This window comes from Brachyhypopomus gauderio, chromosome 6, assembly GCF_052324685.1.
Source record: "Brachyhypopomus gauderio isolate BG-103 chromosome 6, BGAUD_0.2, whole genome shotgun sequence".
Classification (NCBI taxonomy): Eukaryota; Metazoa; Chordata; class Actinopteri; order Gymnotiformes; family Hypopomidae; genus Brachyhypopomus; species Brachyhypopomus gauderio.
In genome coordinates, this window is record NC_135216.1 from 15,885,316 (window position 1) to 16,022,565 (window position 137,250).

The following is a 137,250-nucleotide window of genomic DNA, read 5'->3' on the forward strand; positions in this document are numbered from 1 at the left end:
ATTTTGCACATTGTTGATTTTCCAGTACATGTCTGTTGTTCACAGTTTGCTTTTGATGTGTCTGAATTGCTAAGGAATAATGTAAGTGTATTGACACAAAGTGTGACGTGCGGAGGAACGGACACGACACGTAGATGATGGGGTGCAAACACGAACTCAACAATAGACACGTAGCTTCACTGTGGTGGTGCAAGCACAACAATGCGATACTCACACTGGCATGAAACTTAGACAAAGACGAGCACACGACACTGCGTGAACGCACATTAAATAAGTGAGTTACACAGACCCACGTGACCTCGAGACAAGGCACAGGTGTAACAAACGAACACGCTCACAAACAACCCACACCCACGGAAGTACAAACATGGACATAACAGCACGCAGACGACGTCATGACACGCCCACAGGGAAGGGTCCGGAGCTGTCACCGTGACAGAACCCTCCGCCAGGGGCTCGCTACTCCCGGAGCGTCCCGCGTAGCTGGGAAGCCCCGAACCAACACCGACGGGGCAGGTCCGGAGCCGCCGGGATCGTGAGCCTCCGAGAGCAGTCACCCCCGACGGCGGGAACCACCGCGAACAGCTCTAGCACACCCTCCCTGGGAAGACAGGGGAGAAAACATTAAACAATGGCACGCTGACAAACACACACACTGGAACATGAAACACAAATGGCACAAAAGGGAACAGTGGGTTAGGGAGACACAAGGGGACAGACAGAAACACCGGAACACACACATTCAGCCCCGAAGCCAGGCTTCCCGCCTGAGGCAACGCCAGTAGCGGCGCGAAGGCTCCGAGGGCTGGAGACGCTGCAGCAGGCGGTGCTCCTCCCGCCTGTTGCGCCCGCTCACCGCCAGGTGCCGCACGGCCGGCGGACGCGCTGGGTGGAGCGCGACTGGTCGACCGCTTGGGACCAGTCCCTCTGGCGGGCGCTCGAGGGGCGGCGTGACTGTCCGACCGCTTGGGTGCCGTGCTTTGGTCGGACGCGCGGGGTGCAGTGCGACTGGTCGACCGCCTGGGGGCAGCACACCTGGCGGACGCGCGAGGTGCAGCGCGACTTTTAGCCCGCTTGGAGGCAGCGCGACCGGCGGGTCTCACGGCGACCTTCCTCCCGGGTCCGTGACTCCCTCCTCCGGGAGAACCGTAGGGGCTTGCTGCGCGATAGGCCTGCCGGCGCTCCCTCTCCGGGAATCTCCCGTAGGAAGCCCCTCCCTTGCCAGGCCAGCCCCCTCTTGAACCGGTATCGGGGGTGGTGTCCATATCCGTCTCCTCCTCCTCGGCCACGCTCCAGTCCATGGACCGAGCGGGGGTCTCGCATCGGGAGTGGTCCATGGGCTCCTCCCCGCAGGAATCCCCACTCACCGATGCGAACGAACTGTCCGGTCCGCTCCCTCCCCCTTTGTAAACCGTCGGGAGCGAACATACAGACGGAGGGCTCTCCCCCTCGCTCTCCTCACCGTAGTCGGATGGGAGGGGACTGACGTCATCCCCCCCGTAACGAACGGTGCTCTCCGAGCATACGGACGGGGAATACTCCTCCTCGGAGTCCACGCCTGTCGCCTCGCACTCCGATGGCGGAGCACTGACGTCTTCCTCTCCGTAGCAGACCGTGGTCCGTGAGCACATTGACGGGGAATACTCCTCCTCCTCGGAGTCCGTCCCCTCCGTCTCGCCCTCCGACGGTGGGAGACTGCCTTCCTCACCCCCGTAATCCACCGTGCTCTTCGAGCACATTGAGGGGGGATAGGACTCTTCCTCCTCTTCCTCGGGAGGGGTGAGGGAAAAGGCGCCCATGCCCACCCAAAACGGCTCATCGGTCTCTTCTTCCTCGGGGAAGACCGGGAGCAGCGCGCTATCCTCTCCTTGCTCTGCGCTCTCGGGCACTGGCATGGGAGAATACGCGTGCGGGGGTTCGTTCCTGCCGCCTCTTACCGCCCGGTGCGGGGGCTCTAGGGACGCGGCGAGGTCCTGGTCCCTCCACATGCGGACCGCGGATTGGCGTAGGTGTTCTGCCATCTCCGCGTCCTCCGCTTCCCGAGCCGCGCAGAGCATGTACGCGCACAACGGGTTCCTCATCATCTCCTGCTCGGAGACAGGGGCTTCGTGGTGACGGACCGGGGAAGAGCCGTGGTGGCGACGGCTCTTTCTCTTCCCTTTAGGCGCCCGGGTGGCGTATCCAGGCATACCTCTTTATCTTTGGCTCGTCTTTCTGTGACGTGCGGAGGAACGGACACGACACGTAGATGATGGGGTGCAAACACGAACTTTACTCAACAATAGACACGTAGCTTCACTGCGGTGGTGCAAGCACAACAATGCGATACTCACACTGGCATGAAACTTAGACAAAGACGAGCACACGACACTGCGTGAACGCACATTAAATAAGTGAGTTACACAGACCCACGTGACCTCGAGACAAGGCACAGGTGTAACAAACGAACACGCTCACAAACAACCCACACCCACGGAAGTACAAACATGGACATAACAGCACGCAGACGACGTCATGACACGCCCACAGGGAAGGGTCCGGAGCTGTCACCGTGACATAAAGGACAAAAAAATCTTAATTGTTTTCTTTGTTAGATTTTATATTATGTTTTCAGTGTAATTCAAAGTAAGGTGATATTTCTAAATATTCTTCCATTCTCAAAAAAATGAAAATTTAGGACAATGGCTGTATGATTCATAAGTGCTAAATAAGGTACAAAATTAGTTTTTGGCTACTGTCACGGTGAGGGGGCTGGGTCGCCACCAGAGGGCGCGCAACCCGGCCAGCAGCCGATCCCAGCACACACCCCTGCGCACGCAGCCACTCCCACAGTCGCAATCACCATCATACTGAGCACCTGTTCCTTGTTTACTTTGCCTTCTTTAGCCCGCAGGTCGTCTGGTCCAGTGCTGCACATTGCCGCTACACGAGCGTCTCTGGTTGACAGCACGTCCCTACCGTGTGTGTACGAGCTTCACCTTGCATCCACAGTGTATGCGCTACGAGCTTTACCTTGCATCTCCAGTGTATGCGTTACGAGCTTTACCTTGCATCTCCAGTGTATGAGTTACGAGCTTTACCTTGCATCTACAGTGTATGCGCTACGAACTTTACCTTGCATCTACAGTGTATGCGCTACGAGCTTTACCGTGCATTACGTGCTGTGTATGCGCTACGAGTGTTACTGGTTGCCATGGATAATAAACCACCTTCTGTCCAACCCACGTCTCCGGCTGCCTCTGTCCCGACGCCCCCGACGTCACAGCTACTCCTTTATGTAACAGGGGAACAGGGGCGGCCGAAGGCGAGGGTTGCATTGAATGGTCTTTATTCTCCATTCTCAACGGAAACAAAACATCCAAACTGAAACCACTGCAAAACTGCAAACTAGAACAGCGTCCACTCCACTAGACGGTCCACAGGGAGACGGTCCAGAGATGAGTTCCAGCGTGGCAATGTGCAGCACTGGACCGAACGACATGCGGGAATAAATAGGTGCACAACATAAACAGGGACAGGTGCTAGTAATGCGGTGATTGGGACCGAGGGAGTGGTTTGGTGCTCAGGGGCGTGTGTTGTGAGGGAGTGCAAACTGTGACACGCGCCCTCTGGTGGCGAGCTGGCCTCCCCATTGTGACAGAGCCCCCCCCAAGAGCCCCTCCCACCGACTACCACGGGGCCGCCCCGGTCTCCTCGGGGCCCGCCGATCCGGATGTTCCCTGTGAAAGTCAGGACCGTAGCCAACCCAGTCCACCAGGTACTGCATCCGTCCCTTGCGAAGCCTGGAGTCTACTAGCCTCTCCACGAGGTAGGCAGGGCCGTCAGACAGCTGCAACGGAGAGGGCAGCGCCGTCCTCACCATATCCCTCAGAAGCCCGTCTCTGTATGGCTTCAAGGCGGACACATGGAACGTGCGAGAAGCGCGCCGGTCTTCGGGCAGGCTGATCTTGTACGTTATCTGGTTGACGCGCTTGAGGATAATAACGTAGGGGCCTGCGCACCTCTCCCCTAGCTTGCCTCTCCTGCCCAGGCGTCCATCTCCAGTGGACACCCACACCTTGTCACCCACCTGGTAGGAGGGAGCCTCGCTCCTTCTGCGGTCCGCCTTGTGTTTAAACCGTCTAATCGCCTCCCTCAGGCGCCGATGGGTGTCCTCCCACACCCTCCTTCTGCACCACTCCTCCACTATGGGCTGATCGGAGGAGGCAGTGTTCCAGAGGTACAGAGGAGGTTGGCAACCGAACACGCACTCGAACAGTGTTTTCCCCGTGCTGAAATGGGTAAGCGAGTTCTATGCGTATTCGGCCCATGGCAGCAGAGCGCATCACGTGTCTGCATGTTCACTGCAGTATGCTTGCAGGAATCTCCCTACTTCCTGGTTGGCGCGTTCCACCTGTCCGTTGGCCTGAGGATGATATCCAGATGTTAGGCTGACTGTGATAGCCAATTTAGACAGGAACTCCCGCCACACACGCGAGGTAAACTCTGGACCCCTGTCCGACACGATATATTCCGGCAGACCGAACTGCCGGAATATGTGCCGAAACATAAGATCCGCCGTCTCCCACGCGGTGGGCAGGCTAGCCAGTGGGAGGAACCGAACCATCTTCGAGAACCTGTCTATCACCACCAATATGACAGTGTTACCTTCAGACGGAGGGAGATCGGTGATGAAGTCAAGGGCGATGTGCGTCCACGGCTGCTCGGGCACAGGGAGAGGAAGGAGCTTGCTCGCAGGATGTGTGCGCGGCACCTTGCTTTGCGTGCACACAGTGCAGGATGCTACGTGGTTCAGCATGTTGCGGTGTAATCCAGGCCACCAATACCTGGCTCCCAATAGCTGGGCTGTCTTGGCCCCGGGATGTCCCGTTCCCACCGACGTGTGTGCCCAGGTGATAAGGGCAGTGTGCTGTGCGAGAGGCACGTACCTGCGGTATGGATTCGCTGCAGCAATCGCCCTGTCGATCTCCCAATCCACGGTTCCCAGGAAACACTCAGAGTTTAACACTGGCTCGTCACTGGTGGATTCCTTACTGCCTGGAAGGACCTAGATAGCACATCTGCTTGCTGGTTCTTCTCCCCAGGCCAAAACGTAACCTGGAAGCGGAATCTGGAGAAGAACAGTGACCATCGGACTTGGCGAGCGTTCATGCGTTTGGTGGTTTTTATGTATTCTAGGTTCTTGTGGTCAGTAATGACCGTAAAAGTGAGTTTTGCCCCCTCGAGCCAGTGACACCACTCGCCGAAAGCCTTATGCATAGCCAGCAGCTCACGGTCGCCCACACCGTAGTTGCGTTCTGCTGTGGTTAGCTTCTTCGAATAGAAGGCTATCGGTCTGAGCGTGCTGTTTTTCTTCAGGCGATGTGATAATACAGCGCCTACACCAACATTGGAGGCGTCTATCTCCACTATGAATGGCTTGTTGAGATCTGGTTGGTGTAGTACGGGTGCTTGTATAATTGCCTTCTTAAGATCCGCGAACACCTTCGTAGCCTCTGTTGTCCAGCTTAGCTTTTTCCCTCCCCCGCGCAACAGGTCAGTAAGTGGCCTCGCGATTTGGCTATAAGCGCGAATGAACCGCCTATAAAAATTTGCGAAGCCCAGAAACCTCTGGAGCTTGCACCGTGTGTGAGGCTGAGTCCATTTCACGACCGGTCGCAGTACTAAACGCCGTCTTCTACTCATCCCCTTTGCGAACGCGGACGAGATTGTAGGCGCTGCGTAGATCGAGTTTAGTGAAAATTCTCGCTGACCGCAACTGCTCCAGTGTCGAAGGCACTAGAGGCAGCGGGTAGGAAAAATTCACTAAGAGGGAATTGAGTCCCCGATAATCTACGCATGGCCTCAATCCTCCGTCTTTCTTCTTAACGAAGAAGACGCTGCCTAAGGCGGGCGAAGTGGAGGGAGTAATATAGCCCTGCGCGAGTGCCTCCTTTATATACTGACCCATTACCTTCTCCTCCTCTTGTGAAAGCGGGTAGACACGACCGCGCGGAGGAGTGGAAGCGGGCTTGCGCGTGATGTCCCAAGGGCGGTGAGGGGGGAGCTGAGCAGCCCTGGAGGAGCTGGAAACCTCTGCTAGGTCACAATATGGAGCAGGGATGTCCTGGTTGGCTTTGATGTTCGGACTCTCGATGCTGGTGGATTGTACATACACCCGGGGGGAGGACAGAGCGCAAAAGAATCATAGTTATCAAGGAAGGGAGCATTACCGGTGAGCTGGGTTGCGCCCCAGTCCAAAGCTTTGCCTGACAGGCATGATATCAAGAATGCGACCTTTTCTTCCTCCCCGACCGGCGATCCGTTGGTGAAGGACAGTTGGCACTGTACCAAAAACCCTTTGCACCGCTCGGGATCCCCTCCATATGACTCGTGAGGGGCGATGTGAGCTCTAACGGGTCTGGTCCTCTCTGTGGTAGCCTGCACAGATAAAGTCTGCATACAAGTGGTTAGGGTAGAAAGGACTGCGCGGAGCTCTTGCAGCTCCTGCTGCAGCTTACCTAGAGCCCTCCCCTGATGAGCTAGGATCTCCAAAGGGGAGAGCTCCTCGCCTCCGGCCGCTCCAGGCTGCACATTCTGTAATGGGGGAACAGAGGCGGCCGAAGGCGAGGGTTGCATTGAATGGTCTTTATTCTCCATTCTCAACGGAAACAAAACAGCATCCACTCCACTAGCACCGACACAGGGAGACGGTCCAGAGATGAGCTCCAGCGGGGCAATGTGCAGCACTGGACCGAACGACCTGCGCCGGAATCCATAAATGAAGTGATTAATTTGTGATACACCACCAAGGTGTTTTTAATTATATTGGCATTTGGCAGACGCTCTTATCCAGAGCGACTTACTTTTTTTTAATACAAGTGAGCAATTGAGGGTTAAGGGTCTTGCTCAGGGGCACCTCAGTAATGGCCTCAGGTCTGGGAATCGAACCCACGACCCTCCGGTCACAAGACCTAACCACCAGGCCATGACGCACCACGTCATCAAGTGGCTGGTACCTGTATGTTATGTGATGTCACAACTCATTTTCTTCATACAAAAAAGTTTGATTGTCTAACCATGTTTACTATGAGTGAGGTGAAGATGTTGAGATTCTCATTTTGAGGGACGAGGTAGGATAGGATCAGAAATGAGTTTATTAGAGGATCAGCACATGTAGCATGTTTTGGAGATAAAGTTAGAGAAGCGAGATTGAGAGGGTTTGGACATGTATAGAGGAGGGAGGAGAGGTATATTGGCAGGAGGGTCTTGAGGATGGAACTTCCAGGCAAGAGGAGGAGAGGTAGACCTAAGAAGTGGTTTATGGATGTCATGGCTGGTGTGTCAGAGGAGGACAGTCAGGACAGGGCCAGATGGAGGAGTTTGATCCGCTGTGACGACTCCCAATGATCCTGGGAGCAATATTTGATATGGCATATTAACTATCGAGATTATGCTGTCCTCGGGCTGTGTTACTGGTGCAGAACTAGACAGCTAGCGAACAGTTTAATGGCGATTGGCTCTTTTCTGAATCTAAGGAGCACCCCTAGCAGCATGTTGTTCAGATCAGGGCCGCTGAGGAGTACAATATTCAGGCTGGTGCCTTCGAATTCGGCGCTCGAGTCGAACACTACTCTAATCTGACCCGGCTTCTTTGGGTGGTACACAACGAACGTCGGCCGGTACCAGTGTTCTTTACCTGGCTCCAGGGGTGGTGCACGCTCAGCTTGGTCATTGTCCAACATTCTCTGCATGAACTCAGTGTAGTGGTTTTTCATTTCTGGCTTTTTCTCCAGAGTCTTCCTGAGTGAGGCTAGACGACTCACTGCTTGTCCCCGATTGCTGGGAAGAAGTCGTCCTGGCGACCGGAATAGCAGAGGTGCTACCCAGCTGTGGTCATCATCCTGGTAGACCTCTTTGTCCATCCTAAGTCGAACCGTTGCACGTAAGGAGCGTTGTGTGGCCCGTTGATCTGCTCCCGTACCTTGTGGACTCTTAGGATGTCCCTTCCTAAGAGCAGGAGGATAGGTGCGTCAGGGTCCACAGCGGGAATCTTGTGCGCGACTGGCTGGAGGTGTGGGTGGTTGTATGCCACATCTGGTGATGGAATTTCTGATCTGTCATCAGGCACCATGTCACACTCGATCAGCGTGGGGAGTGGGAGGTCCAGTTTTCCATCCATGCACTCGAGCACGAAGTTGTAGGCTCACCTGCCAGAGGTCTTTAAAGTCCCCGAGCAGGTTTTCAGCGTGTATGGTGCTGGGCTGGCTTTGACCCCAAAGAGGTTGAAGAACTCTGCCTTTGCGAGAGACTTGTTACTCTGTTCGTCCAGCACTGCTAGGGCTGCCCACCGCTCTGGGCATGTGTGATCCACAGCCCCCTAGTAACCACTAGTGTGTGTGTGTGTGTGTTCTGACTGCACAGATGGGTTAAACGCGGAGGACAAATTTCAATTGGGGTGTAAAAATCACAATTGACAAAATATTTCACATTTCATTTTCATTTCACATTTCTTGGCGCACGAGCGTGGGGTATCTGTATTACCGCAAACCTCGGTGCAGCAGTTGGAGACGGCTGCTGGTATGTCCTCAGTTGGCTCCTCTCTTTCCTCCTTGTCTGCTTTGATGCTCTCTGCAGGTAGTGGCGGGCCAGGGTGGAGAGCTGCTATGTGTCTTTCACTATTGCACTCAGTGCAGTGTCTTTTGCAATGTGCTCAGTTGACCCACAGCACTTGTAGCATATGTGGTTGTCTTTCAGGTATGCCCTACGTTCGTCAATAGTCTTTAGTCTGAAAGCCCTACACTTTTTGAGTGGGTGTGGCTTTTTGTGTAGAGGACATTCACGATCAGGTTCAGTAGTTTTCTTCTCTGTGGAGCTGGCATGGCCATCACTGTATATGGATGTAGCATCCGTCTTGTACACGGCGACTGTAGCTTTCTGGCTGGGCTTTGTGACCTTGTTGGGTTTGCCAGCGTGTAGGTGGTGAAGGCAAAGTTGGGGTCATTCCGGACCTTGGCCTGTTGGCGGACGAACTCTGAGAAGAGCGGGAATGGAGGGAAAGCTACCCCGTGTTCTTCCTTGAACCTGGACCCCTTGGTCATCCATTTCTCTTGGAGCCTATGGGGAAACTTTTCCACAATGGGGTTTACCCCCCGGGCCATGTCTAGGAAAGCGAGGCCAGGGAGGAATCCATCTGCCTTCGCGCATTCTAAATCAAGCAGGATGTTGCCCAATTCCAGGAGCTTGACGTTGTCTTTGTTGGTTAGCTTAGGAAATTCTTCAAGCTTTTTTAGCAATGCATATTCGATGACCTCTGATGTGCCATAACAGTCCTCCAGGCGTTGCCACGCCATGCTGAGGCCGTTGATGGGATTGAGGATGTGCACTGAGCGGACCATCTTTGCATGTTCAGCTGATTCGGCACCAAGCCATTTAACTAACAAGTCCAACTCCTCTCTATGGGAGAGGTTTAGATCTTGAGTGGCGGTCACAAAGGATGCTTTCCATGACCAGTAGTGTTCGGGACGGTCATCAAACTTGAGAAGGCCGGAGCTGATGAGCTCTCGCTGCATGAGATACCTGGCAAGATCTTGTGCTTTTTGAGGCTCATGTGAGGTCACTCTCTTGGGGTTGGTGGGCGTCTGTAGGTTGTCAGTATATGCCCTGAGTGGGGGCCTCACGCTGGATTCTTCACGTTTGATGTTGGTGATATTCTGCATCGAATGCTGGCGATCAGCTGGTCCGGTTCCGACATCTTGACGTCTGAGTGTTCTTTGGGGCTCCACTGGCTCCTGTTTCAGTGGCTGCGGTTGACTGTGGAACAGCTCTGCATGTTGCTGAACATAGTTACCAGCTCGTTCAGCTGCATTGAGGGGCTGTTCTGGAACGCGTGGCCCGTGTTGCTTCTCCCCGCTTTCAATTTCCTCTTCCTCCTCATAGGCGGCTGCTTCAGCCTCGCAGACAGCAGCATTCTTCTGGCAGCTGAGGAGGTGGAGATTGGCTTCGAGTTCAGCTTTTTGATTCTTTATGCTGGCTTATTTCTCAGCAAATTCTAGCTGTGCCTGTGCATGCTCTGGCGGTGACTGTTGATGTTGATCTCTTACTGGAGCAGTGTGAAGGATGATGGGATGTTTGTGACCGGGCATCTGGTGTTTGAAATGGCCCTAAAGCATCTCTATCAAGTGTTGATTCGACGGCATTCTGTTTTGGGCTGTTTGAGCGTTCACTCATGATTCCTTTTTTCCCTCTAATATCCTTACTTGGGTCCTTACTTGTTGCATAGCAACAAGTTATTTGTTGGGGAACTTAGGCTGTGTTCGAAATAGCCTACTACATACTACTGGCGTACTGATCGAGCCCCAAATCAGTATGCCGTATGCAGTATGTGACCAAAATGAAATTTTCCAGTACGCGAAACATACCCGGATGACCTACTACTTCCGCAAAATATTCCAGTACGCAAACAGAGCTATCTTCGTGGTGTACTGCATCCCATCATGCAATGCTACGATCACGTGACCCCGTAGTATGCTTTGCTTTTGTCGCATACTGGAAACTGTACTGCATACTACTACGAGGACCAGTATGCAGTATCCAGTATATACTCAGTCCAGTATGCAGTATCCAGTATGTAGTAATCTATTTTGAACACAGCCTTAGTCTGTGGCTCTGTTGGAAATAGCGTAGGGGTGTGTTACAAATAACCTACTGCATACTACTCGCATACTGAATGGACCAAAAACCAGTATGCCATAAAAAATACAGTATACCAATACAGTAGACCAAGAATACCAAAAATACAGTAGACCGATTTTTTTTCCAGTACACGAAAGACACCCGGATGACGTACTACTCGAGCAAAATATTCCAGTATGCGAGTTTTCTTGGATTGCATTCCCGTCATGCAACCCACGATTGTCTGTGTTTGAAAGAGCATATGACACCAAATCCTCTAGTATGTAACCAGTTATTTTCTCGGTGTACTGCATCCCATCATGCAACAGTAGCAGAAAATCTCTCACAAGTGACGGAACATTTATACATCCTTGTGACCTGCGTATGGATACTATATAACTGGATACTATACTGCAGGGATGCACAACTTGAAGGAGGAGCAGGGCCAAAAATAAATGTTAAGCTGCTTGAAGGGCGCGAGTTTAAATTGTCGACCGGGGGGGTGGCGAGTAGTGTAAAATGGAGACAAATTATGTCGCGATCGATTCTTAATGCTTACTTACTCCCGCGGTAGCCCAGAAAACAACACTGCTGGTTCATCGTTCGTCGGCGGGCCAAATTATTTATCAACCGGCGGGCCGCAACGGAGGTTGTGCACGTATGTTGTGCACCCCTGCTATACTGCATACTACCATGGGGACCAGTATGCAATATATGTTGTGTAATATGTACAAATATTAAAACATATTTAAAAAACATCAATACATTTTGGACTCCTTTTCTATATTTTGTATTTTATTTTGTAGAACCGTTGTTTAAAAGTCCTTGATGCCATGCATTGTGTAGTGGAGACAGCCCAAAAGCATTTATTTTGTATGACACCCAGAATGGATTCCATTCCCTGCTGAATGTGAGAAACTGGCCAGCCCAAATCTCTTTGATTGTATGTAAAGGTAAACACTGATTCTTTAGTCAGCAACAGGCTTCAAAGGATCCACATTCACAATGTATTTTGTCTCCAAAAAGCTTAGAATTCTGACCTTATTTGATCTCCTGAGCTTGGGAGAGAGGCCATCTAAGAGTTCTGGTCAAAATCAATCTTCTTTTGGAGGACACTGGGACCACAGTCAGGAAGGACCTACACTCATAAAACTCTAAATTCCAACCTTATCTGATTGACCAAAGTTTAAACCCAATTTACAACACCTTGGGAGTCCTGTGTTAAAATCCAGAATTGAAGATGCAAATATTTCAGAGATCTTTGTAACTCCAAATTTGAACTGTACGTGGAATTGGGACATAGCCTACTAGAACCAGCTCGGTGAACTCAGTCTAAAGACACCAAACTCGACAACATTTCAACTAATGATAGGGTAATTATTCTTGAAACCAGTATTCAGCTTTCCAGCCCTTAAGGACAAAGAACCACAGGAACAAAGGACCATTTGAACACTGTGATATGTGATTGATATAAAGACAAAACTTGTGATCTTTCATGTACATCAGTATTAAGTGATCTTATCAGAATACCTGTTATTGTTTTGTTAGGGTTGCCACCTGTCCCGGTTTTCCCGGGACTGTCCTGGTTTTCACGTCACTGTCCCGGTATTCCGGGGCTGTGCCGGTTTGTCTCGTTTTTCCTTCTTTTTAATATTCGGTAACGGCAAAAAAAATCATTTAATGTCCCGTTTTTCACTAGGTTAGTTCAAACGACTATTTACAGTTGTGATCAAATTTATTCAACCCCCAATGCTGCGAAGGGTTTTATGGAATTCAGTGCACATTTGTAATTGTGTTCATAATGAAATCTTACAAGGACTTGTTAAAGAACTAAATGCAACTAAGATAGCATCAATTTTTTTTGTCATAAAGTATTAAATGGCCTTTTTGTGATTTCTTCATTGACACAATTATTCAACCCCTTTACGACTACCACTCCTAAGAACAGAGGTTCATTCCAGTGTTTTCCATCAGGTATTGAAAACATCTGTGGATGTCAACGAGCAGCAATCAAGCATGATAAGCACCAATTAGGCAGATTTAAAAGGACTGTGATACTCAGCTCCTTCTAGACATCTACTGGTGTGTTTCCAAGCATGGTGAAGGCAAGAGAATTGTCCCAGAAGACGAGAAGAGGTTATTGCTCTTCACAAGAATGGCAATGGATATAAAAAGATTGCGAAGTTGTTAAATATTCCAAGAGACACTATCGGAAGTATCATTCGCAAGTTCAAGTTAAAGGGCACAGTGGAAACGTTACCTGGTCGTGGCAGAAAGAAGATCCTCACCGCGACTGCTGTGCGCTACCTGAAGCGTAATGTGGAGAAAAATCCCCGCGTGACTGCTAAGGAACTGAAAAAAGACCTGTCAGATGTGGGCACTGAAGTTTCAGCTCAGACAATAAGGCGCGCACTGCATAACGAAGACCTCCATGCCAGAACGCCCAGACGCACCCCCTTGCTGACTCCAAAGAACAAGAAAAGTCGACTGCAGTATGCCAAAAGTCATGTGGACAAGCCACAAAGGTTTTGGAACAGTGTACTGTGGTCAGATGAAACTAAATTAGAACTGTTTGGGCCAGCGCTATGTTTGGAGAAGGAAGAACCAGGCTTATGAACAAAAGAACACCTTGCCTACTGTGAAGCATGGCGGGGGGTCAATTATGCTTTGGGGCTGTTTTGCTTCTAATGGTACAGGAAAGCTTCAACGTGTGCAGGGTACCATGAATTCCCTTCAGTACCAGGAGATCTTGGAGGAAAATGTGATGGAGTCAGTCACAAACCTGCGGCTTGGGAGACGTTGGACCTTCCAACAGGACAATGATCCGAAGCACACATCCAAGTCCACTAGAGCATGGTTGAACATGAAAGGCTGGAACATTCTAGAGTGGCCATCGCAATCACCAGACTTAAATCCAATTGAGAACCTCTGGTGGGACCTAAAGAAGGCAGTTGCAGTGCGCAAGCCTAAGAATGTGACTGAACTGGAGGCTTTTGCCCATGAAGAATGGGCTAAGATACCCATAGGTCGCTGCAAGACACTTGTGTCAAGCTATGCTTCACGCTTGAAAGCTGTCATAACTGGAAAAGGATGTTGTACTAAGTACTAAAAAATAATGTCACTAGGGGGTTGAATAAAACTGATAATGATGTGAGCACAGTAAAGACATTTGTGGTTATTCCATCATAAATATTATGTTATGTTTGTCTAATTTATAAGTGCCTCTTTGATATAATTGTAAATAAGATGACTGAAATGATCAAAATCAATGTCAAACTGGCCAAAACACTTTATTTCAGTGGGGGTTGAATAAATTTGATCACAACTGTAGACTGTTTCTGCACACTTTAAATCCATCTTTTTTTCACGCTATGTGTCCATTTTACCCCCCCCCCCCCCCAGTAACATATTTTACGTTCGCCACTGTTCGCCGCTGCTACAGTTGCGAATAACATCATGGCTGTGATGATGTATTAATGTGATGTACAACCAAATTACAGCTGTGGTGTAACCCTACCCCTAACCCTTGAAACAAAAAGCAAGAAATATAGAAATATAACATCAATAGCAAATATGGAAAGACGTGAGTTCCTAGGTCATAAGTAGATAGATACAGACCCCCAGTATGGAGTCAGGCTCATTCTTGTATGTTTTTCACTTGTAAATCTGCAGTTTTACACTATAACTAATCCAGAATCTCACTCTGTGTAAGCCAGTCTTGTCTATGTGCTGCTTAGAGGAAGTGTACTTTAAAATTCTATCCATCCCATCCTTTGTGTTTGCCACCTGCACCTGGTCCTCTGTGAAGGACCTGTTGCTGTGTCCTGCCTGGTTGTCATGACCACTGTTGCCTAGGAGAGGGGTCCACATTAGAAAGGAAACCTGAACTAGAGATCTTGCTGCCGTGATGTTTAATTCATTGAAAATGGAGAGGCAGGAGGGCAGGTAACTGATAGGGGAAAATACCCCTTTAACCAAATTAGTTAATAACAGTGGAAATGGTCATGTCATCTCAAAATAAATACATTAATAAAAAAAAGTACTTATACATTCTTATGTTACATGTCATATTCAGCAAAAATATCTAAATTAAACATTCTTTTTCAGTCAAAAGCTTTCATATATTTTGTAAACATCTGTAAACATTTTTCATTTTTGAAACCCATGTCATCTTCTCACCCGGGTATGTCTGAATGCTTCACAACAGAAAGTAAGATGAGATTGCTGTACATTTCTAGTTGACATTTTTCTTCCTCCAATTTAAGCATACCCACTGGTCTTCACACAATGCCACAGAACTATTCAGTACCCCTCTTCAAAAAAAATCTTTTATTACTGTCCCATAACAGAGGAACGAAAGCACATTTCTCAAAAAGCCATTTAAAAAGATGTTTTTGCACTAATTGATCCACCCACACACCTCCCCCTCCCTCCCTCCCTCCCTCCCTCCGTCCCCCATCTCTGACTCTCCACTCATTTTACTCTCCACTTTCCTTCAGGAGCAGCGTGGTACTGACACTTCGTTGGTAGTGCCGGACTCAAAGCTTTCTGAGTTATAAGAGGAGTAGGCTACCTGTACTTCTGACCAGCCAGTTAGCAGCCAAGCAGCATTTTGTTGTCCAGAAGAGAAGCGTCTCATATTCGTCTGCGAAGAGCAAGTGTCCTGTGGCTCATTACACTGTGTGTATCCTCTTTATCCAGCTGGTCAGCACTTGAGGGGATCCCCACAGCGGCCTGGGCAGCTGGAGAGAGGTCCATTTCTCCACAAAGACTGCCTTGACGCCTGCCTGGTCTCTATCAACTGCATTCACAACATTTTCTGCCTTCTCAATTTTTAACAATCTGAATCTATTTTTTGAGTGGGATAGGGCAGAGATACTGGATCTGTTATCAACTGATTACTGACATCTGTTCAATTGTAGTCCATTTTTATTCAGCATTTACTGTTTTGGGTGGTCTGGCACTGTAAGATTACTCAGAGGAAATCCATCTGCATCTTGGACTGCAGTTCATTGTGAAGGTATTGAATTTAATCTCCCTGACTCATCTAAGTAAGGTAACACCTGAAGAGCAGTACAGGTCCATGTCACTGTGGTGAACATCTTCCTTTAAAGAGAAGAGAACGAGGTCGACCCCTCTGGCTCTCCAGCCAGCCTGAACCTGGAGCTGAGGAAGTTCTGCATGATTGAGCTTGGACAAGCAATTTTACCACTGAGTGTTCCTTCATAATTCATTACATCACAACAAAGGAGGTGTGTGCGCCTGTGGGAGAGGCATCTTGGAAGGATCTGAAGAGAAGTGGAATAAAAGCATCAGAAGTGTTTAAAAGTCAAGTGGAATCTTCTAGAAGAGCTGATCAGCAAGTAGTGTGACCTGGACGTGTGACCTGTCGACCTGTGAGGAGGGGTGAACCAAGTATCCCTAACTGGACCAGCAGCAGCAGAAAAAGTGTCTTCCCGGTTGTGGCCCGAGGACGCGTGGTACAGAGAAGGCGGAGGAATGGTGAATACAGGAATGCAGTTGATCAGCTTCACCTTTGCCGTAACGGGCTGGGTGATGGCTATCGCCGTGACAGCACTGCCCCAGTGGAAGGTCTCAGCTTTCATTGGGCCCAACATCCTGACATCAGAGATAATATGGCAGGGTATCTGGATGAGCTGCGTCTATCAGACTACTGGCCACATGCAGTGCAAAACGTATGATTCCCTGCTAGCCCTGCCCATAGATATCCAGGCTGCCCGTGCGCTGATGTGCGTAGCCATCTTCCTGGGCTGGTTGTCCTGCACGGTATCCTGCTGTGGTATGAAGTGCACCACGTGCGCTGGGGATGATCGCCATGCCAAAGCAGGCATAGCGCTGTCCGGCGGGGTGCTCTTCATCATCACAGGCCTGTGTGTGCTCATCCCTGTATCGTGGGTAGCCAACACAGTAGTGCGGGACTTCTACAACCCCAACATCCCCGTCACGAACAAACGCGAGCTGGGACAGGCCATCTACCTGGGCTGGGCGTCTGCCGTCATCCTCATGATCAGCGGTGCCGTGCTGAGCAGCACGTGCCCCCACATGGAGAAGGAAGCCTACAGGAGGGGCTACTCCGGACGGAGCTTTGCTAACACCAGGCACTCGCCTCTAGATCCTCCCAAACCCATCGCCACCAACAATGTGCCCTTCAGGGAATACGTCTGAGGAAGAGGGGGGGAAGTGTGGCAGGTGAAGGTTTTTCCATGAATAGTGACGGAGGGGATCAAAGTATGTTTAATAGAATAGTTGGCCCAACATTGCGTTTACACTGATATTATTTTGCACACTGTTGATTTTCCAGTATCTGATGTTCACAGTTTGCTTTTGGTTTTGACATGTCTAAATTGCTAAGGAATAATGCAAGCATATTGACACAAAGGACAAAAAAAATCTGAATTGTTTTCCTTGTTAGATTTTGGAATAGTTGCAGTGTAAAGTGATATTTCTCAGTCTAAATATTCTTCCATTATCAAAAAAGGCAGAAATTGAACATTTAGGACAATAGACATTTACTGGAACAAAATGTGATTTTGGCTATTTCTTAATACATGTAAAACTCAGCTAAAGTAAGTCCTAAGATGAGAGGTAAGTCATTCAGACTAGCAGAGTGATACTGTAGTGGTCTGAATCCATTTGGAGATATTTTATTGATGTCCTTCATTATTTGTACTGGTTTTCATTTTTCCTTTTTATTACATTTTCATTGCATGAGGAAAATGTTGCACTATGGAATTTCTTGGTAATTTATTTCCTATTTATGTTTGTGATTACTTCACTGATGTTGTTGCTAGAAAAAAAATAATTATCTATACACATGAAGAGCAGCTACACTGTTATATGCAACAGCCACTTGTGCAAAAACTGGCCTAAACTTACCAGGCACTTGGACATGTGTAAAATAACACACTGTAACTCGTCTTTGCCATGCACAATTCAACCAGCTTTTATTTATCTTTATTTATTACTTTATTTATCAGGGATGAGTTTTTGAATTGACCCATATTATGTGGGTGAGCTAACATACAATCAACAGGCACAATGGCAGCATTATCTGGGCATGTTACGCTGGTGTTTGTCAGGTGAGACAAGAACACCGTCACTGTCAAGGTGACAGTGGTCTGCCCCTCCCATCAAAAGCAGTCCTGTGGTCAGAAACTGCTGGTTGTGCATGTAAACATTTTACATATCTATACTATCTACACACCTGTGATACACAACCAAGAAGGTGTTTATAATTAAGTGGCTGGTATCTGTATGTGTTATGTGCTGTGACGTCATATCTCATTTTCATCATACAAAAAAGTTTGATTGTCTAACCATGTTTACTGTGAGTGAGGTGATTATGTATTGTTTTTAAAGTAAAGCAACAGTTTGCTTAGTGAGGTGTGCTGAACACGATGTGACTGCAACACAGACCTCTTCAACATCACTGATGTCAGCAGCGGTAAACATGAAGCAGCTCTGTCTGGTGCTGTCCAAGTCCATCAGCAAAATTCTGAGGCTGCTCGTATGAGATTTGATGCATAAGTGCTTGTCCTGTTGACCTCTTTCTCAAACACTGCCCTTATACTTCCATTAAAAAATTGGAGACAACAGACTTTTAAATAATCACAAGAAAATGTCTTGTCTGTGGTAATTAATCATGAGCTATATGGCTCAATATGCCTGGGAGTGTGTGTGTGTGCACATATGAACGGGTGAAATTCAAGTGAGCATTGTTTAAGTTAACCACAGAGACACTCTAAGGACACTGGACATGATAGTAGCGCTCGGCGTCTTGGAGCCATTCCAACAAATCAGCAGCAAACTTGACTTACACAATTGTAGTCTATCAAAACCATCCACTAATTTGAGATACATTTAATACAATTTTTTAACTTTTACATTACTCAAAGCAAGCGTACATTTTCTCCCATAAGTGTCCCAAAACTGTGTCTATTGCCTGGATAAGTTTGTGCTGAAGCTGCTCTTTTAGGTCGGGAAACTGAGCAAGATGGGTGGCAGAAACTTCAACGTTCTTCAGCGCCCTCAACTGTTCCGCCAGGTTTCCCAGAGAACTAATCAAAGGTGTACAGTCCACCAGAACAGATCTCCAAACGGTCTGGTTAGCTTCTAAACTCCGAAAGCATTTTCTGAGTTCTTGATGCAGCAACGATAACGCCTGCTGGGACATTATTTGACTGGGAAACTGTTCCGCCAGGATCAAAGTGAACTCTTCAGAGGTGTACAGTCCGCCAGAACAGACTGAGTGAATCAGAAACGGAGGGTGGAGCAGCTGGACTTGCAGAGCTCTCCGGGGTGATCCGGGTTTGGGTCAGAACCAGGGAGTGTATAGAGTGCAGGGATGCAAGGGCTGAGATGACATCAGCCTTCTGGACAGCAGACTGGCAATTTCAGAGTCCTCCTGTCACTGTGCTCGGTGTTTGAGATGAACGTTGTGGGTAAACGAGGATCCTGGTGTTGCATGGTGTCTATGATGGTGTCTGTGAACTCTGTGAGATACATACACAGGAATTGCCAGACACATTATAGAATAGAAACAAGCTTTATGGAGACTAGTAGGGGAAAGTAAATGAGGGAAGAGATGATACTTAGATAGGTTTGGGTTTGAGAGATTTGGTGTCTTTGGAGGAAACTAGAACAAACGCAGAGAAGTTAGAGAAGTCTTCAATGGAAGTTAGAACAGACCCTAACCGCGAATTCAAGGCGGTGTTGCAACTTCAGCCAATCACCGCAACTTTCCCGCAAATTTGACCAATCACTGATGTTGTCTTGATGTGACGTCGACAAACTCCCGCCTTACTTCCCTATATACGTTCAAGAGGACCAGACTGAAAGCAGCATGAGCGACGAAAATAACGGCAAAAAGATCTGGAAAAGCAGTATTCCGGTACACTAAAGTGAGAGGGAAAGTGAGAGCGATCATTGTGCATTCTCTGTCCCAACACCTGTGTTTCAAGGGGTGGGGCATACAAAATCTTGAGAGGGATCATTCCTGCCCAAACTATTTCATACCACATAGAGCACATATGTCAAAGTTAAGGCCCGCGGGCCTTAACTTTGACATATGTGCTCTATGTGAATTGATTATCTATGGCCCCCTGGATGATATTTAATTATTTTTAGAACCGGCTCGCAGGCCACAGCCGCCCGATGGTGTTCTGCACGCACAAACACTACATTCCCCACAATGCAACGGTAGCCCGCGATGTCACTGCAGCGCACGCAAGCGGCGAGGGTCTGAGATAAAGTTTATAAGTTTAAACTTTAAACTGAGATAAAGTTTAAAGTCAGAGATAAAGTTTATTTATCTCTGATCCATATCTATGAGTTACTAGTTCACTCTGGCGCCAACCACTGGCGATCAATCTCGATATAATACTTAATTTGTGTCCATTTTACAGGCCGCCCGGTAACAACTTACGTTCGCTAACCCCCTCCCCGTCAACAATTAATGTTCGCCACCCCCTCCAGGTTCAAATCTCACTCCAAGCGATCTTGAAAAGTTGGCAACCCTGAATAAATAGGTAAATAATTAAAATGGACTACTAAATAGAGGAAACCATACAACATTTACTCCCTATTGCAATGTACTCACAAAAAAGCAAAAACACACCGCAACTTCCATCGCAATTTTTTTGAAAAACACCCGCAACATCAAACATTTTAGCCCGCAACAATCACAAAAAAGGCCCGCAAAATCCTGGTGGGACTGTTAGAACAAATAAGGAGTGGTCCTAATTTAGCCATTTCAGTGAGTGCTGTATCCACCCCCTAATTCACACCTTAGACCAGGACTTAACTACAGCCAACTACACCTAGCAAGCAACAAGGTTAGGACAAGAAGCCTGGAACTGAACAGAATCTAACACAAAAATAATTAAACTCAAAACCTGCCTTAACCAAACACAAAATGTTTCAATAGTAGACAAACAAAGCAGACTCATGCAACATGCAACAAATTAGTCATGCAACAAGCAGCCACAGTCAGGACATAAAACCACAGTCTGGTGTGGGGAATATTGGGCTAGCAGCTACATGGTAATAATGCAAAAGGGTCCAGCAATGTGCAGGAGAACTGGATGTTCACACACACACAAATAAAAATATAAAAACACATGTGAGGCACCACTTGTAAATCTGCAGTTTTACACTATAACGAATCCAGAATCTCACTTTGTGTAAGCCAGTCTGGTCTATGTGCTGCGTCTTTGCTGCTTAAAGGAAGTGTACTTGAGAATTTTATCCATCCCATCCTTTGTGTTTCCCGCCTGCACATGGTCCTCTGCTGTCTGCACCTGTTGCTGTATCCTGCCTGGTTGTCTTGACCACTGTTGCCAAGGAGAGAGGTCCATATTAGAAAGGAAACTTGAACCAGAGATCTTGTGGCCACAATGTTTAATTCATTAAACAATGAGAGGCAGGAGGGCAGGTAACTGATAGGGGAAAAACACCCCTTTAATCAAATTAGTTAACAGTGGAAATTGCCATGTCATTTTCTGCCTGTTAAATATTTAACAACCTGAGTCTATTATTTTGAGTGGGTATGGCAGAGATACTGGATTGATGCCTATATTATCTCAACTGATTGCTGACATACATATTTGTAGTTATTTTTTTATTTAGCATCTACTGTTTTGAGGGGTCTGGCACTGCAAGGTCACTCAGAGGAAATCCATCTGCATCTTGTACTGCAGTTCATTGTGAAGGTATTGAATTTAATCTCCCTGACTCATCTAAGTAAGGTAACACCTGAAGAGCAGTACAGGTCCATGTCACTGTGGTGAACATCTTCCTTTAAAGAGAAGAGGACGAGTTCGACACCTCTGGCTCTCCAGTCAGTCTGAACCTGGAGCTGAGGAAGTTCTGCATGCTTGAGCTTGGATCTGAAGAGAAGTGGAATAAAAAATACTCTGGATGGAGCTTTGCTAACACCAGGCACTCGCCTCTAGATCCTCCCAAACCCATCGCCACCAACAATGTGCCCTTCAGGGAATACGTCTGAGGAAGAGGGGGGGGAAGTGTGGCAGGTGAAGGTGTTTCCATCAGACACAAATTATTAATAGTGACAGAGGGGATGAAAGTATGTTTAATACAGCGTTTCTCAAAGTGGGGGGCGTGCACCACTAGTGGGGCGCATGGGTATTGCAGGTAGGGCGCAAGCAATTGGAAGAAATTAACCTTTTTAAGCCTGTCGTTTTAATGCCTGTTCGGTTTTCATAAGCCCCGGATGTTTAAAATGTCTGCGGAACAGAGGGAATCTAGATTCGATTTTATTACCATTTTGTTTGGGTGATATGGGACAGGTGGGGCATGGAATTTCCCTTTCTTCTGAGGTGGGGAATGATAGGAAAAGTTTGAGAACCACTGGTTTAATAGAATAGAATAGAATAGAATAGAAAAAAATTGCGTTTACACTGATATTATTTTGCACACTGTTGATTTTCCAGTACATGTCTGTTGTTCAGTTTGCTTTTGATGTGTCTGAATTGCTAAGGAATAATGTGTGTTGACACAAAAGACAAAAAAATTCTGAATTGTTTTCTTTGTTAGATTTTATATTGTTTTCAGTGTAAATTCAGTGTAGTGATATTTCTCAGTCTAAATATTCTTCCATTCTCAAAAAAAAGAAAATTTAGGACAATGGCTGTATGATTCATAAGTGCTAAATAAGGTACAAAATTTGTTTTTGGCTACTCCTTTATATAAGTAAAACAGAGCTAAAGTATGCCCAAAGATGAGAGGCAAGTCATTCAGACTAGCAAAGTGATACTGTAGTGGCCGGAATCCATAAATTAAGTGATTAATTTGTGATACACCATCAAGGTGTTTATAATTAAGTGGCTGGTATCTGTATGTTATGTGCTGTGATGTCACAACTCATTTTCATCATACAAAAAAGTTTGATTGTCTAACCATGTTTACTGTGAGTGAGGTGATTGGTTTATTTATTTATTTATTAAAGCAACAGTTCACTTAGTGAGGTGAGCTGTACACGATGTGACTGCAACACAGATCCCTTCAACATCACTGATGTCAGCAGCGGTAAACAAGAAGCAGCTCTGTCTGGTGCTGTCCAAGTCCATCAGCAAAATTCTGAGGCTGATCGTATGAGATTTGATGCATAAGTGCTTGTCCTGTTTCCCCAAAATCCGTAAAGGACACTTCAAACAAGATCTTGAGAACATCCCATTCAAATTAATGTTCATCCAAGATATTGTAAAATAACTGATGTCACTGCATACTCAACATGCCCTCATTATATTTAATCTATTGCCTGTTCTGCCTTCATACTCTAATTTTTTATTAGAGTGCTTTTTATAATGTTTCCTATATCAAGTTCACCTGAACGTAATGCTGGGGAATAGATGCACGCGCAAAGTTCAAGCTGTTTTTGTAATACATGAAGTAGAGAGCCAATCAACATACTGATCCAGTATCTGAGACTCCAGTTATTTTCAGCTAGTAAATACACCTGGTAGTAAAACTCTAATGGAGTTTCCCAACAGAAGCATGTAACTCCGTATGCTTATTCAGATTCCATGAAAAATGACACTTGATGAAGCACATCTGAAACAAGACACAGGATTGAGCATTCAGGGTGATTTCACTGACATTTTGGGTGTTTTTTGTTAAAAATGTTTAATTTTAGAGATAAAGGTGATATACAAATATCCTGCAATAATGCCATATAGACACTGTATTACCAACCAATAACTGAAACCATGTAGTCAGAAAATGACCAGGAAAACACATTTACTCCATTCGTGTTCATAAAGGCTTACCTGTAATGTTGTCCTCTCCACCTGGGGACTGCAGTGCTGCCCAAGTCTTTGGTGCTGTCTCCATAAGCATCAGCTGCTCAGGCTTTAACATCTGCAGCAGGTTCTTCCTCTGGATGTATCTAAATACATAGCTGAGGACAGTCACGCAGGACTTTACTGCACTCCTGGAGAGACGAGCAATGACTCATAAAGAACTCACAGCTCTGATCCATGACTCAAAGCACTAGGATCATCCACCCAAGCATGATACGCCAGTCTGCATAACATCAAACAACATCTCGATATTCTTTGGAGGGGGTAAGATGCCAACTGCGCTCTTGTCTTCTTCCTCAATGACAGAACGCAATGGTATTGGACAGAAATAAAACTTCAATTCCAGCTCTAACGTAACAGGAAACAAACAGGCCTGTATTTTGTAAAGACTCTGATTAACTGGTTCTGGTTTGTGAGTGTTAGATTGGACCTCACCAAGGTACTCGTATGACCCCGAGTTGTGACACACTACATGAGGTCAACACATGGTACTTTCTTTGTACGTGATCGATCTCTCAAACACTGCCCTTATGCTTCCATTAAAATTATGTTTGGAGACATAAATGTGTTGTCTGTGGTAATTAATGATGAGACATATGGCTACATATGCTTGAGAGATTAACTAAAGCCAAAAATTGGTAGGCACCAATGAAAAACACTGTTCTACTTCTCGTGCCTGAGAGGTGTATGCGCGCACGTGAAGGGTGAAATTCGAGTGAGCATTTTTTCTTAAGTTTAACCACAGCTCGTGAGGAGAGGGTCGCGGCTCATGGACACACTAAGGATACTGGACACGGTAGTAGCGCTCGGCGTCCTGGAGCCATTCCAACATATCAGCAGTAGATGGCGAGACAGCAGATCTGGCAGTACATGAGTGTATATCGAGGGAGTCTGCGCTGCGCTCATACTGCTGAACAACAGCAAATACCTGTTTGCTGGTCGATTCCCGCACTAATTGAAGCGCACACCTGTAAAAGCAGATCGAATATTTTACGGTGATGTACTAAAGTACATTTACAATTTTTGGCAGGCAAACTCTACTTACACAGTTTGTAGTCTATCAAAACTATGCCCTAATTTGATATGTCAAAAAAATTGTAACTTTTAAAACAATCAAATCAAGCGTACATTTTCTCCATTAACTGTCCCAAGACTGTGTCTACTGCCTGGACGAGTTTATGCTGAAGGCGCTCCTTTAGGTCGGGAAACTGAGCAAGAGGGGTGGTGGAAACTTCAACGTTCTTCAGCGCCCTCAACTGTTCCGCCAGGTTTCCCAGAGAACTCATCAAAGGTGTACAGTCCACCAGAACAGATCTCCAAACGGTCTGGTTAGCTTCTAAACTCCGAAAGCATTTTCTGAGTTCTTGGTGCAGCACCGATAACGCCTGCTGGGACATTATTTGACTGGGAAACACCGACTGACAACGCTAGCTCTCTCCCAATAATTTTCAATATTTTTATCAACTGATATCAGCTCATTAGTGCACAAAATCTAAATTACATGTAAATTGTACGGATTAAATACTACGTTTGTATGCTATGATACGAATACACATCTAACACTACATCATTTACTACATCCTTGAATTCCAGTTCGCATGTTCATGTGGCGTTTGTTCCTGTCCCGTACGTCAAAAAGCCGTAGTCCAATAAGGCGTGTAGCTATTGGTCAGTTTCGTTTGTTTTTCAAAACGTGTCGCCTGAATGGTCAAGACGTGTCACGTGAATGACGTATACCAAAGAGCTGCTCGTTCATTGGCTGAGCTGGTTTTGCCAATGAATTTGAAAAATCTGCTTTTTCCCAACTGCGGCAAGTTGAAAGTCTCGAGAAGCACCGAGGGTTAACGCATCAAAACGGTACGGGCCTTGGGGTTCTGTGTATTTTTAAAAACGTGTAAATTAGTAAGATATCGAACTTTTCTCCGTTTGTATATGTAATTTAATAACGACCACACAGCTAAATATCTTGTTTCTAAACGGACAGGGATCTTAGCTAGCCTAGCTGCCTTAACCTAGTTAGATATAGCCAGCCCACTAGCATGATGCTATCTAGCGCTAACATAGTTGTGTAAATGTCGTCTTGTTAGCTGTCTACCTATCCGTGTTTACTAACCTTAGTTACACGAGCCGAGACTGATTCCACTTCTTCATTTCACTCCACTTCTTTCTTCCACAGAACAAAATGGCTCCTAGGAAACGAACAACTAATGCTAAAAACAAGAAGAACCCTAAGATACCTAAATTAGAAGCCTTTCTTCTCGACTATGATGATGAAGGTAAATCAGAATATTACACATGTCTTATAGATGTTGACAGTTAATCTGTTTGGCCTGTACAAATAGCAGCCATCCTCTGCTCCATTTATTGCAACACACAGTTAACTAAATTCTTTTGGGCCTTTGGCACTGTGTATTTTGCCTGGATTGCCTTCCAAATATTTCCAATCAGCAACACGTTAGTGGTCAGAAATTGAGACATGAGCTATGGACTTTAACTGTACAACAGCAAAGAAGTTACATTAGAAAAATCCAAGGAGTATATTATAGCCTAGAGGCCATTAAAATTCTATCATACATACCTTCCTATGAACCGGGATATTTCACAAAGAAGTCCTTCATCTGCTGTGTGCAGTGCTACCCAGCAGTTTTACAGAAATGCGTAATCAGCAGTTCTGTTTTCAGGTTGTGCCATTTTGAATGATTGGTTTTCTTGGCCATAGCAAGTCATGTTTTCATCACCTAAACTCGTCCTTGTGCACACAGTACAAACCATAGTTAAGAAGTTGAAGGAGAAGACCAACAACCTTCTGAAAGATGCAGACAACCTTTACAATATAGCACTCATCAAGATGCCCACGGCTGTGCGACAGATGAACTGGATTCAGTATTGTGGTATGAATATGCATATGTAATCACATTTTCTTTTGGGACCAATTTTGCTATCCAGTTCATTCAAGCGTTACAATAACCTAGAATTAGTATGAATGTACCTTGAGTGACATCTCCATTTTTTTATTAGCTTCTGAAATGCCCAAAACACCAGTAGATGAATCAAAGGTAAGTCTCCTTCCATATATTTGCATATCTGTTTATTTGCTTTTTCTCTTGGACACTCTGTCCCGTCATTACTGCTAAAAGATGAAACTGCCCTCTCTTCGTGTAGCAGAAGGAAGAGGCTGCCCAGGTGGAACTCACCATTTCCCAGGACCATACCATTCTACCCAAGTCTGCCAAAAAAGGTGCAACACACCCCCCTTCCCCCCAACTTCTTTCCATTGCTATTTTTGAATGTGATATAAATTTTGACTGTACATATTGACAGCTGTGAAGACCAGCACAAACTCTGAGGATGAAGAGAACCTGGTACCTAAGTTAACAGCTAAAAAGGTCAGTGTACAAACACACTGCACGTCTCCCGTACACACAGTATAAATTATGACACTTTTACCCTCTGGTCATTTGTAAACAAATGCACAATTTTATTGTGTCTTCATAACAGGGAAGGCTGAAAAAGGCACCATCAACCTCCAAGAAAGCCAGAGCCCTCTCTGTAAGCAAGCAGAACAGCACTATAAGAAAGTGAGTTCTTCTGTGGCTCCTGTAGCTCACCTGCTAGAGGAACCTGTGCCAGGTGCTAGCAACACCTGGGCCTCTGGTTTGGCTTTCATACCGATGAGTGTGTCATTCACTCAGGATAAGACTCTGCTGAATACAGATGCAAATCATCTTAATTAATCAATGTTATTCTTTTTTAATTGAAACAATTCAGTTTATGCTGTATGCAAGTTCCATTGGTCAGCACAATCTCTGATTTGTTAAGATCTACTAGGAAGCCCTTGACTACCCCAGCCAGAAGTTTCTTGGACTCTTCCATTATAGGCCCAACTCCACTCATGACACCGCGCTTTGACTCCAGGTGACTCCTGATGCGACATGCTTTGTATAATTTATTTAAGCGTTTGGTTTCATTTGTGTAATGGTTACAGCCTCATGGGATTGAGTGCAATAAACCCATTTATTAGCGAGATGTGTCCTCCTTTGTAAGGTTGCCCAAGACTCCTGCAGTGCGAGTTCCTCGCCACAGAGAGAAGGTGTACAGCATCTCCGTTAATGGCTCTCCTATTGCTGGAGGAAGTGAGGACATCGTTATCAATGTTCCTCTGGGCAACGGGGAGGTCAGTCCTACTCCAGCATATAGTCAGTCACATCCTGCTTTCTCCATGAAAATGTCAGTAAAGGCTTTATAAACATCTGGCTGTGAATGTATATCATGTATAGCAAGAAAATATATTCTTCTTTTTTCTATAGTGCATTCAGTTGCTGGCTAGTGAGATGGATTCTGTTGACCTGAGTCAGCTGGATGCGAATGCGATTCGCAGTATAAGACAACTGCAGGTATGACTGCGTGGGAAGGGATCCTTCACTCCTGAAACATTATACCACCTGTGGTTAAACATCTCTCTATCTCTCCTTCTCTCCTCATTTGCACAGAATCGGCTCACGGCTCTTTGTGGAACATCAGAGTGACCCAACTCCAATAGATCAAGCTGTTGAGACGCTGCCTTGTATATTCAGACGTAACTCCTGTTCATATTGTTGGTTTTTGAAAATAGCCTTTTATCTTCATACTTTGTCATGTCTCCTTATTAAATTTTTTTACCCTGTACATAGATTCTGGTTAGTGTAGGTTTTTATAATCCATAAGTAATATACACTGATTTGTATTTTTTTTTTATCATACATTTTATTTTTCTTTGCATCTGTTGTGTACTAGTGCTTTTTCTGTTCAGGACCGTATCAATATCTCTAAATATCAGTAGAGATGGAAGGGAAAGCACAGATTTGTACAAATCTTTAGGAAAAAATAATGAAGCTTTGTTGAATTGAATTAAGACTTCTGGAATCAATACTGCAACATTACTTGCTTAATGTTACATGTGACACTTTATTACAATGTTTGTGCTTCATGGTGTGTAGCATTTTGAACAGATGAAACGTGTATATAAAAGACAACAGAAGAGAATCACTCAGAACGGTGTCATTACTGTGTACTCGGGCAACATCTCTGAATTTAAGCCTGTCTACCATTTATGCTCAGTATACTTCATTTTGATTTGAAAAAAATAAAAACCTATCGTTCAAGTGTAATTATGCAGGCTTGTAGCATGCAATTTTGCCCAGAAGGTGGCAGTGTTGCATTGATGTCCTAATGCATGAGGGACACACTTGGCAAAACAAGAATGGGAAGAGAATGCAAGAAATAAACATTTAATAATGTTCCTATGCCGACAGGCATAGCTTATATACAATATTGTCAAAATTCTGGGTGGGAATTTGGGGGGAAAGTGACTTCCATTAAGGAATGGTCATTGCTGAGCTTTGCAGATTTCTGGAGAAGCTCCTCTAATCCAGTGTGCAGAATTCTCCCCCAAACAGGCCATCATATCACTGAGGAGATCTCCACTGTTTGGCCTCTCTGGCACACTGCTGGAGGCTTCTGCAATGGTGGAGAGGGATTTAACATAACTCCGATACCCAATATGTAAAGTCGTCTGAGACGCACAGTACAGTTTCACTCACCGTTCTCATATTCTAGTTCGTTCCTAAATACAGACTTGGGGACGTCGTAGATGGTGTCGGCCGTTTCTGAAATGATGTTCAGAAGCATGAGTGATGGAGAGATAGAGTGATGGTGTGTGTAAGGAGAGCAGGAAATGCAGCATACACTCACCCAGCTCGCTCGCCCGCATGTTGGACGGAGGTGTGTCATAAATAGCCTCTTCTAAATTCTCGGAAAATTGTATGTGTATTTTTCAAATTTCAGTCAGCACAAATACCTACTTGTTACAATATCATATATTTTCTAGAATAATACATTGTGTTTACTGATATGTTTGGTTGAGATTTTGTAATGGCACAAACCGTTGTGAGTTGGTAGGGTGTCGTAATCATTCTCGTGTTCGTTCTCTGATTTGTTTTCCATTTCGCACTCGAACTGTGGGCTGCTCTCAAAACACGCACTGTCTGAGGTTATGTAGTGACACCAGAAGATCATTAACAACTGACAACCATGTAGTAGAAGAACCATTCCATTAATTCTATGAGCAAACATAACATAAAAACATCATCATAAAAAAACTATAATCTGTTCACAAAACTTGAACGGTTTTGCCTTAAGACTGCAGTGAGACAGCTGAAATTTATAGTGAGGTCTATGTTAACACGCTAGGCCAGGTTAAAAGAGTTCAAAACCTCTGACAACAGCAACAGCCCTGTGAAACCCATACCGAAAGCTCGGGAGTGGCACGGAGTGGAGTCTGGTGTGGAGTCCACGCTGGGAATGGCGTGGGTGGAGAAAGGCCTTCGGATCAGGGTGCTGCTGCGCTCCGTGTGGGACCTACAGCTGCTTATAGTACTGCATGGATTTGACTGAGTTCTCCATTTGGAATCAGCCCCATCGGTCCTAGATACACAAACACAGAATAAACGTCCGTCACCTCAGATGGTCATATGGCACCACAACCATATCACTCAACAAAGTGAGAGGAGCCGTACCAGTCAGAGGACGTCTCAGGGACATTGGCTTCCGGATGTTTCATGGCTTTGAGAAGCTGACAAATCCACTCCTGTCTGAGGTCTGCTGTGTCTGCAGCCTACTGGTGCAATTTGGAATATTATAATATATATGTAATATTATATAATATTATAATTATATAATAATATATATAAATGTGCAGACATAAATACAGTAAAACATTAAATAACTCCTTAATTAAAAAAATGTAAAAGTAGGAAGCCTTTTTGAAGATGCTAAAAATCTTCCCAAGATGGTTGGAGGAACACTGGCTTGACTGACTAAAATTCTCTGCAAACTAAAAGGGGTTTGCAAAGAGCTTTCAGTGATATCTTTCAGTGTGACTACACACACTGAAATAATTCAGACCTGCTAGTGAAACACAGACTGGGCAAAACAGAGCTCCAGACATCGCATGTATATAAAAACCAATATAATGGTTGGTTGACCTGTCCAAGATCAATTGGACAGAGAAGTTAACAAAAAGCATTTTTCAGCGTTGAAGAAACATTTCCTTGGCTGGCATGGCAGTTTTACTTTACTTCAGACAGACATGTACAGTGGTGCTTGAAAGTTTGTCAACCCTTTTAGAAATTTCTACATTTCTGTATAAACAGATTTTCACATCCAACTAGATAGAAAAAACCCTGTTATTACCCAGTTAACAAATATTTGGTAATTTATTTACTCCTGCCCCAGTGCAGCAGTGACTGTAATTAAACAGTCTGGTGACTGCACACAGGCCTGGAGGAGTTGTAGCTCATTCCTCCATATAGTACAGCTTCAGCTTTGGCATGTTGGTGGGTTTCATCACATTATCTGCTCGTTTCAGGTCCTTCCACAACATTTCAATGGGATTAAGACTTTGATCAAGACTTTGACTTGGCCATCTCAAAACATTAACTTGTTTCTTCTTTAACCATTCTTTGGTAGGACAACTTGTGTGCTTAAGGTCGTTGTCTTGCTGCTTTTTGGAGAGCAGTGGCTTTCTCCTTGCAACCCTGCCATGCACACCATTGGTGGAGTCCAAACTCTTTATAGATGGTTTTGTAACCTTTCCCACCCTGATGAGCATCATGATGAGGTCCTCAGAAATTTCTTCATGCCATGTTGCACTTCCACAAACATGTGCTGTGAAGAACAGACTTTGACAGATCCCTGTTCTAAATAAAACAGGGTGCCCACTCGCACCTGATTGTCAACTCATTGATTGAAAACACCTGACTTTAAATTTACCTTCAAATTAACTGTTAATCCTAGAATTTCACATACTTTTGCCAGTCACAAATATGTATTATTGGATCCTTTTCCTCAATAAATAAATGACAAAATGATTAATTAAAAGGCTTCACAAACCTTCAAGCACCACTGTAATAAATACTACAGTGCATAATTAAGGCCACTGGATTCATTGTAATAATATTTTTTTCACTGGTAAAAAGAAATACTTCCTTCAGCACCTCAATTGCCAGGTTTCCTAACAATCTTATTTTAGCTAAAAATCTGTTTTTATCCAAAAATCCCATTAAGCCTTTGAGAGATCAAGAGAACATTCACTACACACTAAAAGACACAAGGAGGCCCAGCATTGCTTTCATGTTCTGTTTTTCTAAAACAAAAGTCAATGATGGTGCTTTTCACCCACGTCTTCTAATACAATTTGTTTTTTGTTTGTATTGGTGGGCGGCTGCTGCTCACATCCTTAAACAGGCCCAGAAAACATGGTGGGCGGTGGAGAAGGGGAGGACAGTACTGACCAAAACTTTCCTCTTCCCGTTTTTCATGGTGATCTCAAACAGGTAGCGCTTGTTCTCAGTCCTCATCACCTCGTGCACCGACTCCACCTGGCAAAGAAAACAGACCACACATCAACACGCAACAGACCGCTAGACCGATGAAAGGGACCTCAGGCTCATTTGTGTCTCATGTGTGTCTCGTGTGTCTCTGCTGTGCCAGTTTGCCTTAACAAACAGACTTCATTAGTAAATGTTAACTTTGCAGTTTTCTGTGTGTCATAGTATCGAATAATTGACTATAGATGAATGGATGTTTTTCCCACACTGAACACTGCTCTGGGCAAATGAGTCTTTTTTAATAGTTGCTATAATGCTTACATTTTCACTTGCATACATAAATCTTGATATATTGATACTCCATTAAGTTTTATATATAATATAAAATCATCAATCAGTGATCTCAGTCCCTTTTTAAGGTTTGGTGCAAATAGCAGCCAACTTGTGCAGTTAGTGGTTGTAAAAACATATTTATTTCTGCAGTACTCTAGGTCAAATATAACCTTATTAAGCTGAGAGCTGATTGTTGTGAATATTTGGATATGAAATATATTTGTATAATGATATAAGTAAGTATGCTTAAAGACCTCAGAGAAAAGGCCCTGCGCCCCTCAGAGGGTTAAAGCTTCTTTTTTGTTCAGTAACTTCTGCATTAACAAATGACTAAAGGAAGTAGTAGTAACAACACAACAGAGAAAGCAAGGATCCGAAACTCACCTCAAACAAGTAGTACTGCCCTCTAAGGTCTGACTGTCAGGGAAAATCAACATGGAATATGATTCACAAATGTTTCATAGAAATGTACCATTTCTGACTCCTGCTCTTGAGTATCAACATCAGACACGCAGTATTGTAGTGTAGTGCTGAATATATTCCTATATTCCTAACTTCCGTTAAATTTGGAAACGTTGAACTCCCTGTGGATCTCAGTCACCAACCAATACGGAAGTAATATGAAAGCCTGCGAAAGCAGCCTGAAATGAAACAGATATCTGAACTCACTGGGTACATCCCAGTGGCAGGACACAAAGGGTCACTTTCCCAGACCCAAGAAGCCTACCCGTGACCCCACTGCCACTTAGAACAGTCCCTGCATGGGAATCAGTGTGCCGCAATTATCCAAATGTCTCTGAGTCATGAAGCAGATACTATAAGAAGTCATTTAAGAAATAACAGCAAGATATTAATTTAAAAAATTAGTTCAATACTTACAGTGGTTCCATGTTTCTTAGTGTAGAAGAAAAGGGTTGTGTTATGAAGTTTGAACCAATATGTCACCCATCTCATCCTCTGATGGGACCCCCCCCCCCCAAAAAAAAACAAAAAAAAACAAAACAAACAAAGCCTATTAGTTAAAAAAATTTAATAATTCATTTGATAAAACATGGCCATTGAGGTTCCTTCTATTTAGTGTGAAATATGTGAGCAGGTGCTTCACCCTGTTATGCCATCTTTGGAGATATAATAGTATGCAATACAATGTAGATAGATCAGGATCACTTACCATTTTATCTTTTCTTTTCTTGAGAAAACCTTGGCATAACGGTGTGAATACCACTCCTCCAGAATCTCCAGCAGACATCTTTACCTATCGTCCCACGGTCTGCTGAGCCAGTATCTACTTGCAACGGAGCTAGCGCTTCACTTCTCTTCCGTGGAGGCACTGGTTCAAGAATATATAAAACCCTTCTATTTTCCCACTTCTGTTTTAAGGAACACAGACAGACATGTTGTTTATACCAGAGGTGTCAAACTCAGATTAGGTGAAAGTCTACATTATGCTCAGATGGGCCAGGACAAATGAAACAACCCATAGCATTAATCAGTAGCATCAACAACTCCTCCTCTTAAGTTAAAAAAAAAAGATTTATCATATGTACCACAAACATATATAACATTAATGATGGTGATAAATTGTTCTTATCAAAATTTTGATTATTTGTTAAGACTGACAATTCCTGGTAACAAACTTAATGCAAATAAATGATCTTTCTCTAATCTAAGACATTTATTTTGAAGGATCATGCTGTCAGTCCATTTCATTGACAAGTGCTACGCTGACGATTGCTTCTGAAACTCAGTACCCGGCATCAACATGACTGGTGTATTAAAACCAGGTAACAAGCCCCGAGGAGTCAACAATGTCATTGTGATTCATGTGCCTGTGTGTGTGTGTGTGCGCGCGCGCCTGCCTGGAACAGTTGTTTTTCTAACGTTCATTACAGAGAAAACTTGCTCAAATATATGTAGCTCTAAACATTCTGAAGCCAGCAGTCAGTTAGGGGTTTGCAGCCAAATATCCTAATGGGGCCACATTCAGAGACATGTTTACAACTTCAAAGTCTTGCTAGCAAAGAATTACACATCATGTTTATCAATTGCCTATGGGCCCTGTGTTTATTGTACTAATCCCCCCAGTAGATTAACACAGTCTAGCTCCAAGCCCTTTGTAATGAATCATCTTCCCATTCCACTAGTCGTATTTACTTTAGAACATTGTGGAAACATTGGGCTGGCTGGATTAGAATGATAATCTGTGGGCATGTTCGACACTCCTGGTCTAGACTAGAACAGCAAGACTTCTTAAACCACTAAATCATACATCATTGTTCCCAAGAGCAATAAGTATTTTACAATATTTATACAAAGTGAACATGATGAACGTAAGGAGCATTTAAAGAATATTTTAAGTCAGGCCTGGACCACACAGTAGTTTATTGTAAATGTCTGAAAGGTCATAAACGAGTACAGTTGTATGAGTTTGAATTAGGAGATTTGCAGTGAAAACAGCATAGTGAGACATGACACTAAACAAAAGAGAAAAAACAAAACACCACCACCTGGTGCAGTGGTAACTTGACTAGACAGGTATTAGTAAATCTATAACGTGAAGCTGAACTGAGTTCTCATAGAGACCATGTTCCACCTAGCTGACCACAGAATCCAAATGTTCTAGAGGGTTTGGAGCATCCCCGGTAGCCACTGGCTCTTTACCATCCTGCTGACGTGAAGGCAAGTTTATAACCCGCTGTCTCTGTACAGTATCTCTACAGGGGCCACTGGGAGAGCGACAAATCATAAATATAAAAACAAACCTTAGCAATAAAAATAAATCCTGTGTACTGAACCTACTTCATGCAACAACATTCATAATACACTGACAAACAAGGTTAATAATAAATTAATACAGTTGAATCGTGCGCAAAAGCATCATGACTCTTGACGTGTGTGAAATGGCTTCAGTTCTGGCATCCGCCTGTAGCAGGCACATGCGAGCGTAGTTCCTCCTCCACCTGGCTCCCACCGCTAATCCCCGGATCTGTTTACATTTACAAACAAACGCTTCCTTCCCTATGATTTAACAATGTGTCTCTGCATCGACTGCTTTATATGGGTCAAGCCAGCTAATACTGACCAGAAAAACATCAGTATGTGTGATTTAAAAATGCCGAGCACCTCCGTTTGTGGCGGGCGGGCATCGCCTGTAGCCTCTCTACCACTTTTACACGATGGCCGAGAAAAGTATCGGTTGAACTCCAGCCGGCAGGGAAAAGACACATGGCTAGAAAAAAAGGATGTACTGAGTTTCAAATATATAAAACGTAGCTATCATTATTCTAAGTTCATTTCCTCTCAGAAGAGGAATGACAGATGGAGGGATGGAGGGAGAGAGGGGATGGTTGTTCTTAAAGGGACAGAGTGGTAGTCTCATGCAGGCTGGCCCGGATCATCGGTGCTTGAGCAGAGCTTTGTACATGGCAAAGCCCAGCACGGCAAAGACGGTGGCCCCAACGCTGGCCCGCAGCCAGAACGTGGAGTTCTTCAGGTCCGCCTGGGTCATGTGACTGGGGGGGGAGGAGAGAGAGAGAGAGACACAGTCATAACACATTCTTGATTCATTTATGAGGGTCATTGACAAATGACAAATCAAACTGTAGCAATTTCTGCAATACAAAATAGTGATGAGGGCTGGCGATGCCACGTTGTTCACCACAGCGGAAGGTTCTGTCAAATAGAAGGTTCAGATGAGGTGGAAACTGCCTCAGAAAATCACACTTGTTTGATTTGTCATTTGGTTTTCCCTAAAAAGCCAGCTCCAAGCCACCAGCCCCCAGCCCAGAGGGTGGAGGTATGGTGCAGGTATGTGGGTGGGGTAGGTTTTGCTGGGGGAAAAGCTCAAAAGGGTGTAGCAGAAGCAGAGGGGGAAAGAGCAAGCCAGTAGGTCAAAAGGGCAAAGGTCACCACAGCATGAACACACTGAGAGAAGTAGTGGAATTCTACCTCAGCACAAAGAAATCACACATTTATCATTTTTAACTAGAACATATTTACTATGTTGCCTCTTTGAAGCTCTCTCAATGCCTAAAGAGCCTCCAGAACCTAATGTCTAAAACCTCCAGACATTAGAAACGAAAACCAGACTGAATACAACACAGTTATCCAACCAGAATATGCTCTGCCTTTGACTTATACGCCCAAACCCAAGACTCAGAAAAATAGCAATGCACAAGTTATATGATCCGTCACACTGGCAGCAGAGTCAACACCAGAGGACACCTAGTGTCAACACCTTGAAACTGCGCCCCACTGCACAAGGACAAGGCTTGGAAACCTTTAGGACAGCAAACACAAGGGCACGGAGCAGCACGGCCCTCACACAGAGGCCCAGGTGAAGCCGGTTTTTACCTGGGCCCCGGGGGATCGACAGATGACTCCATGTAGACCGAGTCCTCTACAAAGCTGACCGCGTGCACCTGACGGATGAGGCGGGAGTCCTCATCAGTGGAAAGACACACGCCCTGCTCACCCACCCAGGGCCCCAACCTTACACGCATGCACACAGACACCGTACTACAGCCACGAGCCGGCCCGCATGCATTCACAAACGCAGAGAGAAGCCCGTTTAAATGAGCAGATTAATAAAGACAGCTCGAAGCCCAGCGTGACTGAACACTGAAGTTTAACATCATTTCTGCAGAAGTTTCGGGAATCTTCAGATGGTGAGCTTGGAAGACACCAATATGTTCCTGTTAGCATGCCATCCAGAGTCACACCATCAAACATCAAAGCATGCTGTAGAACTTAGGACATATATGTGAGAGCAGGCTTAAGAAAGACAAGACCAGGCTTAGGAAGGAAGAGTCCAACTGTTAACAGCCACTGGCCTTCTTGGTTTGTTTATTATAATTCCATATTGCACTGGCCATAGGTGAACATGGTGGCTGTTACCTGCTGATTCTGAAGAGCCACTCAAACCAACACACACAAGCACCAAACCAGCAACCCCAAGAAACACGTTTCTTCATAGAGATCCATACATACCAAAAGCGCCAGGCTTGATAAGTAGCATTACACACCGCAGACATGCAGACACTCCACCCTGTGTACTTTAACCCTTTCTCAGGTTAAATGCCTACAAGGACAAAGCTGAGAAGTAGGTGTTGTGGTTAGGAGTGGTGGAGACGTGCAAGTCTGGGTTAGCAGCAGGTGAAGACATGCAATGTGAAAAGGAAGAGGGCCAGCCAGACGCAGGAGAACCACCTAGAGGGAGAGAACACAACCATGACAGCACCAAACTCAGGACATTCGAAATATCACAATGCAGATCTGAAATCTTCACAAAAAAGACCATCAATCCTTATGTTAACAAGTACAAACTTAAAGCCAACAGACCAAGGATTTAAAAAACGCTCTCAATAAGAGGTCTTGCCAAATGACTAAATTCAAAACTTAGCCTAATGAAATCTGTTCACCTTCAAGCAGCCTAGAAACAACCCATGCATTCTTCTCATGCACCATGACCTGCACCATGTTAGCTTAGCATCTGTTAGAATGCGATGCAAGGAACTGTCTAGGAACTAAAACGGGACAAAACGATTCATGGAGAAGCGAAGTTAGAAAGACTGAAATGTGCTCAGGTGGTCTTTCTCCCTGCGACAGGAGGAATGACAATGTTAGTACAGACTGTCTATTTGCATATCCACCTCAGCAGATTAAACAAAACCCATTAACGGAACAAATATACAGTAAATTATATTTAAATTAATACTTTAAACGCTGTGAATCGTGATTAGAAGCTAATGAAAGCCATGCTAGAGCACTGAAAGATAACGCGCCACAACGTCTGTGTTACGCAGTACAGGCCCAGTGAGGGGCTTCCAGACAGCAGCGATCTGGGTGGTTTATCAGGGGGAGGACCAAGACCACTGTGCTGCAGTAGAGTAGAACAGATCAAAAGTCCTCCGATTTTATTTAGTTCACAGTTGCAGCCCTTGTGTGTGGTGAGGGGTGACATTCAGGTGGGGTTTCGCTTCCTGGCTAGCAAGGCCATGATGAGAGAGCCCAGGACATGGACGACCGTGCTGAAGCACAAGAGGGAGGCGTTCAGCACGTAGGTGTTAACCACAGCTCGTCCTGGCAGGGCAGGACAGACCACGCTACAACAGTAACCACCAACAAGACTGACACATGACCCCGTGTGATGAGTGCAGCGTGGGAAGAGAGCAGAGGAACACACCAAGAGTCCATGCAAGATCCCAGCCGGTGGATATGCAAAGTGAAGGGGCGGGGCTCCCGCCGAGCCAGCCCACAGGAGGCACGTTAGGAAGCGAATGTTAAAGGAGGCCCTGGCACTCTGGAAGTGGGCGGGTGGGTGTGCGGGGCCGGGCTACACCTGCTCAGAACAGCACTGTGGAGTTGGGCCCTGACAGACTGTAGCAGCTCACGGCTCAGCAGCTTCTGACAGAGGCAAAGGGTGCACCTGTTACACACACACCTGCAGCGGAGCTTGGTGTGGCTGCAGACGCACACACACACACACACACACACACACACACACACACACACACACACACACACACACACACAAAGAGCAGGTCAGAAGTCACACGTCCAGGACAGCTGAAGCCCAGACGGTCCTCTCTCAGGCACGGAGATCCTGCTCTTCCTCCCAGCGGCTCTTGAAAGAGCGCGACGCTTGGATGCAGAGCGGGATGAGGACGTAAAACCCAGACAGTGACGTGAACACACACTCAGAAAACGTATTTCATCTGTGTAACACCTCCTCAGGAGGATGGTGTTGAGCATCACGGGCTCTGAAGGAACTCAAACAAATGGGAGATGAAGGCAACATGTTACAGGCTAGCACACACACTTACAGACAAAGTCTTGACAAATGCATTCAAACCTACAAACTACACACAGAACGAAGCAGCGGCTGTCAACTACAGTACCCAACAGAGCTCCACAACGACACTGAGGGATGCTAGAACTGCAGAAACCAAAGGCCAGTCCCAAAGGCGTTCCTCAGAAGGAGCCAAAGGCCAGTCCCAAAGGCGTTCCTCAGAAGGAGCCAAAGGCCAGTCCCAAAGGCGTTCCTCAGAAGGAGCCAAAGGCCAGTCCCAAAGGTGTTCCTCAGAAGGAGGATATACTTCTTATTATCATGAATTTCATATCGATTCTGTCTTAGAAGGAATCACTCTTAAATGAACTAAAATCAATATTTCAGTCCAAAGGAGAGCAATGACTCAACATGTCTATAAATTGTTTTAATCAACCTCCTGAACAGAGTAAACAAAGCAATCCTGCTAACACACATCAGTTCAGCCTTTTTAAGAACGTAAACCAGAGCTCTCTGCCCTGAAGATGTTTCTTTTAAACACTAGACTAGACCAAATCTGATTCAACAGGAGTGACGCTGAAATGGTAATGACATTCTGCAGTTAAATACAATTCTGATCACTTTTTACTTTCCTCTGATCCCTTTGAATTCTCATTATTAAAGGTTCCATGAGCCAAACGCTCCTCTAATAGGCTGACAGAGCAGAACAGGCTCAGACAGGAGGAGAAGGTCAAAAGACTTCAAATCTAAACAGACACTAAGGAGAGAAGGTCCAGCAGCTTGTTGCGGGAGTGAGCAGGGGGCGGGGTTTGGGGCAGGGGGTGGAGCCATGTGGGAGTGAGCAGGAGGTGGGGTTTGGGGCAGGGGGTGGAGCCATGTGGGAGTGAGCAGGGGCGGGGTTTGGGATTGTCTACTCACGGATACATGGCCATGGTGGTGAGCTTGGTGTAGAGGTCTTTGCCGGGCGCCTCGGCTGCGTTGCAGGTGAACGGCTGGGGCGGGTGCAGCTTGTGTCGCCGGCAGAAGTCGAGCGGCGACAGAGCGTAGTGCTGCCGCACCTCGTGCAGGTCGGATTTGGCAGCGATAAACATGCACGGGGTCTTGCTGTCTATGAAGTACTTCTGTGGGGGGGGGGAACAGGGGCGGGGTTCACTCACCAACGAAACCACTCCCACAGCAGTGTATACGACTTGACTGGCTTGTATTTATTTTTTGTTGTGTTTTGGATCACACACCTTATACGCCTTTGCGCAGTACTCAAAGGAGCGGGGGTTACTGATGTCATACACCAGGCACACGATGTCACAGGCCAGATCGTTTTCTGAGAGGAACTCGAAGTCTGGTAGAATCTCATGCAGCTGAGTCAGAGATGCAGACAGACAAGTTTTAGACCAGATGTGGATTAAAACCATCGTCATCCTGCAAATACACCCGTGCGCCACTGTGACTTACCAGCAAGTACTTCTCCTGCCCGTAGACGTAGGTGGTGCTGATGGCGTAGTAGGACTTGTGGTCGTCTCTGATTCTCTTCTGTTTCTGTGAGGAGGGGAAGGGGGGAGGGGGGCGATGAAAATATCAGAAAAAGTGATGTGGACATTCGTCAGATTTGCGTTGTGGTGACGTGCGGGACTCACGGTCAGGTTCCTGCCCAGGAAGGCCTGCAGGAAGCCGGTCTTGCCGCTGCCCCGCGCTCCCAGGACGTTGCAGCGGAACACGTTGCGCTGGGTTTGCTTCTTCTGCAGGTCGATGCGTTTGTTCCTGGTCACTGCGTCGAGCATTAGAACGTTAGCACACCCCCACTTACATACAAATACAATACATCTAAACATAAAACATACTAAAGATCTTATATGTATATGTGCACCTGAATGCACACACTAACACAAACAAACACTAAAAAGCAAATATTTAACTTATATATCTGCATATATCTCACCTCACCACACCTTGTATGGGCACATACAATCACACACTCATGGACAAACACAAAAACTGTAATATTTAAAACATCCCTCCCCCCTTTCCTCCCTTTTTTCTCCTTTGTATTATTTTACCCTTTGGTCATATGTTCTTCACCCCAGAGTATTGTTATTGTCTTGTTATATGTACTTTTGTAAATTAAAATAAAATAAAATAAAAAAAGAACGTTAGCGCTGGCCACGGTGCACGCGGTATTTACACAGACGTCTCGGTGTGTCTACGTCCCCTCACACACTCACGCACCTGTGATGGCGGCCGCCTGTGACTCCTGCTCGTGAATGATGGAGTAACCAAGGTAACCCAGGTATTCCAAGCAGCGCTGTACGTCCAAGTACGTCGTCAGCCTGCGTGGGAGACCAGAAGGTCTATCATGACACAACCGAGAGATTAAGGGGGGCGGTGGGTGTTCGTGTGCATCCGGGACTCACGTCCACTGGGACAGGTAACCCTGGTAGGTGATCCAGCCCTGTTCATTGGTGCACACGGTGGTGTTGACATCAGGGCCCCAAGGCATGTAAGGGAAGACTTTAAACAGGTCCTTCAGCTCATCAGGAGACAGAGCGCAGTCCCGGTCCTGAAACACAGACTTACTGGTATCTAAAAAATACCTAAGAACTTCTAAGTCTCATCCTGCTCAGGAAGCAGGAGTTAAACAGACACTCTCACTGTGGTGGGCAGGCTGACCTGCGGTCATGTACGCACCTTGTCGTGCTTGTCAAACACACTCTGCAGGAACAGGTAAGCATTGTGGTTCAGCTCCGTGGTGCAGTCTGGAGGGATTTTTAAGCTGCCGGAACAAAAAGAAGTCAAGCAGGTAAGGTGGCCTCATCATAGCAGGGCCCTGCCTGCCAGCGACAGTCTTATAGGAGAACAGCACAGACACATCATAGCAATACTACAAAATTCTGCCAGACTGGTTTGTCAAGGGAGGACTTGCGGTGTGTGCAGCAGGGTTCTATTCAAGCACTCAGCACATATGAATGTTCGGAAGGTTTTTTCCCCCCTCATTACTTCATTTACACTGCATGACTTGTTTCAACAGAGGTCACTGAGCTTACTGCTACTGTAAAACAACGACGGGTCTGTGGGTGGGACTCACAGCGGAAACAGGTATTCCTGCGTAAGCTCCAGGTCGTCGTCGTAGCCGAACCTGCGCAGGACGGTCCACGTGGTCTCGTGGCGTCCTCTCTGGATGAACAGCGTGTGCAGGAACAGGAAGCCTGTCGCAGAGAGAGACAGACCAGCCGGGTCAGGGAGGCGGTGCCTGCTGAAGAGGAGGGCTGTGTGGAAGAGCCCCCGACGCAGGGAAGGGGCCCAACGCTGCAGTGTCAGTGCCCACACCTTTAAGGGTGAGGCCGTTGTCCTTCACCCCGTCCGTAATGTTCCGCCGCACAACATTTTTCACGTCCTCCAGGGCTTGAGGAGCCAGGGGCATGTTGAAACAGGTCCTCTGTAGGGGGGGGGCACCTAGCCATTGAGCTAACTGATCATCAGTAACGTCACTTCTACGTAATCATGCAAAGTCAGTGTCAGTACAGGGATACGAGAGGCCCATACCTGGAAGAAATTCAGCTCATTATCATTGAGGATGCCATCGTTGTCCAAGTCGGATATTTTGAAGATTCGAGTAAGAGCTTTGATGCAAGATGCTTTCATCTGCAGACACACCAAAGAAAACAAGCAATACTTGTGATTCAGTACAGGTGTCCTGAAATGAATGAAGGACCCTGTCTTAGAAACAACCAATAAAATTATGTACGCCAAAAGGGGGCAAAACGTCTCCTAGATCAGCTTCCAGATGTGTCCTACCTCCTTCTCCTCTGGGCAGTACAGCGGCCCTGTGGGGTGCAGAACAGCCTTCTGGGCATAGTAGAACAACTCCGAGATGTTCTTCAGGTTTTTTGCAGAACACTGAGGAAGGGAAACAAAGTGGCGGACATCTTCAGGCCTGACTGATGCGTTCTTACTTAGCTTAGCTAAACTAAGATCACCTTCATGGGTAGAATATTTTCAAAGGGTTAGATATGATAACTTTAGAAAATCAAAACCATTTTTACCTTTTTTCTACCTACTGATCTCCTAAATGACTGTGAATGTAGATTCACAGTAAATATATTTGTAATTATAAAAGAGTAAATCTGATCTATAGTTATTACAAGGGCAACCAGGCAGAAATCACAGCTCAGTCCAAATAAGAGGGATATTGGTTTGCACGTCCATGTAGACAGCATAATAAACCTTGCCTCTCCTTTTAGACTGAAACTAATCCCACCAGCAGGCCACTGTAGGTCACATGAACCACTGGCTGATGCCAGTGTCCTCTATAACACTACTGCACTTCTGCACATCACCTTAACACGAAACAGCGAGGGGATTTAACTCACAGTACCAGTCTCACTTGGGCCACTCTGACCATCAAATAGAGACATTTTACAGAGACACTGAATAATCCTGGAACTAGAATAAAAAGTTAAAGTTCAGCGGTATGAGGAGGCTCAGTCCTCAACCACAAAGGGTCCCGTCTGTCCCCTCACCTCGACGCAGGTCTCTATTTCAGAGTACTGGTTCATGATGGGTAGAATGGTCTCCATGCTGCTGTGTTCCACCAGGTCCGACTTATTTCCCACCAGAATTAACGGCACTCTGCAAAGCATTGCACAGGCCTGCTCCTTTAGGTGTGCATTAGTCATGTCATCCCTGCAAATCCCTCAGAAATAAGCCCAGCATGTCACCTTAGAAATGTTTGGTAATACATATTGTGCATTATAGATTAAAAGAATGAAATACTGAAGCCACTTTTACTGAAACAATTAGGAAAAATACCTAATTGTAATTTTAGTAATACTGCAGTGTTGCTGCAGTTGAAGAGCAGGGAGAGAGACACACCTGCTGTCCTTGTCTGTCCGGTCATTGATGAGGGGGATCCAGTGGCTCGTTACCTACAGCAAAAGGAAAAGGCCATGAAACACCACTTTCTAACGCATGTGAAAAGGCAGCAGATATATCAATGCTTTCTTGCAGTATTTGCTCTAAAAACAACAGGCCTACCTTCTCTATAGACTTTTTGTTGTTTACTGAGTAGACTATGCAGATGACATTTGCCTATAACAGGACAAAGGGCCAGTCAGAGAGATGTACATTTGCACAGCTCAGTGTGAACATTTCTGTGAATGCAGGCTCACCTTAGAGATTTCTTGATACAGTTGCTCATCTGTCTGTTCTGCTTCTGCGGAGTAGAAAAACGTGAGGCAATAAGCAGATTGAACAAAAGAGGAAAGGAGATCAGAGGTTTGTTAAACAGGATTGTCCAATCAGTGCAGGTCACGGATGAAACGTGCGTCTGTGAGCACCTGAGTAGTCCACTATGTGTGTAGGTACTCTCTCCGGGGTGACATCTGCAGGAATTGTGATTTCCTCAGCACGGAGGGGGACCTTAAGAGTATCAACACAGCAGATGTTTAGACATAAGGGTAAAGTAAAAAATTAATAAACAAAAATATTTCGTATAACCAAACCATGAGTTATAATTTAGCAATAATCCAATAACATGGCAGATTGGTACAATTTACATAAGGAACAATGCCAGTTCAGCTCATCATTGAATGTGCGTTTTAAAATAATACCTCGTCAGGGAATTCTTCACTAACGAGTGACATGATCAGTGATGTCTTCCCCACTTTAGCTGTGTGAGGGGAAAAGAAATCTTGGTCAAACTTTGATCCAACTATGATTAGGAAGACAGAAAGTACGTGGCTAGACTGATAACCTGCTTCCCACATGGAAGGAGTTCTCAAGGACTGTTCAATCAGTTCGCAGCAGGGAGCGTCAACATGAACATCCACACGTTTCCCACAGGCCGCCCTACACAAGCTGCGGCATGTACGCCACCACCATCACTAGAGCTAAATGTCACATATAGTCCAGACGTGTGCGAATCAGAGAGACAACGTGCATCTACGTTAATATGTACCCTACAATGCATATCTGGACAAATAACCATAGACAAATAGACACCTCCTACTGAGTATAAACACTGACAGGGAAGTATTCCGGCTACTGTCAAGACTTTCGTTTCTGTGATCTAGAAGATCGCACACAGTTCCGGTACCAATGACATGGACCTTCTGGTTCAGCTCTCTGTGCCGGTGAATGAAGCTGCTGACGGGAGGCTGGAGCAACACTGATCAAACACACACACTAAAACGCGCTTTAAAACGAAGGTGCGTTATAGCGCACTTCTCCAAAAACACAGAAATTTAGCTAAGCGTACTTACGTTCCCCAACTAGTAATATCCGCACGTCCTTTCTCATGTTTGCGATATTGGGTTAAAGCGAACGTGAGACTCGTTCAGGTAGCATGTAGCTAGGTGACTATCAGGTTAGCCGAACTAGCAGCACTGCTAACTGCGCTCCAGCTAGCTCCGCTAATGACCCGCGCACGCGCAGTTCAGCCTTGCTAGCATAGCGGCTAGCCTGCCGCTCTGTAGGGCAAAACGGTCGGATGTTTCTTCCTATTCCCGCGTTAAAGTATTTCCCTCTTTTTTACGCCCTGACAGACACTCAGCACCATTCCATTTTATTGATGCATAGAGATGATAATAACTAATGTAGAGAACTATCCTTTATGGAAAATGTAAATTATAACATTTCCGTAACCACTTTTCCAAGCACACGCCTGAGACGCCTGGCCAAGCGGTGCCCGGGAACTACGGAGCGTCGCAGCAGACTGAAAAGAGGGACGTTGGGAAAACGCGGATTTGTTTGAACGATTTTTTTATTGATCAAGCAGCAAATACCGCCCCCTGTGTACCGGGAGCGATAACATAGCTGTGTATATCGTGGCTCTCTGTGGGTTCCACTTCAGGCAGAATTTTAGTGTAGCCTTTGCTATAATGTTTCCTTCAATTTAAGCATCTTGTACATGTGCTGAATTATTATTTACATGTATATTTCTCAGCTAGTGTATTTGAGATTGCCTCGTGTAATAATATAACAAAAATGTGATTAATTCAGGATAACATTTATCTCTAGCTCTTTAATTGCATAAAGCTTGTGATATTAAAGTGTTGGATTGTTTCAAAAGAAGTCATTTTGTGTTTGGCTCACATCAAATCATGGAGTTATTCCTACTGTTGAGTTAGATAGGCAAAATTAATACTTGTCTAATTTATTAATGGAGATCTATTCAGGGGACATTGTTTGCTTCGATAGAATAAAACAAATGTAAACATTTAGAGGTATTTTTTTCTGCTCTCCCATATTTGGGATCATGAGATACTGGAACAACAAATAACCTGCAACATACTGGGAATGCAATGGCATTTTTTGTTTGTTTTTATTGTAACCAGAGGCTGATTTTATCTATGTAATGTACAAAAACAACCGCAATTCACTGAAGTGTACAGTTTATACAGGAGATTCCACCGGGTTTGATATGGAGAAGATGGGAGCCCAGCTGTGAATCCAAATCCATGGCGGCAGGACTCAGATGTTTCCGAGCTCCAACACCAGTGCAGAGCTGCGGCCTTCTACGCTTCCCACGTACTTCCGAACAAAGCTCAGAACCTGCCGTGAATGATGTAGAAACATTCAGCTGGTGCAGTTCAGTGTCCTGTGCTCCTGAAGGCTGGAATGTGCAGGCATTGTATGGACAGTGATGGGGTCCACTGCTCACTGCTCGTCCTTCGTCTTTTATGACCTCACTGCATCATCTTCGCCTGCGGATATTGGCCTCTGCTGGAAAACAGGAAGTGGAATAAGCCAAGAACGCCGTTCCATTCAGCTCCTGCATAGGGTCACTACATTTCAACACTCGTTTAACTTTGACTGCCAAATGTGATGTGTCTTACTGGCGTAATCCTGGGGCATCATGGGCTTCGAGATGACCTGCCTCAGAGCGTCCACCCACTCTTTACGCTCACGCTCCTGCTCACACATGAAGATAAACTGCCGGTCGGGAGTCTCCACTGCCAAGCCACACTTCCATTTGTTTCCTCTGGCCCACTTAGGCACACACTCACTCACTGAGTACCCATGATGCTCTGTTCCAATGAAAATTACCCCAAGCTCCACGGCATCCTGGGAACAATTCAAATGTAGTGTCAGTAATAAGTCAGCATTTAGAACATTCATGCTGGGTTGATGTGATCATCCTGTCTTCATTTTAGATGAACTGCAGATGATCTGACTTTGTGATCTGAATCTAATGTGGTTGAAGTCTTTCACTGAATGGGATCATGTGTATACATATTCACACATAACATGAAATATCTCTTCTGTAATTTGTAATGTCTTCCTGCATTTTGTCTTATTATACACTTCTCCCTCAGGGAATTCTCTTTCTGGTTGTGAAGCAAACTTAAGACTGACATTCCATTTTACTCTTTGGGGGATTAATCTATTTAGTTTTAAGATTCATCTTCTCTTACCAGCTGAGTTTTAAAATAGAGCAGCTTTCTGTCCAGGGCATCCAAAATGAACCATCTCTTCTTAAATGGCTCCCGGTGCTGTCCAGTAAACAGACACAATCACACTAATAAGCATGTGAATGTTTAGTATCATGATCTACACTTTTTAGAGGAATGGGAATTTCTGTCATCCTCCCTGATTTCTTGCAACGTCTCATATTGCAACCTACCAAAGGGCCTGTCTTCTCCATAAAACCCTCTTTAAGGTACTTTCTGGTTATCCATGGTATCAACTATCAAGGAGAAAAACATGGTTATTTAGTACAACATCTTAGTTAATGAGTCAAAGGATGTGAGAAAAGATCAAGTTTGAGGAAATACAATTGAATATTTCATGGTGCTTTCTGCTCCTGCTGAGTAACCACAGAGCACATTGTTAGATGTAAAAGAGGAACCTGGAAAGTCCACTTTTTAATCACTGATTTGCGAATGGTATAACATAATAAATAAGGGGCAAAGATTTTAACTGACTTAGAATATCTGGTGTAAAGTAAGAAATATACTATAATTACAAGTGAACCATGTACGCTGGAACAATACCTTACAAGTGACATCACATCCTTACAAAGGACTCACCTCGTCATCGGTGGCTGTAGGAAATGCTGTCTTCAGGTAAACAAAGCGCGCTGCCCTGATAGCATTGAACCAGTTTACAATTTCCTTGAAGGGAAATGGGCAAGACGGCTTAAGAGCTAGCACAGATTATTCTGCGAAATACAGAGAAACTTCATCTACAAATGGAGCTGTTAAATACATATCTATTAAAAATATGACTATTTTAATTGTACGAATGATATAGATATATTTTAGAAATAAACCCTTAGTTAAAACAAACCCTTAAAACAAAAGTTTAAATGATCCGTAATTAAAAACATTCTTTGTTATCCATTAAACATTTGAACCAACAGCCAAAACTAAGTTAATAGCCTGAAATGTCTGCTACCGATGCTGCAGGTTAAAGTAACTCAGTATGTGATGAGTCATTTGCTTGTTAATACCTCTTTCTCAGTTTAGAAAAGTAAAATCTGCCAAATAGTAATATTACTGAGCTTGTCTAAATATAAAGTTTACTGGCTGTTTCATTAAAAAACTAGGCAGCAAGTTAACAAGTCACCAGCATGTAAGGCCAACATTTCTTCATTGAGGCAAACATAGTTTAAGGTAGAGCCTCTCACTGAGGCAAACATGAAATCAATAAGGCAAAATGTAGAAAACACAAAACCACAAAAATACCATTCACCTGACCACTTTCATGGTAAACAAAGAGGTTCCTGGTATGTTCATCCACTAAGTATGTTATCTGAAGTCCATTAGTATGTCCAATCTTCTCAGGCTGAAACGTTGCATTCAAATGTTTTATAGATATAACTGCCTTTGGTCCTTTAGACTCCTAAAAGGCAAAGGTGAGTTTTTTTTTACTGTTTTATTAACCTACTGCTAATATGAAACATTTATTCAGTTTAACTGAAAACATTTCTGGATCTGTGTCAAAAATAGCTCTGTGGTCAGAAGAATTGCTTAAGAGGGCATCTAGAATGCTCACATCCTCCTTGTAGTATTTCAGGCTGAAATCCTGGTCCGACAGAACAAACTTCCTCTTGAGAAACTGCCCCTTGTCCTTCCCTTTCTTCCACAGCATGCCTTCATACAGGCCTAGAGGCAGACGCCACGAACACAACAGAAACGCTGGCGAAAGCAGGCCCACAATACATGCCACCAATCTTACTTGTTATTAGAAGGTAGCAAACAGATAAGAGCTACCTTTCAATAACAAGTAAATATACATGAACACATGACAGACTGAATATGGCTGATTCTCTAATATACACACAGAGGGGACACGTTCGTCTCTGTGTGGCCCTTTCATAAAAATCACAGAATTAATTAAACATGTTTATGTAAACGTACTATTTACAAATATATTTAGATAAAGAACATGATACAGTGGGTTCACTCTGTAGTTATTAATAATGGTATGCAGTTTGCTATGGCTCCCTGATTTCAGTGCTCAGAGAAGACTGCCCTGCTCAGCAGAGTCCATAATGTGTATGTAAGCTCCCTTTGTCTTTTGGCTGTTTACCACACAGGATTCAAAGGGAAGGCCACTGAACAACTCCCGTACCTGATGAGTAAGCTCTGAGCTTATTGTCCTCTTCAAACTCCAGTCTTTCATACTTGGCTCTGATCCACTGTTCCCTCAGTACCCTACAGCACACGTTAGAGCCGTCTCAGATAGCACACAGAAACACACAGTTGGGTAATGTTCTCCATACACACCAACACTGAACTGAAAAGTCTAAGCATAGGTGTGGCTTTTTTCCCCTTTCTTTCTGAAACCATGAACCATAAGACATTAAAAGCCCAGTCACTACTTAAAATTACAGATAGATTGGAGGAGTTGAACCACACACTTTTACTGCAACGTTTGTATCCTATATAGAGAACTGAAAGGACATATCAACACATTCAAAGGCCTGACACCAAAAAGTCCCCCGGCTGAAACAGGAGTACATGACTAGTTCCTCTTGTGAGCAGCAGTGCAGTAATGCAGGCGTCAGCTTCAGTCTAAACAGCCTCTAACTTCCCTTAACAACTCATTCTGCTTTATGACAATACCAATGCATGTGAAAAGGAAACAATGGCTGGCAAAATAACTCCAAGTTTCAGTGTCTTTGGAGGGACTACTTACTCACAGTCATGTTGCTGTGGTCGATAATAAAAGACAGGGACGTATTTCTCATACAAGTCTTTGGCAGGTCTGTTTCCATTGTCTTTCATAAACTTCTCGTGAAGGCATTCAGTCACATGAACATGAACACAACAGTATTCATGTTGAAGGATATTTGTTACACCGAACAGTGTTCAGTGTAAAGTCAAAGGTCATTTGAGTTATTAAATTTAACTCTTAAAATTGTGACCATCAATTAAAGAGCTGAATAGCCAGTTTCCTTACCTGCACAAGATCATCATCCCAGAAGTCTAAACGTATGGATTTTACACGACTTATACTTGAGAGATTGCGATGAGTTCCAGAGCAGTTTAGGCAGATAAATATACCGAGTTTATACGATGCCCAGTCTGGGTCTACAGTGTATGAAAGAAGAACAAGTTAAAGCGGTCATGCCTGCGGTGGTACTTTTGGGAGGGATGGACGATCGAGGTCCTAGCTGTAAATGAAACCTATAAGTAGTCTATTGTTATATTAAGCCTGTAAGAGGTCTATATTGTTATATTAAACCTATAAAGGGTTTATATTGTCATATTTAACCAATAAGATGCCTGTATTGTCTACCCCATGGTGAATTGAGCTACCATTTATTCAGACTGAATCAGTATCTCGAAATTATTACTTTAAGGTACCACAGGAAAACATCCTCGAGACTGGATCTAATACAGGTGACACATATAGAGACATAGACTACTTGATATTTTAATAGAGCAACCGACTAAATAAAGGTCCTGTAACTCATCACGACTTTATACGTGTAAGCATTACTGGGTAGAATAGTTAACTGTCGCTCACCTGGGGCGCCACAGTCCGCACAGCAACTGTTATCCGCCAGCTTCGCCAATTCCAGAAGAGTCTTTTTATTTTTGTCTCGATTTGCCATATGAGAAGTTGATCAAAACCAACCTTTATACACTTTGATGCCCAGGGGGGGTTTACATATAGTTTTCCATCGTCTCAACTACGGTTACTGCGGTGAGTTTGCGTGTCTTCGATTCCGCATTTGGTGGGACGCTGCCAGCGTCCAGCAGGACGGACCGGACCCGTGACGACACTACACACAGGCTGCCTCGAGTATACAAACTTTACATCCGCAACATCTTTATTGAAAATTATCCATTGGGTCTCTACTATCCGTCAGCAGAATTAAGTTGCGACGTATTTTACAGGACACGGAACAAAATATCCGACACAATACATAGCAAAGGTGAAATTTGTAAATATACTTGTCAGAAGTCGAATACATGCTGTTATTTCTAAGTATATCGGGGAAGGTAGAAAGCCTAAAATTTTTACAGCAACTAAAAAGATTATGCTTTCTTCTTCGCAGTCAACAAACTTGCTTTTTGGTAAGCACGAGTACTCGAAAACCGAGCTGAGCTGATGCAGTTAAACACACTACTTCCTCGTAGTGCCCCATGTTCAATCTACATTAAAGCCCGTTATACTATACACGATAATCGCTTCTCATCTATTCGTCAACGTAACTTATATATATTTTTTATATTTGCAAAGCTCTATGAAGACCTGTGGTGAACGGTCTTCTTTGCTGTATATCGATATGTGAATTGTTCGGAGGATGATGAGAAAACCCTGAAATGAGTCCGTCACGGAACTGTTAATAAATGTTTTATTGTCGCTGTCACGGGTTTAGAGCAGCACAGATCTCTCCCAATCTTACCGTGGGAATATTTGTTCATCATATCCACACAAGAGCACTGCATATGGGGGAATCGTACCCCTATTGAAATATGAGGCGTCGCGGAGTCGCCACACCGCCTCGGGATTAAAACTGGTTTAAACGGCAGAGATCTGATTGATTGTAATCAGTGTGGTTTCCATAGAGATCATCTTCGCCACAAGATCAACGTAACCGAGCACACCGGATTGTTTTTCCCGCTCAATACATGAACCAATAGGAGCGACGCAGCTACAGATCACTCACGTTACTGAAACACGTGCGTTACTCCACTGACCACAATACAGACGTCTAAGCATACACCGAATACCGTGAGATCTTCTGTGAAAAGTATTCACATTTATTGACTGTTTCCATTGTTAAAATTATATAGGGAAATAGAAGGAAAAAAGAAATCATGGACAATGCATGTTGAAATCATTGAAACGCGAAAAACGAAACCATCCAAAAATGTGTCTGCAATTTTCAAGCAGACCAGCTTGTAGTGGATAGGTGAACTACTATAGTGAGTAAAAAATGCATACACATGAAATAAAATTACAATATATACATTTTCAGAGAAAACATGTTTTCTGACAATTAGCATGTTCTAATTTATTACTTGATAAAAATACTGTATAAGAGTAAAAAAGATGAGATCTCCACACATTAAAACAATCAAGTACTCTCCACACAAAGTAAAAAACAACAACCTCACACCTAAAAATTAAGTATATTATATTGCTGTACAAACTCATTTTAACCAGCTGCCAGAATATCTCAATACATGATGAAATGAATCAAGGAAAATCTGAAGCCAGCTGCTGAATAGCACCTTTAGGAACATCAAGATGAATGGTGTTAAAGTAATGCAAGAACCTGCAGAGAGAACCAGAATATTCACCATGAACACCAGGCAAACACAATGGCCATTCACATTAGAACAATATAATTTTATTACTACTCTAAACAAAGTGACATTAAGAATAGCTTCAAACTTTTTCCTGCTACCATGTATTCTATGAGTCGGTAAGAGACTGCGTCTCTGAATATAAATGAGTGTGCTCCGTCTAGAATCTTCAGTGGGTAGAAAGCCACATGCTAGTATTTATATACTAGCTTTACACAGGAACTTCCCTTTACCACGCTCACAAGTTTATTTGCAGACAAACAGGTTTCTAGTCGCTATTTCAGTCTGCATTACCTATCGGCCGACTTCACCTCTGCTAGAAAGCGTGCAGATGCAGCCTAGAGTGTGTGGCGTGAGTTCAGGTCTCACCTGCGTTTGACTCTGCCCTGCTCCTTCAGTCTCTCTGACCTGCAGATGGTGCGCAGAGAGGGCAGATACTCCAGCACCGCCGCCCTCTTGTTGCCCAGTGTGCAGAGCGACCGGCTGGTGAGGACCGTGCTCATCGCCTCCCTCCTCGTTTCCACCAGACTGGAAGGCACAAGACAATGAACTTCACACCATCACAGGCTGTACACATCAGTCCATTCTTGCAGAGTGAAAAAACCGGGCTAGTTCAATACCTCTGGGATATTTGAGTTATTTGAGTTTTGGTATTTGAGTTAACCTAAAGTCTCAGAACACATGCATTGAATTTATATACTTATTTATGCCCTATATAAACACTTATATGTTATCTGGCAAATCCTCACCTGGGTTCACAGAGTGTGCGGTGAGCAAGGCTGAACCCTCGCGTGTGTGAGGCCACAGGAAGAGTGAGATCTTCCACAGCTTCCTTCCGGATCTGCTCCTCCATCTCCTGCACCTCAGCCCATGCTTGAGAGATCCCAGCCCTGCACTTCCAAAAGCTCAGACTCCCTAGCACAGCATGGAGTTCCTTTGAGTCAAACGCACATGCATGGGCTCCGCAGTCCAGGCGATCGTCATCGGTCATTCCACTCTTGACTTCAGCTCCTGTCCAGTTGAAGGACTGCGGTCTACAAGCGCCCTCTGCCTGCAGAGGCTGGTAGTGCAGAGCAGAGTCCATGAATGACATGTGATCCAGATACTCTGCTAAGGAGCTCAGGCACTGGGACACCGGCTTACTTCTCTTCCTGTCCGCGTCGGACAGCTCGACCCTCCTCGTTCTCACCACATCAGCTTTGGATGCGTGCGGCTCCTGATCCTGTGCTGGTATTCCAACAGGTTCCTCAGCAGGACCACAGCGAGGTTTAGGGAGGGACAGGAAGCCCTCGTCTGACTCAGAGTCTGAATTAAGTGCATTTTTAGCATCTGCATACAGCTGCTTCTTCCGCCTCATTCTGGAAGACATTTTGAGTGGGCTCATGTTGGCCGTGTTCTCCTCCTGGTCCACTTTACTGCCATGTGTGCCTAAAAGGCCCGGCTGGGGGTCTGGGTTTGGACCTGGTCCCAGACGAAGAGTGGACTCGGGCAAAGGCCGACTGGGCAGGGGCAGCAGAACCTCCAGGTTTGTGTAGAGCAGATTCACACCTCTCCTTTCAGTCTCTGAGAGGAGATCCCAGCTCCTCAGAGTCTCCACCGCTGAAGGTTCACACTGAACAGAGATCAGAATGACGCAACACAATTACACAACACATTTTAGATGAGTGAGAATGAAAACTCAGGAAAAGGGAACTTACTCTAAGCAGTTCCTCTACTGTCCTTTCTTGCTGGATGTTCAAGAGGCCCAACAGAGACTCCGTGCATCTGGTATGGCAGTGTGGTAATCTGGCAGCTCCACCAACACAAACAGTTTCCACCTCAACAGCTCCTCCCTTCTGCTTACATTCAGGGGCTTCTGAAGAAAGAAAAAGAAAGAAAGAAAGAAAGGACCACCAGTCCTGTGTAACGCTGCTCAGCTCGTGCATTGTCTTTCTTGTTTCTTAATATAGTGTTTTTTTTCCCGGGAGCGGCCTACCTGCTAGTGAACTGTGCGGTGGGACCTGGTGTCCTCCGCCACTGCGAGCCCAGAACTGCAGGTGCAGGAGGCTCTGACGAATGTCACAACCATTCCAGCGCAGCAAAGCTACCAGATCCTGAGTATCCGTCCTTATGTTTTCAGCCAAACACAGGAGCTGCAAGTAAGTGGCCACATGTTCCTGGGGGGGTGGGGGGGGGGGTGGGGGGGGGGTGAACTCACTCAACCGCAGGGGTGGCTGGTTTTCAGTAATGACACTGGATATTCACGTTATAAATGAGCTTACCACAGGAGGAGCCTTGAAAGGGATTTCTTCAAAGTCTCCGTCAAACACTGTACTGAATGTCGGATCTGAAAAAGAAGGAATTTCCACCAACATTACTAAGAATACTTGATAAAGTATTTTTCTTTGAAAATCACTGCATTACAGTAGCACTCACCGCTGGTGGTTAGGATGACGGGTCTCTTAGTTGTGGTCATGAAAGTTTTAACTGCAGCCAGGAATCCAGAATCATCATCAAATATGACATCGACTTCTTCGAAGAGGATGAGGGAGGTGGCGCTCTTCTTCCCCTGCTCTTCTCCTGAAGCCTGCGAGTCTGGCTCTCCACTCCTGCCACCAGCTTCTGATGCTCTGGCACATTTCTTGGCACAGACTTTAACACCAGGAAATAACAAGGACTCGGTTAAAAAACACATTTTCGTGGTTATTTCAAACCCTCTGGTTCCTTTCTGATTATTAAGTGGGATGTTAACCAATTCATAGCAAAAACATTTAGCTTGCTATATCTGACATGTTTTTGTTAATATTTGGATACAGGATTATTACCTTTCGGAGCCCCATGGCCTTGATTTGCAGTGCTTCTGGCTTTGGGCTTGCAGCCCGTTTTGAAGAAGGTGGCAAGCGACGTGGGTGCCAAGGTCCCTTTCCTCATGGTGGCACCTCGAGGGGACTGGAGGGGTTTCCTGGGTGAGGACACCACTCTTCTAGGAGAGTTCACCTTCCCTGTGAGAGGAGGTGAAAATTCATGTAAACTTTGAACATTGTCTCAAAGCAAACCTAGCTGAAGCCCTGTGCTCAAACAGCATGTTGGAATGAACAAGAACTTAAAGAGAAGGTAATTAAGGTGAACAGGAATAAGCAGACAGATCTATAATGTTGCCGTGAACAGAGCCTAGGGCATTGTGCATGCTTAATCTCGAGCGAGCGCACTCACTGGGTGAGGGGCCGAGTTTGGAGGTGGCCCCAGTGCTGTAGCTGTTGAAGTAGGTGGGCTTATGGGCAGCGACTCCCTGGATGTCCACTTGGTGAGACTGGGTGGCCTCCTTCAGCTGAGATAAGATCTGGCGACCACTTCGCTGAGAAGAGCAGTTCACCTCAAACACCTAGGACGGAAAATTCAGTCCGCCGCCAAGAGTTAAGGTGCAAGAGGCCATTCATACACTCATCTCAAGGTTCATTTGTTTGCAACACTGCAGAATGTGAGCAGGTGTCCATCAGGGGACAGCCCAGACCTTAAAGCCCAGCTCCTGCGCACAGGCGTACACCGCAGCGGTTTTTCCGACTCCTGTGGGGCCTGTGATCAGCAACGTGTTGCACAGCTGGTCTTCATCCTCCTCCAGCTTCTCCATACCATCATCTCCTAACCAAGAGTCTACAATCGCAAAGAGTGGTTAGACAAGCAGGTCCGGTGACTCCGACACCGCAGCCCCAGGATTCAGCATGAGAGGGTTTGGACTTTTTCTGTTTTACAATTACTGTCATCCCCTTGTTTTTTCTCCTGCTGTTTCCTTCTCTCTTCACGGTCAGCCCGAAGTTTCCACTCCTTTAACCAGCTAAGAGCATAAATGATGAAGCAAACTCAGTCATGGACCTTTCCACTTCAGTCTCCAATGTGGAGAGACGCCTGCATTCAAGCTAAAACACAGTCCTACCTGTGCACCTTCCTAACAGAAGCCATGTTTCCAATAATGTCACCACAGTGCTGTGGCTGGTACTTCTCAGTCCATAGCACATCCTCCCTCACACCAACTGGGGAAATAAGACGATGTACAAGCACAAGTTACGCTTGGTCTGAGGAGAGAAACACTTGAGTAGTGGAGGGACACAGAAACAAAAAAAAAAAAACTGCTCTCAGTACATGTGACTCAATTCACCTTCAGCACCAGCCTTCCCAGTAGCTGTGAGATCAATAGTAGAGTCAACCTGTATCTTTTCAGGTGTGCGCAAGTCCACGGACGCAAGCACTTCCTCATTCTGCTTGTTCCTCTGAGATCTCCTCCTCCGTCCTCTTCCGGAGGTGACGGAGTCAGCCGTCTCCCGTGGGTCAGCTCGCCCCGAGTCCGGGCTCTCGGATGCCGCGCCGGGCTCAGTCGCTGTCCGGCTCCACCTCTGCTTCTTTGCCTGCTTGCCCGACTTTCCTTCCTCGTCCATGCGTTTGCGCTTTCCTCCGACACACTCAGCTGAGCCAGCAGGTCGATCCGTGTTTGAGCCACGGTCTGGCTCTGAGTACAACGAAGGGACGTTAGCAAACATCAGGACAACATAGTTCACTTAAAAATGTACATCTTAAATGTTAAAAGAACAATAAATGTGCAAATATTTATCACCTGAGGAAATCTGCAGACAATAGTCTTTATGTCTCTTTAGAAACCTGGTAAAAAATCTCTGCACCGGGAAAGAAGGATTTGATGCACCGATATTGTCCAATAGAAGCTGCCTACAGGTCTCTGTAAAATCTTCTTGCCAGACAGACACCTACACAGATGTTAATAAGAGACATTACGTCAGAAGCAGTTTATAGTTTGGATACTTGAACACTGAAAACAATGAAGAGTATTAGTTGTGCATGTCACTTGTGCATTACCACTAGACTTCAAAAATATATTTTTTATTTTGCTTTCATTCACAGTTTACCTGTTCTCTGCAGATTCTCTGAGCAGGTACAGTGGTGTGTAGAGCAAGTCCTTCCAAGGACACCGGTGACATTGATGGTAAATGATAAAACTCCTTTAGGCAATGCAGCAGGGGACCTTCAGGCCATGGAAGAGTCCACGTAGAGCAATCTGGCCAAATCAAGAACAAATCAGAAAGATGCACCTTATTGCATTAGTGACAGTGTAAAGGTTTACGCAGAAAAGCATCACCTTACCCACGAGTCTCTGCTGAACGTGAAACGCGGGCTGGAAGGAAGCACAGGCTTGTGTGTACGCCTCTCTGGTAGCTGCCGTCTTAGCTATCTGCTTTTTAAAAGACTCAGGAAGGCCACTCTTCAGAAACTCTCTCTTTGCTCTGAACTGCTCGTCATCTTGAGAGTTCTCCGGACCATCACAGCTATAAAAGAGATTATTTCTAAAGTTTTAATTCTAGTGTGAAATTAAGGCATGTTTCTTTATATTCATAGTTTATGAAGCAATACCTGCTGTCATCAAAAATGGAGATTACTGCAGAGGGTCTCTGCGTTGTTTCCAGAAACATGGGGGGCAACTTGGAAGCTTCACAGAGCAAAATCAAGTAATATTAAGAGGATTGACAAAATACAATTTTGCTTTGTTTTGTATTTTGTCTATTACAAAGAAAACAGAAACATTTCTGAAGTGAACTACCTGTGGCTTTCTTCACAGCTGTACTTGGAGTTTTCTTCTTGCCCAAGACATCATTCAGACTGCGCAGTGTCTTCTGGCTTTCTTCAGATGAGGGTGCAGTGCTGGTTAAATCTTCCACAAACACAACAGAATCCTGAAAACAGGTAATTAAGTCAGGTTAAAACTGAAAAGAAGCCCTTTGAAGTGGTCTACCAGTACGTATAGATAAGAGAATGGCCATACCTCATCCTCACAGTAATTTGTTTTGACAGCCTCTTTGGTCCTCGCAGAGCGCCGCACAGGGGGTGTTTCCACGGCAACAGCCCTTTTGCTTTGCTTCAGTGCTTTGGCTTTCTGGACCAACTGTTTAGCCTGTTTTCTTTTTTTCAGTGAACTTGATTCCTGTTGAAACGTCAAGTTAAAATAATATAATGTGTTAAAATGTGTTTTAAGTTTTTGTATTTTAAAGAAAAAAAAAGTTCTGATGACACATAAGTAAAGAAATAGTTACCAGCACTGAAAGAGGACTTGATATTTCAAATTCTCCAGCTTTGGTGGCAGACGATGGAAACACTCTGGTGAATTTCATTCTAATGAACAAAACAGACACATTATACAATAGGTTCTCTTATTAATGTGTCAATCATAGTCTGTAATGTAATCCCAAATAATAAAAGTGCTAGTATGAAAAACACCTGACTAGAACCCACCTAATAGGGCTTTGTCTTTTGTCAAGTGGAGAGAGCATCTCAGCCCTGTAAACACTTTTTTTTGCTCTGTGGGTTGTCGGGGTGGAAACCGGAGATGGCTGTTCCTGTGATGCAGTGGAATCTTCCGCTTTCTCCTGGTTTGTTGTCTTGCGAGGGGATGGAGTTCTCTTGGATACAGAAGCAGTTTGTTTGTGTGTGTGTTGTCTGGTAGACCTCCTAACCTCTCTTGCATTCTGCCTGTTCTCCTCCTCAGTATATTCACTCTCCATGTTCAACTCTACTGAGGTAGAAAGTTCCTGATGTTTTTGAGCAGACAACAATACAGCTTCTTCCTCTTGTTTTTGAGTGGATATTGATACATCTTCAGATGAATCTTTTGAACTTTTCTTCACAGATTTCCTATCTTTTTTCTTCACACTGACAGATTTTTTCTGATCCATACTCTGGACCATAGTCACATCAGGGTTCTTATCAATTTTCTCCTCAGGTTCCTTCTCCTTCAACTCAGGAACTTTCTCTTGGGCCTCCTTTGGTGTGCCAGAAACTTTAGTGCATTTACCTTTAGCTCCGTCCAGATGTGGCTGCTTGAAGGCATTCATAAATTGTTTACTTTCTTCTTTGGTACACTTAGCGGAAGAGTTGGATTCAACAACAAAAAGCTCCAAATCCTCTTCGTGAATAACTACGTTAGATTTCCTCTTAAGGTCAAGCAGAACATCTGCAGACTCAGACTGGTTAGATGAGGTTGGTGTCTTGAGGTTTTTTAATTGGCTCTCTTTTTTACTTCTACTGAAAATTGATGCTATTCTTAATTCAGGGCTCTTGGCTGAGTCATGATTTGGAGAGATGGGATGCACTTCGGCGAGGACCGTCAGAGTTCTGGGTGACACATGTGGAGCTCCGATTGCTTCATCGCTCCCATTCTGATCAGACTTGGGACCATTTACGGCATCAGACTCAGGAACGGCACTGTTCTCTTCCTCCTTCTGGCTCTGTAAAAAGTCTTCAAATGACACGGTAATGGTGCTGTGGTTCGGCATAGACGCCTCATTCACACGGACTCCCAGAGCAGCATCAGGAAGAGACTGCTCAAGCTCAGCATTACAGACGTCACTGTGGCTGGCCTTTGGCTTTTTGCTTTTCCTCACCACAGACTTTCCCCCTCTCCCTTTGTCTTCCCCGGGTGAAGCATCACCACCACCACCACCTATATTAACACCCTCCCGGGTTTGGTTATCTGACCTCTTAGCTTTAAAACTTGACAGCACGTCATCTTTCACTTTTCTGTCATTTGCACCAGTCTCAATGTTCTTGGTTTTATTAAGGGATTCTTCATCCAAGAAGGTGTCACTGCTAATTTGTGAAGGTAAGGCTACAGTGTCATTGCCAGGGATATGTACCAGACATTCACTTAGTGTCTCCATCACTACACAGTTATCTGCAAGTACATCATGGTGCTCCTCCTGTAGCTTCTTTTGCTGCTTGCATTTCCCGGTCTGTCTTTGTCTCTGTGCTCTACCCAGTTTAACACATTCCTCCTGACAGACAGAGGACACTGTGGATGGAAGAGGACTCTTCTTTTGAGAAGTGTCTTTTTGTGGCTTTTCCTGAGCAGGAGATGTCTTCCTAAAGTAATCCATTATGTTGTTTGACCGAGGTGGTGAAAATGGTTTCTCCACACTCCTGGGTAAGGGCATGAAATAATTTGTGATGGTTCTTGTAGGTGGTAGCTCATCATCTTTCTTCAACTTCTTGCATGGCTAAAGACAAAAATATAGTTGTTAAGCAACTCAAGCCATTAACATCTAATAAATAAACCACTAGCTACATAAACAGAAAATGTCAAACCTGAGTAGCCTCAAAATCTTCAACAACAGCGGCCATTGCAACAACGCCTGCCATTATTAATCTCCAAATTACAAGTCTATGGGCACAAAAACAACGACAAAATACAAGATGTCATTTTTGGACATTTTCTTTAGCGAATACAGCAACAGCTACGTTACGTTAGCTTCTGCCTTCAAAGTTACATGTTACATTAGATGGTAAACAAAACAGCATTCATTAAAAAAGATCTAGCCAGCACGTCAGGCAGATACACACTTACCTGTACTTTTCGTGGAATGAATATCACGATAATTCATTGCTGATACGTCGTCGAATACAGTAGTTTAACCAAGAACACACATGATACTACGAACGGTGGGTGAAGAAGTGCCTAATAAACAAAACTAGCTCGCGTGTTTAGCAACATAGGTTACCCAACGTTAGCTGATTAGCTAGCAAAACTATTTTACAACCATGACATACATGACAGTTATTGAACACACAATGCCAAACGTGAGCAGCCCTATAGAAACATTAATTCAAGTGAAAATGTTAGCAAACGTTGAGGAAAGTATTTAAAATTCTCATATGCATTCAAAGTGTACAACTGTACAAAAGAATCTTTAAAATTGCTTCAGTCCGGCTGTATTCCTTTACCCGCAAATGGCGCCAAACAACGTCGGACTCTTTCTCCGCGCGAACTGCACCAATCACGTTTGCCTTCGTCACAGTGCTGAGTAGGATATTGCGTCACTTCCGCACCTTCGCCACTTTTATTATTATTTTGTATTATTTTCGTTGTTGTTGATAATAATAAAAATACGTAACAGTAATAATGATGATGTTAAAAATATTACAATAAGAAGAAGAAGAAAAAGGAGAATAATGGAACTAGACTGTTGACATTCACAATCCTTCACGACGTTGTCGTAGGACTTGTATTTTGAAAAGCCGTGCAACTGGCGGCCATTGCTGCACGAACGATTGTATTGCTGTTGTCACACTTTGTGTACTAGCTAGAAAGCTAAATAGAATAAAGTACATCAGACTGGAAGAAAGAACAAAATAAACAAACTGGTGAGAGAATTAATTGCGTTTACGACACATAAACTTGAAATATAATAACAAACGCGTTTGACATTAAGTCGGTTGTTATATCATTTTTTAATATTACACAAAGATCAAGCTAACTTAGCTAGCATAATTGCTTTCTGTATTTACACCAGCTAGCTTACTGGGTAGCAGCTCACTCCACAAGTAGCGCTCTTAGCTGGTTAGCTTAGCTCAATTGGCACAAGATTTTCTCTTATGTTTTTTTATGATCAGCTATGAATCCTCGGGGATGTATATTTTGAGCATCGGCTAGAATTGATGAGATCGCTTCCTAATAAGTTAGCGTTAAAGACTAGCTGGCAGGCTACAGATGTGTGATTTAGCTAGCTAGCTAATGATTCTTGTCACGAGAACAAAAATCAATGTGTCACTTGAAAAGATCCTCTACTGCTGAAAGGCTTGTTTCCAAGAACGTAATGATGTGTCCTGGCGACATTTAAATGCACCGGGTTAATACACATGTGTTTCATCGATTAATTTTGTTTGTGATGGCTGAATATGTCGCCTTCCTCTTATGTTTCTTACAGGGTTTGACCAGAGATACGCGCGTTGTGCGGTGTTAAACTAACAGTGTGCCTGTGATACTGTTATTAGGAAGGGCTCAGCAGTGCCTGGCAGCCCAGGGAGCCACTGCCTGAGTCCCTCGAGCTAGTCAAGAACCAACTGGACATGAGCGCCACAAAAGGAGGCCTGGTCATTTTCACTGCCAACTCCAACCCCTCCAGCAGGGAGCTGGGTAAAAGGATCGCAGAGTATGTTGCTGTTGCAATAGCTCCATTCCCATTTTTAAGATCACGTTTACTAAACGTGGTTTTGTGTCAGATCTGTAGCCTTAAGTTGTTAGGTCTTGTAGATTGTGAAATGCTTTTAAAGCAGAATAAGTGGGAACAGTATATTGCCAACATGCATATACATTATGGAACTGATAAACTGAAAAAGGTATGTGCACAGTGAGTACACCAACATTTGAGGGAAAGTTCAATTGAATGCCTTTTTCAAATCACTGTGATGTCATTGGTTTTTATGGGTCACATTGTCTTCGTGTCATTCATACCAACCACGTCTCTCTGTTTCCTCACAGGCGGTTGGGTGTGGAGCTGGGCAAGGTGCAGGTCTATCAGGAAGCTAATAGAGGTGAGATTGAAAGGATTGTTGTTGTTCTTTTAATGTTCTTCTATTGTCCTAAATGTGCTTGATCATCTTAATAATGGCTCTTTTGTCTCTACACAGAAACACGGGTTCAGATCCAGGAGTCAGTGCGTGGTAAAGATGTCTTCATCATTCAGACTGTGTCCAAGTAAGACACAAAACCGTTTTTTATATTATTTTAAACACAGCATTCTTCATGGATTCAGTGCCAAATGTTATTGCTCTCAATCACCTGCACAGATTGCAGAATGGGAATTGCAGATTGCAGAATAATTTAGTATTTGCTTAATGGTTTTCACCTTATCTCCCCTACAATAATTTCTCTGTCCCAATAATAACTGATGATTTAATTTTCTTAATGGTCTGGGTTAATAGTTTTGGGAAATCCCCTCACATGCAAACAACTGAGCAGGTTCTTTCTCTGCTTTTTCCATACAGGGATGTTAATACAACCATCATGGAGCTGCTTATTATGGTGTACGCGTGTAGGACCTCGTGTGCCCACAACATCATTGGCGTCATCCCCTACTTCCCTTACAGTAAACAGAGCAAGATGAGAAAGAGGGGCTCCATCGTCTCCAAGCTCCTGGCCTCCATGATGTGTAAAGCAGGTGAAGCTCTTACTGCTGCTCTGCTTTAGTCTCTGTGCCATGGAAAAAAAGAGCACCAGAACGTTTTGATTTCAAACCCTGATTTCTTTTCAACTTCGCCCAGGTCTGACGCATCTCATCACTATGGATTTGCACCAGAAGGAGATCCAGGGATTCTTCAACATTCCGGTGGACAACCTGCGAGCGTCTCCGTTCCTGCTGCAGTACATTCAGGAAGAGGTGGGTCTGCTGCAGTGAGTCAGAGGCATGTAGCCAGCGTTGTTCAGATCTGTGATTGCAAGGTATGGAGTAAATATTCAACTATCCATAAGCACCTTTGCTTTTTCTGTTATTAATGTCTAACTTCTAGTCAACGGCTTGCCCAGTCCAGTGTAAAGTCCAAGCGTATTCAACACATGGGTCTCGGACTATGTGCATGTCCAGCACTACTACCAGTGCTTCATGTCCCCTTGTCCTTGCAGATCCCTGACTACAGGAATGCTGTAATTGTAGCCAAGTCTCCGGCATCAGCAAAGAGGTTTGTTTCCGTTTGTGCCCATGCAGTCCGTGTCGATAGAACACGTTTGCTGTGGAGAAAACGACCTGTGACCTTTGCTCTGTGCCTTCGCAGGGCCCAGTCGTTCGCGGAGCGGCTCCGGTTAGGCATTGCTGTGATCCACGGAGAAGCTCAGGACGCAGAGTCTGATCTCGTGGACGGACGGCATTCTCCACCTACCGTGAAGAACGTTGCTGCCATCCATCCGAGTTTGGAGATACCCTGTGAGCACCTTTCTTATTTGGTTAAAATCTGCCCCTCATGGCTTGTCTTACTGGATGATATTTACATTGTTCTAAATTCACATTGTTTCTTTTTTGTGCTTATTACAGTGCTAATTCCAAAAGAAAAGCCTCCAATAACTGTTGTGGGAGACGTGGGTGGTCGGATTGCCATTATTGTGGTGAGGTTTACAGATGGTTTAAAGTCTTAATAGCACCTTGGTAGAGAGCTTTTGTAACAGTGGCATTTTCCAGGATCTTTTACTGTCTGATGGTTTGGTTTGGGACTCTCTCTTGAAGGATGATATCATAGATGATGTGGATAGTTTTTTGGCAGCAGCTGAGACACTGAAGGAACGAGGTGCCTACAAAATCTTTGTCATGGCCACTCACGGAATCCTCTCTTCTGATGCGCCTCGTCTCATAGAGGAGTCTGCTATCGATGAGGTGTGTAGTTCAGATCAATTCAACTTTAATGTCAAACACGGGGCTTTTTAGTACAAAATTCTAAAACACTGTCAGGAAAATCTCCAGTGCAGCTGTATGAGCCAATAAGACAAGACAGTAGACATACACAAAGACAGTAGGATAGCTGCATAGAATAGCTGACTGATCTGTTGCAAAAAGGAAGATATTGTATGTTTGGTGTTGGTTTAAATAGTTGGTTTTTTGTTTGTTTACCCTCCAACTGTGTAGGTTGTCGTCACAAACACCATTCCACACGAGATTCAGAAACTGCAGTGTCCAAAGATCAAGACAGTTGATATCAGCATGATCCTGTCGGAGGCCATCCGTCGCATCCACAACGGAGAGTCCATGTCCTATTTGTTTCGCAACATCGGCCTGGATGACTGAAGGCCTGCTGGGCTCCTGCCCCATCACTGCCATTTGCATAATGTGCACAAAGGCCCAATTAATTTCTCTTGTGTGTACAAGGTGGCCAAACTTCCAAAATGCATTTTTTCTTAACCAAATCGGTTTGTTTTTGTTTCTTGCTCAGTGTGTTGTGTGCTTGCCACATCAATGTGTGTTTTGTGCTCAGAGGCCATAGATCAGTTTTGTGCTCACTCTTTAATAACTGAAGTAATGGAGAAAATAACCACCTTGATACTGTCGAACTTGAATTCTCCTTTCTCGGTCGCTGATTTGTAATGATTTAAGGAAAAGAAAACACTGGATTTGCCCGAGTTACTGGATTTGAATGCTTTATTGATGCCCCTTGGATATGTGATCTGAATGATGTGTAAGAGATGAGAGGGGTTCTTTATTAACGTCTGTCTGATTGTCCATCGTTTTGGGAAAGGCTGAACTCTGTGTGGCCGACCATAACAGACAACATGCTAGTCATCCTTTTAGCTCTATGCCATAATACAGTATACCAGTGCCAGTGCCTCAGGCCTTGTGTAATAGCAGTGCCACTAGACAATAACTCTGCTTTGGAGAGTGCTAGGCAGCACATATGTTAGACTGAATGAATATTCATTTCATACAGATTAAATGTGAGTTTCCAAATGTAGTGTTGGACTGCTGCTTAAGGTAGATGTAGATATTCATAATAATGTATGCAGCTGATTGTCATGCTAAAATATTTAATTAATCCTTCAGCTAATGGAAGCTGATTTGCTTTAGCCAATGTGAGGACAGCAGGATCAGTCTGGTTCCATAGCCCAGTGGTCATGATGCTGTGTTGTTGCTGTAGAGAATGTGATTGAAGAAGAGATGCAGGGTTTTTGGTACTAATCCTCTGGGCTTTTTATGTTTGTTCACCACATTCTGATGATGAAAAAATCACAAAGGGCATCACACTCTGATTATATTGCGTGTGTCTGCTATAAGGTTATTCGTTTACAGGTTCACAGACTATAGCAGTTGGGTCTCTAGAGGGCACCCATTTCACAGAATTTGTTCATGCTATTGCATGTCAAATAACTTTGGGGTGCGGTAGCTGTGTGTGTCGCTCGAATGCCTCTTGGCACTTCTGCTGAGATCCTGGTGGTCATATTGTGTGTGGAGTAACTGTATGGGTGGGGGAAGCCCCTATGAGTCTATGTGTCTCGAGCACAACATGCCTTCACACCTGGTCATGGGAAATGGTGAAGGCACGCGGTGGAATATCCCTGCATTGTCTCCTGGGCTAGTTCAGAATTTTTTATAGACACTCTGCAGGGTTTGGAGTGTTTTTTTGTACATATTGTTAGGCAGTGAGACCAACTTGATGCCTTTTATACAGACCACCTAAATGCTTTTATAATTTCTCATTTCTGGGAATGAGAGATCGTATTTCTGGATAAGCAATTCAATACATATGTATCCAGAAAACGGGTCCATGACAATAACAGTTCTTGATTACAGACTTAGAATAATATGGTGGTAGACAACCTTTGGTGTTACCAAGAGAACATGAACTGCACCACCCTGTTTCATGAGGAACTTCTAAATCTGTCTGGTATTTATTCCTCTTTCTTTTGCTAACAGCACTGAAAAACATGCTGTTTTTTATTTGCCCAACTGGAAATGAAATTAGCTGACACTTATGTATCATATTTATTCACTGTCTTAGAAATAACTTTTGACTTGTGTCTTGCTCATCACATTGGAAAACCCCATAGCGGTCTTTAGACGTGCTTCTATCTGCCAATAGACCATTGTGTGCATCACTGTATCTGTGTTTGGTTCTTGAATAAAAAAAAAAATAATGTTTTCCCCTCTTGAACTTTTGAAGAACTGCTCTTTAAATAAGCATATGTATAGCAGTTTCTTTCTTTTAATACGTGTTTAATTAAAGAACCACTGTAAAAGCTTTTGCTGTGATGGCTGAGTATTTTGAACTGCAAGTGATATGTCTAAAACAATTAGCATTATTCATTCTGCCCATGTCTAATGCTCTAAGAGTTCAGCCCCTTATTATGAACGGCTGAGCTGACATTTGTTGCTCTTGCTCTGCTCTGTAATGGTTTGTCACTGCAGTCTTTGCTGCTGGAATTTGCCTGAGGCAGCCGATATGACATATTTGCTTACTGTAAAAAGCTCGTACAGGTCCTTCTGGAAGAATAGGTTAATTCATCACTGTTGCTCAAAAATGTACCTCCTCCCACACTATTACAATCCTTGCAATCTCCCATCTTTACATTTTTGAACAAGGTGTAATGTGTAGTTAGCACAAAGCCTTGCTGTATGGTGTTTTTGGGGCGGGATGCCACCATCAACTCCGTGCAGGCGAGTTTACAATCACGTGGTCATTGCAGGAAGTGCCATGTATCAACAGCTCTGTTGAAATGGTGTTTTATGAAGGTTGGCTTTCACTAATTAGTCTTCTATAAGCTTCGTCATAAGTACACATACCTGTAGGTGTGTATCTCTAGGTAAGGCTTGTAATTAGTCCCAAAGTGCTCATCTAAGCTTACCCACCCATATTATACTAAACATTTTACTATGTAAAAAGTAAAGAAAATGCAGAGGTTTTGACTCTTTTAGCATGTTTAAAGATACCTCGGTTTTTCCATCCTCAGCTGTCCAGGATCAAACCAGGAAAACGTACATTATCGTTTATTAGTTTATTAGTTTATTATCTGCACATGAGGTAATTTAATAAAGGCTTCTGCTTGTTTACTTTCCAGTCACGGCATACAGCATGGTCCTGCTCAGCTGAGGCACTCCACATCTCCATATAAATATCTAATCATAGGTCCAATCATACAGCTTTCGCTGGGTGATGCAAATATAAGTCTAATTTGCAAGACACTACGTGAGAGTAGGTGGTGAGAAAACCTGCGATGGGGGCGGAGCCAGGTTCCAAGTTTGAGTGCACCGAGGGGATCAAAATCACTTTCACATCACAAGTGGTCACAGGCCACACTTGGGTCAGTGTCAAAGCGTCAACCAGCAGAACGAGAACTTTTGCAACTCTGGGTGTGACAGCTCATTTTCACATTTTGTAAATGTCTAATATCTTAGTGGAGTAAACGTAAAAAAATAGATGACTCATAAAAAAAAAAAAAACTTTAAACCCTTTTTTTAAAGGATATTTATCCATATTTTTAAAGCACCTGCCAAATGTTTACTCTTGTTCATCCCCCTTAATACTTTCAGTCACATTTGAGAAACTGATTTGAGAAGATCCTGTCATTTTGTCCTTTAAACTTCTAATTGTTTTTGGAAAGGATGTGCTAGGGGAGGAAGGGCTATCTTCCGCTGCCAACGTGCTTCGCGGCCCCGGCTTGTGCTGCCCTAATTGGACAGCCCTTCGTCTTCGTCCACGTTGTTTCTGGGGAGTGCGTGCCTGAGGGTGTCCGAGGTGAGCTTGGCATGGCTGGGTCGGGGCTGCGTCACTGGGTGATCGCTCCCCAGCTCTGCTCTGCACCAGTTGCCCTCTGTGTGGAAGCTTGTGGCCTCCAAGCATGTGGGCGGCAGGCTTTGTGGGAACACTACTGACTTGTAGTTTGGTGTCAGGTGCTTTAAATGAACCAACCCTGGCTTTTTTTGAGGCTTGACGTGACTGTGAGAAACAATACACTTATGTTTAAATGAGATATTTCCTAACAGTGCTTTCTGATTTTAACTGTGTACTGCTGTCACCATGCATCATAGCTTTTTATTTTTAGTTATTAGTTTTAAAACAACAAATAAAGGTAATACAGGTTTATTAATTAGATGGATCTAAAAAGGAATCCTTACCTTCTTCATATTTTGCTTGATCTCAGGTTTTGCCTCAGGCTGGTTCTTAAACTCGTGACTAATATGTTCTAGTACTGGTTCCTCCTTTCCGAACACCCCTGGGGAGGATGGTTGCTTCTTTATTGAAGAACACGTGTTTGCACTGCCCTTCATTTCAGCCTGTGGTTTCTGTGCTGGCAGCTCAACTTTGCAGCTTTCCTTGACAGTGTTCTCCTTAAGCTCTGATCCAGGGTTGCTGACATAGCCTGCCTGCTGAAGGTCAGAATACTTTATGATCATCTGCTCTTCATCATCAGTAAGCCAAGGGTTGGAGGGAGGTTTATCATCCTCTTCATGTAGTCTTTTATCACCCGGGTCGCTCTGAAAAGGCATGTGGAGAACATCGTCTTCCTCTCGGACTCGATGGTGCTTGACATGGTGCTCAGCTGCTGATCTGTGGTCTGATGTGTGGGATGCTGAGTGGAGTTCAGGCTTCACTTCAGTCCCAACGTCTGGAACTATGGACTGAGTCTGGCTGCCCGGCTCAGCCTGCTCTACGGGTGCAGGTTGTTTGTCATGCATCACTTCATGTGTTTTGTTCTCTGGTGCATGTGATTCATCACTCTCCCTCGTTTCCTTGGATTGGAAACAAACCATATTGTTTACTACTGAATATGGTTCGGGTGGCAGTTTTTCGACCTTCACATCTTGCCGTTCCGCCTTGTCGGATGCTACCCGTGTGACGGTCTTAGCTTTCCATGAGACTCCATGTTCTCTGCTCTCTGATCCTGGCTCTGCAGATGGGTCTGCACCAGCGTCTGCTTCTGGTGGTTGCTGCTCATTGGCTTTGCCAGCCGGATCAGACGGTTCATTGGTTCTGTTGGCTGGAACTTCTCTTGTTGCCTCCAGCTCCGAGCTCTTGTGAACCCTCATCCCTGTCGTCGCTTGACATGTGCCCTGCTCCTGCGATCCGGAATGGGGCTGGATCTCTTCCGTTTCTTTCAGGATCTCGTGTCTTGAGCAAGCCGTTATTGTGCCATCTGGCCCCTGCTGGAGCTGCAGTGTTAGAGAGGACATGCAGTGGGTGGGTGTGAGATTAGACTCATCTAGGCCCTGGTTCTGCTCTGACAGCCCAATGCTGAGCTGCGTTCCTTTAGCCGTGCCTTCAAACCCAGAATCAACAGGAAAAGAGTCACTGCACTCAAAGTATTCCTCTGATGTGGAGGAAGAAGAAGAATTGTGATTAGGAGTCTTGGAATAATCTTTGACTCTCTGATTATCTCCGTCTGCTGTTTTACTAGTGAAGGACTCTGTATCCTTGTTGCAGCTTTGGCTGCCTGAGGTAGCTTCTGTAAATGATGCACGAGTTACTTTGGGCGATGGTGATGGTGGTTCACATTCAACACTGAAAGGCGATGTTTCAGGATATGATGGCCGATTCTCTGATATTTTGGCGGTATGCTGTTCACTACTCAAGCAGGCTGGGATGTCTTCCCCAGTGCTCCGACTCAAAGCATGGATTTCTTCTATTTGCTCAGCAGAGGCGTCCATGTGCTTTTCCATGTCATGTGCTTCAGGCGACTCCATCTTGTCCTTGACGTCGTTCTGAGCTTCTTGCTGGGACCCTTCATTGTGGCTGTGAGGTTGCATTTGTTCCAGAGGTTCACCATGTGTAGTCTTTTCTACTGGGATAGTTTGATGATGTGGATCATTAACTAGAACACTAGCAGGAGAAAGGAACTCGGGTGTAGATCTAGCACAAGCTCGGTCAGGCAGTGTCTGGGAGTGGAAGGTTTCCTTGAATCTAATGGCATGTGAGACCTCTGAATGCACGAGGTGGGTTTCTGTTTTTTTGTATTGTCTTAAATTAATGAAGCCAATGACATCCTTTGGTGGGTCAGGCATTGGCCAAAGAGGTAGATAGTGGATCATATTGACCTTTTCCAGGTGAAGTAGCCCAGGATGAATTAATGGAACCTCTGGGCCCCCTTTCGTTTGTTTACAGTTTTCAGTCTTGGCTGTGTCCTTCCCAGAAGGCATGCAGTTACTGTTGGCAGTAGCACTGCTGGAAACCAGAGCATATTTTGGGTTGATGAGCTTCAGGGCTAAGTTGGCTGAAGGAAAGAGAACAGGTGCTGTCTGAGGGGGTGGTTCTGGCTTGGGCTCAGTGTCCAGATTAAGCTTGTGTAGGTTTACAGCATTAGACATCACATACAGGTCTTGGAACAACTTATCAAAGGCATCAACGACTTGACCAGAGAGCACAGTGATGATGTTTCTGTCTATTCGAGAGGAAGTCCATGTGAAACTGAAATGGGAAAAAAAGCCTTTTGGATTTGAATTGAGGACTACCTGAAAAAAATAGTCCTAGTCATCCATATTAATCAAAGGTCACCAAATAAGAGAACGCGGAACGCTGAACTCTTTATCCAAAAGTAAAAACCAGATCTGATATCTGCACTCTCATCCTGCTTGGCCTCACATGACCTTTGAAGAACTGTTACCCAGGAAAACTAGACTGTCAACACCTGTCTCACCTGTAAGATCCGGACACTGCTTTGTCTCCGTCAACATACATAAACCTTTGATTTTGGCTTCCACATACTTTCTTAGCCGTGCGTGTGAGAAACTCCATTCCTCTAATGCTGCGCACTCTCAGGTTCTATGTTAAAAGCAAACAAAAATAAAAACAAAGCCAAAATAAACAGCAGACTACACAGTACATATAACCATTTACAATGGGCACAATTACATTGTGCACAGGTGAAAGTGGCTCCCTTGAACAATGAAAAGAATGTTTCTGACACTCTTTCTGGGAATATTATTCATGCAGGACAAAAACACGCTGGAGATAAAAGTTGTGTATCATGTGTGAATATTTCCAGAGTTCTGCATTGCTAGGAAATCTACAATCTAAAGCACTGTTCCTGTATTCATGTGTGTTTCTTTCACGCTTGTGATGATAGCATCAACTAGACACAATGGGACATTAAATAAAAGGGACAACCCAAAAGTAAGCTATATATATATTACAAAACTATAATAGTTCACCATTCGGTAATAAAACCATCCAGTAATAAAACAATGAGATTTTATGACAATGTCAGAAATTATTTTGTGTGCTTTTTTGTTTTGCGTACTGTATAGGTGTGTGAACAGGTTCAACACGATTTCATTCCTTTGGGGTTCTGCAGATAGGTGACTTTACTTCAATAGCAATACATGCAAAACAGATTACTGACGTTGGTCTGAACTTGTGCAGCTGACCAAGGCCACATTATGAGTTGTGCACAGTCTAAAACTGTGGTGTTTGAGAGGATTTCCAATAGCGGATACCACTTGTACCTTATCATTTGTTGCTTATGACAACTGGGTTTAAAGTGCATAGGTTTCTTCTCACCATTTGTCCTGTGTACACAGTAAGTGAGCGCCATTTTCCATACAGAGTATTGCAGGGCATCCTGCTTTCAGTGGACATTATCCGTTCCTTTGGAAAATCCTAACAATGCTTCGGCATGGTTATCTGGAGCTAGCAGCATTCCCCGTCAGCCTGAGCCCTTCGGGTGAGGCAGTGCTAGAGAATTAAGTGACACTTGGCTTGGGGCCAGTTTGCCTCAGGGATACCTGGACAGCTGTTCAAGTGACCATTTACAAGGTTTCTGTTTCATAATTTGCTTGAATAGTTTTTTGGCTTAGTCACTTGTAAATAATGAAGTGGTGGGTATGGTACGTTATGGTATGGTAAGATATTAAGGGATACGGTTACCTGGGCAACTGTACGACCCAGCAGTGAAAAATCTGTAAAAGAGGTGACATGCCTTGAGATGTCCTGTGTGCATTGCTGCTTTCTCGCACATTTTCAGGAAGTGGGGAACTCCAGTAGACTCCAGCATTATGTATACAGCCACTTTACGCTTGAAGCTTGCATCCAGGAGATCTTTAAAGATGTCAAGGTCTGTAAACAAGTCCATGACAATAGCAATGACCTGCCAATGGAGATTTGTAAAAGTTTCATTGCATTTTGGTTCTTCAATTCATTGTAACATCAGCAAACACATAACCACTAGGTATTTGGGGGAAACGCACCATGGCCCTTCAAGGACATACAGTATCTTGAAATATTTTACTGATGGCAAACAATTTAATAGCCCAGTGTTTACATTGCTTACTTTATGTATTTGGCATACAGAATATCACCCCCTGTGTATCATGTAAGGCCTACCAAAACAGAAAGCAATTAAGTGGACTTATTTGACTTAAGTTTACTTAGACTCGCATGTCATCAACAAGTTTAATCGATGGTAAATGAAAGTCCTTATATAGCCTCTTGAACACACATAGTCTACTGGCTCCATATGATCTTACCTTTTGCGCTTGGACAATCATCTTTCTGACAATCTCTTTAATATGTGTCTGACCCTCCAGGGGCGGTTGTGCGTATACGTTGACACGGGTCACACCGCGGTAAGATGTCCAAGATGGCCAGCCTATGTCCAGATCTGGAAGCGTATAGTCGGAACGGTCTGGCCAGTATTGGAGAGATAATTCCGTCCCGTCGCTGTCCTCTATATAATCAGGGGAACCCGGACTATACAGTTCCACGGATCTGGTCAGTTGAGCGAGTTCCAGTTCGGATAAAAATGGACGAATACTTTTGGTTTTAACGTACTCCTCAAAGCTTTCCTGGCCATTTTCTATAAGGGTTTCCAGCGCAAATCTTTGGTCCTCACTGTAGAAGAACTCCGGCTTCGACTCATTAGTTCGCAAATTGACGTTGTTGTCATTCAAACACTGAATCTGAGACAAAGCCATTATCAAAGTCCCAGAAAAAAACTTTTAGTCTGACAGTTAAAATGTAATTATAGAACGAAATAGTTTATGACTTGTTATTAATTCAAACGTGATAGTTGGCTGGGGTGTATCCATAACGAGATGCACGAAGTCTGCGGTATACTGTCCTGCCGCAGATGTAACGCTGTCATTTTCTCAAACTACGATGCTGACCGGGAGCCTTACCTGCGCACACGCCCAGTCACGTGATGCAGTAACGCAGCTTTAGAACTATAGTATTTATCTAAAGTCGCTGCATGGTTGATATTTCACGAGTAATGTGCACAGCCCGAGGATATTCTGATTCTTGGCCCTTCTTCAAATATTGTTGTGTGCTGAAATATTCGCAAAGCAAACATTCCTGACGTTTCACTGCTTATGGAATTAGTTCATGCCAGTTTGAAAGGACAGCGAGTAGGGTTATTATTTGTGGATTTTGCTTCGGTATAGGACAAAAATACATAGAAGTCAAATTTGAATAAACAGCTGATTCATCGTTAAGACATTTATTTACAATTCCTACAATTGACATGATTTGAATATATGAGACAAGGGATTTTAAATAACAAAATGGCAAGAAAATATAGGACTACCTAAAATTCCATAAAGTAAATACACAAAATAATAATGGAAATAATAAAAATACACCCAAAGTAAGCTTACTAGTAGCCATAGTAAGCACGGAGAAGTTCAGTGAAGTTGAACTCTGAACCTCAGTGATGAAATCTACACCACCACAAAGAATTCTATTTAAAGGTTGATTGTGTTTTCTCTCTTAGTAATGTTTCGTCCTTTAATCTTAGGTCATAAATAGTCCAAAATTGTCTTTTTGTGATACCATCATTTTACACAGTAGTGACTAAATGAAATGATTACACAGTTTCTCACTGTTTCTCTGTCAGTTGCCAGCCGTGATTTTTACTTTTTGCATGAACACAGACGCTACACAAACTCTCTGGATGTTGCTTTCTAGCGGTCCGTATGCAAATTAGTTGCCTGGAATTAAGGTGTCATGAGAGGTCACTGGTAAATGACCTGTACATACTCTCTGGGGAAGCAGCCCACGCGGCCATGGCAACGGCCCTTCCAGTACTCCGAGTCTGAGCAGTCGAGGAGGTCGATGACATCACCTTGCAGGAAGGCCAGCTGTGAGTTGTGCTGTGTGGTGAAGTCTTGCAGTGCGCGGGCATGATGAGGCCTCTGATGGAAACGATCAAAGACACCATGAGACCTACGAGCTATGATTCATGTGTGATGTGCCCCTCCGGCTTGCAGCACTGCTATGACCTCAAACTCTGAAACACCCTTGCACAAGACCTTTCTCCAGAATTTAACACGAATTTGAAAATGTACTTCACAATTTTGGACTGATGTACTAAGTTCCTTTGCTGATATATTTCCAGATCAGATCGTATTTCAGACCTAAATGCTACTTCACGTTTGCAGTAATTTTTGCATGAAGGCCTAAACACAAACCAGAGCAGCGTGTATATATGATACACCTTTTGTGCTGATCACCACTTTTATTCTGCTCAGGCAGCCCGGCTTAATGTAGTCGCGTACACTCTATAAATATTCGACCTTAAAACGCTCATATTAAACGTTCTACTTACCCGCTGTGAGTGTTCTGTTTCTCTGAGGAAGACTGTCCTTTCTTTAGCAATGGTATTGATCTTGTAAAAGTCCACCAGCTGGTTGAGGGAGGGGAAAACCTCTTCCCAAACGTAGTAGTTCCCTTCACGCTCCTTCAGAACCTTGAAGTGCTGCACGTGATCACCGTAGCTGTTAACAGGGGGAAACTCTATTATTAACTTACCAGTTTGTTAATATATATTGTATTATTAAGATCTCAACCATATTTCATTTGAAATTCAAAGCAGTTGACGAGTTACTACAATGCACTGCAATTGTATGTATTTAAACTGAAACTAGGCTATAATAATATGTGTATCAATGCACTTTAGGAATTGCAAAAATACATTTTAGAGATAGCAAAGCTTTAGAAGTGTGCTAGACATTAAAGGTATATCCAAATGCCATGTGTCCACTTGAGTATTATCAATCTCTTTAGCTTAGGTGTAAGAGATTAAGATGCCTGTAAATGGCTGTAAGTCAGGGCCAGTGATCTCATGTAAAAAAAAACTAGTAGAAAGAAAACTGGAAAGAATTGCACACTAAAATGTAAAGATCTGGTTTGTAGTTAGACTGGTGGGAGGCTGAGCTTAATAAACCTTATTTAGAATGTAAAGACACTGACTGTTGAAATGAATAAGGAGCCACATTAAGGCTATATACCTGTCAAATAATATTAACTGGCCAATTCTCCCAATAAACACCATTTCATCTGTATGTGAAACTTGTACAAAACCATTTTCTTTGTTATGGATCATCCTTTAAGAGAGGAACATGGAAAAAGAGAATCTATCTTTCATGATTGTATCTGCTTCCTGTGCAATGGTGCATGTAGACCGCACTTCACTGGTGCTCACAGTGTGATCAAGCTCAGGACATGCACAGCTTTGACGGGGTGCATCTGTAATGATGTTCCATGACACAGTGAGTGTATGTGAACGGATGTTACAAGGTCTGTGGATCCCAATAAGATCTGTAAATGAGCACTGTGGTGGGATAATGAGTTCTCTGTACGTTCCTGACTAAGTGGATCTGGTTCATGGTCTTCTGAGGAAATGTGAAAACATTTCCTGTATTACAAAACTTAGCTTATAAGGGCTTATAATTTAGTTTCATTTTTGTGGTTCAGCTTTCCAAGTACTTTATGTCTTACTGTATCTTTATGTAGCTTACTGTATCTATATGTTTCCTGGAGGCCTTCAAAACAGTATTGTAATCATTTGATTGTAATCATTTGTTCTTATGTTTAAATTGTGAACTGAGAAGTTTGCACTCAGTGGTTAGATATAGATCTCTGCAATAAATGAGTACCCATTACCATATTTAGCTAAAGTGGTTTTTACCTGAAGTGTGTTGGAAAAACTCGCATGCAAAAATACAAGCCCACAAACAATGAGGTGGGTCCCTGAAGTGAGTCTCTGTGATTGATGTTTCAATCACTTTTATTTTTGTTTCTTGAATTTCTGAGCTTCAGGATTCTGGAACCTTTGGTACTTTACTTTTGCACATTTTGTGGATGGTGAGGCTAACGGAGTCTAGCAGCATAGAAACAGTGACCTGCTTTAACGTCCAGGTCAATGTAACGCAACCCACCGTCATCCTCTAAAGACCACTTCAAGCTTCCACCATTTTTCTCTTATAAGTCACTTGCTGGTACTTTTACCAAATAATTATCCATGGTATGTGACTTGAATCATGATTATTATTATTATTATTACAACATCTACTGGCCTGGTGTTCTGTGACACACTTTTAGACAAAGCATATGGGTGACTCACATTCAATAACCTTCTCTTCAGCCCATGATCTCTGTTGAACCTTGGGGTGTTTGCCTTTCTTGATCACATTGCAATTACAGACAAAGTGCACAACAAGAAAAAAAGTTGACTTGTCTCACTGCAGACCTCTTTTCCCTAAAGCCTACAATGTTTGCCAGCATTTGAGCAGCCCTGACTCTTTTGACCAATTAAATGGGTTTGTTGCAGATGGAGATTATAATGCTCTGTTTATGCCTACAGACATCATCTCCACATACACTGAGATGATCAACATTCTCAACCATCCGAGCCTCTCAGCCTCCCAGGGCAAGAAGGCTGCTAGCTGCACTGGGTATGATCCTGGCATCTGCTCACCAGATGCCAGTGGCATGCCGAGCAGCCTCCAGGGTCGTGGCTAGTGGGCCACGCTGTCCCCGCACCTGAGGCCAGCCAGGCTCAAGACTGGAGCAGCCGAGGGGGCTCCTGGAGCAGCGTGGCCCATTTCTAGGATGTCCCATGTGTCTGCTGCACCCAAATCTCGAATTAATGAGCAGTGGCAGATAATAACATTATACCTACAAATGAAAGAACGTGATGGATTTGAGGTGCAGTGTCTGTGTGCAGGGAATAGCTTTCCGGTGTTTTTTCTTTGTGGATAGTGGATGTGCTATTTAGTTGGCACCCATCAAAATACACTCATACAAAAGTATGAAAATTCCACTGACTTCAATGTCAGGCAGACGACAGGGTCAAAGAAGCCGGGGCAGACGCACCTGACCGATATGGAGAACTCGCCAGGTGCACTCTCGCTCTCTCGCACCAAGAATGCCCCGCACTGGCGCTGCCGCAGTCTCCCCTCAGCAACAAGCCTGGAGATTCGGCCTGCGAACCATCTGTCAACAGGAGGTCCAAGGAACAGTGTAACACTATATCTGCTGCTTTTAATAGATAAGACCTGCTTATTTAGCCAAAAACAGTGTTACATCCTGCTGCAAGTGACGCGTCTTTCCACCTTGCTTAGAGTGTTATGTCCTCTGCTGTTTTCATTGGCTACTACACAGACAAAATTATGTCTGAATGCATTTCCCAGAGTGTTGTTTGAATAATATCGAATGTGAAACAAATGTAGAAGAATGTGGTGAAGTTAAACCATATTGGTACTTACGTGTTTGGTCTTACATTGATATAGTTCTTGGGCACGTATCCCCTCCTTCCCATTAACTCAGCTGTGTACCAATTTGGATCATCTTCCATATTGGTTATCTGGCATGGAAGAAACAGCAAGTACCCTGTGATTAAACAATTGATAACAGCTGCCTTGATTTGAGTAGAGATCAACATTATCCTTGACTGCAAAGTCAAACAGCAATCTACCAAACCAAATCCCAAAGGTCTCAAGTTTACAGTCAGATATCGAAACTAAAATAAAGCTTGTTAGTCACATATATTCATCGAATTTACTAAAAACTTTCAAAATTATTTCCTCACCTTGAGTATTTCACCCTTCTGGAAGCTGAGCTCATCGCTCTCTGTGGCACGAAAGTCGTAGAGAGCCACGGCCTCCATGCTCTTACCCCCGAGCGAGAGAGGAAACCGATGCCCAGCTTAGCAGCAGGTGAGAAGAACGACAACAGCTGTGGTGGACCGAAGGAGCCGCGTGGAAGGCAGAAGCTACAACGAGGAGAGCCAGGCAGAAGCAAACGTCGTGAGGCACGCGGCGCAGACTAGAAGACTGACTGCTGGTCAGGGGAGGAAAGACTGGCCACCAGACACAATGAGAGCACATGAGCTAGATAAAAGCAGGTGAGACAGTGCTAGTGTGAAAGAGAGAGCTGAGGAGGCGAAGAAACAGAGAGATAGAGAGAGAGGGAGAGAAAGTAGACAGAGGGAGAGAGAGACAGAGAGAGAACAGAAAGAGAGAGAGAGAGAGAGAGAGAGAGAGAGAGAGAGAGAGAGAGAGAGAGAGAGTGCGTAGGCAGGGAGGGGGTGGCAGTTCCTGCCTTTGCATTTTCTCACACAAGGAAACAGCAATATGAGAAACAGGAAAACTAGAAAAAACTAGGGGTGGGGAAATAGAAGCCCCCTTGAAAATTTTCCATCATTCTGTTCATGTGTGTGTGTGTGTGCGTGTGTGTGTGTGTGTGTGTGTGTGTGTGTGTCTGTATGTGTGTGTGTGTGTGTTTACATGTATATGTAAATACATTTCTAAAAATACATGTCTTGATGTGGGTTTGACATGTATTCTTGGTCCGGTCCGCTCTGTGTGGACTTTGCATGTTCTCCCTGTGCCTGCATGGGTTAGGTTGATTGGTCACTCTAAATTGCCCATAGGTGTGAATGTGTGTGTGTGTGTGTGTGTGTGTGTGTGTGTGTGTGTGTGTGTGTGTGTGTGTGTGTGTGTGTGTGTGTGTGTGTGTGTGTGTGTGTGTGTGTGTGTGTGTGTGTGTGTGTGTGGTGGACTGGCAACCTGCCCATGGTGTACCTGCAGTTCCCCCCCACCCCCTGTCACCCTGACTAGCGGGATTAAGTGGTAAAGGTAATGAATGGATGGATGAATGGATGGATAGATGGATGGATGGATGGATGGATGGATGGATGGATAATTAGTGCCTAAATATTCATTAAATTAAAATTTACACACACAAAAAGCTTTAAAATTATGTCATAAAATTGAAGAGTATCTCATAAGAAACACATCAGAGATAGTAAGAGCATAAAGAAGACCTTACAGCCCTTGGGATGTATTCCTCACCGGAGAATCTGTGTCATAGAATCCCTCACATGCTTCACAGTAGTGACACTTACTCATGGCTCAAAGACAACATTTCATGATCTTCCCCTGAGTTTAGGGGCTCTGGTCCCTGCAACATGCCAACATAATAATAAACTATGCTCATATGTGATTATGGACTTCTCTTGTACGCCAGGAGCTGGACAGATGAGCTGTTAAGCAGGTTGGTGAAAATATTTAGATTGCGAGGAAACACAAAGGGAGTGAAACTGTTGTGGTTAGTTTCAAATCACCTTGTGTTCATTTTTTCTAGCTCAACACTTGCTGAGTCTAAATCAACATAAAATGTCTAGAACACTGCCATGGCGATAAGAACAAGTGTGCCCACAAAGTGTTTTCACATTAAGATGCGGAGAACCAGGTGTCAGAGATGCCATTATGTGAGCTGCAGCCACCTTCTGATTAGAGGAAATAACAATAGTCCAGTGTTTCATGGCTAAAGTAGCCTACATCTGAATCAATGATAGTTTTTATGCTCATTTTGAATGTGTGATTTTAGTGCAATTTTTTAACTACATGTATGCTTCCTCTCTCAACTGATTGAATGGATTCCACTAATGTTATAGAACCAGGTCAGTGTTGTGCAATAGTGGAAGTGTTGTTTCATGTCCCCCTTTATCATGCCCGTGTTGGTGAAACGTGAGATCAAACGTGAATGTTCTCGTGCTTCTACTCGTCTGCATTGCATTCATGCTGCCTCATTTACTAGCTGCTTGCTGGAAAACATCAATTCAGAACTGTTCATTTCAACGAGGTGGTCGTGTTAAAACATCAGACACAATGCGTGACTTCCTGCATGTGTCAAGGAAACCACACACATATAGGTGTCTAGCTTTTCATAAATGCAATGGCTGAAACAGATGTAGGCTCACCAACCTCTCTTTCCACCATACCTACATTCATCACCTTCTTTATTGGGTTAATCTATAGTTGAGCCACTGGTGGATTTTTTATGAGTATACATCTGTTCACATAGTCCATCACCTTGAGTTTCTGATCAAAGAAACCACCACTGACAGTGGTGTACACAACAATACATTTACACAGTGTTTCTAATAAAACAGACAATATCTGTTGGTGCATGTGTACTGGATAAATCTGTGAGGCAGAAATGTGCTTTTCAGCAGCACCACAACATTGTTAGACTAGATCAAATCAAATCAAATCAAATATATTTGTTTAGCGCTTTTCACAACATATGTTGTCAGTCACAATGATCAAGACGATCAGATTAGATCATAATAAGGAAAGATTATAATAAGAACCTACAGAATGGATTTCACTGTATTATATTCACTGTGTTATATTCTCAGATCAGATTATGCAATGCCATTAATATTTGCACATACTGTACATATCGTCAAAGTATATTTGACAATATGTACTGCACAATTTCTCTAAAGACGGTGCTTGAAATTCAATAAAATTAAAATAAACATTATTTGTATTGTCCTTTTTAATAGATGATACTCAGAAAGTAAGTTAACAGTAATATAGGCAAATCTGAGGACCAAATATGTGGGCCATGTCTAACGTAGCATAGTAAAAACTATTATCTTAGTTCAAGAAAATATGTTTCCTACTCATCTAGCAAACATAAAGACTTTGTGTGGTAGGTTAAGAATTTATATTATTCTTTACACTAATACAGTATTATAAATATGCAAATAATTTCTTACAGTAGGAAGCAATGTGTACAGATTGATGCATAATTATTTTAGCCTGTATTGTACTAGACAGCATGTTCCTTTCTTGCCTATAACCATGGTGGAAACCATGCAGGGGTGCGGCAACCGCTCAGTATCTAGTGGCAACCGTGGGATCAGGAAGCTACTGATTCCCTCAAAAATAAAAGTGGTAAACAAAATCCAGTCACGTAACCCACTCCCCAAACAAGCCCTTTAGAGCCACAACAAAGTACGGAAGAGAAGTGTGCGGCAGAGGGCGGAGACTGAGGCAGACTCAGAGAGACTCAGGCTTTGAGGACGTGAGATGCATTTTCCTCTGAAGCAGCTGGTAACAAAGGCAATACTTGTGGTTTATGTTGGTCAGACTGTGCTGGGGGAAGTGTCATCTGCATCCTGTTCATATGGGGAAGTGATAACTATGAGGTCATCCTTACACTGAGATTATTAAATAGCCTAATGTGCTACATACAGGACAGGTGAGCAGAGAGAACTTTAAAATCTGCAGGGACGGTAGTCCCACACAAGAAGTGAGAAACACTAATATAGGGAATATTTAATCCTGGTTTCTTGGGTTTGAAAACTACTTGAACTTGCTTGACATATAAAACATAGCCTAAAAGTTTAATATTAGTTTAATAATAACAACAACAACAACAACAACAACAACAACAATAATAATAATAATAATAATAATAATAATAATAATAATAATAATAATAATAATAATAAATAATAGTGTAAATACTATTATAAGTTGTATTACTATACAATTTACAATACTATTACAAATACTATTGTAAATAAATAATAAATAAATACTATTGATATTGCTCTGTTACAACATGTCTGGTAAGATGCAGCCCTCTGCTGGTGAATGTCTGTAAATAGATTTTCATAATTACTCTTCACTGCGCCGTAGTTTAATCTCTGGGGGCTTGGAGGCTCTTTCTCAAGATACTCATAAATAATATTGGGTCGAATCCCATGTTTACCATTTTCTGATGTCATAACAAAACACTGCTTGTGGTGCAATTGATGGATAAGACATAACCAAATAAGCCTAATGCATGTCCCTAAGATAATCGTTTATGAAATCATATGCACGCAAGTGCACCCAAAAGTATCTCGGATCAGAGAACAAGTTGGACTAGAGGATTAGATTTATATTAGAGAACTCACCTAGATTAGAACACTATCTTTTTTTCTGCAGTGAGAATAATAGTCATTGCGATTGGGCCTATGCAAGTAGGCCCTCAACAACACTGGAACAGGTAGGAATACAATGAATCAGACTTAGATTAGCTGGACAGGAATCAGGATACCAACTGGGGGAAAGCGCCTCATCTTTTCTATAGTGCCTGGAGAGAGACTGAAATGTGTGCCTCCATCAGATGTTATCCAAATTTACTTCACAGCAGCTACGAGTGACAAGACTGAACGGTTTTACTGGACATTTCTAGGTACTGGACCCAAGAATTTCTCCTGCACATTATTTATTTATGATGCTTCCCAGAGGGGTGCTTGAGGGTGCACATATGGGAACAGTAAACAGATACAGCATGGGCAAAGCAGTATTATGCAGAAATGTAGTACTGTAATGTTCTACATTTATTGACCACACAAAGCCATGTTAAAAAAAAATTGTTGTTCCATTCGTGGAAAAAATAATGTGGAAATAAAGAAATGTGGAACTATTACTACCGTGTAGATGGGAAATACATGCATACTATATGAAGTGTTATCTACCAAATGAGATAAATGACGATGCAAAATGTGATGTCACATGTAATATGAATAGCATATGAATAGCTTAAAGGCACAGTTACTTCAGTTCTATCTTTGTAGTTTCCAATAAGTTTAGAGAAACGGTCCAAAATAATGTTCTGGAAATTTATCTTAACATTGCCGTTTTAAAGAACTTGTGTTGACTTTCGACAGGGAAAGAAAGCTGATTTGAACTCCTGAAGCATTAATGTGCAACCACGTGTATATTAAAAGGTGCATTTAAAAAACCCAGATATTTATTTGTAGAACTGTTGCATTCGTGAGACTTAAACGGCTCCGGACATCAGTATGCAGCGAACCTGTGGGGGGACGTGCGCCATCAGAAATGTTCTTACACGAGAAGACAGTTTTAAAATGTCTTTATTGTTTGAAGTTTACTGAAAGCGGTACCAGGTTTCTGAAAACAGTCTTACTGAATGTCAGTGCCATCCTAAGCGTATATTAGGAATATATTACAGAAAAAAACATTATAAGTTGTCTTGAAGAACCGAGTCAATTCGGTCACACCCTTGCACTCTCGAAGTCGATCTATCGGCGCGTCCGCCATGTTGAGCCGTGTGGGTGTCACAGTGTGCTGGTGTACGGGGATACTACTGGCCACATAGTGCAAACGGCGACGTGTAGCCCGCCTGCTCCTTTCACACATATACAAACACTAATAAAGTCACAGCAAGATACTTTGATAAAGTTGAGTAAATATATTTTAAAAAAAGGAAGCAAACATTTCCTCACAAATCTACCCGGTACGAATGCCGGGTATTATTCCCGGACGATTTCTGAACCTTGGAACTAACGCCACGGAGGGATTTGGTAAGTTACTGGTTTGGTTTGTTTGGTTTTTTAAGACAGTGAAAGACAGTTTAGCTACTTGTCTCCCAGTTCGGTGATATCTCAAAAAAGCAACAAAACGGCGGGGTAGTTTATGTGCGAGGCGGCGATGTGTGATCCAGTTAGCTCGACGGCTAATATTCAGAAAAATCTGTAAGGCGAGCGGTGGCTAGTGCGACCGCTAACCACCACATAAACGGCTCCAAAAAAACATTTACACCGCCTTAAGGACACCAGTGCACCACAAACGCGCCAGGCACTCGATTAAATCAAATATACTGATTAAATATCTTTATTTTTGTAAAAAATAATCCGACAAGGCAGCGCGTTAGCCAGCTAGCCGACGGGACGGGAAACAGTTTTCAAGGCAACACTGTTTTTTTAACAGCTGCTTGGAACTTTTAGTGTATTTTCTGTCACCGCATCGCTAGCCGGCTAAACGCAAACCGACCCCGCTGTCAACTTATGGGGCCTTAAAGTTGTGCTGCGGTGTTTTAAAATATATATACATTTATATCCTGCAGCGTTCATTAAACTTTGTGGCATTAAATGCGACGTCGTTTCAGCGTTATGTTGTCTGTGCCGTTTCGCCACAGGTCCTCGTTTAGCATGCGTGGCTAGCGGAGCGGCCGGGGTCACAGCGTTAGCTAGCATGCTAACGCCTTAGCGCCTCCACAGCCCGTTAGCGCGCTAGGTAAGCTAAGCTAGCTCCGCTAGCTTGGCTAACTGCGCGAGATTGCTTAACGCCTGTTGTTGTTTTTTTTGTTAGTCGGGAAAGCACAACGTTACCTAATAATATACATGTATTTATTTTACCCGGAAAACGTGAGTCTTGGACCCCAGTGATCTTGTAAAATCAAAATAGTTTATGCGTCATGTGGCGGTTTGTTTGTCACATTCCTGTAATCCAGCCGGGTTGCCTTAGTTTTACACTTGCGTGTGGAGACTCGAGGTTGGCTGGCTAGCTCCGCGTTTTGCTGAGCCTCCATTAATGTTTCTCTCTTTTGCTGGTAATATTGACCACAACATTCAGCTGGGCGCATGTTTTGGGGGGTCGAAAAAAAGTTTTTGTGAAGGCGACATGGGCTGTGAAGTGTAGGAGGGGGGGGGGGTTGTGGTAAGCGAGTTAGTATTGCAGGTGACCAGACGGGCTTTGCCACAGGGAGGGTTGTGTAATCCAGCCACGGCACCTAAAATATTCTGAATTACACGCTGTTGAAGTAACGCGGCCGTTCGGCGAGTTCCCGCGCCGGCCATCCTGTAGGTCACCGGGGTGGACACACCCGTGTGTGGTGGATATTTCTCTGTCGTGTGACCAGGGTCCGTGACACATGCCTAGTGGACACGATCCCGTCCCGCGTTCTCCTGCATTGGTTTGACATGACATGCGGGGTCTTGGGAGGACAATAGGAAAGAAAGCATCGCTCTTTGTGGACCACAGCAGTTAGATTGTATCAAGGAAGGGTCAAACACTACACAACAATCGTCAAAGCTAAAAAAAAAGTTACTGAACATCGGACTGACAGAACCGGTTAGTTCTCTCTCTCTTTCCTTTTGTCTATCTCGTGCACGTAATCAGCATTTTATGCTTTTTTTTGGTTTTTGGAATGCTGTTACTATTACAATTAGTTGTAGCAGCAGCAACAGTACTATTGATGTCAGTTGTGTTATTTAGGCCTTCACGGTTTATGTTTTAGAAACACATATGGCACCTTCAGGTTTTACTGGTAATGGGGCGTGGTGCAGACGTTTGTAAGCAGAACCCTCTCCCCTTCCTGTGGTGCTGCTTCATTCATTTTGTCCCCACATCTCCGTATATAATGAAGATGCGGAAACTCAGGGCTTGTTGGCACATGCCGCCCATTTTTCTTTGTCAGAGTTGAACCATATCAGGAGACCCGTTTGCACACCTGTGCAGTTGCTCTGTCACTCTCCTGGGTTTGCGGTGGTTTAGCCAGGGTTATTAATATTCACACCATCATCCATACATGCACTTATGGATTGGTATGGGTTCAGTTCCTAATAATTAACATTGCATGATGCACGATATATAACCCCTTGCAGTTTTCATATCACCACCAAGTAGGACATGTTCAGTATACCATGAATGGGAGAAATTCATTGGTAATTAGATAACTTTTAGATCAATGATTGTTGAATGGTATTGATTGTTTGCTGTTTTCTTCCTTTTCTTTTTTCATAAGACTACTTCCTTCTTGTTATAGGGAATCTTAGTTGAAATGGCAATTGAAAATGTAATTTATTATTGTTTTTTAATCTTTCTTTTTGGAGAAAAGTTTTGGCCATACTCTGTGTACAGACAACACTCACCTATGTGTGAATTATACACAATAGTTTTTATATAATTCCCACAATAAAACACTCTCAGCAGATCATCTATAAGTTGGTGACCAACTGGTTTAAAACTCCAGTCGTACATTGGTCCTTTGGTCAAGCTATACATCAGATCCCATCTGAACACTGTAAAGAAAGGCCAGCTGCTGCGAATGGCTGAGAATAAGTTAATTAAATGTTCATAGTGAGAGTGATGCATATTGATTTATTCAAAGGGAACCAATGAAATGTTGCCTCACCTGTTTTAATCAGCCATTTGTGGCTGGTCTGTCAGTTTACAATATTGACAAGTTCCCTAAATGCTCAGCAGAGAAGGTGTTAAAATACAGTGTATTTAGTATATTGCCCATTAAAGTACCGTTGCCCTGGCCTGCCCTTTTAATTAACCTGGCAACCTTTACAGAGGAGTGTCTATGAAGGAACCATGTAGTAAAGCACATCATCATCTCCTCAAATTACTTCATCAGTAGTATTAGTACCCTGCAGAGCTCATATTGTTGATCTGAAAGCAGAATAATCCTAATAATAGAGTGAGCCACTATGACTCAGCAAAAATATGAAACAAAACAAAAGGTCCTATGGGGTACTCGTGTCTTCCTGTTAATTTAACTTGCATTAAGGTAAGGTGTCTATGAATTGCATGTTTTTCTTATATAGTCCTTAATGTGTAGATGGTAAAATTAGTTTGAACCTGTTTTGGGTTTTCGTATGTCACCTGTTTTAAAAACGGGTGAGATGTTCTAAATCTCATTTCTCTAAGAGTTCTCTCAAGGTTGGGTCCCTTCCCAAACCTATGACATTGACAATACCAGCCCCTTTTTCATCTGACAGAAAAATGTATATTTTAGAATTCTGTCTGCAATATTTAAAATGATTCATTTGATGCGACTAGGAATTCCTAGTCCCAGTTCTCCAGAGTGAAAGTAAAGTCAGCATAACTAGCTGCTCAGTCTCCCTCTGCTACTCACTGAACCCGTTCTGCCTGGTGCTTGGCTTTCGTTCAATGCCAATCACGGAGTTGCCTGGGTATTGGCAGGGCTCAGACCTGACCTGTTGTTTAGTATGTAAGAGGCCACTGCGTGGCCTAGATCCTGAAACAGACCCTGTCTGTGTGCTGGCTTCCTGGGCCCCCGGTCACACCAAGGGCTGCTGGAGCTTTGTTCCGGCACTGATACAGTCGCCCCTCTCTTCCTCTTGTTGTGCAGGGCCTGAATAGGTGATTAAAGCAGCAGATGTTTCATTAGGGCCTGACTGAATTCATGTGTATGCAGACTTTGGGTGCTTTTGGGGGGGGGGGGGGGGGGGGGGGTTGTGCTGCAGTAGTCACATTTCAGTCATTTTTAATGAACTTATGAGACATGCCAGGTTGTTTTTCTTTGCTATTGCCCAATGTTTTTGCCAGCTTGTGGTTGTATGGTTATATGGTTAACACCTTATTTAACGTCATCGCCAACTGGGTCCTTGTTTGTCCTTGTACTATAGTCGTGACAAAGTACAGACGTAGGACAGTAGTCTTGAGTACACTACTTTTTATTTAACTCTAGAAAGTGAGGTATTTTAATCATGAGCAGGATTTGGCTTACTTTAATCTTGTAGAAGATCTCACAGGCAGAACTCATAGATGGGTGTATTTACATAGATTTAGCAATTTTTGGAGGCCTTGAGTAACAAACTTATGGTGGTCATTTCCACAGAGTGATTATGCATGCTTCTGTCAGAAAAGGAGAGCACAGCACAGTGCAATTACTTTTGGGAAGTGAGACTCCCCACATGCCGGCAGAGTGTCTTATTACCGTAAGATGTGTAACAGGAACCACGTCAAGCCTTGATCCACTCTCTGATTCTCAGTGCCGTAACGTGAAGTGTTTGCACGCGTGTGTGTGTGTGTGCACATAACTGTGAGTGTGTGTTTGCTGGTAATGTTCCATTACCTGGATGGGAGCCTACTACACATTCTGTGTTTGGAAAGTGCACAGCTGTGACCTATTTCTCTTTATCTGACTGGGGGGATCGTTTTAAAGGTGAAGAAGTGCTGTCAGGAAATGTGCTCACTAGACTTTGGCTGCATATGCATCTTTGATGCAAAGGGCATGGTTCAAAGAATGTTGCCCTAAGCTTATAAGCTCACTACAGCTGTGGAATACTTGTTTAAATGGTGTGTTGGCATATGGTGTAAACAGTTGAACTTTAGTCAAATAACTTTGGACTTCTTCAACGTGTCTTTAACTTTTCTGTTCCAGGTAGTGGAGGAATTCGCCATGCTGACTCCCTGCTCTGTGTGGAAATGGTTTTAACAGGCACCAAGTGATCTAGGGAATCGTTGAAGCAGGAAGCACGCCTTTGGACTTGTTTAAAGCTTTCAGACATCTGAACTTGTTTTTGAAAACTCACAGAAGAGGGGGAGCTTCTTTATTCTTTTTGAGGAATAAAACATTTTTCTTTCAAACATTATTTCTCTTCACAAGGATTTTGACGAACGATACCACACCATGCCAAGCTCTACGATTAGGAGACAAATGAAAAACGTGGTGAATAACTACTCCGAGGCAGAGAAAAAGGTCAGAGAGGCGACCTCTAATGACCCCTGGGGCCCGTCCAGCTCTCTGATGTCAGAGATCTCCGACCTCACGTACAACGTGGTGGCCTTCTCCGAGATCATGAGCATGATCTGGAAGAGGCTTAATGACCACGGCAAGAACTGGCGGCACGTGTACAAGGCGCTGACGCTGCTGGACTACCTGATCAAGACGGGCTCGGAGCGCGTGGCGCTGCAGTGCCGGGAGAACATCTTCGCCATCCAGACGCTCAAGGACTTCCAGTACATAGACCGGGACGGCAAGGACCAGGGCATCAACGTGCGGGAGAAGTCCAAGCAGCTGGTGGTGCTTCTGAAGGACGACGAGCGGCTCAAGGGCGAGCGCTCGCAGGCGCTGAAGACCAAGGAGCGAATGGCCCAGGTGGCCACCAGCGTGGGCAGCAACCACCAGATGGGCTTCGGGCGTGGCTCCAGCCAGCCCAACCTGTCCACCAGCTACTCGGAGGAGTACGGCCGCTCGGAGGGTTCGCCAGCGTCATATCACGGCTGTAAGTTTGCTGACCAACGGGATGTCCCGTGGGCTTATTTTATGGCTTCCGTAAGACTGTGTTTAAAACATTTACATGCTTTTCAGAGAAAACGCTGGTTGCTTTGAGAGGATGTGGCGTAATGTGGTCAGATGTTGCTGAGATACTGAGGTGTGAATTGGTCTTTTCAAGGCAGCAGCAGTGTTTGATTGTGTTATGTTTCCGATGAATGAGACTTAATGGTTAGAAACGTCAGAGAACACTCATCAGGTGGGACGTTCAGTCCATTCCACGCGAGCTTTGTAGCAGAACGATTACTTTCTCTGTTTATAGGAGTTTGTTGTGCGCCAGTTAGAGCAGCGTACTAGTGTTTAAGATGCGCTGAGCTGAGGCCTCTTGGGCCGGCCTGCCCTCAAACGAGCCAGGCCTCTCCCACGGAGGACGCCCTGCCTGCGGGCCTGGCTGGGTGGAGTGATCCCTTAAGCTGGAGAGGAGACTGCCACGCGTGTGTGCCGCGGGCTCCTGGGCCGCCGCGTTCGGCACTGGCCCGAGCTCCGAGCGCCTTTCCGCCTCGCCATTCTGTTGCCACGTGCTGCTTGCGGGGAGGCAGAATTCCTGAACTCCCTGGGGAATGCCGTGCAGCTCCACGGAGGAAGTTGGATCTATTCTGCTCCGTCCCGCCCCCAACACATGACCAAAGAATTTGATAATGTATCTCAGGAAGCCCGAATCAAGAATTTACTCAACCTACCTCTGAAGCAATAGGTGAAGGGTGAAGGGAATGAGGTCATTGTGTTTTAACTTGTGAAGGCTGGTGGTTCCCTTCAGCCTGGTCTACTTGAGGTGTTGTGGTTTGCCAGTCAGGGGTAGGGTGGTCACACCAGCTGTTGACCAGTGTAGGGCTTTTGGGGTGGAAGTCGTTGAGGTTTCTGGTGTGTCTCTTGATTTGCTTTTTTACATAAAGGGCTTGAACGGAAGGGTAAGTAGCTGTGTCATTAATATATAATGGAAAAAAAGACAACTGCAAGAAAATCTGGGGTGTTAACAGTGGAATGTTTTTGCATTCCTGTAGAGGTTTCCTGGTATTGTCCTTCTAGAGGCTGGATATGGGCCTTCTGTACAGCCTAATTCACACTTCAACAAGTTGCTTCTATTTAGGACAGGTATTGGAAAGTCAATCATTTTAAGTGTAAAAATAAATGTAGGAATAAGCAGGAACAATGTGAATGTTATTTTGGCACATTTAGTTTGGCCCACCTGTGAATGGGACAGGGGTAACTGTAGTTCACTAAGCATTTAAGGGGGCCGTATCTGGAATGTGGAAGATGACCAACAGTGTTTGCGGATCATGACTAATGTAGCTAACTAAATCAAGCAGCTGAGGGTACGTGAGCAGTTATTCTAGCCTTTATCTGCCCTTGACTGGTATCTGTCTGTTATCACAAGCTACTCTTCCACTTGGGTGTTACGGACACAAAGGGACCAAGCATGCATACTTGGTCACACGTTAAAGAGTATCTCTAATATGTTATAGATTAATTTAAAGGGATTTGGTTTGTTTTTTGCCTAGAGGAATATATATTGGTCTAATAGAACCGCTGATAGTAATGTCTACAATGACATTTACAGGTCTGATATTTTGACTTCTACTCAACTCAAATCAAGATGTTTTTTTCCTCTGTAGTTTCCACTTTGTCTTCAGTAATGATTTTATAGCACTTTCAATATGAGTAGATCTGGCTTTTATGATTCTTATTGATTCATATCAAAGGTCATTGACCTACCTCAGGATCATCCACTGCTATTTTTAAGGTGTGTGTGTGTGTGTGTGTGTGTTTGGTGCTTTAGCAGATCAATAAACCAAAGGAAATGTATTAGAAGGTTCAACAACACTGAAACGTCAACTTGCTTTTTCTTTTTCTTAAAATCTGTGTTTGTTCCCCTGGTGGCAGATTATGGTAAAGCACAAGCTCACTATCAGAAGCTCCGTTGGGCATGTGTTTTAAATAGACCCTGAGTGAGCCCAGTGCAGTCAAACATCTCCCTATCTATTCTCATTCAAATGTTTGTCATTCCTAGCCAGTGGCACCATGTTGGTCCCATATGGACCTTTGAACTGAGATTACAGGGCTCTGGTGTGTGTTGTGTTCAGTAGCGCAAGTTCAAGGCCCCATGTTTGAGTTTGGTAGTGGATTGTCAGCCAACTTCTTTTTTCACCCACAGACCTTTTTTTAACATCCCATTCTGGTGTGTGTGTGTGTGTGTGTGTGTGTGTGTGTGTGTGTGTGAGAGAGAGAGAGAGAGAGAGAGAGAGGCAGCGGGCCTATTTGTAGCATCTGTAGAGACTTTGATGTGGATGGGGTATGAATTTGTGACTTTAATAGCTGATTGAATCCTCATTGCGTGTGACGTGCTACTCCTGTGGCGCAAAAGGAAGAAGTAGATCTTGCTGGCCGTCAGTTTGCTTCAGAGCCTTGCATCACATCACTGAGATCAGATTCCTCAACCATCCGTCACCAAAAGTACACGGCTGATCACGCTTTTACAGGGTGGGGGAAAGGATGTTGGACAATGCTGTGGGTGTCACTTTTAGATGAAGTAATTCAAATCGCAGTCCTCCAGGTCCAGTTCCAACAGATTTCCCGTCCTTCCTGGTTGGACTATCCAACCTGTTACATTAATCATTTAACTATAAGGTATTCCACAGTACAGGACTGCAAAGGGTTCTGAGGTGCACGTTTGAGTCACCCTGTTGCACAGAATTTGGCAGTTGGTGTTCTTGCCAAAGTGCGCTTCCTTGTCCAGTGACACCCGAGTGACGTTAACTCCCAACGGTGACACCCGAGTGGCATCATCAACCCACTCGCTGGCTGGACGCACCTGGTGTGAAGGAATCCCCCCGTTAGCCCCCCCCTCCCCTTTCCACACATGGAGTATAAAGCGAGTGAAACAGAGTTGGGTAGAAAAGAAAAATGAGAGGGAATAAATGAAGCAGGAACTGGTGCTGCCAGTGGAGGAGAGCAGGAACTGGTGGTGGTCGGTCAGCTACATGCGAGGGCACCAGTCTGCCCGTCTGACTGGGCACAGCCCCTGAGTCATGTTCCCACCCAGTGCCGACATGGGCCGGCCATACAGCCGCTGGTGACGCAGAATGGGATGTGGCGATGCTCCACGCCCATGTTCCCTCTGTGACCTTCCCTCTGCCCCTGCTCACACAGATGGACCCTTTGCCTGTAGTTTCCCATCATGCCTCTGGTCCCTCTGGGGTTTGAAAACAGGAAATTGTGCCCAGCTGCTTCAGCACACACAGAGGCCCGATGCTCGTGCTCTCGCTCTCTCTCTCGCTCGCTTGCTCTCTCGCTCTCTCTGGTCATTAGTGAAAAAAGAAATGGTCTGATGGTCTGAGTTATGGATTGGCACGCAGTCTTATCGATCACTGCTGCTTTGCAATCAGCCAGCTCGGAATAATGAGGGAGCTTTTAAAGGTCAGAGCCATGCCACATATTTTTGGTCTAACCTCCACTGGCTTGAAACGACTATAAATAACCTCGATCATTTTTCTGTAGTCAGGGGCAAAACCGTTTGCGTCAGTTTGCTTATCTAGTGTGAACAACCGAAGTTGGTCTGGGTATGTTAAGTGCTGTGTGTGTTCCGCGGCCCAACTCTGTGCTCGGAACCACTGCTGTGGTTCCTTTTGGCTCCAAACACACGACTACACAGGATCACAGGAAGTGGCCTCCACGGGTTTAACCGCAGGCTTGTAATGGGCGCTCCCGTGTGGTCTGCCTAACCCGGCGTGCGGCCGGAGGATGTGTCCTCCACGCTGGCCTCACCAGGACTTGCCGTAGGACCGCAGTGTGGCGTACTCTGTGACCGAAGGTGTGACGACCTGGCCTTGTGTACAGTCTCTCTGTCCATGTGGTCCAGTACACAAGATTAGATTGTCCTGGCAACCTTTTTATTTATCAAAATGTTCGTTCCTGATCAAGGATTTGTTTATAGTTACAGTGCTGTGGAATAATCTGGAACTTTGGTTATTTTTTAATATATTTTTTTCATTTGTGTCAAAAGGCCAAAAGAGCTAGGGAGTGACTAATGTTATAAAAAAAAACCTCATAGAAGATTATGGGTCTTTTGGGGGCAATTATAGACCCAACAAATATTCCAAGCTCTTTCTTGGGGGTATGAGCAATAACTTCCCACTCATTTTGTTTCATAGTGTGAAAACCATGAACAATAGTGCAAGAGCTGATAACTGTTCACGTTACGCCAACGTGTATTCATTTCATCACAGGTGACGAGGCCTACAGGCTACAGTCTGATCTTGATGAGTTTGAAACCCCCCCCCCCCCCCCCCCCCCCATCTTTCCTCCTCTATAGCCACGTCACCCAATGCGTCGTCAGAGCTGGAGCAGGCCCGCCCACAGACCAGCGGGGAGGAGGAGCTACAGCTGCAGCTGGCCCTGGCCATGAGCAGAGAGGCAGCAGAACAGGTACGCCGTCAGCTTGAATACAGCTCACAACACCACACACACCTGCCAGCGTTGCCCACTGCAATATACTGCCACTGTAGCATTCCTTTACCTGTTTCACCAAGCCCTAACAACACTTCACAAACAATCTAGAGAAAAGAAACAAAACAGACTTTTTTTTTAAAATATTGAGATCTGTAGATGCGGATTAATGTACTGTGGAAAGACATTTGCCCGTAAATATATGTAGACACTGCGTACGTTATGGTGTCAGCACCTGCAGAGGGAGTATTAGTCAGATCAAGGAGAGAATTACGTTGAGGTAGGAGTGGGCAAGTCTGCGCAGACACCTGTTCCAGCACCAGAGCTCAGACTGTTGCCCCCGGGGGTGAAGAGCTCTGTGAATAAATAGGCTCATTCTTGCTTATTCCTTGGCACTTTGTTGGCAGTGTGGCACTGCTGAGCTGGAGCTTCTGTGCTCTGAGCGGTGCTGAGGGTTTGGGATCATGTGCATATAGGCAAGATTCCACTTGCATATTAATAACACATTGGACCACTTCTAGGAAGCACTTTGTAACGTGCGTCTCGGGCTGCCCAGACTGCTTCACCGCAGTTCACGTGTTTCTGAGAGTGAGGCAGCGAGGCCCCACCCACCCACAATACCAACCCCGCCCATCCCCATTACAGACTCCACTGATTGGCCAAGCAGATTTTCTTAGCTGGACCCCAGAAGGGGGCGGGGCGGGGGGGGGCTGTACTCCTCGATCAGTGTGGCAGCGATTTGCCCGGCGTCCCTCGCTGGGATTGGGGCCTGAGGTTACGCACGTCGCAGGCGGGATGTAGCGAGGCTCCGGTGATATCGGGGGAACGTGTAACCTTCCCTGCCGCCTCTGTGAGGTTGGCCTGTCCATGGCTCTTGAAGAGCTTTGCGCAGGAAGCGTGTTCAGGCCTGGACATCTGGGATGAATTTCCATATAAAAATAAGAGCCAGGCCCTGCCGGAGGCTCCAGCAGAGGAGGGGCTGCTGGGAACTGTACGTGTGCTGCTGGACGCTCTTCTAGATGTCTCCAGGACCTTAGTCTCCATGGCGTCTCACAGCATGCAGCCTTTACTTCAGACCCTTCCCCTGCAAAGCGCCCACTAAACGTCTCCTCGTCTCCATCCCGTCGCTCATTTAAAAGCCGTTTACATGGTTTCGAGTTCCTTAAGCGGTGTGTCCCAGGAACCACTGTAGTCTAGTCTTTATGGCACGTGTGAGCGTTCGCACCGAGCTCTGGAGTAAAGCACGAGAGGGGATTACTTGGGTCACTGGCGTGGTCTTCCTCGTGCTGGCTTGCTCCAAACAGTCACATGGCTAGTTTGCTCCTTAGATGATAATTCCCCATGCTCAGCTAGGAATAGCGCTGTCTCTCTCTCAGGCCAGAAACTTCCTGGAAACCGTATTGGGTTCAGATATGGTTTTCCAAATGCCAAGCGGTCCGTCTTAAGATGAAGCCCACATTAGCTCCTCTTCAAGGAAATGCATCCTGATTACTCGGCAAGTCCTTTGTTTCCTCCTACTGTAGTTGGGGTGGGTGGATGTCTGGGAGTGCCTCGTCGTGTGGCGTCACCTTTTCCTTGGCTGGCAGTTTCATCATGCTATTGATTTGTGCTCCAGGCTCAAGTGCTAGTCAAATGAAAGTGATGTCTTGTATTATTCAGGAGTGACTAGACACGGTGTCGTGTTTTAGTACCGCGGTTACACTGCGATCCACAGCTCTTTTGTTTTAAAACAGATGTAATAGGATGTACACACACATACATGTAGCATTATCCAAGAGTGTCTCTGTGTCTGTGTCTCTGTGTGTGTGTGTCTGTGTCTCTGTGTGTTCGTTCAGGAGGAGAGGATGCGTCGTGGTGATGACCTGCGGCTGCAGATGGCTTTGGAGGAGAGTCGTAAAGACAATAGCACAGGAAAGATTATCAAAAAGAAAAAGGAGGTAAGAGTCTTCCTGGACACACTGAAGTATTGATGAGTCCTCCAGCACACACACTCCTGTAGGCAGCTAGTGAACGTCTACTCACTGCCAATATGCTGGAATGTCTCCAGATTTGTTTTAATGGTTTTTTTAATTAATGCAATGAATGCTTTTTCTTTCTTCCCCTATTTGTTTGTTGGGTTATTTATCTGTTTGTTGCGGACTTTCTCTGTGGCCTGTGAGTATACTTACTAAGGCTGTTGTGCACTAATGCGTAGTCTTATGTGCAGTATCCTAACTTGTATCTATTACTGGAACTCTGGAAGTTCTAAGTATGTGTGTCTGTGTGTGTCTGTGTGTGTCTGTGTGTGTCTGTGTGTGTGTGTGTGTTAGCCTCCACAGTCGTCTCTGATGGATCTGATGGACGCGGTCCCTACAGGCCCGGTTGACCCGTGGGGTGGTGCAGCAGCCGGCCCTGCGTCGGACCCCTGGCAGAGTTATGGTACGCTCTGTTTACACACACAGGGCATTTGTCTAGATCCAATAATGGGACATTGGTCCATGTTAACCCCTTGTGAACTCAGGGTTGTGGAGCAGTTGAATATTGTGGATGTACTTGTGGACCTGTTTTTAATTCTGGTGTTGAGACAGATGGTTTCCCCTCCTCTCTGCCTACCACTCTCCTTCATGTTATCCCTCCCCCCCTCTCTCTTTCTCTTTCCCTCTCTCTCTCTCTCTTTCACTTTCCCTCCCTCTCTCCATGTGCCCCGTCTCTGTGTAGCTGTGAGCTGCAGGGCGGCTGAGAAATGCAGCCTGGCTGGCCGTAGTGCATTCCTGTGTGTGCTCAACAAAGGCGCTCAGTATGCAGATTTGCAGGTGGAGCGGCTGGTGTAGCCGTGAAGCCTCTTCCTCCGCCCGCTCCCCCCTCCTCCGCCCGCTCCCCCCTCCTCCGCCCGCTCCCCCCTCCTGCCCCCAGCATGTGTCCTGAAATGCCAGCAGTGGAAACCAACTGCTTTAGGTTTTGCCAGCAGGCTGTAGCACAGATTCCACTTTTGTATTGTTTTTTCAGCCTCCGGTCATAACCGTGATTCACAACTGCACTGTTGGTTTTCCTTCCTAGTTATCCCATTTCCTAGTTATGTGAGGATCGCCAGACTCCATGACCCAGCAGTTACCACATGCCTTATTTTTGGTTCATTTATGGAATGGTTGATTGATTTAATTCAGGAAACCCCTCTGGTTTAAGGACAAGTAGCAATGCAAATACTACATTATGCCTTGGCAGTCAGGACGTGGTAGAGCACTGGGTCCTTGGTTTGTAGGATGGAAAGGAAATTGGTTGCGAATCCCTGACTGGACTGGCGAGAGATTCTGTAAGATAGTAAAGAGGCGTGAGCCTGCCTGCTCTTCTCGTGTGTGAGTGTGGGGTTCTGTGTGTGCAGGTGCTGCCCCTAAGCCAGCAGTGCCTGTGGATCCCTGGGGTCTACCTACTGCTGGGGCCTCAGCCATGAAGAGCAGCGACCCCTGGGGGTCGAGCTCTGCTCCTGCAGCTGCTGATCCCTGGGGCTCGGGGCCTTCCACACGGCCCAAAGCTTCTGGCCCAGGTAAATGAAAGGTTCAGGCACTGCGGCTCAACTGATTTGTGTGTGGGTGTGTGTGTGTGGGTGTGTGTGGGTGTGTGTGGGTGTGTGTGTGTGTGTGTGTGTGAGAGAGATCTGAACATCTAAGTGGACAGATGTCCTTATTGTGTCTCAAGCCATCAGGCTGAAACAGTATTTGCAAGGGAGGTTGGGAGCAACCTGTGTGGGTTTTTTTTTTTTTTTTAAGGAACAATATAGCATTATGCTACTTATAATGGCTACATTAATGTGTAATTGTTTATTGAAGTGTTTTAGGTGCAGATTAGCCCTTGCTGCCTAGATAAATAGTTGGGTGACTTTGGCACAGTGCTGTATTTGTGGAACACTTGTCTGCCTTTTTCATTGGTTCTAGGGTAGATACATGGTGGTCATTTTCTTTGTCAAGCTCTTCATTTCTATGATTTTTTTTCTTGTTCCAAAAGGCTCTTTTGATCTCTTTTCCACATCAAACGGTACCTCTAAGGAAGACCTCTCTGATTTTGACAGTCTCCGTACTTCACTGATGACAGGTAGGCCACCTAACGTATTTCTTTATGCGGCTTTAATGCAGCCACTCTTTAGGTTGTTTCTCTGGCCCTGTTGGGGCACGTTGTTCTGAGTGACCTGGTTTCTGTGACACACTGGTGTATGTTCCTAGGAGATGGCAAAGGGAGTTCCTCGCTACCCTTACCGACCAGCCAGTCTGCCAGTCCCGACCTCTTTGATATGCATCCAAGTGCCACTAGAAAAACCCCCGAGTCTTTCCTGGGCCCCAACGCTGCCCTGGTGAATCTGGACTCTCTGGTGACCAAGCCTCCTCCGCCAGCACCTGTCTCCAATCCTTTCCTCGCTGGAGGTACGTTTACACACACCTTCCTCACTGACGCTAGTTGTCACTAATTGATTTTCTATTTTGGTTTCCAATTACCTGTCAGTATTGCCCAAGACTCCCGAAGTGATTGATGCACAATATTTCCTAAGTTTCTTGGGCGAGACCCACGTGATGATGGTCCTGTGTCTTGGCTCATACCCTTTTCTCCCCTGTCCCTGCGTTTCCCCAGGAGGGCCTCCTGCCGCTGCAGCTCAGGTCAACCCCTTCCAGGTGAGCCAGCCTCAGCCGCCCACCCTCAACCAGATGAGAGTGAGTCCCATGATGGGTCTGAGCGGCTCGGGCTTTGGCGGCGTGGCCCCAAGAAGCAACGACCCCCTGCCCCTGTCTTCTCTGGCCCCTACTGGCACTGTCGCCATGGTGCCTGTGGCCGGGATGGCACCCCTTGCCCCTGTGGGCCAGATGCCAAGCGTGGGTATTCCCGGCTCCATGTCAATGCCCCAGTCCCTTATAAGTGGACCACTGCAGCCAACAGGCACCGCAGCTCAGGCCGGTGGCACCACTAACCCCTTCCTGTTGTGAAGAACAATATAGACCATCATTGCCTGGACCTCCCCCCCCCCCCCCCCCCCTCCTGTGATATAGACAACATAGTCTGTTGTGTCCCCAGACCCATGTGCTATTTGAGAGTCTCTGGAGTAGCAGTGGTGTTTACACTTTTTACATTTGCAGGAGATTCTCTCTCCGGCCTGTTGGAGGCAGGTACCATAGAGTGAATGGTATTTTTATTTTTCTAAATTCCTTCAAATGGACAGTCGGCGATTGATTACTGTGTCTCTAGGTGTGAATTCTCACCACTCTTGGTCGGCAAGGTGCTTTCCAAAAGTCTCGCATTCAAAGAGGTCCCGGTTTGTAACTTCCTTTGATTGCATATTTTTCTTATTGGAGGCATAATCTCTAGGGACTCTGCTTTTTCTGATTTTTTTTCAATTTTTTAGTCTTTTAAAGCTGTATAATCGCTAACGCTAACCCTTTTTAATCAAAGCAGCCTATATGTTCTACGCAGTGCATATACACTATGTGTATTTACAGTACGCATAAGTAGACACAGTTTAGAAGACACTATCAGTTTACATGGTAATGATTTTGATGTTCTAAGCAGGGATTTTGCACATGCTCTGATTTTTCTCTTGTTTTGACTGTTGGCTCACCATTAGTCCTTAGCTTGACAAACAATGATAAACTGTTTGTAAAAGACATGACCCATGTACCAGGGTGTAAAAAAGAGGGGGAAAAAAACAACAAAAAATACAAAAATGAAAACTGGCATGGCAGACAGTTTGGGAGTGCTAGTGTCTTGGAGGCGTCATAATTGCACGTCACAGTGATTCCAAATCTGATGCGTTGAAAGTTGAACTTCATACTGAAGTTGAGAAATGTGGGGATTTTTATTTTCTTTTTTTTTAATGCATGATGGGGAATTTGTTACCATATCTTAAAATGTCTACTTTTAAACAAAAGCCTGTTTTGTTATTGTTAATGTCTTTAGGAGGTTGTCAGTTTGCTGAATGGGTTGTTTCAGTTCAGTACTGTCTAGTACTGTTTCAGTTCAGTACTGTCTAGTACTGTTGTAAAGGTCACTCTTTACACAGCTTCCCATCCTATCCTATGGTGACAGAGCTATTCAATACTAATGTAATTAGTCTTCAGCTGCCTGGCGTCCGAGTTGCTCTGTACGAGTGCCCAAACGTCTGCAGTGTTTTCTATTTCAGTACATTTTTTATTTATATTTGTGAAAAATCTATTGAAACAAAGGGAAGTGGGAAGACGGAAGTAAAGTATTTTCATCAGGTTCAAATGCATCTTACTGTTATCTGATATAACCAATCACTGCTGCATTATACCGTAAGTTCATACACATTTAACAAGTGAAACATTTATACGTGCTTGCCATTTCAAAAGCCTTTGTGTGACAAACGTCAAGGTGTTGGACTGAGGTGGAACATTTTAAAGAGTACGTATGAGTTGACTGGTGGGGGGGATTTCTTGAGTAGGCTTAGGATTTCTGCTTTAGTTTCCTTTATTATGTTGTGGTTTTGAAGTACATCTAAAGGTGATTTTCTATAAATGCATCATTGTGGCCAATAATGATGGAAGGGTATAATCTACAGTATAATCTACCCAAAAGACCAGAATCTCAACCCTCTAATCCCAAGGTTCTTATCTGGCCCTGGTTTTATATCCAAAGTTTGATATGTACACTTAAACATGATGTTACACTATAGTCTACATTTGACTGATTTTTATGGGTTTTTTTTTCTTGTCATTTTGTCAAAGGTTTTGATGTGAACTTTGACATAGCCAATCGGCTTGGTAAAAGAGAATGCAGAAACCGTATGATTTATAGACTTCTGCATATGTTTTAATTACCAAGTTTTCAACCAGTGGCAATAACACCAGCCTACAAGCACAAGACTGCAGAGCCCAAATGAAGTTACCCAAGTCACAGTGCTTGTTCTTTGCCGTTGCGGCTTTACGTGTAGACATACTTTAAAATGTTTGGCCCCATCATTGCTGTGAGCCCATTTGGTTTGTCTCTGATGTGTCTATAAAAGTCCACCTGAGTTGTCCGTTTCATCTGTGACCTCTGCTGGAGTCGCTGTGTCAGCACCGCGTCTGTGCAGCTGTGTAGCAGAGCCTGTGTGTACTCACCAATCCACAACCATTCTCAGGCTTTTAGAGAAGGACTGCTTTAAACTGGACTCACTCGTGATGGACACAATGGCTAAATCAGGCCCTGTTTCTGCAAAATCGGACTCCATGCTGATGAGCATCACATGAACAATTGGTAATCAAAAAAGGATCTGTTGTTAAAACAGTTATGCAAACTAGTTTTGCCATTTTCTTTTTGCTTTTACTGACACAATATCTAGCTCAGTTTGTCCTGTCTCATTTTGCTGTTACTGTTTATCACTTTTTTCTGTTTCCATGTTCTCATTCTGCATTTATTGTGGAGGACTAACATTGTGAACATGCATAAACACCCTTCTGTTCATGTTATTGTGTCTGTGTATTTACCAAACTGTCTCATATTACTGGGAGCAGGCTGCTTTTATGGATATGTGCTCAACTTGTTGGCATTATAACTGTATAATATAATTTATCATTTGTTCTATTGTAACATATTGTTCTGTACTTTATTTCTGTGTAATGGTTTTGTAGGAAAGTCACATGAACTGTGTGAGGTTTCAATGCCATCTAAGTCGCAGCAAGTGATAAAGGACCTGTAGCTGCAATGATAAAAATAAACTGTATCACTGACATTTGATTTCAGTCTATTAATGCTATTAATAAACACAGCAAATGACAGTTGTGTCCAATAGCATATTATTGTTACTCCTGGTGAGAATGGTGAATGTTTATTGCAGGTGCATGTACAAATGGAGGGATAAGAAGGTAAATAACTTCATGTTTATTACAAATGTACAAAACAGGTAGTGTGACTGATCTGTGTGATCTATAGTGCTCATCAGCTCCCGTAGGGTTGTTGTGTTCTGGACTGGTGTGTGGCAGGTGCTTGCTCTGTGGAGGTAGTGTCATAACCCAGCTTCTTCATGTCCTTGGTAATGATGTTGAACTGTAGAGTTACGAAGCCCTGGGAGCGCACCCTAGTTACTGAAAGTATAGAAATAACGACACCCATGAGGAGCTACATTATAATGCAGCATATACACTTCAGCTGCAGCAAGTTCTTACGTGGTAAAAGCAATAAAAGCTGGATGGCGTGACCCTACCTTCTCTTCCCTCTCCCTGGGCAACCACCTTGGGATCTGTATACTCCGGCCGTCTACCCATCAACCAGCTGAGGAAGAAACATTTATAGTAATTAATGTTTAAGCATCAAATCTTAAGGGACACAAATACTTCAGAACAAAATGTTCATGTCACAGATAGAAAAGATACATTTGAAACGGTAGCATAAATAAATGGAAGGGTTACCAATGAATGTTGACATCCCTACATTGTAGTAAAATTCTGGTAGAGTTAAATGTAACAACCCATCATGCAGCGTTTTGAGATATCCTCTGGATTTCTGCTGCATTCAACAGTAAAGCGCCCATAAAACATTTGACAAGACAGAAAACTCCTCTTTCCCCACCTTGTGAATTTCTGCAGTCTTGATGTGGACTCAGGAACAAACATTGGAATTGTCCTTGTGTGTCTGCAAAAGAACTTTGTTACACAAAAGACAGCAAAGATGACAATGCGAGCTATTCCCTACAGCACTACCACACACACACACACACTCACCTCCCAGGGCCAAACGGAACATGTACTGATCCATAACCCCTGACGACGTCATTCCCAAACGAATCTGGGCCAAACACACTGATCACAATCTGAGGCCCTGGAAAAACAACACAAAAGCACAGACACACCTTTGTATATGTGCTAAACTGCAGGAAAGTATAGAATAAAATCGACTCTAGTCAAGCCCGAGTCAAATAAACATCAGAAAATGTCTTTCTATTTTAGTTAGGTGTACATGCAAAGAAAGCGGACGGACACGGCACACATACAGCCAAATGGGTTGGTGCTTTTAAAAGTGATGTCCAGTGGGAAGTTCCACACCAAACCTCTGGAGGAATCTCTTCCTTTCGATGTTATCTGAGATATTCCCTCCTCCAACCCCTGTAAACAATAATACAACGTTAACACCCTTTGCAATAACCAAGGAATCACCAAGAAACCACTTTCAAAAAACAGCCATGAATGTGATTAAAGTCTCTTAATTTTGACTCACTGACGTGGGTGCCCAGTCGTGTCCGTACACAAAACAATACTTGCAGTACAAGTCATCATATTCCGGGAACTTGACACCAACAGAGGAAACATAAAGACAAAGTCACGTACAACATCACACATTTAGAGGGCCAGGTAACGTTGCTGATGCTTAGCTACTAGATGTTAGTTAGCAAACAACTCAACCTACATTAGCCCCTTCGATTTGCCCATTGACCATGAGAAGAAACACAGACGGGTTGTTCGAGGTCATCACAACAAACAGTCAACACTGAAATTAAATGAAAATGCTCATCTGCTCGCTAGATTAGCAACTAGATCACCAGCCACGCTAACTCGCACAGCTAGCGGCCTGCGACACAAATTGCGCATGGTTGCTAACATCGTCTCTGATGCTAGGGCGGCGTTACTACGGCAGGTCGTGAGGGCCAAACAAGAAGAAACGCGTTGTAGACGCCCCCTACCACCAGGGGGCAGTAGAACAGCATTAGAACAGCAGACGTCTTTGAATTCCACACTGTGGGTTGCGTAAGACGTTAAATCCGCACATCTTACGTCCCACCCAATACGTTTACGTTTTGAAATAAAACCCCGATCTATGAAGACGTCTTGTTTTATGAACTTACATATTTATTGCAATCAGGACACTGAATATGAAGCTATAGAGTTGTATAAAAAACAATTTATACTTTAGGTGTGGTCCATGGTATGAGTATAAAACGTTTGGGAGAAATGTTAGGAGTACACTATGCACCCAGCCCTATTAGAATTCAATTAAATTTACACGGGGCTCTGGAGTGAATCCTCCTTTTGCATGTGCTCCTCTGGGATTTTATTTTTGTCTGGATCGGCCATGTTGTTTTTTTCTCTCTCCTCCCCTGAGAACATTACAGGCTAAATTACCTACTGGTTTTATCCAACTCAGCGCTCGTCTGATTATTTCCAAGCAGATGTCACGTTGTGTTGAGAAAATAAGGTATTTTCACTGCGCTCATATTCGAAGCCACTGTGTTCGATTATTATTATTTCTCGGCTCATATCGGATCACAACTTGGATTTGCACCACTTCACGTTGGTAATGTGATTCGAATCTCTATGCCTTATTTTAACACAAATCATCTCTCTGAACGTGGTCTGAATTCAGTTAACCGGTACTCAGCCACACCTCTTACTACAACTGTCGGCCAATGCGCAGTTCTGATGAACTCAACCGAATCCTCCAGCACACAACCCAAATGGCGCCCAGAGGTGCACTGCTAACTGGGGGGGGGGGGGGCATGTACTGTGGCATGCACTCACTTAACATAGGCCCACGTAATCCTACAATAACATGATATTTACAGTTGGTTTATTTTAACAAATGATAGTCCAATGAAGGTAATTTAAAAATCAGGACATTTCCTCACAAAAAAAATAAAATAAAAACAGGACGCCCTGGACAGGACGTGAAAAACAGACATGTCCTGGGTCATACGGACGTTTGGTCACCCCACCCTAACAGAACCAAGGGTGGATCCCGAGATGGCCCGAACACATGTTCTGATGATGATTTTCTAAAGCAGGCCCGTAGCCAGCATTGTGATGGGGGGATCTTTTTCGATCCCCTTCGAACCCTTCGATCCCCCCTGGCTACGGGCCTGTAAAGGTGCCCAAAACTCTTTGCTTCCTTGAAGAAAATGCTACAGTCAGCAATGTTGCCTACAAATTCTCATGTCATTGCTATTCTTCTTCAGCTCATTAATGAAAGAACCAACAGTCTGGAGAAGTTGGTGAGTCAAAATGTAGAAAGAGCTGTCAAGCTCAGTGGCAAACCTGGCTTTAGCTGACATCAAGAGGACTGGTAAAAGGGTTTCTCTTGAGGCCCTTACTGTAGAGGTTGAAATGCCAGTTGGGATGTTATAGTGGTGAATGAATGACCTTGAATCTTACTCCAGATGTTGGAATTTGAAACGTCATGGCGTTTCTAGAAGTGAAAATGAGAATGTGTGACTGGAGGCCATTAGGATTTGTCAGACTGTCCTGAAGAATCTGTTTAGCTCTCACAGTGTTCATTGCTTTGGAATGAAATGTGCGTCTGACCCCCATTCACGAGTGATCATACCTCAGTTCATGTCTTGGAGGATGAGGAATGCAGCCTGCAAACAAGAACTGTACACACCTCAAATCCAGTAGTCTGTCTTTTTTTCTGTGGTCATTAGTGAAAACCACTCAAGAGGAAAGGGTGACTGGTACCAGAGCCATTTTCGAGGGAAAACAAGAAATTCTGGGCTGAGCCAGATTTCGCTAAACTTTGTCCACTCAGATAAATCTCTCAGGTAACTGTTTTTTAACTGGTCCACCTCAACGATATTTTGCATAGTTTGCTGACCTGCAAATGGCAGTTGATCCTCCTAGTTTGTACTTGGTTCTCTTTGTGCACTCATTTTCCATTTTCTGTCATATTTGGTTCTTCTTCGAATGTCTTTATTGTTACTGTTTTGGCTGATTCAGTCTTTTTCCAGAACTTCACTGGAATTCACAATGGGGAAATGAGTCATGATTTTCATGTAGTTCTGTGCAGTCTGCATGGGTTGACACATTGAAATGTAATTTTGATGGCAGTGTTTTGCACACGTTCTGTGACCCTTTGCTTTTCCAATTTCTAAGTTAGATCTTAATTTTTCCTATTTTCATTTATATAAGTTGAAAATATAGTTTATTATTAGAAAGTGTGGACTTTAATATTGCTTAGAATAATGTTATTGACAAATGGTCACCTAAACTACCTCATGAAATTATAGCCATAAAGTGTTCATGGAGAAATTATAAGGTCTACATATACAATACAATGCAGGTCTAATTATTGTGATTATTTTGCAGTTGCCTTTCTCAAATGTAGGTACTGCATCCAACCAAGTACATGACTACTTCCATTAACCTCATTACAAATAACAAGTCACTGGGATTTTGTCAGAATTTTATAAACAATTCTCACCTATACTTGCTTCCTTTTAATATTGAAGCTTTGCTGTCCAGTTTGTTAAATAATGATTACAAAATATTAGCATAAATATTTGTTTTGAAAAGTTCTATAATGAGTGAGTCACAATTTGGCTTTATGAGAAACAGGCTCAAATAAAATACCTTTAAAATGAGATATTATAGATTATTCCAATTTGTCTAAGGAAGCCAAAACATTATATGCTAATGGAATTAGCTCTATTATATTGAAACATTGAACCTCCCAGAGATTCAGTATAAATAGGGGTGTTAAGCATAGCTGTCCAGTTACCCCCATCTGTTCCTGCTGGTATAATATACCTGCTTAATATACTACACAATGTACAAATTACCTCAGGGGGAACCATATAATTCTAGGTGGAACAAACCATTACTTGCACTAAAGTCTGTTCAAAACAAATGAAAAGAACCTTGAGGCGGGTTGTTGCTTTTTTCCAATTGTACCAAGCTTGTACCAAACGGTGGTAGCCAAATTGTGATGTGAATCAACCTGTGGCTTCTATGTATCGTTCCCTAATGGTAACTCATAAGAACTAAATTAGCAATTAGCAACATCTAGCTTACTTAACTAACTAGCTATCTAGCTAACTTATTAGCTTGGTCTTGTTTTTTTCCTTATAGGCCGTTATAAATTTTAATTCATTACATGAAGAGGATTGATGTTTTGGCGTTTTTATATATGAAAAATATTTTGAATTACTTTGAGAATGTTATTTCCAGAAATGCGTATCAAATATCAAACATCACATTCTTGTAAAATTCACGACTTTTCATTTAACATCACAATGGGTAATGTTGGTGTCAGACTCTGGTGCAGCTTTGGTGATGGGTAGAGTGTTTTCATAACTACTAATGTTCTGTGATTTTCACCCGCCACAAACTCTAGGGCTTACTTAAAAGGCACAAAAAAAACAAAACAAAAATAAAAAATGTATTGAGTAGTAGTTCTGTGGTTTGAAATGTCTTGTTGACGAGAAGTCAGAATGGACAGATTGCTTAGAGCTGATAGAAAGCCTTCAGTCCATTAAACACTCTTTACAACCATAATGAGCAAAAAAGCATATTGGAGTGTACAACATGATCAACATTAAGGCAGATGGGCTTCAGCTGCAGAAGACCACATCGTACTCCTGGCTAAACTGGACAAGACTGGAAATTAATCTTATTCATAATGTGCCATGTCAAAAAGCTCATCTTAAATTGGTTCTATTACCATGACATGGTGATGTAATTGTGTCACAATGGACCAAAATCTCAAATGAATGTTTCTTTTTTATGCCATGAACAACTGAGGCTTTTCTGAGAGCAATTGATGATCTATCCCAGTAAAAAATATAGTGTACATAACAAAGTACCTGGTGAGTGTGATTCTGTGTATCCTCCTCGTACAATGGCTACATATATTTGCTGTATATGTGGAATATGTTTGTTTACAATAAATAAAATTTTGACCACACCCCAAAAAATGATCAGGAAGAAACACTCTACCATTTCCTGACTATGTGATGAGTACCAGTAGCCTACGTGCTTTTAAAAAGATTCACTAAAGGAATTTTCAAACAAAAGCCATAATTGTAAAAACAATTCACTCTCTTTTCAAAACGTGTATTTCAAAGGTAGCGGCGGCTAATTTTCTGCTATGTAGTTTGAAATGTAACAACTGAAACAGACAACAATTTTTTGTCTGGTTGATATTGATGTACTGACATTCAGCTATCACAGTTCATGTTTTTAGTGGCACTATAAAACACTCCAAAATTAATTAATGTTACATTTTCACTAATGTAGCCATTTGGAGAAGCAAATATACCCAACAGCTAAGTGACTGAGAGTTGACCCAAGTCTTCAGCTTTTAAAAAAATTGAAAATCCCAAGACAACCAATTAAAACTATAGTTTAGATTTTTAGACAGAGCTCATTTACACCACTAGCACATTGTGAGTGAAAATAACCATACGTATGTTCCACTGATTTGCATCGAACATTTCTCTTTATAGGTTTTAAATTAAAGTAAATAAATCTAATATGCAAAAAAGCCAAAGAAGGTCATAGCTGGCTTAAAGCTATCAGACAGGAAGACTTATACACAGGGACGTTATGGGATGATGATAGTATATAATCATCATCCCATATATATCTGTACAGCAGACATTTTGTGTTGGGGCAACTAGATTGAAAAGTTAGTTCTTTATTCTGTCCCAGTTCGCTCCAGGTTAGCTCACTTCCTAGCTACCAGGCTACCAAGAAACTAGATCTTAATGTTTGAAGACAGTAAATTGAGTGACTAAATAGCTTTTCCTCAGCCACTAATCACCTTTAATAAAATCTTTTGTAAAGAACACATGGCTTTTGTCATTGTAATAAGGGTTTGACATTAACATTTAGCTAGCTACCAGGCACGGTGACTAATGCTGATTGACAAGTTCATATATATTTGATTCAGAATTATACAGAACAAGGAGGATATTGATGACAGTAATGCTAATAATATGCAGTCTAATAGTAGTCTATGCCTTTGAGCGTTTTTCAGCAATTCAGTCACATTTAAAGGTAGAATTGTTTTTGCTGTGGGTTTCCCTTTGACGTTTGTACTCATTTACATTACAAAATATGTTTATTATTAAGTAATTCTATTCAATTTTCCATTAAGTAATAACAGTGATAACAAACCAAACCAAAAACATAAACATTCTTAGTTAAACTTTTGCCTGTTCACCTTTTCCATTGAACTGATCAAATGCTTATACTGCATTTAGTTGCCTAAATTAGCTTATGTGTACAATGTAGTTTTTTTTTTCTTAAGCACTTCCACAGGGTTGTATAAGATTGTCCATAGGGGATTTGTTCTGAGGCTTAGTATCACCACCGAGATCCTGAGAAAGAACGAAAGGACCAGCTAATGGGCAGGCGGGAATGCTGCAGCAGCATAAAGAGAGAGAGAGAGAGAGAGAGAGAGAGAGGTTTAGACAGACTAAACACTGCTGTCCAATCAACATCAGTAACAAATTCTGAGTGCTAGGGGCCCATGAATTATTTCTGCACTGTACCAGACCAGGTGTCTGTTTTCTTCTCTAGTCTACATCAAGGGAACAGTGTTTGACTCTCACCGTGTGTCTTAAGAGTGTCCCAGTTTGAGCTGTCCTCCTGTCCTCGTATGTTGCCAACTGTCCCTCTCTGGGACCAGGTTCTCTGACTCTCAGCCACTATTATTAGCAACAGACTTGTCTGTACTACATAAAAGTCTGGACTTGACTTCAAAGCAACTCTGGTGGGGAAGGATGACGGAAAATGTTATACCACACAGAAAAGACTCTAACACCTTCTATCCCTTGTGTGTGTATGTGTGTGTGTGTGTGTGTGTGTGTGTGTGTGTGTGTGTGTGTGTGTGTGTGTGTGTGTGTGTACGCATCAGATTATATAAAACCTGAAGAAGATTCCAGGTGAGTAGCTGCAGTGTACTGTAGTAAAAGATATAGAGATCTTGTACACAAGATTTCGAGAGAATCAGGATATTTCGGACAGAGGTCATTTACCTGCACAGTTGAGGAAGGACGCCTGTCCTACTGTCTTATATATATCCTGAGATCCTATACACACACACACACACACACACACACACACACACACACACACACACACACACACGTTTGTTGAGATACATTTTTAATACATTTGAATTGTACCTGTACAATTTCTGAGCCACATTCATTTTTAGTATTGCTGCATGCACATTAAGCACATTAGAAGATCTCCAACTGTTCATTTCTTCATTCTGCACGTTCCACCAGCTCTTCATGTGGAATATAGCACATCCTGACATGAGGACAACCTTTTAGGATTCTTGTTTAAATCCCACCACCCAAATTCCAACCTACAGACTCTCTTTCCTACCTCCAATACACATTCCAAGGCGTGCAAAAATTTAATTCTTTACTTGCAACCACTCAAACCTACATGCATTGGTAGTGACAATGAAGACTTCCTCCTGAAAAGTTTGGAAATATATGAACATTTTAAAAAGTGTGGTTTTCCTAAGGAAGTCACAGAAGTTGCTATTGCTCGTGTTTTACATATTCAGAATGTGGATGCACTGACCTATAAACTATCTCCTGCAAGAATTCCTTTGGTCCTGACATATCATCCTGATAATATTACAATTATAATTAAACACTTCAGAATCCTCCAGGTTGATGCACAGACCACTTCTCTTTTAAAGGATCCTCCACCATCTCTTATAGATGAGACAAAAACATTAAAGAGTTACTCATCAAGAGTGATATGAATGACCGTTCATATATTAACTGCTAGCCTGCAACCGATCTGAATATGCTATATGTAAATTCATTAACACGAGCACAATTAAGAACTGAGGGGATCATACTACCAGAGGATAAAATAACAGATGTTGGGGGAGCTACGAGTACCTTGGAATCCCAAATGCAAATGAGAATCATCAAGATGCCAAGGAAAGCAACAACAGTCAAATAGCTGTAAAGACTGAGTAAAGTCCTGAGACGTCAGCTGAATGGGAAGAACATGATCTGGGCTGTCGACACAATGCTCTACCAATCATCACAAACCCCACTGCCATAATCAAAGGAGGAAACAGAAGCCACTGACATCAAGACAAGGGAACTGCTTGATTCGTCCCAAATCCAGTGCTCTTAAACTGTACAGTAAGGGAAGGGGTTAGGGGAGCTGAGGACTAGTGGACACCAGAGCCAACATCCAAAATGAACCAACCAAGATCGAGGAGTACGCTAGGAAGATGGCCCCAGGTAATGAAGTGCTTGGTGAGCACCTCAGACAGCAGAAACCTGAGGTGGACGCGACTGAGGGGGAGCAGGGACAAGCTGTGAATACTTGCTGTCATTAGAGGCTGGGCTCAGCCTCACCAGGCTGGATCCCAGATGATGTTTGTGCAAAAGATGCTCCTGAAACAATATAACACATAACGGTGGGAAGCAAGATGCTAGCAGGCATAGCTAAACAAGTAGCTTGAACAATGTACAAAAACGCCAGTGCCGACCGAGTATGGGCTGGGAGTCAGAGGTCAAAGTGGGATACACCCCTGAAGGTTGTAGAGAATGACCAAGCTAAAATCCTGTTGGAGTTCCAGATATAAGCTGACAAAATGGTAATGGATAACCAACTGGACATAGTAGTGATGGACAATTTAGATTTTTTTTTGTGTGTTTTAACAAAGCTCAGTCCCATTGTTTCTTTTAGCATACTTCTCCTCATTTGTCCTTTACTATTTCCTTGTCTTTATCGTGTAAGCTGTTGTTGGCAAAGGAGGGATGGGCCGTTTCTTTTTTTTAATTGGTTGTTTTTCTGCCAGTGGTTTTGCAAAGTTCTTGAAGCCACTCAGTGATTGCAATCCTCTTGGCTCTGGTTAGATTTTTAATTCGGACGCAGTGGATTCTTGCAAATGGAATTAGGAGGACTTGATGGAGCCAGAAGAAAACTGTATTTTAAATTGTCTTTCTGTCAGGACATAGTGAGAGTTTTAGCAGAACTATGTTTCTATTTGTATACCTACAACCGCTTTAGGCAACCTTTGGCACATATAAGGGAAATAATGTGTACTGGGAGTCTCTCCACATATTCTCCACCATATTGTGAAAGTAGAGTAGCCATCATCTCTTTCTTTAATGGGAATAATATTGTTCTGTAGTGGTATAACTTTTTGGATAACTTATTGTTTTCTTCATTGTAGCATTACCTTCTTCTTATTTCTTTTGCTCCGCATACTTAGTATAAGATATAGCACAGTAATATTTGCTCACTGGGTAAGAAATGCTTTGCTACACTGCAGTCACATTCTCTTCTCATTGTCTCAAGTCCAGGTGTTTTTTTCCAGTGTTCACAATGCAGAATATTCATGAATGAATCTACAAATTCTTTCAAGAATTTATAGGAATGTTTAGTAGCATTCTTTTTCATAGCCTGTGCTAATTCTTTTGTTAGCATAGTTTGTCTTCACCCTTTATTGTGCAACCATTTCTAAGACACTGAACTAAAACTGTTGTTTATGATATTTGTAAAAATCTTTGTTTAATGAGGTTATGTTTGATTACCATTGTCATTATTATCCTAGGGGGTAACCTGGCGTTGCCTTGGCTTATTCAAGTATTTAAAATAAGTGAAGTCAATTCTGATCAACATAATGACCTCAAAAAAGATTAAATTAGTATGCATCTGATATGTCTGTATACACATCTGTAAACATGTCTGTAAACACTTGCCAGTGTTTCTCTAATGTTTATGGATAAAGTACTGATGATTCTAAATGTATATGAAAACATTTAAGCATTGAAATGTTGTGTTCACTTTGTCATTCAGTTGCCATTTAGTTTAGTGGTTAAAACCCAGATGGGTGTGAATCCAAGTGTACTTTGGGTACAATCGGCATAGATGTATGCCCCTACACACACCCCCAATTATGTTTTAAAGTGCAGTTTGTTACTGTTAATATTGCTTCTCTATTAGCTGGAGGGCAGCTACATGATGGCGTAATGGCTTGTTTCAGGCACTAACGAGAGGGCGACAGTGGGTCTGGATGCCTCAAATTACTACGACAGGATGCGGACGTTTCTCTCCTTAATTATGTATGCAGGGTAAGCGTGTATCTCTGTGCCATTAAGAATTTTAAACTCAATAAGCAATGAAAGAAAAAAATTTTTCTTTCATACAAAATGCTTCTAAGTGGCTGATTGTACTGTAAGTAATGTGAACCGGTTTCCCCTGACTAGACCACAGAAGACCTTACTCATGGATGTGATGGTGGCTGACTCGAGGGGAGAGGTTGTGAGGAATCTCACTGTCTCTGACACTTTCATTAAACTCATTCATGGTCTATAAAGTACTGAACTTATTCAATTTGGCCCAATTTACAGGTTTGCTGACTCCCTTAGAGTAATATTGCAACCAGAGGACACACAGCAGACTCAGATACGATTTAGTTTCATTAGTAGTGACATTTCCTGTCATGGCTGAACCTGTAGGAAATAGGATCAAAATTCCATTAGTAGTGAGTCAGCTGTACCACCTAACATGAGCATCCAAGATTGATGACATGGTAAGTGAATATCACTGAAAGGACATTGTGTGTCAGGTTCCCAAAGTTATTTTACACACTTTTGTTCAAGAAATGTTTTTTTTTTTGTCAAATTATGCCTAATTTTAGTACATCTCTGAGATAAATAAATGCTAGGAACTGTAACATTCTATGCAATATGTCCATTATTAATGTCTGAAGGGTGTGTGGACACCCTTCCTAATTGTTGAATTAAGGTGTTACACATTTACGAGTATAAAAATCAAACCCATAGCCATGCAAGCTCCACAGTGAAACATAGGTTGTGGAATGGGTCACACTGGAAAAGATCAGTAAATGTGACTCTGTGACACTGCTATAAGATGCCACCTTTGCTGCAAGTCAGTTCATGAATTTTCCACCCTGCTAAAACTGCCCTAGTCAGCTGTAAGCAGTGTTATTGTGGAACGGAAGCATCTAGGAGCAACATCAGTTCGACCATGTTGTATTAGACCACACAAATTCACAAGTTGGGCAACCAAGTGCTGGAACACAGAAGGCACAACATTGCCAGTCCTCTGTTGCATCAGTCTGTTGCATCAGTCACTCTGCTGGCACCATTGGACCAGGAGCTGTTTGTCAGGAACTTCATGTAATGGGTTTCCATAGGTGAGTATTTGCACACCATGTGTAATGCCAGTCGCTGGCTAGAGTGGGGTGAAGCATGCCACCACTGGACTCTGGAGCAGTGGAGATGTGTCCTCTGGAGTAATGAACCACGCTTCACTCTCTTGCAGTCCACTAATCTGTCAATAATATGGCTTGGTAAACCTTGAGTATGATGATATAAAAGTATAAAATGATGAAACAGCAATGAAATGGTACAGAGAATGTTTTGCAGTGACCCATGATCAGTAATGTGGGAAACCAAAGAGTGTAGTTTGATACTACGGCCAGAAGAGAAAATAATGTCCTTTGGGTGCTGAGTAGTTTGACCAGTGTGTATCGGGCAAATATCCAAATGAAAAAGGGAAATCAAACTATGGACTTATCTTCCAACTGACCCGAGGGCTCTTGACAGTATAAATACTTTAAAGAAGAAAAACCTTTTTTGTAAGACCTGATTAAACAGCTCTGCCTTACAACCTCATCTTGCTCATTCTTAAAATTCGACTATATTTAACTTTATTTTGCTATTTTTATTTATTTTTCTGACTAAAAACTTCTGGAAATGATTTCTCAGGATGAAATAAGGTCTGTTTTGTAATAAGGTGTATTATGTGCTATGAAATCTTTATTTTCTGTAACATTCTGTAGAAAAAGTGCTATACAAATAAAGCTTATAACAACAACAACAATAATAATAATCATTATTATTATTATAGCCACCCATAATCTATAATCTATTTAATTTATAAAAACTGTGGGAAATTTGCATCAGGATAGGAACCAATACATTTACAATACTGAGAGATTGAGGATAAAGTATATTAGGCATGAATTATATACCCCCTGAATGGCTGAAACCACCAAGGCCAGTACTTGCAAAGTAAATATATCAATAGTGTTGGGTATGATCCCAAAGGCAATTAAATCTATATTTCAGGAACTGCAGTGCTTGCTGAGTGAAGCCAGTCTCAGTCTGGATACTCGGGGATCGAAGGAGACATTTGGTGTTTTGAACACTGCAGCGGTACACAGGATTCTTTCTTTCCTCTTAGATGAAGCTTTACACTTTTTCAGACTCTGTTTCTTGCTTGCACACTGGAAGATGAAATTCTGACCCGTTTGCCTCAGCCTCTACAGTGAAGAGCGCATGAGAACTGGATGAGTGCGTGTGCACATACTTATAGCTCTCACCAACACAGCTGTCACTCCCGTGCTCTGTGAGTGAATGTAAATGTTCAGAAGTACGAGTACTAATTGCTCCCTTCTTGGCTGTGCAGCAGGGGTTTGTAGAGAGATACAGATGTAGAAGGAGACCTGAGGAGAAGAAGCACACTTCCTGATGACGGCTTCATTTCAAACATGCTGTGTTCTGATTACGACCGTGTCTGTCATCCAACATTTAAAAATCATTTTATTATGGTGAAATCATCTTTGATTACTTAGATGTCTAATTTGACTGCAAAGTTTCATTTTGAGCACAAAAGAGATTTTGATTGCTGTGTTTGGTTTTGTACTGGTTCTGTGTGGATAGCTGTTTTGCATTCTTATTTTTTTGGGCAGTGTGTAGATTCAGAGAAAGTACTAATGAGTTATGTATCAAGTAAACAAAGACAGAAACATTTACTGTCTGACTTTGTCTTTGCTAGACAAACCTATGAACAAAGGCAATTTCACAGAAGAAAAATTTGAAAAACTTATCTTGGTGAAAGCAAGTTTCAGATAGAGCCGAACCATCTTCTTCACTAAGATTTTGTTATTTGCCTTTATATGAAAATGTGTGTGTGTGTGTGTGTGTGTGTGTGTGTGTGTGTGTGTGTGCGTGCGTGCGTGCGTGCGTGCGTGCGTGCGTGTGTGTGTGCATGCACATACATACAGTGTCTATGCAATTGTGCATGTATTGCTTGCTCTTCCTGTTTGACTGTGTTTTTGAATGTGACCTGACCGTAGTAATCCAGAGCCTCCCCAGAGAGGGCAGACGTTATCAGCACCTCCCCTCTCCCCTTTTCTCTCTGCTGCTGAGGAGCTGCTGCAACTCCTTGCCCTTTGCTGTTTGACTTCTCCTAGCACCTCAGCAACACAATCATCCTGCCTAGTATGTAGCCAAAGACATAAGGCCAAATGTCAGTGGACACACATCAGTATTAACCAGTGTTGGGAACGTTACTTTAAAAAAGTAATTAGTAATAGTTACTCACTACTTGTTCAAAAACAGTTAGTAACTGAATTACTCTATGATAAAAGTAACTCGTTACCAGGGAAAGTGACTATTTGCATTACAGTAAAAAAAAAGTTATATGCCAATGAATAAGGATTTTTTGAAAAAGCAGTTTTCACAGTCAGTTGAAATGAGTAGATCAGAAAGCTGTTTAACTTTTAACACTGGTGTTAACGCAGGAGAACTGCTGTAACACCCAAGAGTGAATTTATTAATAATGAATGAATATTAATTTAATAAATTGGTTTGCTATAAAATCCAAACAACTTGTATAGAGCAATGCATAAATATGTTTAGATATTTGACAATATCACAGTTTTCATTAGATTTACAACTATTACAAAGGCAGGCACATTTATAAACAGCATGCTCATATTGCACTCATCACGCATAAACAAAAGATTAGCTGAAAGAAATTATGTGAAGAGAACAGAGACCATGCTTACATTTCTCCCTTAGCTATTATTAAAGCCTGCATAAAACATATCCTGCTAAATACCTTTGAATCATTCATCCCTTTATCCATCCATCTATCCATCATCCATCTGTAGTACACCCATCTGTCATCCATGTAGCTGTCTTTAAATACAATTAACAAAATGGTATCCTAATATTTTGTGAAAATGGACTAATGCACTTGTTGGTTCTATCTTGTAAGGCCCAGGTCCACCTTACCAACAAACACTCACCTTAAACGTTAATATACGCTTACTCTCCACTTCAGGCTCAATAAGATTCTCAGCAGCACCTCAAGTGTATGAGTCCCTTTCAGAAGTCCTGCTTAGGTGATGGGCGTGCTTTGGACTGCCTGTCACAGGGGTCAGCCCCTTGACATGTCCAGACCTGCTGTAGAGACAGAGGACGGAGGCGTCCGGGTGGTGGAATAGGCCAGACTAGCATATGGCAGAGAGGTTTGATTGGATTTCTTCTTTATGATTTACGTCATTTCTTTTTCAAAGGTTTTATTCTGTGTGTGTCCTTCATAAGTGTTAAAAAGGATTCTGGAGGCTGCTGTCTGTTTTCCTGTGTGTGTGTGTGTGTGTGTGTGTGTGTGTGTGTGTGTATGTGTGTGTGTGTGTGTGTGTGTGTATGTCTGAAAACATCAGTAGCTCCTTGACCCTGGATAGCAAAAAATAAATATATTTCCCCCTCTGTTACACAGAGAAGACTTATTTGCAGAGTGCATGGTAATTTTTTATTAATATTATATTGTATTTTCTGGAAAAATTATAGGAGCTACACCTTCAGTTTTGAGAAGAGGTCCTGTATTACCAAACAGAATTTGTTCCAAAGTTCCTTGAGTATAATGTGTGTGTGTGTGTGTGTGTGTGTGTGTGTGTGTGTGTGTGTGTGTGTGTGTCTGTGTGTCTGTGTGTCTGTGTGTGTCTGTGTGTGCGCAGGGGGTTACAGACATATTGAGCATTCTATAAATACAATTTTTCACATCACGACATAGGTAAACCATACACATAGCTTCAACAGAAAATGGTTTAGAAAATATGGTTAACAAGATGGATTTCTTTCATGTGGATGTCATGAGGTTAATTGTGTCATCTATATTTGTCCTTTTGTCAACTCTATGATGTATATTTGAGAGAGGATGAAGGTGTCAGTCATGGATTTGCCTTTTCATTTTGACTTCTTTGAAAACTGCTGAATTATTAATGCTATCAGTATTGGAGTAGCGTTTGTTACCACAGGACCAATGGTACTCTGTGTTTTCATAGCAGCAGCTTTCAGTACAGTGAGGATGGCAATGCTTTCATACAGAATCGTCTGGTTGCATAGCAACTAACTTATCAGACTGCCCCCCCGCTCTCTCCCCTATGCACTCAAGTACAGGCAGGAATAAAATATCTTTCCTTTACAGAAGCCGTTGGAATGGCATTTGAAACCCCCAGAAAAAAAGTTACTTCAGCCTAGCAACAGCTACCGTTTTCTCTTCCTTTAAATGCAACAACTCACACTTCAACCATTCTGTGCCGCACACTGTTTAGACGCGGCAGGTGCATCTGCATCGGCTACTGGAGAGGACAGGACAAAGACTAGGAGAGGACAGGACAAAGTCTAGGAGAAGACAGGACAAAGACTAGGAGAAGACAGGACAAAAACTAGGAAAGGACAGGACAAAGACTAGGAGAAGACAGGACAAAGACTAGGAGAAGACAGGACAAAGACTAGGAGAGGACATAACAGTAGCAGAAGGGATGTTTTCTGTTCTCACAGTAACAGAAAACTATACATGTAATCTGTAAATGTGCAGATTTGTTAATTCGGTTCTCCTTGGTCATCTGCACGCTGGAATATCAGCGTCGTAAATTCTGCATTTCTGGATAATTAGCACTGCTCCCAGTCTCTTGTCCACCTTCCTCCTTCTTGGCCTAATTTGGCAAATAACCTCTCAGCTGTGTATTCATTTTGTATGCACGAGCAGCTCCGCTGAGCACAGGCTGCGTAGATGTGCTGGGTGTTGCGCTTGGGTTTGGTGAGGGCAGTTCCTTCTTCAGGGTGTGTACTGTACTGCCCCTCTAACACTTTAATTGGAATTCTAACTCTCCAGTGATAGACGTTTAGTAAATGCATCCCCATCACCTCTCGGTGAAAATTGAGCGTCATTACTCAGGCTACTGCATTGAAAGAGAGAGGAGAGAGAGAGATAGAGAGAGAGAGAGAGAGAGAGAGAGAATATAAAGAGAGAGGAGAGAGAATATAAAGAGAGAGAAGGAGAGGAGGGAGAGAGAGAGAGAGAGAGAGAGAGAGAGGAAGCTTCTTCTCCACCATGTGAAATATTGTAGTGTGATCCTGCATGACACACCAGCCAGCAGCCCTTGCCAACTCTCAAGTACATCATCTGACAAACTTAGTTTACTGCTTGCATCCGCCCCACAGAACCAAGCACATATTACTGAGCATTAAGATCCTGAAATGCAACAATAGAGGTCACATGACTTCATGTTAAAACATTGATGTTGCGATTTCCTTTGCCCTAAACGGTTTAGCAGTTCTGAAAATGATATGCATTTATTATATGTAATTCCAGGATCATATAGACACCTTGATTTTTATTTTACTTAAAATAATCACTATTACTCATAAGACTTATTACTCAGTAATTACAATGAAATAATATGAAATGTATGTGGTTCTGACAGAATGGAATAAAAGTCTGGAACCACCCACATTTCCTTAGACTTTCTAAGGAGCAGTGAGGTGTGATGAACATAATATCCTCAGATGTGCCGTGGGACTGGAGCTCGCTTTGGTGTGGAGTCCAGGCTTGTGTGCAGCCTTTGGCAGGTTCCCCCCACCACTGACTGTGACTGTCATGTTAGATAAGGTCAGTGTTTTGACCTGAGTGCAAACTCGGGCTTCACTATATGAGCATTACAGGGTGATAAACATGGGCTTATAACTTATAAATTATATAGCAGGTCCTCCAGATAAGTCGACGCAGGCAGCATCTGCTGTGTATTGCGGATCAAATTTAATCTGATCCATATTAAAGTTCATAAATGAGGAAGTTTCCTGTCAGTTCAATATTTGCACAGATATGTTAGCGGGAGAGTGCAAACCTGGCTGACCCATTCAGGATCTCTTCAAGGTCAGTGCAGCACTTCCACCTTTGAAACACGTGGCATGTGACCCTTGAGCCATGTTGGACGGATCATGTATGTAAAGGGACACGTTAGCATTCAGAAGCAAGTGCATGTCACTGTGTTGAGTCAGAGGTGAACAGAGGACGGCTCTTCATCTTCTAAAACATGCTGGTGGTGTTGGGGGTTGGAGGTGGTCAGGTGGTGTTGGGGGTTGGTTGGGGTCGGGTGGTATGGGGAGATGGAGGAGGTCAGGTGGTGTTGGGGGGGTGGAGGATGTCAGGTGGTGTTGGGGGATGGTTGGGGTCAGGTGGTGTTGGGAGATCTAAATAGGTTCTTTGAAACAGCAGCTGCTGTTTGAGGTCCATTCAGAGACGTGGGTTTTGTAAGAGTGTGGACACTCCGGTGCAGAACGGATGAAGAAACACGAGAGGGAATGTTAACAGGGCTCGACGCTTCACGAGCTCATAACCTCCAGCACACCCACACACTGTCTTCTCATATCTGACGAGCCATGGCTCCTCTCAGCTCTCTCTCCCGCCGTCATGGTTCCTCCCCACCCTCCTGCACACCATGGATACGCCGCAAAATACAGCAAACGATTCCACTCTCCATAACAACGGTGCTCCTGTGTGCTTTGTGGATCGTATTTGTGAAAGTAAGTAGTTTTGCAGGGGCAGAAGATGTTTCTTTTCATATGTGCATACAATCATCAAAGTTATGTGCAAAATATATTTATGTATTCGTCCTTGGTTATGTTTAAATAAAAAATGAGCCTTCACGTGGTAAATTGTGACTGCGCTGCAGAAGGAGAGGAGGAGGGAAGCTCCACACTGTGACGTGAACGCTCCACTCACGTGACTGCCGTGCTCTGACGTGAACACTGCACTCACGTGACCGTGGAACTGCAGGGATGCTGGGCTGAAGTAGGGGCTGCCTGACCCATATTGAGCAGGATTGGTGTAAAAAAAAAAGATTTGCACACTGCATTGTCCATGCAGGCAAAGCATGGTTGGAATTCCACTCTCAGGGCAATAAGCCACACAAACTGTTGGTCCATCTCTTCACGCATTTGTTCAAACACACACACACAAAAGACATTCTCAGCTGGTGACCTACTGATGGACAGCGATGCCTCATGGTGCCGTGTCACTTCCTGTCGCAGTCTCCTGTGCCGTGTGCTTCAAGCTCGCTAGAGGAAGCTTCCCAGAAACATCAGGAAAGTAAACAAGTGGAGTCTCCACATCATCCAAATATTTCCACTGGGTCAAATCCTAGAGGAAGGCCAGATAGGCTTAGTCTTAGTCTTAGTCTTAGTCACAACTTAACTGTGTATGTGATCCAGCTACATTTTTGTTGTGGCTGGCCAGTGTGGAGGGAGGATTGTGGGTAAAGACAGAACATATCCTGAGCTGAGCCTTCAGCGTTCTGTTTGCACACTGGGAGCCACAACTGATTCCTTTTGTCAGTTGTGTCTTGTCCTCACATAACTGAAATACAGCTACACACATCAGCAGCAATTAGACGTCAGCAAATGTACAACCTGGCACTGTAAAATCCCTTTGCAAAAGCACTGCCTGACAATTAGAAAACAATATCTGAATATTACAATATTACATTGCATTTTCGATTATGTTATAATGTTTGCAATAGACAAATAGATGCCCGCCCCAAATAGAGTCAGTTTTTTAAAGGACAAAGGTTGCTTAGCAACTTTGGCTTCCCCCTTCCAGTGTGCTGTAGCTGTCACCGTAGTGGAGGCAGTGTAACTCGGTATTATTGCACCTTTTACACTGCAAACAGCATCCCGCACTCCTCTTTAAGCTCTCAATCCCATTAGAGACCCTCCTCAGCACGGTCTCCACTGTCTCTCCTGGATCCAGGACCGAGTGACAGCGGAGTACATACTCACTGGCCCAAATGTAGCTGAATGAGACTTGACGTAAAACAGTTGTAGAGTCGTTAGGTAAATATTTGATTTGCGGGTCTCAGAATGGACATGGTGGCACAACAGCAATCAGAGAGGGTTAGCAGACCGGGACTATAATGCTCAGCTGGAACGTGTCAGTACTGGGGCTCCAGCAACACATCAGTGAATACCATTAAAACCAAAACGAAAAATACTTCACATGAATAATGCTACAGAGAGAAAGAGAGAGAGAGAGAGAAAGAGAGAGAGAGAGAGAGAGAGAGAGAGAACTCTCCCCATGCCGATATACTGATGATCATGGTAGACAGCCCAGTAAAACTCCTTTGCTAATTATGTTCAGGCTCATAAACTGCTTTGAAGGCTGCCCTGGACATATATTATTGAGGGCTGACATGCTCAGATCCCATGGGTGTAGCACCACTAACCACATACAGCTACATACAGCTACCACAGCAGTACAAACACTACAGGAATTAGGTCAGGCTCTCAGAGACCCTATTCAGCATTTATCGCATTTCATTCATGTGTACTGTACGTAGGTGCCACCAATCAGGTGCTAATTAACAATCCACTGTGAGGTCTATAATAGAAAATATAAAATAAGTTGCCCTAAATACTGTGTCCTACATTATGATGGCCTGTATCAACAAGAGAATGTAGAGAGCTGTAGCTCTGCTAAAACTGAGCCCATGTAAATGGAGACACTTGTGTTCTAGAGACTTATGAGTGATGGTGGAGACCCTAAATGTTTGTTGTGGGGTTCTGTCCAAACACTTCAGATTCAATTCAGTGGAACAAAAGCCACTGTGCCTGGTAAGGTGAATGGTGAGAGGGGTCACGTCCACTAGGCCCCTGAGCAGAACGAGTTTGATTACATGAAGACATGCATCATGTTCCAGTGTCCAGCGTCACAAGCTCCTCCCCTGCTCCGGCCGGACATCGATCTGCCTGTGAAGTCTCCAGCCTCAGACAGCTTGGAGAAACACACGCTGAATGCCTGCCCATTCCAACTGACCCTAAAAAGGCAACACACACACACACACACACACACACACACACACACACACACACACACACATATGCTCGCGTGCCATGGAAGAGAGACCTCTTTTTTGGTGTCTATTTTGTCTGCAATATTGTGAAATCTGAATTTATCCATTATTTTTTCATTTCTCTAATTTCTGTGATTATTTAATCTGAAGGATCAGACTAGCAGGGTTCAGCCTGCCTTGCATGGCAAACAGGGGCCACGCTGGGCAGAATTCCAGCATACCAGGGCAGTCCACTGAGTCAACAGCTGACACACACGCAGAGGAGCAGATGCCTGCCCAGCTCTGCCAATGGAGCAAATCCATTAAGTACAGATGATCACTGTCACTTCTCTGGGGCTTCAGACACTGGCACTAAACTAACAGTGGGGTTTTGTCCCCAGAGATGGTTAATCCATTACAGGCTTGAAAGTTATAGCTTCTGTGTCATTCTGCAGTATTTTTCTACAATGATTTGACGTATGCTCGCTTTCTGAAAGACACCAATTTACACTCACTGACTGACCAAAAAGCTGTTTTGATAAATATTTATATATAATATTTATAATCTTGTTCGTGTTCTGCTTGCATCCATCTTTGCCAGCATCATGCGACGACCATCTCATGAGTCAACGTACTTTCACAAAGACTATATGTCATCATTATATTATTGCTGTGTTGTTGCATCACTCCGAACAAGCTCTCGACCTGTTAATGCTGTGGAGTGCAAGACGGTATCACACATTCTGTGTCATGCTAACTGAATAGTGCTGTCTTGTGTGTACATGGCAAAAAAAAACCTTAAAAAAAACCCCAGTGTTGAATTAAAACCTGCAGTGTTTATACATGTGGCTGGACAAAGAATTCAACACTGTATGAGTGAATTCAGCACTGTATGAGTTAATTCAACACGGTATGAGTGAATTCGGCACTGTATCAGTGAATTCAACACTGTATTAGTGAATTTAGCACTGTATGAATAAATTCAACACTGTATGAGTGAATTCAACACTGTATGAGTGTATTCAACACTGTAAGGGTTTCTTCAGTGCAGCTGGTGCAGATTCTGCGTGGGGTCTTTGACGCGGGCAGAATTCACCTCAGGCCTTCGTGTCATGTAGCATAATCACAATCACGTGTCATGTAGCACAATCGCTTTCAGCAGGATCCCCACAGGTGCAGGCAGACCAAAGCATCTCCAGCGTCGTGTCTCTCTGGCCGTCATGCTTCTGGCGAGCAGCGTTCAGATGACCACTGACACACTCAGCTGTGTTTGCTACCATTAAAGATGGAGTCCGCTCCTGTTTCCTCAGATTGCCCTGCTTTGTCTTGTCTCTGTTTGGAAGCTTTGGTGCGACCTGTGCTGGAGACCATCATGCCATGTCCTGAACGCCTTGTCCCGCAGGATCACATGGGCACAAAACTGACACGTCTCTTGACATGTTTTGGTAACTCAGGTTGACTCTCTGGGATTCCTTTAATTTGGCACTGATGGCATTTCCGCTGCTGCACAAGATTTTATCAGGCTGATAAAATCAGTTGACCGGAAAACCATTCTGATCTCTGCATATTGTGGCCATGTGTGATTCTGGGGCTGTGGATTGGGGGTTGGGGTGGTGAAAGGCACTCTGAGTCTGAGGTATAAATCACCGCCTCTCTTCGTCAGAGTGAAGTGAGTAGTGAATCATCTCATTAACTGGGTAAAGGCAGGGCAGTTCTTCCTTTCCAGACAGACATGGCACAGACAAATAAACACTGCCAAACAGTTATTACTCACTCCTGGCAGGTAGGAAAAGCCAATATTATTATTATTATTATTATTATTATTATTATTATTATTATTATTATTATTATTATTATTATTAGTTTATTATTATTATTATTATTATTATTGTATTAGTATTACTGGCCTTATATTGTGTGCTCTATCCAGATGAATCATTCTTAACATGCTGCTGTGTTGTTGATGGAGATGGGGTTGGGTGTGTGTGTGTGTGTGTGTGTGTGTGTGTATGGGGGGGGCAGAAAGATTAAATATCTTCAGTGACCCTATGGATTAATTGTGGGACTCACGGCTTCTGTCACAATAAAACTGGACATTGCTTGAGACTCACTGTTATAATGACTTATCACTGCTGTTGAAATTACTCTGGATGTCAGGAAGATTAACTTCCAGTGATTACCATGCAGAATTATCCCTGGGTATTGTGATAAAGTATGCATATACTGTAGATCTGTTTATAATGCATGTAGTTTTCAATGTGTCTGTACTATACTTTTCATCCACGTCTAATAACAGCAGTTGGCGAACTAAAGTCCAGAAGGAGATTTCAGCGCCAAGCATTATTGGGCAGCACAATCTCAGATTTGCTATGTAATCGCCATTAGAGCCACTTGCTGTGTAATACCAATCTGTGTCAGGCAGCATGTGATGCTGAAGCTCATGATTCACTCATTTTCCCCTCCGCAGCTTAGCCTTGATGTTTATTCCATATAGTGTCCACATCATTCATTGTTTAAGGTCCAATTATCTTCATAATCACTGCTGTGGTGCCCAGTCTGTGGACCAGTCTCTCTGGTGTCTCTGAGATCATTATTCCATATCATCCTTCAAAACTGAGCTGAAGACCTGGCTGTCAACAAGATAATGTCTTCTCTGTTCTTCTCTGTTCTACAATATTCAAAATCTGCTTTACTATGTGGATGGTGTGTAGTTAGGCATGTGGAAACTGCTTTACTATGTGGACAGTTACATTTTTTCTCCTAATTTTATTATGTATTATGTTTGTATTTTTTCATTTTGTGTCATTTTATTATAGTTCACAAACCTCTGTGATTTAAGATCAGGTATCTTCAAATGTGAAATAGGAATGTACTCTAAGGCCATTTTAATCTGGACGGAGTCATAACACAAGGGCTAGCTGTCATCCGCTATCGTCACTTGTCACAGTCTTTTATGTCTGTTATCTTGAAAGTTGTGATACACCTCAATAACCAGTTGTATATTTTCTATTCTGCTCTCTGATTTAATATGAATGTGCCACATATGACTGTGGCAGTTGTGAATATGTAAATGGCCTGCACGCATGACCCCTCCCTCACCCCGTACCTGACAAGCGTGACCGGAGCTTGACCGCATCCTGCTGTGGCTTGGAGATCACGTCACCAGCAGCGGTGTAGGAGTCCCGTAGCGCGGTGACATGACACTTTCAGCCTCGCTATCGCAAGATGCCAGGTTTTGATGTGACTCTGTCATAAGTGGAGGAGATAGTTAGGGTGTAATGCAGCGCCTCTGTTCCTTATCATTCACCACCGGTTTCTCCAGTGCCCTGAGGAGACGTTCACCGTCGTTCTCCGTGTGACAAAATGTCACAAATATGCTTTACATGGTGAACGAAAAATGGCTGGTGAGAATTGTTTATCTTTCGCCCCTTCCAGTACCCTGCGCCTGAAAAGGAAGGGATTTTATTAGGCATGGCAACCTTGCAGCGATTGTTTTGTTACTGTTGGAGCAGGACTCATCTTCCAGTCTTTCATAAGCAACAGGGCCGGAGTGGGACACATTTTCAGCCCGGGAGTTTCATGTCCAAATCCGGCCCAAAATTATTTTTCCCTCCCAATCGGCCCAAACTAGAGACTGACATGAGCCGGCCCATCGGGAATCCTCCCGAATCTCCCGATTAGCCACTCCGGCTCTGATAAGCAACACATTCATCTTGCACAAGCAAGCCTTCTGATCAACAGACATGCGATTCTTGTTGTTGCAGTCAATGTAATGGAAGTATTCATCATTTTTTAAGCAATTCTATACATCTGAATGGTCAAACCAGCAATAGTGGAAAGGCAGTTATCTTACCAGTAGTAATTATCCATATTCATCATTTCAGTGTATGCAGTGTATCTATGGCAACAAAATGTGCTTTTTATTTGCTTTAGGAATTTCATTGTCCAGTGCTAATTCTGTCTCATTTTAGAAAATGTGAGCAGCAGACATTTTGCATTTAATGGATTAAGTGGCCATTTTAATGATATGCACACATGGCTGAGATGTCCAGTGACTCCCTGGGCCAGTCCCCGTCCGAGTGGGTAAGTCTGCTTATTATTCTATGCAGTTCTATGCACTATGCAAGTGTATGAGAGGCAGCTTTTCTCTGCTTGTTATTAAGGATTCTGTGGCGGTTGCTCTCATTAGCAATCTTCGCTGTTTTTTTTTTTTTTTTGGTCTCCTGATAACTCAAAATGCCTCTGACATTTTGCTTGAAGCATACAGAACACTGAACTTTTATACTGTCCACAGCATAGCATCTTCACTAATGGAACTGTTGTGGTCAATATATCGACTCCCTCTTGTATATTTCTGTGGTCAAGACAATCAGGGAATCAAAACAAAAGCTTTCTGAAATCCTCCATCTGACTTATAAACATTCGTCTTAAAGAACTCAATGTTCAACCACAATGTCTGCCAACCGCCAGACTTCTTGACAGATTTTCCAGAGGTGTTAAGTGATTTCTCCACCTCTGAGAGTTTTCTTAACTCCGTGTGATCCTGTGAAGTGAGGCAGGCCAGCGCAATGTGCTGTGTCGTTCGCAGCTATGAGTCCAGTCAACACTCGGGTGGAGCAGGTGGAGCAAGCGGTCAGCTGCACCCCAATCCACCAATAAGAGAAGACCATTAGCTCCTCTGGATACTCACTTCCCATGTTCCCCTCAGAGCGTGGTTCACCCAATCATGCGGAACCTTACTTGCACCGCTACACACATTTGAAATGATTTACCACAGTTGTCACGAGCACACCATGCACCATATCAAATGGTCCTGCAGAAAGAGAAGATCAGATGTCAAGCTTGCAGTTGTACTTATACGATGAAAAGTCATTATACGCTTTCTATTATAATTCTTCTTCTTTAGCAGCTGTTGATATAAGCAACAGTCTGCATGTGAGATTCCGCAAGGGTTAAGTTAGCTCATGCCTGTCTGGGGAATTAACCCTAGACAGTGCAAAGGTTAAAGCAGTTTTATACATTAGACTGCACAGCTGCTTCTAAGAACCTCCCACTGACAATATTTGCCTAAATTACATTTAGAGTTATGTGTGCTTCAGGGCTGTATGAGTATCAGCCTCATGAACCTTATAAAGTTCTAAGGTATGTATTTTTGAATTTCCTAAATGTCCACTTCAGATCTGTTCTCTGCTCAAGCACCCAGTTGGTGGAATTAACTCCCATGGGCTGTCCAAACAGTCCATCGCTGTCTAAAGACTTGACTCTTTTGAAACGCACTTCAATTAAACCTAATCAGGTTTTATATTTGCACTTCACCTGTCTTGTTTAGCAACTGTTCTCAAATTGTTGTATTATACAGCACAGTATTGTATTCTTTGAATTGTAGCTCTCATTCTAGGTCTCAGCACTGACACCTGGATCTGGCAGTGTCTCTGTGAAAGGTATTTTTGGACTAACCTATTTGTGTGAGATAGGGATTCTTTGAGTAGACAACCAAAGCACTTTTTCTAAGTAACTCTGGATAAGAGTGTCTACTTTATGCTGTGCATGTAATGTAAATCTCTCTATTGACTTGTTGGGTTTGCTAGATTCTTAGGTGACACCATCTATTAATTATCTCCATTCTGAATGATTTTTGCAGCAAAATGCACAACCACTAAGAATCTGCATAATTCAGAATTACATATATCACCAATTCCAAACTGCATGTTATAACTTTAGTCTTGTACAGGGGACAGCACGGAGAGGATGAGTGGACATGGGGGCGGGGCTGACCACAAACTCAAACCGGCATTCTGATAGTGCTGCATGCGCATCCCAGTTTGAGAAGCGCAACCTTGAAGCGTCTCGCTGTAGAGATCACAATAAACGCAACGCTTCTGGAGCTGCCACCCCCAACTCCCCCCACTCCTACTCCCCACCCCCACCCCCACCCCCACCCCCACCCCAAAATACCCCTCGTATATTCAACAGCAGAAGCGCTGCAGCATTTTCCAAGACACCCACACCTGTTGTGCTGCCAGGACTGGGCTGTGGAGACTCTCCGCAGCCTCCCCAGTACTGTGGTGCGGGAAGGCGCAGCGCGGGAGCCAGATTGGCTCGTCATTATTGTAGTGATTGGTGCCTACACCACCAGCTCTTAGTCATTCTGATCAGATGTCAGAATCCTGACGGTGGAAAGCCCGTAGCAGAATTTCAAGGCGCTGTTCATTTTTTTTCTTCAAGCAGTTAGTTGCTGAGTTTGAGACAGAAGCCTCTTTCACTGCAGTGCACACCAGCGTGAACCACTCGAGAGTGCAACTATGCGAAATTATCATTGTAACGCAGTCAGTCTTTAGAATTCTGATGCTTCCTGATTTAAAACAGTGCTAATTTTGATGTGCTAATTAGCATGATTACCTGAGCTCAGAATAAAGGCTTGTATACGGCCATCCACCCACTTCCTGTGCTATGCATTAACAATGAAATTCACTTACCTACCTATTGCATTTCATTAGCATTACTTTATGTTCCACACTTTTAGGCTGTGGCTCTAGGTAACCTTCAAGTGTGAATCTTATAGGTTTAAAAGGTCATTCACCAGAAGAAGGGGAAATGACTGGAGTATTCCAGAAAGAATTTATTTATCTATCGGATATTTTGAGAATCCATTCGCTGATGCCATGGAGACACAGATGAGCGAGTTGTGCTGTACACACTGGAAACGCTGGAGTTCCTGTGCGCTGTCTTGCAGCTCTGTGATGACGCTCGGTTTTTTTTTAGAAAACATTGGCTTTTTGTAATGCTGACATTATTGATTGAAAAGAAAACGACTACTTACGCTTAGGAAGTAAGAATACTTCATTAGTACGTAAACACATTGAGTGATAATTTATATGTGCATTCCGTGTATAGACGTGGTCTCAGAGTTCGACTTCATAGTACCTATGGGCTTTTAAACATGTAGTTTATTTCTACACTATTTAATATAGGCCCTGAGATTTATATTGCTTATTGATTTTCATACTTCCTCTTCTTCCAATGGCACCATTAAATCCATTATGGACAGTAGGTCGATGATTTAAACGATGTCTCCCCTTTGATCATTTCTTCCCGAACATTTGAGACTACTTACAAAGGAAAAGGCGTTGGACTTTATCGGTACGGTATAAAACAGATTATTGTGCTGAAATAAGCCGCAGACCGAGCGGTTAATAATGTAATGAACAAGAGTCTAAACAACGACAAACCCCCCAGTGTGTAGTGTTTGAAATAATGCAAGCGCGCTACTTTTACGGTTTCGGTAGCTTCGGTCTCGGATGAGGCGTCACGTGCTCGCGCTCCCGGTACAACAGAAGTTTGGGTGTCAGATCAAGAGAGGATCTCGAGCAACACACACGCACCAAACCTGTTTGCGGTCTTCCGACTGAATATCTGACTGTGTAAATATTCGGCATTTTCCAAAAAGTAACATCAAATATATTTTCACATTTTATGTTATTGAACAGCTGATAATTCTTCATTCTAAATACATTTTGGACTAACGCACTGTTAAGAGGTAGAGACAGCGTTTGGAAAAAGCAAATGGACTATAACGGGAAACAGACCATCTACAGAAAGGATTTGTCTGCGGTCCACTGAAAGTGAAGGAGATGCTTATGGGAACCTTCAATTCCTTACCTATAAGGTAACATTGCCTACTTTTACTTTAACTGCTTAAACTACATAAGGAAGTTTAAAGTGTTTTATTTGATTCTTTTTACGTTATGCTCTTTTGTAGCGCACCAGTCTAAGGCGCTATTGTTCACGTCACGGCTTTGCGCATTATTCTCTATGGGCAAAAATAAATACATACATGTCAGTTAAATTTCCACTTTATGATAATTTATCGACCGTATTCATATAAACGATCAAACAATCTGTAATGCGCGACTTGAAGCGTTTCGTGCAGTTCGCAATGGACCCTTTAGAAGTGGTTATTTGCGTGTATTCTGAAGCTACCTCCTGTCAGTCTGACTTTGACTTAATTTCGCAATTGTAGGATATCATTGCCAGACGCTTTATCATGACTGATGGCGAGGGGAGAGAACACTTTCACTACTCGGAGAGCGAAGAGGTGAGAGTTCCGATATCAGCTTTGTACCGGGCGCCCGGTCAGGGTGAAGATATTGAGGATGAGGAGGGAAAAGGCCGCACGTGGATTCCTGGCCCCGAGATCTCTCAGGCGCAGGGGTCCGGTGGTCGCGACCCAACACCGGATCTGGTCTCGGATGAGGAGGAGCAGCCCCCCTATCCGGCGCTCGCGCCGGTTGTGTTCTTCTGCATCAAACAAACCACTCGGCCACGTAGCTGGTGTCTCCGGGTGGTTTGTAATCCATATCCTTTGTCCGCAAAGATTTTACGTTTACGTTCCAATTTGATTATGTAAACTGACGTTTTATTTTATATTGTGAAACCCATAGTAATTCTTTCATGAATAATACACTTTTTACATATCTGCCCACATTAATTAATTAATAATTTATATATATATATAATAACATCCGCCCTAAGTATTGCGAATACCCATTTTTACCTTTGGGAGAAACTTGCATTTAGTAAGTTTTGCACTCTTGAAAATGTCGTAGCCATTTTTTGTGGGATGTAATGTGCTATCGAGAATAGACTGAACTGCATCGCAGGGTGAAATAATTTAAAATGGCCATTAGGTTGTTCATCAAGTAGGTGTATTTTGACAAGACACTTCAACAGATGAGGACTGTTGTTCCCTCTGCCACTGGTGTGTATGTTCCAGTGATCCATTCTCTTGGTAATGTTGCAATTAAGTGCACCACTTTATAAATAGCCTAATTTGCAGTCGAGGAACCTGACACTGAGCTTCTCTGAAGTACGACACAGAACATGCTCACTGTAGGTTCCACTTTATAGTGTAGAAGGAGATCATCTCAAACAGTGTATCCATGATTCATAGTTGTGAATACACAATTAACTCCCACATGACGATCTTACCCATCTTACACTTTAAATAGATACATTATTTTGCATGGTGCTTAGGAAATTGATTTTCTGTTGAGTGACAGTTTTAAGGAGTACAATTAGTGATCAGTGATTTGTACACATACTTCTAATGAATTTGCCGTAGCTGTCATTACCTATTGGGGGCAAAGACAGCACCAGTTGGAACAGTACCTGGAGCTGTAAGGCTTGGTGATTTTTGTTATTTTTATTGCCTGTCTGAGCTGTGCGATGCTATGCTGAGCTGTAGCTGGTCGTATGTCAGGAGTTGTTGTGATTGAACTGCAGCACCAGAATGGTATTTCAGCATGCAGTACCATCAGTGCTACCGTCGTTTAGAAAGCACAGAATACGACTTGGTTGAAACATTGAGGAAGATGGCAGCAAAAAAAGAAATGGAGATATCTGGTGCATCACCTTACTGATAGTTAGCTGACTGCAATCAATATTAAGAAGAAAAAAAGACATCTGTTCATTGTTTTTACCCTTAATCAGCAACAAAAGCAATAAATGGCAATATTGGATTCTGGAAACGGACAGGTATTCTGTCAGTTGTCATTCATATCAATAGTTTTCAGTGGTTAGAGGTCATATGTATTATCAATTTTCTCTGCCATTTGGCCCCAGATTTAGAAATGGATTTTTGATCCTTTTGATGATTTTTTTGTCTTGTCAGATCTGTTATTCAAGTTACTTTTTGATATTGGTTGTGACTTCAAGGGAGTGACACAGTCAGTTACAATTCAATGTTATAAAAGAACCGTCCACAGAATTTTTAGAGATCACATTCTATATTATCTTTAGTCATTGTTATTATTACTTTTAGTTCTGTACAGTTAATGTTTGGAGGAAAGCCCTGCAGTATAAGTTATGCAATATATGATATATGAGTATCAAATGAGAAGATGTATGATCTTTGTTTTTATAAATCTTTAATTTTATAAATTTCTCAGAACTCAAGTGTGTACTTTGGCAAATAGAGTTATGATGATGGTGCTTTTAAACAGCTCATCTCAAAGGAAAGGTTGGATGTATTTCATTAAGCAAAACTACTTGAACTTTATTTTGGTTAATGTGGTTTGATACAGAGTTTCTTCAATGTCTTTACATATTTACAAAGGACAGAAAAGAGCCATATTTTGCTTAATTTATTTTTATATTTTGGGCATGTCATTTTTTGTGTGTGTACTACTGCCAATCATTTGATTCTTTCATACTCTGTTGCTGTTTAATGATCACATTTTGAACTGAACAGAGTTGTTAGCTCTCAGTAGCCCTACAAATGTCTAGGATTTACGTGCATGCATTCCATTTACAATTAAGGCTTTGTCCGAAATGCATGTTAAGTGGTAAAAAGAGTGGGTACGTGTGCAGATGGAGGCTCCACGCTGTGTGGAGTCGTGGTGGTGTCGTGGCACATGTTGTGTGAAGGCCCCAGGGAGAGGTCCTCTTGGTCCACAACAGCATCATTCAGTGTTCCGGCTGTGAAATGCAGACGCTAGTGTAGTACTGTACGTAGTGTTCGTCAAGTGCTTTTAGTCCTGTGTGTCAGAAAATGCCCGTATCCTGTAAATGGATGGAGAATTCTTGGTTTGGTTAAATTATGTAAATAATACAAATTGTGTGGCTGCGTTTTGTAAAGACAAAGTCTGAGTCGGCTTTTTAATACGCAGATAAAAAGTTGACTGTACCTAAGTATTTTTTTTCGTTTCTTTCTGGCAACCAAATTGTCCCCCTGGACCAAAACCAGTTTAACGTAATGCTGTTTTACGTAACGCAGGATATATCCTCCGTGCCGTTCGCAGTCCCAATCGTTAAACGGAAGCATGTGTTTGTGAAGTAGATGAGCTGATTTGGCGGCGCAGGAGAGGCAGGTCTGGCGATGCGCGCGGGGTCACGAGCTGAGCATCGCCACAAAAACAAAGAGAGCCTGTGCTGGCAGCGTGCGCTCGGGCGCCATGAGCGAACAGTCTGTGGAATCTCAGCAGGCGCGCGCGTCTGGAAGCTCACACAGGGCACACCACAGAGGAACAAATGTGTCTCGGTTTTAGGAATGCAAGCACACCACACTTTATGGTTCAAGTTCGCATCTCGTTTGCTACGTAATGCGTGAAACCAAAGTGAAACAGCTGATCCTTCGTTAGTTTTTAACGGTAGGAGCATCGCACGATTTTTCGTTGGTGCTTTAGCCTAAAGCGCAGTAGTGCAATTAAATAAAAGAGCCAAACGATTTAAGAGTTGTAAACCTTTGAATAGATGGGATCAGTAACAGCTAAACACAATGATTAGGGACGTGTTGAAGGATTAAATTCACAAAAGTAGACTTTCTGTATACCCCTAGGCTTCTTGTTCATTCCATTTTTAGACCAACGACACGGAACTAACGAGGCCTTTGCAAATAGCCATCTCGTGCAGCGCTTTCCCTGGCATCTTAATGACGTCAGATGTGCGGGTGCGATAGCCGCGCGACTTCTCGAGGCTTCGCAGGCAGCCTGCACGCGAAAGCGAAACGGCAAAAGTTCTGTTTGTTTCTTTTATATATATATATATATATATATATATATATATATATATATATATATATATATATATATATATATATATATATATATTCTGGCAAAAACATGACAATTGCGGACATAAATGAACTTCAGGTCAAGCCTTGACCACAATTATTAACGTGTTTCCGAGGTCTGAAAATTGGAGGAAGGTGTGTTGAAATGATAACTGGCATTTTTGCGACGTGCTGGTGTTAAGACATTGATACATGATCTTGAAACGACACCAGTGACATCCGTACGCAACGATAAGACGGCACCGCGATTTCGGGGACAGGTTATGCTTTAAGCTTTTCTATGAAGCTATGAAATAATGCTGTAGGTGGCAGTCTGATCTCCCAGAAATATGAGAAACTTTGAAAATGTCCTTTCTGCTCAAGACAGACTTTACTGTTGTTGAGAATTTACTGCTGTTATTGTTGTCTAAGTTTCGTCAGTATAGTTTATTTTCGAGAACATAAAACTGTTTTGCAGTACAATGGATTACTTGAACTATTTTCTAAAACAGTATATTGTTTTTACAATATAATAATTTCACATGCTTTGCGGTATGTATTGAATTTATGTCTGCATTGGTGTCTTTAATGTAGAAGTTAATAACAGACAAAAGTGAAAAGAAGTAAGTGCCAAGATGTACCTCTGCCAACCTTCTGTACAATGTGTTTAGCAGGCCGGTCCTGATGTATTTCCTCTGTGTCAGACCCTCCATGCTACTGCGAGTCTCAGTGGATATCGATTGGGTAGCATAAGGTGTGGTGAAATAGACTTCAGCAAAACAGATTTATTATCTGCCGACGGTTATAAACAAAAGACAGAGAAGCAAAGACATAATTGAAAAGCTAAATGGCCATTGATTTTAAGAGCTGCCCTGGACAGTGTCAAACGGCCCGGGTCCTATGAGACATACACATAGACTGGGGACATAGAGGCTGGCATTTGTGTGGGCGACAGGAGGCAACTACAGAGGTTGCCATGGACCTCCCTGAGGGAAAGATGACCAGTGAGGATTGGTCGATCCTGGGGTGGAAAGAGTTTCTGCCATGTGAAAACATGAAGGGGGGTATGAACTGTTTTTCCACTGTGCCATTTTAAAAAGTGCAGTAAACATAAAGTGCGTCCTTACAAAAGCAATGGGGTATTTCAGCACTGCGCCAAACGAAAAAGCACAATACAGTACAGGAGCTTTCGATAACAAAGAAAAACCTTTTGTGGAGCCAACAACCGCTCGTATGAGAGTTTTGTTCAAAGAGCGTTTATTCTTTTTTTTTTTTGTTTAGAACTTCATACCTCAAAAGTGCCTCAAAACTCTCCGGATGTCCTAGGACCACTGTGGTGAGAAGTGCTTATTGTAAATGGCTTTAAAAGTGCTTCTGCCTTTTATGCCGGTGAAGTCTAGGCACTGTGGTGGCTCTGCATGCAGCTTGATGTGCTGAGGGTGGGGTGAGTGGTGGTGGTAGTGGTGGGGGGGGGGGGGGGGGGGGGAGGGGGGGCGTGGTTGTTGCGAGCTACCACAGATGACAGGGGTCGTGTCTCTGAGATGTCTCGTCACTCTGTTGATTCAGCTGTTGTCTTGGGCAGTGTGACTTTAGACAACAGATGACTGTCTGCTCAGAGCTGTCAACCAGATGTCAGGATCAGACAGAGATAGCAAGTAGTTCTGAGGGTAAAATCACTTTTATAATTGGCTTATCGGTTTATGAAGAATTTGAATCATGACACTTTTAGCCTGGTTTTCTAGCTTGTTCTTGCTTGTGCCTCCTTTCTTACACAGAGGGAAGCCAACAAATATTACACTGGGATAAAGATGAGTTGTCTACTAGTTGCACTTCATTATTAGATAATTGTTTACACTTACTTGGGTGAGAATTAACTGTTACGAGATAAAGTTGGCATCCTATGGTGACTGCTACATCCTGGTAGTTTGATTTTATATATTTTATAAGATATAGATTTTGTAGTCCTGGGCCTGTAGTTCTGGTTCGGTAGTCCTGCTTCTGTCCCAAAATCCTGCCTTTTTTGTTCTTTTTTCATGTCACATTCTCCTGCATAAATGAAGCCCTAGGTGGGCCTCCTAGAATTGTTAAATATATTTCTGCTCCTGCTGACATCAAGAGAACAGTGATAACGTCTTTGGTGGGACACAAGGTGCAATCAGTTTTCACAAAAAATATTTGTGTGGTTTCTTGCATTGAATATTCCTTTTTAATCCTTCTATGTCGTGCTGTATGGAACCTCTGATTCACTCATAGCCATGTCTTCATGGAAGGAGATAAATTTCAATACATTTGTGCATCAAAGTTCTATTTAGGCTTTGAGCCACAAAGAGCTGAACAGTTTTTGTCCAAACCTTTCAGCTTGAGCTTGGGGATTGCATCTATGGTTTTATTTATTCATGCATTCTTTATTAGGATTTTATCTTCCTGAATCAGTGAAATTACATCTTAATCTGAAAAGGCTGCTGACAATAAGAACTCTGGTGTTTGTGTGTGCGTTCTGCGGCTGCGTTCTGCGGCTGCGTTCTGCGGGAGGCTCTTGATGTCATAGATGGCAAAGGAAGCCTTGTGGTGCACCTCTCCCATGTTCTGCCCACCTGACCTATCGTGGGCCTTCAGGTGGACGGATGGACCATCACTCACCCAGGTGAAGCATGTGTGCTCCACGTTCTCTGCATCCTCCATGGCAGATGAAAGA

At 43.6% G+C, this 137,250-nt stretch overlaps 13 protein-coding genes across 36 annotated transcripts in view; 5 read left to right on the forward strand and 8 right to left on the reverse strand.

The window, feature by feature from the left end:
- The first annotated feature begins 15,797 nt into the window (after nt 1–15,797).
- On the forward strand, nt 15,798–16,996 carry LOC143517038 (claudin-4-like). The gene has a single exon (XM_077009133.1). The coding sequence runs from the start codon at nt 16,153–16,155 to the stop codon at nt 16,837–16,839; it is 687 nt and encodes a 228-aa protein (XP_076865248.1). The 5' UTR covers nt 15,798–16,152; the 3' UTR covers nt 16,840–16,996.
- Nucleotides 16,948–25,133, reverse strand: airim (AFG2 interacting ribosome maturation factor). 3 transcript variants are annotated; one of them, XR_013131836.1, is made up of 5 exons: nt 24,621–24,919; nt 24,281–24,460; nt 23,460–23,578; nt 20,851–21,005; nt 16,948–19,166 (listed from the first exon to the last, which is right to left on the reverse strand). XR_013131836.1 is itself a non-coding variant. In XM_077009134.1 (4 exons), exons 1-4 carry the CDS (start codon nt 24,887–24,889, stop codon nt 20,917–20,919), a joined length of 657 nt encoding a protein of 218 aa, XP_076865249.1. In that variant the 5' UTR covers nt 24,890–25,133; the 3' UTR covers nt 19,739–20,916. The 3 variants fall into 3 exon arrangements, 2 of the variants coding, with proteins under 2 accessions (XP_076865249.1, XP_076865250.1); XM_077009134.1 differs by lacking the exon at nt 16,948–19,166 and having other exon boundaries at nt 19,739–21,005; nt 24,621–25,133; XM_077009135.1 differs by lacking the exons at nt 16,948–19,166; nt 20,851–21,005 and adding an exon at nt 21,023–23,244 and having other exon boundaries at nt 24,621–25,131.
- A 62-nt stretch (nt 25,134–25,195) lies between these two features.
- cdca8 (cell division cycle associated 8) lies at nt 25,196–28,248 on the forward strand. 2 transcript variants are annotated; one of them, XM_077009132.1, is made up of 11 exons: nt 25,196–25,349; nt 25,669–25,768; nt 26,255–26,383; nt 26,511–26,548; nt 26,658–26,730; nt 26,814–26,878; nt 26,991–27,070; nt 27,312–27,407; nt 27,537–27,666; nt 27,800–27,886; nt 27,983–28,248. In XM_077009132.1, exons 2-11 carry the CDS (start codon nt 25,675–25,677, stop codon nt 28,016–28,018), a joined length of 828 nt encoding a protein of 275 aa, XP_076865247.1. In that variant the 5' UTR covers nt 25,196–25,349; nt 25,669–25,674; the 3' UTR covers nt 28,019–28,248. The 2 variants fall into 2 exon arrangements, with proteins under 2 accessions (XP_076865247.1, XP_076865245.1); XM_077009130.1 differs by having other exon boundaries at nt 25,197–25,349; nt 26,655–26,730.
- Nucleotides 28,106–34,433, reverse strand: LOC143517036 (uncharacterized). Of its 2 annotated transcripts, XM_077009128.1 has the most exons (10): nt 33,363–34,433; nt 33,071–33,148; nt 32,576–32,608; nt 31,823–31,909; nt 30,047–30,144; nt 29,779–29,954; nt 29,414–29,515; nt 29,223–29,273; nt 29,072–29,137; nt 28,106–28,988 (listed from the first exon to the last, which is right to left on the reverse strand). In XM_077009128.1, the coding sequence occupies exons 1-10, from the start codon at nt 33,438–33,440 to the stop codon at nt 28,858–28,860; spliced, it is 900 nt and encodes a 299-aa protein (XP_076865243.1). In that variant the 5' UTR covers nt 33,441–34,433; the 3' UTR covers nt 28,106–28,857. The 2 variants fall into 2 exon arrangements, with proteins under 2 accessions (XP_076865243.1, XP_076865244.1); XM_077009129.1 differs by lacking the exon at nt 29,223–29,273.
- Nucleotides 34,434–34,555: 122 nt separating this feature from the next.
- On the reverse strand, nt 34,556–45,677 carry rhot1a (ras homolog family member T1a). 6 transcript variants are annotated; one of them, XM_077009120.1, is made up of 21 exons: nt 45,233–45,677; nt 44,582–44,640; nt 44,309–44,390; nt 44,141–44,184; nt 44,007–44,060; nt 43,845–43,897; nt 43,493–43,601; nt 42,768–42,869; nt 42,516–42,614; nt 42,300–42,408; nt 42,058–42,178; nt 41,661–41,745; nt 41,387–41,532; nt 41,202–41,302; nt 40,613–40,743; nt 40,431–40,514; nt 40,214–40,336; nt 39,897–40,099; nt 38,532–38,654; nt 36,545–36,682; nt 34,556–35,703 (listed from the first exon to the last, which is right to left on the reverse strand). In XM_077009120.1, the coding sequence occupies exons 1-21, from the start codon at nt 45,267–45,269 to the stop codon at nt 35,586–35,588; spliced, it is 2,121 nt and encodes a 706-aa protein (XP_076865235.1). In that variant the 5' UTR covers nt 45,270–45,677; the 3' UTR covers nt 34,556–35,585. The 6 variants fall into 6 exon arrangements, with proteins under 6 accessions (XP_076865235.1, XP_076865231.1, XP_076865230.1 ...); XM_077009116.1 differs by lacking the exon at nt 36,545–36,682; XM_077009115.1 differs by lacking the exon at nt 36,545–36,682 and having other exon boundaries at nt 43,493–43,655.
- Nucleotides 45,678–46,276: 599 nt separating this feature from the next.
- adap2 (ArfGAP with dual PH domains 2) lies at nt 46,277–52,033 on the reverse strand. Of its 2 annotated transcripts, none has more exons than XM_077009127.1 (11): nt 50,949–52,033; nt 50,379–50,509; nt 50,115–50,206; nt 49,548–49,630; nt 48,969–49,078; nt 48,666–48,815; nt 48,002–48,085; nt 47,596–47,658; nt 47,387–47,464; nt 46,808–47,036; nt 46,277–46,691 (listed from the first exon to the last, which is right to left on the reverse strand). In XM_077009127.1, exons 1-11 carry the CDS (start codon nt 51,034–51,036, stop codon nt 46,666–46,668), a joined length of 1,134 nt encoding a protein of 377 aa, XP_076865242.1. In that variant the 5' UTR covers nt 51,037–52,033; the 3' UTR covers nt 46,277–46,665. The 2 variants fall into 2 exon arrangements, with proteins under 2 accessions (XP_076865242.1, XP_076865241.1); XM_077009126.1 differs by having other exon boundaries at nt 46,277–46,694; nt 50,949–52,025.
- A 138-nt stretch (nt 52,034–52,171) lies between these two features.
- Nucleotides 52,172–61,535, reverse strand: atad5a (ATPase family AAA domain containing 5a). Of its 2 annotated transcripts, none has more exons than XM_077009109.1 (23): nt 61,119–61,535; nt 60,860–60,935; nt 59,012–60,771; nt 58,813–58,891; nt 58,545–58,703; nt 58,323–58,455; nt 58,136–58,211; nt 57,869–58,050; nt 57,634–57,782; nt 57,327–57,474; nt 56,874–57,221; nt 56,652–56,748; nt 56,476–56,552; nt 56,232–56,371; nt 55,934–56,102; nt 55,546–55,722; nt 55,157–55,372; nt 55,003–55,067; nt 54,717–54,897; nt 54,439–54,596; nt 53,491–54,353; nt 53,111–53,269; nt 52,172–52,710 (listed from the first exon to the last, which is right to left on the reverse strand). In XM_077009109.1, the coding sequence occupies exons 2-23, from the start codon at nt 60,911–60,913 to the stop codon at nt 52,632–52,634; spliced, it is 5,469 nt and encodes a 1,822-aa protein (XP_076865224.1). In that variant the 5' UTR covers nt 60,914–60,935; nt 61,119–61,535; the 3' UTR covers nt 52,172–52,631. The 2 variants fall into 2 exon arrangements, with proteins under 2 accessions (XP_076865224.1, XP_076865223.1); XM_077009108.1 differs by having other exon boundaries at nt 56,470–56,552; nt 61,119–61,534.
- A 247-nt stretch (nt 61,536–61,782) lies between these two features.
- prpsap2 (phosphoribosyl pyrophosphate synthetase-associated protein 2) lies at nt 61,783–67,269 on the forward strand. 4 transcript variants are annotated; one of them, XM_077009124.1, is made up of 11 exons: nt 61,792–61,915; nt 62,546–62,703; nt 63,033–63,085; nt 63,182–63,248; nt 63,539–63,711; nt 63,815–63,930; nt 64,173–64,228; nt 64,322–64,470; nt 64,579–64,649; nt 64,768–64,914; nt 65,164–67,269. In XM_077009124.1, exons 2-11 carry the CDS (start codon nt 62,621–62,623, stop codon nt 65,320–65,322), a joined length of 1,074 nt encoding a protein of 357 aa, XP_076865239.1. In that variant the 5' UTR covers nt 61,792–61,915; nt 62,546–62,620; the 3' UTR covers nt 65,323–67,269. The 4 variants fall into 4 exon arrangements, with proteins under 4 accessions (XP_076865238.1, XP_076865237.1, XP_076865239.1 ...); XM_077009123.1 differs by having other exon boundaries at nt 61,783–61,915; nt 62,479–62,703; nt 64,322–64,649; XM_077009122.1 differs by having other exon boundaries at nt 61,791–61,915; nt 64,322–64,649.
- fam83ga (family with sequence similarity 83 member Ga) lies at nt 66,883–74,332 on the reverse strand. Of its 4 annotated transcripts, none has more exons than XM_077009110.1 (5): nt 73,486–74,332; nt 72,939–73,106; nt 71,658–71,782; nt 69,142–71,428; nt 66,883–68,962 (listed from the first exon to the last, which is right to left on the reverse strand). In XM_077009110.1, the coding sequence occupies exons 1-5, from the start codon at nt 73,930–73,932 to the stop codon at nt 68,525–68,527; spliced, it is 3,465 nt and encodes a 1,154-aa protein (XP_076865225.1). In that variant the 5' UTR covers nt 73,933–74,332; the 3' UTR covers nt 66,883–68,524. The 4 variants fall into 4 exon arrangements, with proteins under 4 accessions (XP_076865225.1, XP_076865228.1, XP_076865229.1 ...); XM_077009113.1 differs by having other exon boundaries at nt 72,939–73,075; nt 73,486–73,622; XM_077009114.1 differs by lacking the exon at nt 73,486–74,332 and having other exon boundaries at nt 72,887–73,073.
- Nucleotides 74,333–74,440: 108 nt separating this feature from the next.
- On the reverse strand, nt 74,441–79,283 carry grapa (GRB2 related adaptor protein a). Its single transcript, XM_077009137.1, has 5 exons — nt 78,828–79,283; nt 78,505–78,602; nt 78,113–78,232; nt 75,564–75,732; nt 74,441–75,150 (listed from the first exon to the last, which is right to left on the reverse strand). Exons 1-5 carry the CDS (start codon nt 78,903–78,905, stop codon nt 74,971–74,973), a joined length of 645 nt encoding a protein of 214 aa, XP_076865252.1. The 5' UTR covers nt 78,906–79,283; the 3' UTR covers nt 74,441–74,970.
- Nucleotides 79,284–84,117: 4,834 nt separating this feature from the next.
- On the forward strand, nt 84,118–102,096 carry epn2 (epsin 2). Of its 7 annotated transcripts, none has more exons than XM_077009145.1 (9): nt 84,118–84,417; nt 89,031–89,870; nt 94,230–94,342; nt 96,202–96,300; nt 96,682–96,781; nt 97,722–97,883; nt 98,342–98,428; nt 98,557–98,754; nt 98,960–102,096. In XM_077009145.1, the coding sequence occupies exons 2-9, from the start codon at nt 89,276–89,278 to the stop codon at nt 99,307–99,309; spliced, it is 1,704 nt and encodes a 567-aa protein (XP_076865260.1). In that variant the 5' UTR covers nt 84,118–84,417; nt 89,031–89,275; the 3' UTR covers nt 99,310–102,096. The 7 variants fall into 7 exon arrangements, with proteins under 7 accessions (XP_076865260.1, XP_076865258.1, XP_076865259.1 ...); XM_077009143.1 differs by having other exon boundaries at nt 84,120–84,417; nt 96,673–96,781; XM_077009144.1 differs by having other exon boundaries at nt 84,125–84,417; nt 96,199–96,300.
- An 87-nt stretch (nt 102,097–102,183) lies between these two features.
- b9d1 (B9 protein domain 1) lies at nt 102,184–103,938 on the reverse strand. Its single transcript, XM_077009146.1, has 7 exons — nt 103,721–103,938; nt 103,532–103,600; nt 103,308–103,419; nt 103,039–103,135; nt 102,887–102,949; nt 102,522–102,589; nt 102,184–102,402 (listed from the first exon to the last, which is right to left on the reverse strand). Exons 1-7 carry the CDS (start codon nt 103,781–103,783, stop codon nt 102,257–102,259), a joined length of 618 nt encoding a protein of 205 aa, XP_076865261.1. The 5' UTR covers nt 103,784–103,938; the 3' UTR covers nt 102,184–102,256.
- Nucleotides 103,939–130,215: 26,277 nt separating this feature from the next.
- cacna1ha (calcium channel, voltage-dependent, T type, alpha 1H subunit a) overlaps nt 130,216–137,250 on the forward strand; it is a 69,038-nt gene continuing 62,003 nt past the window's right edge. Inside the window, exons 1-2 of the mRNA XM_077009147.1 lie at nt 130,216–130,673; nt 131,028–131,361. Of these exons, the coding sequence (XP_076865262.1) occupies nt 131,052–131,361 (310 nt within the window). The 5' untranslated portion in view covers nt 130,216–130,673; nt 131,028–131,051. The remainder of the gene's footprint in view (nt 130,674–131,027; nt 131,362–137,250) is intronic.

What these genes read in the sequence shown, in the direction of transcription:
- fam83ga (XM_077009110.1), bottom strand. Translation starts at nt 73,932, where the DNA reads ATGGCTTTGTCTCAGATTCAGTGTTTGAATGACAACAACGTCAATTTG. An exon ending in TGATTGTCCAAGCGCAAAAG is followed by an intron (nt 73,107 to 73,485) that starts GTAAGATCATAT and finishes CTCCATTGGCAG; the next exon opens with GTCATTGCTATTGTCATGGA. An exon ending in TGCACACAGGACATCTCAAG is followed by an intron (nt 71,783 to 72,938) that starts GCATGTCACCTC and finishes CTTTTAACATAG; the next exon opens with AACCTGAGAGTGCGCAGCAT.
- epn2 (XM_077009138.1), top strand. Translation starts at nt 89,276, where the DNA reads ATGCCAAGCTCTACGATTAGGAGACAAATGAAAAACGTGGTGAATAAC. An exon ending in TTATCAAAAAGAAAAAGGAG is followed by an intron (nt 96,301 to 96,672) that starts GTAAGAGTCTTC and finishes TGTGTGTGTTAG; the next exon opens with CCTCCACAGTCGTCTCTGAT. An exon ending in CCGTACTTCACTGATGACAG is followed by an intron (nt 98,429 to 98,556) that starts GTAGGCCACCTA and finishes GTATGTTCCTAG; the next exon opens with GAGATGGCAAAGGGAGTTCC.
- grapa (XM_077009137.1), bottom strand. Translation starts at nt 78,905, where the DNA reads ATGGAGGCCGTGGCTCTCTACGACTTTCGTGCCACAGAGAGCGATGAG. An exon ending in ATCAATGTAAGACCAAACAC is followed by an intron (nt 78,233 to 78,504) that starts GTAAGTACCAAT and finishes TCCTGTTGACAG; the next exon opens with ATGGTTCGCAGGCCGAATCT. An exon ending in AAACAGAACACTCACAGCGG is followed by an intron (nt 75,151 to 75,563) that starts GTAAGTAGAACG and finishes CGTTTCCATCAG; the next exon opens with AGGCCTCATCATGCCCGCGC.
- prpsap2 (XM_077009123.1), top strand. Translation starts at nt 62,621, where the DNA reads ATGAGCGCCACAAAAGGAGGCCTGGTCATTTTCACTGCCAACTCCAAC. An exon ending in ATCATTCAGACTGTGTCCAA is followed by an intron (nt 63,249 to 63,538) that starts GTAAGACACAAA and finishes TTTTCCATACAG; the next exon opens with GGATGTTAATACAACCATCA. An exon ending in TGCAGTACATTCAGGAAGAG is followed by an intron (nt 63,931 to 64,172) that starts GTGGGTCTGCTG and finishes TTGTCCTTGCAG; the next exon opens with ATCCCTGACTACAGGAATGC.
- b9d1 (XM_077009146.1), bottom strand. Translation starts at nt 103,783, where the DNA reads ATGACCTCGAACAACCCGTCTGTGTTTCTTCTCATGGTCAATGGGCAA. An exon ending in GGCAAATCGAAGGGGCTAAT is followed by an intron (nt 103,601 to 103,720) that starts GTAGGTTGAGTT and finishes GTTGGTGTCAAG; the next exon opens with TTCCCGGAATATGATGACTT. An exon ending in AGACTGCAGAAATTCACAAG is followed by an intron (nt 102,590 to 102,886) that starts GTGGGGAAAGAG and finishes TTTCTTCCTCAG; the next exon opens with CTGGTTGATGGGTAGACGGC.
- atad5a (XM_077009108.1), bottom strand. Translation starts at nt 60,913, where the DNA reads ATGGCAGGCGTTGTTGCAATGGCCGCTGTTGTTGAAGATTTTGAGGCT. An exon ending in AAGATTTTGAGGCTACTCAG is followed by an intron (nt 60,772 to 60,859) that starts GTTTGACATTTT and finishes TTTTGTCTTTAG; the next exon opens with CCATGCAAGAAGTTGAAGAA. An exon ending in AGAGAATCTGCAGAGAACAG is followed by an intron (nt 57,475 to 57,633) that starts GTAAACTGTGAA and finishes ACATCTGTGTAG; the next exon opens with GTGTCTGTCTGGCAAGAAGA.
- cdca8 (XM_077009130.1), top strand. Translation starts at nt 25,675, where the DNA reads ATGGCTCCTAGGAAACGAACAACTAATGCTAAAAACAAGAAGAACCCT. An exon ending in ACACCGCGCTTTGACTCCAG is followed by an intron (nt 27,408 to 27,536) that starts GTGACTCCTGAT and finishes CTCCTTTGTAAG; the next exon opens with GTTGCCCAAGACTCCTGCAG. An exon ending in GCAGTATAAGACAACTGCAG is followed by an intron (nt 27,887 to 27,982) that starts GTATGACTGCGT and finishes TCATTTGCACAG; the next exon opens with AATCGGCTCACGGCTCTTTG.
- airim (XM_077009134.1), bottom strand. Translation starts at nt 24,889, where the DNA reads ATGTCCCAGCAGGCGTTATCGGTGCTGCACCAAGAACTCAGAAAATGC. An exon ending in GAGCGCTACTACCGTGTCCA is followed by an intron (nt 23,579 to 24,280) that starts GTATCCTTAGTG and finishes CTATGTATTTAG; the next exon opens with ATACATCCAGAGGAAGAACC. An exon ending in TGGAGAGGACAACATTACAG is followed by an intron (nt 21,006 to 23,459) that starts GTAAGCCTTTAT and finishes CCTTGGCAACAG; the next exon opens with TGGTCAAGACAACCAGGCAG.
- LOC143517036 (XM_077009128.1), bottom strand. Translation starts at nt 33,440, where the DNA reads ATGTCTGCTGGAGATTCTGGAGGAGTGGTATTCACACCGTTATGCCAA. An exon ending in CTAAGAAACATGGAACCACT is followed by an intron (nt 32,609 to 33,070) that starts GTAAGTATTGAA and finishes TTTCCCTGACAG; the next exon opens with TCAGACCTTAGAGGGCAGTA. An exon ending in ACGGGAAGAGGAAAGTTTTG is followed by an intron (nt 30,145 to 31,822) that starts GTCAGTACTGTC and finishes TTGCACCAGTAG; the next exon opens with GCTGCAGACACAGCAGACCT.
- adap2 (XM_077009126.1), bottom strand. Translation starts at nt 51,036, where the DNA reads ATGGCAAATCGAGACAAAAATAAAAAGACTCTTCTGGAATTGGCGAAG. An exon ending in TTTACCATGAAAGTGGTCAG is followed by an intron (nt 48,086 to 48,665) that starts GTGAATGGTATT and finishes TTTCCCTTCAAG; the next exon opens with GAAATTGTAAACTGGTTCAA. An exon ending in CTACAGCCACCGATGACGAG is followed by an intron (nt 47,659 to 48,001) that starts GTGAGTCCTTTG and finishes TCTCCTTGATAG; the next exon opens with TTGATACCATGGATAACCAG.
- LOC143517038 (XM_077009133.1), top strand. Translation starts at nt 16,153, where the DNA reads ATGGTGAATACAGGAATGCAGTTGATCAGCTTCACCTTTGCCGTAACG.
- rhot1a (XM_077009120.1), bottom strand. Translation starts at nt 45,269, where the DNA reads ATGAGAAAGGACGTGCGGATATTACTAGTTGGGGAAC. An exon ending in ACACATAGTGGACTACTCAG is followed by an intron (nt 44,185 to 44,308) that starts GTGCTCACAGAC and finishes TCTACTCCGCAG; the next exon opens with AAGCAGAACAGACAGATGAG. An exon ending in CAGGAATACCTGTTTCCGCT is followed by an intron (nt 41,746 to 42,057) that starts GTGAGTCCCACC and finishes TTGTTCCGGCAG; the next exon opens with CTTAAAAATCCCTCCAGACT.